Genomic DNA, 144,179 nt, shown 5'->3' on the forward strand with positions numbered 1-144,179 from the left:
TAACAATTCCTTCGACCTCATGGCTTGGTTTTTTGCTCTGACATGCACTGTCAACTGTGGGACCTTGTATAGACAGGTGTGTGCCTTTCCAAATCATGTCCAGTCAATTGAATTTACCACAGGTGGACTCCAATCAAGTTGTAGAGACATCTCAAGGATGATCAGTGGAAAGAGAATGTACCTGAGCTCAATTTCGAGTCTCATAGCAAAGTATCTGAATACTTATGTAAATAAGGCATTTCTGTTTTTAATTTAATAAATTTGCTAAAATTTCTAAACCTGTTTTCGCTTTTTCATTATGTGGTATTGTGTGTAGAATAAGGCTGTAACGTGACGATGTGTAAAAAGTCAAGGGGTCTGATTGCTTTCTGAATGCATTGTAAATGTACTAAAATGTGAATCAAGTTGAAATTAAAACTTTAAAATTTGATTGGGAATATCCATTGTTATAAATTATTCTGTCAATCCTTCATAGAAAACATATTTAAATCATAGAAATATTGATAATAAAATATACATTCCCATTCAAGTTGACCTTCGACAGCTTTCGGACAGCTTTCTGGTAGTAATTGGAGGTTAAATGTAATTTGAATGTCTGGTGTACCAGCTAAATTGCAGGGGTCAATTATTTGAATACGTTCTATGAATTCTATATCTATGATTGACATGATGACTCCTTGCTGTCCCCAGTCCATCTGGCCGTGCTGCTGCTCCAGTTTCAACTGTTCTGCCTTATTATTATTCGACCATGCTGGTCATTTATGAACATTTGAACATCTTGGCCATGTTCTGTTATAATCTCCACCCGGCACAGCCAGAAGAGGACTGGCCACCCCACATAGCCTAGTTCCTCTCTAGGTTTCTTCCTAGGTTTTGGCCTTTCTGGGGAGTTTTTCCTAGCCACCGTGCTTCTACAGCTGCATTGCTTGCTGTTTGGGGTTTTATGCTGGGTTTCTGTACAGCACTTTGAGATATCAGCTGATGTACGAAGGGCTATATAAATACATTTGATTTGATTTGATGATTGAAATGACGCCCATGTCTCAACCGATGGTGGGCACAACAAACATTTCAGATGATGTAAAATAGGGTCTAAGCTACAACATTTTTGAAAAATCTTGTTTTTAGATAATTGATATTAAAACAAAATTAAAATTGCAATTTTTATTAAACATTTTTTTTTTCAATAAATCATTAAACAGTTTGACAACCCTGTTTTGTAAACTTTCAAATGGGTCAAGTTGAGCACCTCTAGCTTCTGAATGTTTTGGCATTCAGGTCCAAAAATCATATGGAATGACCTGACTCACATACTGTATGTATGGTTTCTCAAAGTATTTTGTGCACCACGTTTACTTTCCCCACCTCTCGCTATTCAGGACAAAAGCATGTACAATACATTTGTGTATGGTCTCCATTCATGCTGTACTGGTTTAGAATTTGTATAGAAAGTAACTAAAAGTAACTATCCATACAATGGATAATTTTGACTTATGTAGGCTTATTGCTATCAAGAAGAACAGAGCAAGAACTTTACATTTTCACACAGACTTGTCACCCTCCCTCCCCACCACACACACACACACAGGAAACCCTAGCTTTCCACACGCGCAAGTCACCTGCTAATATCTCAAATGATTGAAGAGTTTTTGCTGAGGGGGATTTCAGTGTGTGGACTTGGGATACCACATTGATTCAAACTAGGTATGAACCTGAACAAAAACTAAAACAAATACAACTGATCACCCGGGCTGGCCTTAGCCACTACCGCTTCCAGCCCCCGCGCCTCTAAGGGGCCCACGACCAAAAACAAGCACACTGTTGAGCGTTAGAATAGAAGAATACACAAGGTGCAATTTCGACATTTGGTTGTGCATCATCAGTTTTTCTCTTATGTCAGTCGCTAACCACGTTTCCATCCACAGTTTTTATGCGAATAAAGTCATGCCGCATAAAAAAAAATGTGGCAAGTGTGATGGAAACACGAAGTGTCGGTACAATTTTATAAATGGTGACCGACAATTTGTTCGTTCGACATGGTGTGATCTCTTAGTGTCGGTACAATGTATTATGTGATGAATTGCGCTCAAAACAAGCGATGCTATGAAAAGATGCACAGTTTAGGCTACAGGGTGATGAAAGTGCACGGGTATTAGCTTGATGCTCCTTTCCAATAACTACAGAGGGACTTTGTTTGTATGCTAGTGACATGATGGTTGGTGCTGTGTGTGCAGAGTCCCTGACTGAATATTCATGTTGCGTTGTACAAAAACCCTCAACATAATTTCTATGTTCAGAACCTTAAAAGTCAACAAAGCAACCTGACACTACTGGGCAAACAAATTGCGCTACAGTTTTGGTAAGTAGTTAGTTTATTATCTTTGCAAACATGGCAATATGTCTAGTTATTTGTTCAATTTGGTCTTAGCCTTAGTTTTACAACTTTGATTATGAAAGTGTGAAAATGTATTTTTAAAGCTTAAACATGTTCTAGGTTGCCATCTTGACTCTGCAATTCGTCCCAAACTGTACTTGGAAGTGACATAACGCTGTATTTATACAAACCAGATGTAAGAGGTTTTTGTACGGACATGTTCCACAGTGCATCTAAATTGACATTTGGAAAAGCCATCAATCTCATTGTTGAACCCAGTAAGTAAATTCTCAATTTGCAACAATGAACATGTTAATTAGGTAATTTGTGAAAATCTAAAATATCTAGTGGATGAAAGTGTGTTAATTTGATACAAGTAGCCTATGTTACAAATGTTTTGGGAGAAAGCCTTATATTTGAGATGAGATTTGCAAACAGACTGTGAATGTGCAACAAAAGTTTTAGTTTTGGACCAAGCTCTCAGTTATCACACTATATGTTTTTGAATATTTCAAATGATTTATAACATTGCTGTGCTATTGCTGTATCGTACCATGTCTAATGTAAAATGGATTTATCTCAATGAGCCTGAGCTGGATAGATAATGGTAATGATAATCATTCACTATTTCAGTATATTAACCACCTACATCTACCACACCAAATGGTTTTATCTTACAGAAAATGCATAATGCTGGAAGTTACAAATTGATTTGTGATGTGGGGACAGTTCTAATTTTCTTTGTCTGATCATTTAAATTACTGAAATACTTCAAGCAAACTGTCCATCAGATTATACAGAATTTAAAAAAATCTGAATATTAAAATAAATATCAGTTAGACTATTACTGGACTATTTAGATCAGGGAAGGACAACTGGCGGCCCCCCTTTTGAAGGCTCAAGGATTAAAAAAAAAGTTACATTAGTAGAATACACAAAGTGCAATTTCTGAATGTGGCTGTGAACCAGCAGTTTTTCTCTTGTTATGTCAGTCACTGATAGTCAGTCAATTAGCCCATGTCCGCTAACATTTTTTAGAATGCTAAATTAGTTTTGTGGCCACCTATCTAAACTTTTTATCATGGTCGAATCACTGGCCGGGGGACCCTCATTGATTTTGTTACTCAGTCTCACATAGATATCAATCATATTAAAAACTGCAAATATTTCTCTACACCTTATGGCAAATGTGTAGATTTGCGTAAAATCGTCTGTAAAACATTTTATTTTCCTCTTTCACCCCATGGCAAAATGAGTAGAATAACATGACATTTGTTATAAAATTGCTAAATCATTTCTCCACCACATGGAAAAATGTGTTAAATTGCAGCAACTAGTTTTAAAACTGCAACATTTTCTCTACACCACATGGCAAAATGTGTAGAATTGCACAAACTGTACTCTAAAACTTGGAAAATGTTTGCTGTCACAAAGATTGTTTTACTTGCAATGTGGGTACGCAGACCCATGAGCAACTGCTGTGCCATTATGATGAGTCCAGATTTTGTGTGGCCCCCACCAAAGTTGCCCATCCCTGATTTATATCATATATTTGTACCTGTTTTTTTAATATATTGTGTGACGTAAAAAAAAAATTGTGTTTCTGCATATTTACCAAGATGTTTAAATCAACCTATTGTATTTTCCAGATGGAACTCCTGCCCGCCCAACACTGTCCATCCTCACCCCACTACACAAGATAGGGAATGATGACCAGCCTGAGGTGTGCCTGGCTACAGGCTTCTTTCCTAGGATTGAAAACATGAATCTCACCCTGGGGAATAATGTTACTGTCCCACGCAAAACAACCAAGGCAGCTTTATCTTCCACACGTACCTACCTCTTTGCCGGATTCTCCAAAGAGAATATCAAGCGTTGTGAGATGGATGGCGTCGTCAAGAAGCGTGTTGATGATGGTGGTTTTCCAGATGTGTCGAACTGTAATAATTTATATACAATAATATCTCACATTATTACTGTGGCTTTGAACAATGAATTAAATAAGTATATTCATCAATGAACATCTCAATCATTCATCGAGAATGGTAAAGATGGCTGTAAATGACACGACGAGAAATAACTTTTAATAATCACTTACTGGCTTTCAGATAAGACCAATGCTACAACTGCTTCTGACAATTGCGAACATGAACGCCTCAACAATGCTACTGCCACCAACTATGCCGGTTGGTGATATTTTGCTAAACTAAATAAAAACATGGTGTAAAGTCAATTGTACTGCATGATGCACACATGTTTAAATTTCAGCATGTCTAAGTGTGCAAAACACTGAAATGACACAACATTTGTTTTTTTACAGATTATACCAAGATGAACTTCACATCCTTGGTTGTGTATGGTTTGAGAGTGCTGTTTGCCAAAGCCGTGGCATTTAATGTGCTATTTACTGTCAAGGCCCTGGTGTTCTAGGTAAGTGAAATTAACTCTGTTTTAGTTCAGATTGTTGACATAAATTGATTAAATGACAGCTGTAAAGAAAAAATATAATATATAATAATTTGCTTAATTGCATTACAGAATAATTCGCAATTCTATTTACAGACCTATTTTCACTTGGACTCCTACTTTTCAGTTCTGCTTTGCATCCAGTTTGTGAAACCTGCCTTGTGGTTTTATCGAGAGCTCCAACATTATTAGTATCTGACTTTTTCAGGGTTGAATGCTGCAATTCCTCTGCTTACACTTTGGAAATACTAGATACTAAATACACATGTTATGCATGTGATTGTTCGGTATTAAACATTAGGTTACATTTTATATTCTATATCATTTTATATTATGTTATGTTATTTCTATTTACTTGTATTACATCTTTAACTGCAAGTTGTCATCAAAAGTGTATAAATACTCCAAAAAAGGATTTCAAACAATAATGTAATTGTACATTGATCAAGTTGTGTACGTGGATACTTTGCAGTTGTTTCTAAATGCACAAAACTTGTCAATAGAGAATTTAAACCACATTTTCACCAGTACATTGAAACCATATGAACAGCCAAACCAAATGAACAGATAAAGATCTATAAGACACCTTGACTTCCAAGAAATGGCTCCGTCAGTTACTCTATTTGCATGCGTGCTCAAGAAGTAACAATAGCGAGAAACACACATGACAGTGAGAAACACACACCTTATAATGGTTGATGAATTGTATTATGAAAATCATTTGCAATTACATGTGTGTCTGATATCAGTCAAACATTTTATAATCGTACATGGGATCTGTAAATGTATTGAAATAAACAGACACTGCTTTTTTTATTCTAATCTAAACCATTATGAACTTGAAAAGGTGGATGTCTATCAAATTACTAAAATGGTCGGAAAGTAGTAGTTAGACTCCGGTTTACCAGAAACATTTGCTTTGGACTAATCATTAGGCCTTCAGATTTAGTAGAGAAGTGCACATTTTAGAATATGAGATGATGTTGCCCTCTGCTGGTTGTAAAAATGTGTTTTTCTCCGTTGACATTGTGACCACTAAATCACCTGGGCTAAGTTTTTCAAAAGTTATCTGTCTGGATTTCGCCTATTGGATAGGATTAAATGCATAGAAATAGACGGACAGGAACGGGAATCCCCATTCAAGTCAATGATTTGTCCGTTCTATTCAATCTATTTCTATGCCCTTAATCCTATCCGATAGGCCAAATCCAGAAAACTTTTGAAAAACTGGGCCCTGAGTATTGCTTCACTGCGTGTATCTTAATTGTATTTTCTTGATTCTTCATGTCCTCCCTCCTTGTCTCCTTCTGGTTCCTTCTCCTATAATGCTTTTGAGAAGGAGGCATAGAGAGATGATGTGAGGAAAAATGTCATGCAGTATTGTGTTTTCAGTTGTGTATCTTCTATATATGATCAATTGAAACACTGTTATACATTTTGCTTGTGAATTTTAGCTTTTTGGTGTTCAAGTGTTTTATTAAATTAATAAATCCATAATATTTTTCATGTTATTGGTACATTTTGTTGGAGATGCACATGTAGTACACATCTAGATGCCCTATGAGCCCTGGTCAAAAGTACTTCACTATATAGGGAATAGGGTTCCATTTGGGACTCAGCCTGATCTTTTCTCCACACACATGGTCGAGTAGCCAATAACTGGTCCTCAAAACTATGGTGTTGAATGTCTCAACCTTTCCTAGGTCTAGCTGATCTCTTTCAACACTGAGACTGGCACACAAGACTAAGGTCTACCTCATGTAGGCCACAGGTGAGGCTTGGAATTTCTGGTCTCTTCTGTGGAGCAATGTAGGCCAGTAGGTCAAAAGTATGTACATTATATATCTGATATCCTGTTCATTTCCTGCAAGACAAAGAAGTATGATAAAGAGAAGTATAAATGAGTCCTGAATGGAAGAACATGCCGGTATTCAGCAAAGAGCACACAAAGACTTAAAGGTACTTTATTTAATTACAGTTATCCAAAGATCATATAGCAAATATTACACATTAATTTGAAACACAGTTTAGAGGTGCAAGTGTATGTATGTAAGGCAATGTAAAACAATCAAATAATGGTGGATTGGTGACACTAACTGTATTTATTGTGGAGAGTTTTGCAGTGTGAGAGCTTTTCCTCAGCCAACGACTTCATTTCTCAAAGGAACAGAAGAGCTGCAGTCATGTAAGTGCCTCAAGAGATTTATGTAGTTATGTAAGAGTTCTTGTAGGTGGAATATATGAAAATCACGAAGTGGATATTTACACTATCTTATACTTATATGTGCACATTGCAAGATATAATACTATAAATGATGCATTGAAAAAAAGATGCATTGTGAAGTATTGTACAATATGTTATGAACCACATTGATATTGCTCTGATTATCTGAAGTTTTTAAGTTTTTGTTTTCCAATTCTTGTATGTAACTAAAATACTGACTGAGATTGCTTGGTATATCTTGAATAATGTCGTTGACTTGACCCTAAAACTGTTTTGTTGACCCTGTAGTGAAGAAGAGGATTTGTGTACAGGAGTGTAGCACTGTGGTCGGCTGGCTCTAACATTAAGCTGATTTTTGGATCTGGAGTGAATGTCATTGTGCAATCCCGTAAGTATTACTTATTGTTTTCAATATTGTGTAATTTCTCAGCTATGTGTTGCAACAGTGTAGAATATAGCTCTCTCTGAAATTCATTTTACGTTATTGGGAATAAACTGTTTGTTAAAATCTGCTCTTCTGCTCAATGCTTAATACTTACTACTTAAACATTTTCAGTTTTAATTTCATAACACATTTAGATTTTCCTTTTCCATGAGACTTTTCTTTACTAAGCGGATTTGGAAATGGTCAGTACAGAGTTTTTGTCATGGTCTGTATCTCAGTGTGAATGCTCAGGGGGCAGGAAAGATACATTTTGGGAATGGAATCAAAATGATTGTGGAAACACGTAAGTTTAATATTTTTTTGCTTAATCCTAAAAAGTCAACAAAACTGTGTGTGTTCATACATTTTTCATATATATTTGTTTTAAAAATATTTTCCCGTTGGTTAAGATGAACTTAATAGTGAAAAGTGAATTAAAATAGTGACTAAAAATATGTAGTCAGGAAGTCAAGGCAAATCAGGTTATTAAGTGAGCAAAAATATGCTGTGTCACAAGTGAAAAAATGTATTTTGCACATGGGACTCAACTGTTTGTAGAGAAAGCTGAGATTGTTTAACATCACTGGGACACTTGTTTTAAACAAATACCGTAGATACATAAATAGTGAGATACACATATCAGGTAACCAGTAGCCTAAGCTAACTACAGTGTTGGCTTTTGTCTCATGAAGTATTACAATATTGAATAGGTGCACAACAAACTGCTGTAATTGTACTGCAGTTTAACACTGTGTGACTACTGGAACAACAGGAAAATTAATATTTGGTAGTGGAACCAAACTGTTCATAAATACTGGTAGGTGATGTATCCATCATCATAATTTAAATGTATTTGTATCTTTTTAGCATTGATTTAATACCGAATCAGTTTGTACAGATTCCGATTGTAATTTTCAACTGTTTTCTGCTGAGATGAGGTGAACTATTCATTGTGTCAGGCTGTGTGAATGATACTATTGTTTTTGAGAGAAGCACAAGGCTACTGGCACTAAGCGGTAAACCCAGTTTGCTTTAGAAAGAAGGTCAAACTGCCTTTTTGAATAATATCATGCAGTCCTTATTCAGTATTTCCATGGTTTTGCAAGTCTATAGGCACGTAAGAATGGAAAAGAGTCTTTCATATGGTGTTGCTCAGAGGTTTGTGTGAAGTTCTACATAGATATAAGGGCAGATATTCAGGTTTCATCATGGCATTATGAAATAAGTGTGTGTGGTGTAGCTTCATGATGATCGTAGGCTTAGATGATAAAAGTATGTCAATTGATACAGAGGAATGTAGCAAAATGCATAATAATATGAGTTCATATTTAAAGATCTTAATTTTTCAATTAATATTTAGCATTTTATCTATGAAAAGCTGATTTGGAAATGGTCATTTTTTAGTGCAGAGTAATTGCCATGGTCTGTATCTCAGTGTGAATGCCCAGGTGGGAGGAAAGCTTATTTTTGGGAGTGGAACAAAAATGATTGTGGGGACACGTAAGTTTAATTTATTTATTGCTTAAATACTGAATGAAATGCATTTTCAACAGCAGAAATATGGTATTATTTTGATTTAACCCCAAAAACGCCAAATATATTCTTAAAAAGTTTACAAAACATTCTGTGTTCATACAATGTTTTTTTTATTATTTTAGTTACTTAAAATAGTGACTTAAAAATGTCTAGTCAGGAAGTCAGGGCAAATCAGATTTTTAGTGAGCAAGAATAAATACACTGTGAGACAAAATGACTTTTGCACATGGGACTCAACTGTTTGTTGAGAAAGGTGAGATTATTTTAAGTATAACATCACTGGGATTTGTCTTTAACAACTACCATAATTAAATACATAGTTTAGCTACTGTTACCTGATTTGTCTATCTCACTAACTACAGTGTTGCCATTGTGTGGATAAACGGCAGAACATCTATTCAAATAACAACCTAAAGTTTGCTTGAGTGATTTCAAGATATATCTGAGAATGAGTTAAAAATGCATTGTCTCGCCTGAAGACTTACAGTATTATATAAGTGCACAACAAACTGCTGTAATTGTACTGCAGTTTAATGCTGTGTGACTACTCTGACAGCAGGAAAACTTGTGTTTGGTAGTGGAACCAAACTTTTCATAAATACTGGTAGGTGATGAATCCATCATCATAATTTAAACTTATTTTTTATATTTTTAGCATTGATTTAATACAGAATCAGTTTGGACAGGTTCAGATTGTAACTTTCAACTGTTTTATGCTGAGATGAGGTGACCTATGCATTTGGAGTTTTTATACTGGTGTGTCAGGCTGTGTGAATGATGCTGGTACAAAGATCATTTTTGGGAGAGGCACAAGGCTACTAGTATTAAGTGGTAAGTACAGTTTGCGTTAGAAAGAAGGTGCCTTTTTGAATAATATCATACAATCCTTGTTCAGTATTTTCATGGTTTTGCATGTCTATAGGCATGTAAGAGCTCAGAGGTTTGTGTGGAGTTCTACATAGATATAAGGACAGATAATCAGGTTTCATCGTGGCATTATGAAATATGTTTGTGTGTGGTAACTTCATTAGGCTTAGCTGATAAAGAATGCCAATTCATACAGTAGAATGTAGCAAAATTCATTGTAACATTACTGAAAAGCTGATTTGGAAATGGTCCATTTTTAGTACAGAGTAATTGTCATGGTCTGTATCTCAGTGTGAATTCCCAGGGGGGAGTAAAGCTTATTTTTGGGAGTGGAACAAAAATGATTGTGGAGACACGTAAGTTTAATATATTTCTCGCTAAAATACTGAATTAAATGTATTCCCAACAGTAAAATATATGGTATTATTTGGATTTAACCCCAAAAACTCAGTTAGTTAATGTTCTCTTAGAAAGTTAACAAAACTCTGTGTTCCTACGTTTTACTTTTTTGGATGTTGTTTCCATTGGGTAACCAGAACTTAATAGTGAGAAGTTACTTAAAATAGTGACTTAAAATGTCTAGTCAGGAAGTCTGGGGAATCAGGTTTTTAGTGAGCAGGAATACACTGTGTGACAAGAACAAGTGACAAAATTACTTTTGCACGTGGGACTCAACTGTTTGTCGAGAAAGGTGAGATTATTTAAAGTGTAACGTCCCTGGGACTTTTCCTTAACAACTACCGTAATTAAATAGATAGTGAGATACACAAATCAGGTAACAGTAGCCTAAACTCACTACAGTGTTGGCTTTGTGTGGATAAAGGGCAGAACATCTATTCAAATAACAACCTAAAGTTTGTTTGTTGAGTGATTTCAAGATATATCTGAGAATGAGATAAAAATGCATTGTCTTGTCTGAAGGCTTACAGTATTATATAAGTGCACAACAATCTGCTGTAATTGTACTGCAGTTTAATGCTGTGTGACTACTGGGGCAGCAGGAAAACTTGTGTTTGGTAGTGGAACCAAACTTTTCATAAATACTGGTAGGTGATGTATCCATGATCATAATTTCAACTTATTTTTATATATTTTTGTACTGATTTTATACTGAATCAGTTTGGACAGGTTCAGATTGTAATTTTCAACTGTTTTCTGCTGAGATGAGGTGACCTATGCATTGGGAGTTTATATACTGGTATGTTAGGCTGTGTGAATGATGGCAGTACAAAGATCATTTTTGGGAGAGGCACAAGGCTACTAGTACTAAGCAGTAAGTACAGTTTGCTTTAGAAAGAAAGTCAAAGTGCCTTTTGAGTAAAATGTTCAGTATTTTCATGGTTTTGCATGTCTATAAGCATGTGAAAAAATAAGCTTTGATATGGTGTTGCTCAGAGGTTTGTGTGGAGTTCTACGTAGGAATAAGGACAGAAATGAAGGTTTAATTATGGCATTATGAAATAAGTGTGTGTGGTGGTGGTGTAGCTTCATGATGACTGTAGGCTTAGATGATCAAGTATGCCAATTGATACAGAGGAATGTAGCAAAATGCATTACAATATTGGTGGTACGAGTTTAAAATCTTCATATCTATAAAAGGATAATGGATGATTTACCATCTACTGTGATTTACCTTGTTAGAATGATTACATATTGGCAATTGGTCTACCCTCTAACACACTTACATGTTAGAGTATTTGGTAAGGTGTGTAGCTCAGTGTGACTGCCCAGGGGGGATACAAGCTTATTTTTGGAAGTGGAACTAAAGTGATTGTAGAGACACGTAAGTAAAATCTGTAATTCACTGTAAATATACTGTACATGAAGTAGAGGGAGTTAACAAAATACTGTGTGACAAGAGGGAATAGTAACAGGCTTATCTTTGGAAATGGAACCCAACTGTTAGTTGAATCTGGTAAGTAAAACAAAATACTGTGCATTTTTATAATTTCCTAATAAAGTTGTTCATGAGAAATAAGGACATTTAGAAAATGAAAAGAAGACCATCTAGTAAAGCATGTTGTAAATGTATTGCAATCTACCACTGTGTGTCTAACTCTGGAGGGAAGCTTACATTTGGAACAGGAACAAAGCTAATAATTGAGACAAGTAAGAACCTATATTCATTAATTGATTTTTTTGATATCTTTAAATGTCCGTTGGATTTTAAACTAGAAACAAATATCTCCCTATAATGAGTTTATAACTGAATCAAAAAGTATTCTTGGTAAGGGTTTATGCCTGTATTCATTCCAATCATTTGATATACAGAGCATCAATTGAATTGTTTATTTTGTTCAAAGTGGGTGCTGTAACTACTGAGCTCTGGTGTCAACCCCAGCAATTCAGATTTTAGGGGTGCAGTTGAGCTATTTGTATATGTGCTCGAACCAGTGAAATTAGTCAAACAAACGTTTTTACCTTATATAATATCTAAGAAAGAGAGATTTACATTTTTCATGAGAAAACATGTCAATATGGCATTCTTGATTATGTAATGATTATGTAATCAATTGTAAGGAATTGACCTACAACAGGCTAAAATAAACTTAAAACATCACTATTAGTGAATATCATGAAATCTATATTAGTTGTTATATTCTTCATTCAATCTCAATTTCTTGAATACAAACTATGAGCAGCTTTTCAGCGTAGACAGTGTACAGTTTATGTTGTGTGGATTCATGTTGTGTGACAACTGGAGGTGGTTTTGGCAAATTTATCTTTGGGACAGGCACCAGATTACTTATTGAATCCAGTAAGTTCATACATTTTCCCCCTTCACTCAGTCATCAGTAATAAAATGCATTTAATATTTGAAAATTGTAGTGAAATATTAGTTTATACTTGGCCTATGTAAAAGAGGCTGAAATAGATTTGAATATACTGAAAGACAGAGGTAGCTATTGCAATGATCAATAAGCAACGATCAATAAGCAAAATCCCTTCCCAACTGGCACACATTAAATAGATTCAATTGAATTTTTATGAAAGCAAATTGTGCCCGGGATATTTTTCAAAACAAAATAACTACCCCAAAAACATAGATTATGTCAAAATATGCTTCAATATGTTGTGCTTCAATTAGAATCAGATAGTCAGTCAATCAAAACGGTGTGTTTAAAAATCACTCCATGATTAATTGCTATGGTATATACCACTGTGTGTCATATGGGAATAGATTCATACTTGGTCAAGGAACAAAGCTGATCATTCACTCAAGTAAGTGAAAATTCATTAATAATATGGCATTAATCATTGTGTCATTTAAGAATACAATAACATAAGCAAAATACAAAAACTAACCATATAGCAGTGTATTCACTGTATGTGAATATTGATCATGATGCGTTAGAAGCTCTGCTGTTGGGTTCTGCTGTTTTTGTTAAGCCTTTAGTTGGTGTGTGAATACTGGAACACAAAAGCTGATCTTTGGAAAAGGAACAACAGTTTTTGTGGAATCAAGTAAGATTTAAAACAGATATTAATACTGTAGCTCATACTTATAACAATCCTTCACCTTAAAATGATGTTCCAGTCTGACCACATATATGTGTTGTAAACTGGTATTGTTACTTTTAAACTATTCTAATTGCATTATCTTACATTTTCCCTTGAGATAGTTATAGAAATAAGCTTCCCAAATGTTCTCCAAAGATTATCCTGATGAAATGCTGTAGAATATGGTTTAATAGATATGTTACGTCATTGAAATAAGATCACAGATCCACAATTCAGATAAAGACAAAATAATCATACTTTGGTCTATTTTCAAGGTATTATTTCAGTGAATCATCCACTTATTAGAAGACATTCTAGGTTTATGCTATGTGGGTTCTTGATGTGTGACTCTTGGAGCCAACAAAATCATCTTTGGGACAGGCACAAAAGTAATAGTTAACTCAAGTAAGTTCATTTTCAATATTGTGCTAAAGATTATTTGGACAATTCACACCATGAGGTAATTAATTGAAAATGCAAAACAGACATTTAGACCTTAAAAGTTATCCAAAAAGTGCCAAATTAGTCTTTAAGTTGTCTTTCTGTTGAGTGATTCACACAGTTTCAATTGTCTATATACAAGGTATAGTTTCAGTGAACAAATAAATTCCCTAGCAGATGAGATCAATATTTTGCTAAGAGGTTTATGTAATGTGGGTTATTGTTGTGTGAATACGAATGGATTCAAAATCATCTTTGGGACAGGCACAAAATTAATAGTGAACTCAAGTAAGTGATATATTTTTTTATCAAGTCCATAGTTTTGTGAACTAATGCATAACAAGTTAGTGTATGCAAACTGATAGAATTATTCAACCAAAATGTAAAGACCATTTGTGTCTGAAGTTGTGACCATGAGTAATTGCTAAGGAATATAACACTGTGTGACAAGCACCAACAAGGTCATATTCGGTCAAGGAATAAAGCTGACTATTGACTCACGTAAGTGCAAATCAATTTAAAGGACTGGATTAATCAGGGTTGTGCAACCTTTCACATTATAAAAACAATATAATGTTAGTATTTATTAGTGGTATTTGGAAGTAGAACAACAGAGTTACGGATAACCAGATTCTCAACTTCAGAAAGCCAAAATAATCAGGCAAAATCATTATTGGGGGGGAAAAAAATCTTAACTGTGTAAGAGTTTCAGTGTATTTTCCAGTGAAATGCTCTTAGCCTTAGAAGAAGAACTTGTAGTTTGCTAAAAGGTTTATGTAATGTGGGTTCATGTTGTGTGACTACTGGTGGAGTCAACAAAATCATCTTTGGGACAGGCACAAAATTAAAAGTTGATTCAAGTAAGTTCATTAAAATTAATCACATTAGTGACTAAATCCTTAAAGGGACCTATTTACATAGATTTACACATGCAGACACCAATTACACCACAGTAACATGTTACACAGTACTACAGATTTTATACCTGTTCGTTTTTTGTGCTAATTAATAATGTGCTATTTGTTTTTATTCCAACTATCAGTAGTCAGTCAGAGTTGGGGGCTGATTACACTTCATTCCAGTCCATTCAGGTGGTAAAATAAATGGCAAATCAATAATTTAAAAATCATATTTGAATATAAATACCCCTTTTTAATTTATTGAATTGTAATTTACATTCATTTCCTTAATTGACTGAATTTACCTCATTCTTGTAAGCAAAGCCCCTGTACAGTTTATGTCATATGAATTCATACTGTGTGACTACTGGAGGTGGTAACAAGATTGTCTTTGGGACAGGCACAAGATTAATAATTGAATCCAGTAAGTAAATAATTGTTTGTGTCATTGTGCCAATAATCACTGTCTAAAAGTTGTACAAGATTCAACAGATTTAACACAAGTTAGGATAAATACCTGGCTATTGCATGATCGAGGTTAATAAAAATGTTAAAAATTCCATAATGTTGTAAAACGAATGTAAAACAAGTCCATGTATGCAAACTGAGAGATTTAATCAACCAAAATCTAAAGACCATTTGTGTCCAAATTTGTGTCCATGAGTAATTGCTAAGATGTCTAGCACTGTGTGACAAGTGCGTACAAACTCATATTCGGTCAAGGAATAAAGCTGACTATTGACTCACGTAAGTGCAAATGCAATTTTGTAAAAATATTGGATTAATCATGGTTGTGCAACCTTTCACATCATTAAAACTAGTTTATATTCATATTTATTAGTGATATTTGGAAGTAGAACAACACTGTTATGGATAACCAGATTCTCAACTTCAGATAAAGACAAAATAATCACCCAAATATTATTTGAATGGAACAAAAGCACTGTAGTTCCAGCTTTGTTTAGTTGTATATTGTTGCAGCTCACTAAGATCTGTCTTGTTATTGTGTAAGAAAAGGTCCTTCATAGATATTGTTCAAGGCAGATGCATTGTGTGACTCTGTCAAGCAGTAAAGTCATCTTTGGAACAGGGACCAAACTAGTTATTGAAACCAGTAAGTATTACATCATTTGTCTAGTGCCCCAAACATGCAGAAAATAAGTAGTCCAATTAACCAAGTCATTGTTTAATCTGAAAACAACATCGTATGAGTGATTAGTAACATTACGGCTCATATTATGAAGTAGTTAGTGGGAAATACGGTGATTACAAGTCAAATGTTAAGTTTAAGGAGCCGTAAATCAAAGTGCTTTTGCTGTATAGTTTATGTGCTGTTGGTTCATGTTGTGTGACTACTGGAGGTGGCACTGGTCAAATTATCTTTGGGACAGGCACACAATTAATAGTTGACTCAAGTAAGTTCATTTTTAATATTGTTTTAATATCGAGGGAAACAATTAAAATACATGAAAAGATGAGTCTGAGTTGATATACCATAAAATAGCCTACTCTATGGTATCGCATCCACATAGCATATTGATTGAATGTCCAATATTACTCATATACTGTAATTGGAACAAAAGTTACTTGTAGTTCTAGCTTTGTTTTTAAAATGACATATTGGTGAAGCTGACTAAGATCTGGGCTGCTGCTGTGCCCGAAAATTTGTATCAGTGACCAGACTGATTATTAAACCAGTTACATTGAGAATAGCTTTTGACCACAAAACATGTCGAAAGAAAATAGTTCGTGTCTTATCCCTTTGGTCCAACAAGCCAGATCATTGTTTAATCGTATTGATATTGTTGCATAGTTTCTCATATAATGAGGCAGTTTATGGTAAATAATGTGATTACACAGAAACAGACAAACAATGTTGGCAATAAAGATGAATAATTGATATCATATCCATATCTTAAAAGTGACATTTTCAAAGTGATCCAAATGTGTATGAAATCAAAAAAGAAATCCAAGTCCATCGTACCTATGTTAAACTGATCCGCACAGTATTTGTCCTAATGTTTTCAGTCAGATTCAGATTCACAGTGAACTAATTTCCCACTATTTAGAAGATGAATTAGTCTTATGCTAAAAGTTTTATGTATTGTGAGTTCATCTTGTGTGACTAGTGGTGGATTCAACCAAATCATCTTCGGAACAGGCACAAAACTAATAGTTTATTCGAGTAAGTTTGTATTTCAAAATGATTTGGGGGGCAAAAAAATCTAAACTGTGTAAGAGTTTCAGTGTATTTTCCAGTTAAATGCTCTTAGCCTTACAAGATGAACTAGTCTCTTGTTAAAGGTTTATGTAATGTGGGTTCATGTTGTGTGACTAGTGGAGTCAACAAAATCATCTTTGGGAAAGGCACAACATTAATAATTGACTCAAGTAAGTTCATTAAATTAATCACATTAAACCTTAAAAGGCTTAAAAAGTGGTCTATTTACATTGTACTACAGGTGTTATACCTGTTTGTTTTTTGTGCTAATTGATCGTGTGCTATGATGTTTTTATTCCAACTACCAGTAGTTAAAGTCAGAGTTGGGGGCCGATTTCATTATAGTCAATTCAGGTAGTAAAACTACATTTCAGATCAAGAGTTAAAAAATCATACTTGAAAATAAACGTCCCTTTTAAATTATTAAATGGTCATTTACTGTAATTTCCTGAATTGACTGAATTGACCTAATTCTTGTAAGCATAGACCCTGTACAGTTTATGTCATGTGGAATCATGCTGTGTGACTACTGGAGTTGGTGACAAGATTATCTTTGGGAAAGGCACAAGACTAATAATTCAATCCAGTAAGTTAATACGTTTTTTTGTGCATTGTGCCAATAATCACAGTCTGAATGTTAGACTAGATTCAATAGATTTATCAGAATATTTTAACTTCTTGTGGCTATTGAATGATTACTTAGATTTTTTTTTATGAGTTTGTAGTCTTGAAAACTAAAGTTAAAAAAGTTCATGCATACAAACTGATAGATTTAGTCAACCAAAATGTAAAGACCATTTATGTACATGAGTAATTGTTAAGGTGTCAAGCACTGTGTGACAAGTGGGAGCAAAGTCATATTCGGTCAAGGAACAAAGCTGACCATTGACTCACGTAAGTGCAAATACAATGTAAAAGATTGGATTAATCATGGTTGTGCAATTTAACAAGTGTGTAACCCTTCACATTACGAAAATTATATTATATGAACAGGTATTAGTGATATTTGGAAGTAGAACAACAGTGTTTACAGATTCTCAACGTATCTATTGTTGCAGCTCACTAAGATCTGTCTTGTTATTGTGTAAGAAAAGGTCCTTCATAGATATTGTTCAAGGCAGATGCATTGTCTGAGTTAAACAAGCAGAAAGATCATCTTTGGAACAGGGACCAAACCAGTTTTTGAAACCAGTAAGTATTACATCAATAGCTCCCCAAACATACAGAAAAATAGTATTTAGTGACATTGCCATGTCTCTTTGGTACAACAAAGAAAGTCATTGTCTCATCTTACTGATATGGTAACAGAGGCTCACAACAAGAAGTACTTACTGGAATAAAAAATATTTAAAAGAATCGGACTTAAAGAATCCAGAGATCAAAGTAATTTTGCTGCAAAGTAGTTTATGTAATGTAGGTTCGTGTTGTGTGACTACTGGTGGCCTCGATAAAATCATCTTTGGGACAGGCACAAAATTAATATTTGACTCAAGTAAGTTCGTTTTTTATATCAATTTAATGTTGAGGTAAATAATATCTAAACTGTGTACAAGTTCAGTATATTTGTCAGTGTAGTATTTTCACCATTATTAAAATTTGAACTAGAGTAGTCTTTTGTCAAAAGGTTTATGTAATGTGGGTTCTAGTTGTGTGACTACTGATGGCCGAAAAATCATCTTTGGATCAGGCACAAAATTAATAGTTGACTCAAGTAAGTTCATTAAATTCAATATTCATGTAATGTAAGGGGAATGGGTCAAAGTTGAGTGTCAACTCAAATATATTAACTTTACTGCACATACATTGTCAATTATTTTAGGATCGCTGTCAATTTATAATATTTGTATATATTACTGGGAAATAATGTACAAATCAAATGTTGAGTTGAAGGATCCATAAATCAAGGTACTTTATAGTTTATGTGCTGTTGGTTCATGTTGTGTGACTACTGGTGGTGGCAACAGTAAAATTATCTTTGGGACAGGCACACAATTAATAGTTGACTCAAGTAAGTCCATTTAATTAAATATTTATGTAATGTTGGTAGAATGGAACAAAGTTTAATGTCAATTTAAGCAAGTGCATAAACAAGATAGTGGTGTTAATCGTCACAAATGTAGTGTTTTATGAAACAAATAATATTACACATTGCTTTAGGTAAGGTTGAGAATTAGTTAACTAGGTTGATCTCGTCAACTCTTGTAAAATACATTTTCTGTAGATCAATCAATAAACAATATTTGAATTGTCTAAACAAATATTGGATGTAGATGGAAGAGTGATTCAATATCTAATTGGTTTAATCCGGAGACTTCATTTTTATATACCAAACATTATTTAAACAATTGAATCTTTATTACAGTATGCATGCTGCATACAATTACCTTTTGGTTAAGGCACTAGCATTGTGTGACTGACTCTGGACTGAAGAAGGTCATTTTTGGAACAGGAATTGAATTGATCATTGAAACCAGTGAGTAACTCCTGACTTTGGTCGATTCTGTCAATCACAGATGACATAATACTTCAGGCTAATGATTTATGGCAATGTTAAATGGACTCAATGTGTTTAAAAGGAAATGATCAACAACCTAAATTAGTTTGATTGAAAAACAGTAGCCTACTTCACAAACATTTTAAAGTAAGATATTTAGGAGTGGTCCCTATCCCAGTGTTTCTGTTATGTAATATGTTACTGTATGAATGTTGGGACACGAAGACTGATCTTTGGCAGTGGAACAAGACTGTCAATGCAATCTAGTAAGGAACTAAATTTCACTCACCAAATTTCTGAAAATAATTTTACTTTACAGAAATAAATAGTTGAATCTTACAATAAGAATCAAATACTTTCATACTTTCTAAATCCTTGTCTGTGACAAGCCCTGGATTTTAAACTTATTACACTAAATTGGTGAAAATGGTTATTGGTCAGGCTTGTTGTATTGTGTGACTGCATCTGGAATCCAGAAAATCCTATTTGGATCTGGAACTAAACTGATCATTGAGACAAGTGAGTGTTTCTAGCTGATTATACACGGGAGACACTGTATATACTTTCTATTATAAAAAAAGAACACAAATTATACCCCACTACTATACTATGTTTATACTGTATATTTACAGTGCAGACACCTAAATAATCAATGTAATCCAACCAAGCCACCATGATTATGTTGTCTCCTTTGTAATACAATTTTGTTTAAATGAGATAGTACCAGTAATTGCTAAGATGTGTGAATTATGGAGACAACAAAGTTATATTTGGACTTGGACACAAAGATTATGTTTTTTTCCAGTAAGTATTCCAAATATATTCCAAGTACATAACATCTTCAAAAAGGATTGCAAAAAAAACCTCAAAGTTGCCAGTGTTTTTTGATCGGCCATGTGTGAATGATGGAATGTGGAATCTGATCTTTGGAAGTGGAATACTATGTATAGAATCTAGTAAGACAATCTTTTACCATTTCCATCAAAAGAAAACCAATTTGTTAAAAGTCTTGTTTGTTACACAAACATTCAATATGATTTAGATATGGTTCATGTAAATGTCCTCATATACACTAGAAAGCATACAATCCTCAAATTCAAAACAATCAACTCTCAACATTCCTTGCTTTCTAATGTAATATGATGTTAAGACATTTTTTTCATGCATGAAATGTTTCTAAACAAATTGACAAACAAAATAGTATAGTGATATATTTACCCACTCTCCAAACATATTCATAATAAAACCTTTAATAACAAATGATATGGAAATGATTCTGTAGATGCATTTATGGATGTTTTAGAAACTATCACACAATTCTAATCTGAAGTGGATTATGAAGGAGGTTATTGTTGAGGTCTAATTCAATGTGTGATTACTAACAACCAGAAAGTCATATTTGGAGCAGGAACTAAATTGGTAATTGAAACAAGTGAGTATTTATATATATATATACACATTCATTTGACAGCAGAAACAAACCTATATTGGGTTCATTTGTAATGATGCAGTGGGTATTGAACTTTTCTAATGATGTGAATGATGGATAGAACTAAATCTACTTTGGGCAGGTTACTAATGTTATTGTTCAGCCAGGTTGAAATGATATTATATTTATCATAAATTAGTCAAGCATTGAGAGTATTAACAATCTTGACAAAATGTATATGGAAAAGAAATCTTATTGTAGGCCTATAGTCAAATGCTCAGTCAAATCATGTCAACAGGTAGGGTTCTTGTAATGAGGCCATTGGCTGTGTGAATACTGGATATAAGATAACATTTGGAGTTGGAACCCAACTAATTATACAATCAAGTAAGTTCATGAAAATGTATCAAACAATCAATTAATTTTTATTACATTCAACAAATTGATTTACAGAGCATTAAATTGTTAATTTTGTTCGAAAGTGGTGTTGTAACTACTGATCTCTGGTGTCAACCCCAGCATTTTCAGATGTTACAATTTTGGGGGTGCAGTTGAGCTAAAATCTACACTATGTGTACTTCAGCCAGTAAAATAAGTAAAACAAGCTTTGTTACTTCATATAATACAATCAAAGAGAAACGTCTATATTTTTACCACGAGAAAACATGTCAATATGGCATTCTTGATTAAGTAATCTTTTTTTGAAATGAATTTACATAAAACAGGCTGTAATAGGCTCAGAACATAGCTGGTAGTGAATATCATTACATCTATATTAGTTATTATATTCTTCATTCAACCTCAATTTGTTGAATACAAACTATGAGCAGCTTTTCAACATAGACAGTGTACAGTTTATGTTGTGTGGATTCATGTTGTGTGACAACTGGAGGGACTTATGGCAAACTTATCTTTGGGACAGGCACCAGATTACTTATTGAATCCAGTAAGTTCATACATTTTTCCCCCTTCACTCAATTATCAGTATCAAAATGCATTTAATATTCAGTGGATTTCACATTTTAGTGAAATATTAGGTTTTTGTAATTCATATATTATGCTAAAGAGTGAGAAATACATTTTAGTATATAATGCAAGACAGAGGTAGCTATTGCAACAATCAATAAGTCCACCATCTTCACCATAGTTAGCTACGGTAGGATATGGATATATAACAGTGTGTGACTATGGGACAGAAGTTGGTGTTTGGAAAAGGAATAAAGTTAACTGTATCAACAGGTAAGCAAAATCCCTTCCCAACTGGTACATATTAAATAGATTCAATTACATTTTTATGATAGTAAATTGTGCCTCTGGGATATTTTTAAAAACCCAATAAATGACCACAAAAACATATATTTTGTCAAAATGTGTTTCAATATGTTGCTTTAATAAGAGTCACATAGTCAGTCAAAAGTGTGTGTTTTAAAGTTCTCCATGAGCAATTGCTATGGTATCTAACACTGTGTGTAATACGGGAATAAATTCATACTTGGTCAAGGAGCAAAGCTGATCATTGACGCAAGTCAGTGAAATACATGTTAAAAGATGAATACTTCTCTAGTTGGATCATTTAATTAAGAATACAATAACAAACCATATAACAGTGTATTCACTGTATGTGAATATTGATTATGATGCGTTAGAAGCTCTGCTGTTGGGGGTCTGCTGTTTTTGTTAAGCCTTTAGTTAGTGTGTGAATACTGGAACACGAACGCTGATCTTTGGAAGTGGAACAACAGTTTTTGTGCAATCAAGTAAGATTTAAAACATACATTAATACTGTTGCTCATATTTTACTAATCCTTCCATTTAAAATGATATCTCAGTCTGACCTCTTACCTGTATGTGTTGTGAACTGGTATTATTACCCCCAAATAATTCTAATTGCAAAATATTACATTTTCCAATGTAAGAACGATCTGAATAAGCTTTCCAAATAGTATTCAAAAAGGACCTCTAGAAGTGGCATTGGTTATTATTCTGTGGACATTAATCCATTGATCATTATCTGCTAAATGACTTAAATGTAATGTAAATGTAAATCTTGATATAATGCTGCAGAATATGGTTTAATAGATATCTTACAACATTGCAAGTATATTACAGATCTGCAATTTAGATAAAGACAAAATAATCATACTTTGGTCTATTTTCAAGGTATTCTTTCAGTAAATCGTCCACTTATTAGAAGACATTCTAGGTTTATGCTATGTGGGTTCTTGATGTGTGACTGGTGCAGCCAACAAAATCATCTTTGGGACAGGCACAAAAGTAATAGTTAACTCAAGTAAGTTCATTTTCAATATTGTGTTAAATAACTTTAGGACAACTCAGACCTTGAGGTAGTTTGAATTGAAATTAAACGTTTTAAACAGACATTTATGTTTAAAAAGTGATTTGAAAAAGTGCAAAATGAGTCTTTATAAATCAACTGTATTTATGTTGAATGATCCACACAGTTTTAATTGATTATATTCAAGGTATTATTTCAGTGAAGAAATCAAGTCCCAAGCAGATGAGGACATTGTTTTTGCTAAGCGATTTATGTAATGCACATTCAACATTACTAAGATGGAAAGAAAGTTACTTGTAGTTCCAGCTGTGTATATAAAATGACATATCGTTGAAGCTGACTAAGATCTGGGTTGTTGCTGTGTCAGGAAAGGTCCTTCATAGTTTTTGTTCAAGTAAAAAACAAGGCAAATATGAGGCAATAAGGATGGTTATACCATTTATTTTAGATTCATATCTTAAAAGAGCAATTTTCAAAGTAACCCAAATATGTACAATATCTACCAAATATACATGACAAAGACCAGACGAGTAATAAACAAGAACAACATAAGATATTTTATTAAATTCAAAATACAAATAAAATAGGAGTTATACATAGGAATGACACTATTCACACACTTCATATATACACCCAAATAGTAGTTGAATGTAACAAAAGCACTGTAGTTCCAGCTTTGTTTTGTTGGATATTGTTGCAGCTCACTAAGATCTGTCTTGTTATTGTGTAAGAAAAGGTCCTTCATAGATATTGTTCAAGGCAGATGCATTGTGTGACTCAAGCAAGTGGGAAAGTAATCTTTGGAACAGGGACCAAACTAGTTATTGAAACCAGTAAGTATTAAATCAATAATTTGTCTTTAGCGCCCAAAACATGCTGAAAATTAGTAGTTAGTGACATTGCCAGTCATTTTTTCATCTTATTGATATGGTAACATAAAGGCTCAGAACAAGATGTACTTACTGGGAAATAATGTGATTCCAAATCAAATGTTGAGTTGAAGGATCCATAAATCAAAGTATTTTATAGTTAATGTACTGTGGGTTCATGTTGTGTGACTACTGGTAGCAATGATAAAATCATCTTTGGGACAGGCACAAAATTAATAGTTGACTCACGTAAGTTCACTTTTTACATCTATTTCACTTTGAGGAAAAAAATCTAAACTGTGTACAAGTTCAGTATGTTTTTCAGTGTATAGGAACTACAGTAGTCTTTTGTAAAAAAAAGGTTTATGCAATATGGGTTCTATTTGTGTGACTGATGGCTGAAAAATCATCTTTGGATCAGGCACAATATTTATAGTTGACTCAAGTAAGTTAATTTAATTCAATATTTATGTAATGTAAGGGGAATGGAACAAAGTTGAGTGTGAACTCAAGTAAATTCACATTACTGCACATACATTGTCAATTATTTTAGGATCGCTGCCAATTTATATTATTTGTAAATATTACTGGGAAATAATGTACAAATCAAATGTTGAGTTGAAGGGTCGATCCATAAATCAAAGTACTTTTGCTTTATAGTTTATGTGCTGTTGGTTCATGTTGTGTGACTACTGGTGGTGGCCAAAATAAAATTATCTTTGGGACAGGCACACAATTAATAGTTGACTCAAGTAAGTTCATTTTTAATATTGTTTTAATATTGTTTTATATAGTTTCAGTGTGTTTTTCCAGCTAAATTTCACCATTATTCGAGGATGAACTAGTCTTTTGCCAAAAGGTTCATGTAATGTGAGTTCTAGTTGTGTGACTGATGGCCTAAAAATAATGTTTGGACCAGGTACAAAATTAATTGTTGACTCAAGTAAGTCCATTTAATTCAAGTATTTAAGTAATGTTGGGAAAATGGAACAAAGTTTAATGTCAATTTAAGCAAGTGCATGAAATAAGGTAGTGGTGTTAATCGTCATAAATGTAGTGCATGTTATGAATGTCTGACAGTAATTGCAAAAACATAACACAATTAAGAGTGGCGAAAATGGTCTCTCTGTGCTCTTTTTTGTTGAGCCTGTTTTTAGTGTGTGAATGATGGAGTGGGAAAGCTCATCTTTGGCAGTGGATCATCACTATCTGTAGAGACAAGTATGAAACAAAACATATTATATCTTACCTTACGTGGGGTTGAAATGTATTTATTTCCTCAACTCTTGAAAAATACATATACTGTAGATCAATCAGTCAACATTATTACTATGACAATTGCAATAATCTTCTTAACAAATTTTGGATGGAGACTGAAGAGTGATTCAAAAATCTAATTGGTTTAATCGAGTTACATTTTTATATACCTAAGATTCTTGAAACAACTGAAGCATTACTACAGTATGTATGCTGCAAACAAGTCATGTTTGGTTAAGGTACAAGCATTGTGTGACTGACTCTGGAATAAGGAAGGTCATTTTTGGAACAGGAATTGAATCGATCATTGAAACCAGTGAGTAATTCCTGACCTTGGTTGATTCACAAAAGGTTTATGGCAATGTTAAGTGAACTCAATGTGTTTGAAGAAAAGATATCCACAGCCCAAATAAGTTTGACTTAAAAACAGTATCCTACTTCACAAACATTTTCAAGTTAAACATTGATGAGTGGCCCCAACCCACTATAGTGGAAAAGTGTTTCTGTTATGTCATATATTACTGTGTGAATGATGGGACTCAAAGACTGATCTTTGGAAGTGGAACCACACTGTCAATACAAACTAGTAAGGAACCTAATTTCACTCAACATTTACAATTTCTGAATTATCTTTACTTAACGGAAGTAATATTTTTCTTATAACAGCAATCAAATACAACCATGGTTTCCAAATCAATTATCAAATCTAAGATCTTGATTATGTGAAAAGAACTTCATTTTAAACGGATTACACTAAATTGGTGGAAATTGTTATTGGTCACACAATAGTGTGACTGCATCGGGAATCCAGAAAGTCCCACTTGGATCTGGAACTAAACTGTTAATTGAGATACGTTCATTAAAACAATCAGCACTCAATTCCTTGTTTTCTAATGTAATACGATGTCTGTTAAGAAATCTTTTCTTGCGTTGAATGTTTCTAAACTAATTGACCAACTAAATAGTATATTGATACATTTCCCCACGGTCCAAACATATTTCTACTAATACATTTAGTGACCATTTATATGGACATGATTCTGTAGATGCATTTACGGATGTTCTATAAGCTATCACACAATTACAACCTGGAGTAGCTTGTGGAGTAGGTTATTGTTGAGTAATAATTCAATGTGTGAATGCTAACAACCAGAAAGTCATATTTGGAGAAGGAAGTAAATTGATAATTGAAACAAGTGAGTATTTAAAAAAGGTATGTATGTAAATGAATTTGACAGCAGCCACAAACCTTTATTTGGTTGATTTGGTATGATGTAGTGGGTATTCGAACGTCCACATTATGTGACTAATGGACGGAACAAAATCTACTTTGGGTTGGGCTCAAAAGTTATTGTTCAGCCAGGTTAAATTGTATTATCTTTATCATAAATTAGTCAAGCATTGAAAGTATGAACAATCTTGACAAAATGTATATGGAAAAGAAATCTTATTGTAGGCCTATAGTCAAATGGTCAGTCAAATCATGTTAACGGGTAGGGTTCTTGTAATGAGGCCATTGGCTGTGTGAATACTGGATATAAGATAACATTTGGAGTTGGAACCCAACTAATTGTACAAGCAAGTAAGTTGATGAAAATGTACAAAAAATACTTTATTACATTCAACAAATTGATATACAGAGCTTCAAATTGTTAATTGTTTTCGAAGTGGGTGCTGTAAACCAAAGCATTTTCAGATGCATTTCATATTTGGGGGTGCAGTTGAGCTAATTCTACAGTATGTGTACTTCAGCCAGTAAAATATATAAATCAAGCTTTGTTACTTCATATAATACAATCAAATAGAAAGGTATATTTTTTTGTCATGAGAAAACATTTCAATATTGCATTCCTGATTATGTAGTGATTATATTTTTATGAATTTGCCTAAAACAGGCTGTAATAGACTCAGAACATAGCTATGAGTGAATATAATTACATCTATATTAGTTATTTTCTTCATTCAACCTCAATTTGTTGAATACAAACAATGAGCAGCTTTTCACCATAGACAGTGTACAGTTTATGTTGTGTGGATTCATGTTGTGTGACAACTGGAGTTGGTTCCAGCAAGCTTATCTTTGGGACAGGCACCAGATTACTTATTGAATCCAGTAAGTTCATACATTTTCCCCCGTCTCTCAATTATCAGTGTCAAAATGCATTTAATATTCGGTGGATTTAACATTTTAGTGAAATATTAGGTTATTGCAATTAATATATTATGCAAAAGAGAGAGAAATGCACTTTTGTATATGCTGAAAGACAGAAGTAGCTATTGCAACGATCAATAAGTCCACCGTGAACACCATAGTTAGCTGTGGTAGGCTGTTTCTGTATGGATATATAACAGTGTGTGACTGTGGGACAGAAGTTAGTGTTTGGAAAAGGAATAAAGTTAACTGTATCAACAGGTAAGCTATATTCCTTCCCAACTTGTACACATTAAAAAGATTCAATTACATTTTTATGATAGTAAATTGTGCCCAGGATAAAAACACATGTTATGTCAAGATGTGTTTCAATATGTTGTGCTTTAATAAGAGTCAGATAGTCAATCAAAAGTATGTGTTTTCTCCATGATTAATTGCTAGGGTATCTAACACTGTGTGTCATATGGGAATAAATTCATACTTGGTCAAGGAACAAAGCTGATCATTGACTCAAGTAAGTGAAAAAACATTAAAATATTAATCATAGTTGGATCATTTAGTTAAGAATACAATAACATAGAAGAATACAATAACAAACTATATAACAGTGTATTCACTGTATGTGAATATTGATTAGGATGAGTTAGAAGCTCTGCTGTTGGGGGTCTGCTGTTTCTGTTAAGCCTTTAGTTAGTGTGTGAATGCTGGCGGACAAAAGCTGATCTTTGGAAGTGGAACAACAGTTTTTGTGCAATCAAGTAAGATTTAAAACAGATATTAATACTGTAGCTCATACTTATAACAATCCTTCACCTTAAAATGATGTCTCAGTCTGACCACTTGCGTATATGTGTTGTAAACTGGTATTGTTACTTCTAAACTATTCTAATTGCATTATCTTACATTTTCCCTTGTAAGAAGGAGCTGAACAAGCCTCCCAAATGTTCTTCAAAGAGGATCTCTAGAAGTGGCATTGGTTATTATTCTATGGAACTTAATCCATTGATCATTATCTTGATAGAAGACTGTAGAATATGGTTTAATAGATATCTTACATCATTAGAAGTAGATAACAGATCCATAATTCAGATAAAGACAAAATAATCATGCATTGGACTATTTTCTTCAGTGAATCGTCCACTTATTAGAAGACATTCTAGGTTTATGCTATGTGGGTTCTTGATGTGTGAATAGTGGAGCCAACAAAATCATCTTTGGAACAGGCACAAAAGTAATAGTTAACTCAAGTAAGTTAATTTTCAATATTGGGTTAAAGAAATTTAGGACAACTCACACCATGAGGTAGTTTGAATTGAAATGAAATGTTTTAAACAGACATTTATGTTTAAAAAATGATTTGAAAAAGTGCAAAATTAGTCTTTATAAATCGACAGTTTTTCTGTTGAATGATCCACACAGGTTTAATTGATTATATTCAAGGTATTATTTCAGTGAAGAAATTAAGTCTCTAGCAGATGAGAACACTGTATTTGCTAAGCGATTTATGTAATGCACATTCAACATTACTTAGATGGAAAGAAAGTTACTTGTAGTTTTCGCTTTGTATATAAAATGACATATTGTTGAAGCTGACTAAGATCTGGGCTGTTGCTGTGTCAGGAAAGGTCCTTCATAGTTTTTGTTCAAGTCAAAAATGAGGCAAATATTAGGCAATAAGGATGGATATACCCTTTATTTTAGATTCATATCTTAAAAGAGCAATTTTCAAAGTGACCCAAATGTGTACAATATGTACCACATCCAAATATACATGACAAAGACCAGAACAGTAATAAACAAGAACAGGATAAGATATTATATTATATTCAATAAAAAAAATAAAAAATAAGAGTTATATATATAGGAAAGACACCAAGAGACAACAAAAACACTATTTACACATACATATTCTTATACACAGTACAGTTCAAATAGATCTTTAGAAAGATGAGGCACTGTGATACAAGATTTGGTGTTACAGTACTTTACTGTAATAACTGTTTTCTGTGCCAATTAACTCTGAGATATTTGATTTTATTCCAACAAGGATGAATCAAAATCAGAGTTATGGCTGAATACATTTCATGATAATCAATTCAGGGAAAACAGTTTAGTTTACGTAATGTGAATTCATACTGTGTGACTGTTGGAGGTGGTTCCAAGATTACCTTTGGGACAGGCACAAGATTAATACTCAAATCCAGTAAGTTAATTATTTTCTGTGCATTGTGCCAATATTCACTGTTTAAATGTACTAGATTGAACAGATTTAAGTTAGGATAAATACATGGGTATTGAATGATCAAGGTTAATTTTTTCTTTAATGAGTCCATAGTGTTCTGCACTAATGTAAAACAAGTGAATTTAAGCAAACTGATAGAATTCGTCAACCAAATACAAGCTGGTTCTTCATGAGTAATTGATAAGTGATCTAACACTGTGTAACAAGTGCGAAAAAACGTATATTCGGTCAAGGAATAAAGGTGACTATTGACTCACGTAAGTGTGCAACATAACATTATAAAAACGTAAACAGGACTACTAATGTTGATCATACTGGAATTGGAACAACAGTATTTACGTATAACCAGTTCCTCAACTTAAAATCAAGAAAAAAGGTCCTTCATAGATATTGTTCAAGGCAGATGCATTGTGTGACTCAAACAAGTTGGAAAGTCATCTTTGGAACAGGGACCAAACTAGTTATTGAAACCAGTAAGTATTACATCAATAATTTGTCTTTAATTTGTCCCTTCGGTCCAACACACCAAGTCATTTTTTCATCTTATTGATGAACATAAAGGCTCACAACAAGATGTACTTACTGGGAAATAATGTGATTCCAAATCAAATGTTGAGTTGAAGGATCCATAAATCAAAGTATTTTATAGTTAATGTACTGTGGGTTCATGTTGTGTGACTACTGGTGGCAATGTTAAAATTATCTTTGGGAGAGGCACACAATTAATAGTTGACTCAAGTAAGTTCATTTTTTATCTTGCTCTAATATTGTTGAAATCAATTACTGTGTACAAGTTTCAGTGTGTTTTTCCGTTAAAGTTTTGCATTATTAGAGGATGAACTAGTCTATTGCCAGAAGGTTAATGTAATGTGAGTTCTAGTCGTGTGATTGCTGCTGGCCTAAAAATGATCTTTGGATCAGGCACAACATTGATAGTCAACTCAAGTAAGTTAATTTAATAAAACATAAACGTAATGTTGGGGAAATGGAACAAAGTTTAAATGTCAACTCAAGTTAATGCACAAACTGCACGTACAAATGCACAAGCTACACATACACATACATTGTCAATCCTTTTTAGGATAGCTACCAATTGATAGTATTTGCAAACATTTCTGCATCAGTTATCCATAACACCACAGACTATGTAGTAGCTAGTAATCTACATGAGAAAAACTGCATAGGTTTAATATAGAAACAGAAGCTACGCTGCTGACTTACATTTCTAAGTTATGGTAACTCAGATAATCAATTTGAGTTGAAAAAAAACGAAGCAATTTATACTTTCAAGTTTAAATATACGAAACATGACAGTGATTGTTCTTGCTCAGCCTGTTTTTAGTGTTTGTATGCTGGAGTTCATCTATGGCAGTGGAACATCACTGTTTGTAAAAACAAGTAAGAATCAATGTTGAAATGTCTTTATTTAGGCTTTGATTGAAAATACCTACTGTAGGGTTGCAGAAGACAACTAAAGCAGCAATTTATTCTTAGCATTAAATACACAATTACAAAGAGTGGACGTTAAAATGATGTCTGAGAAAAATACTAGCTGATAGTAGTTTTTCTATTCCGACAAGTTCAGTGTCATTTGAAATATATTCTTAATTCACCAATCTTGACAATCCATATTCCTAATCATGTATTTGTTTACTGGTAAATATCAAACATTGTGTGACTTTGGAGTCAACAGAGTTGTGTTTGGGCATGGTACAATGTTGATGGTCAATTCATGCAAGTGCATAAATAAGTTAGTGGTGTGGATCATCATAAATGTATTGCGTTTTAAGAATGGCTTTCAGTATTCACACACAAAAAATACACTATGAAATAGCAATAACACAATTAAGAGTCGTTGCTACTTGGTAACTCTGGTCTCTCTGTGATCATTTTTGTTGAGCCTGTTTTTAGTGTGTGAATGATGGAGTGGGAAAGCTCATCTTTGGGAGTGGAACATCACTATCTGTAGAGACAAGTAAGACTAAAAAAATGAAATCAATCAACAGTTGTTTTTTTTGTCCTATTTGCCTCCTTTTTGCCTTGATAAATAATTATGAAGGACCTTTTCTGACACAGCAACAGCCCAGATCTTAGTCAGCTTCAACAACATGTCATTACAACACAATCAATAGGCTATGTTGATGCGATACCAAAGGGTAGGCTATTTCACACATTGGACATAGGCTGAAGAGTGATTATATATGCAATTTGTTTGATTCAGAGATTGCGTTTTGATATACTTAACATTATAACAGTATACAGGCTGCAAACAATACATTTTTAGTTAAGCCCCAATCATTGTGTGACTAACTCAGGACTGGGGAAGGTCATTTTTGGAGAGGAATTGCATTGATCATTGAAACCAGTGAGTAATTCCTGACCTTGGTAGATTCTGTCAATCACAGATGACATAATATTTTAGGCTGATGATTTATGGCAATGATAATTGAACTCAATGTGTTGGAAGGGAAAATATCAATAACCCAGAAACAGTATCCCACTTCACAAACATTTTTAAGTTAAATATTGATGAGTGGTCCTAACCCCTTTAGTGAAACAGTGTTTATGTTATGTCATATGTTACTGTGTGAATGATGGGACGGGAAGACTGATCTTTGGAAGGGGAACCACACTGTCAATACAATCTAGTAAGGAACTTAATTTAACTCACTATTTAAATTTTCTGAAATCTTTACTTAGAAGAAGCAAATTGTTGAATCTGATACTTCATTTTTAATTTTTATTTATTTAACTAGGCTAGTCAGTTTAGAACATTCTTATTTTCAATGGCAGCCTAGGGAACAGTGGGTTAACTGCCTTGGCCAGGAGCAGAACAATAGATTTTTACCTTGTCAGCTCAGGGATTCGATCTTGGTAACCTTTTGGTTACTTGCCCAACGCTCTAACCACTAGGCTACCTGCTGTCCCAGGTTTCCCCAGGTAACCTAATAGGAATCAAATAGAATCATAGTTTCTAGATTCTGTGAAAAACTCTTCATTTTAATCTGAATTAATAGTTACTAAATTGGTGAAAATTGTTATTGGTCAGGCTTGTTGTATAGTGTGGAACCCAGAAATTCCTATTTTGATCTGGGACTAAACTATTCATTGAGACAAGTGAATGCTTCTAGCTGATTATACACGGGAGACACTGTATATACTTTCTATCATAAAAAAGAACACACATTATACCCCACTACTATAATATGTGTTTATACTGTATATTTACAGTGCAGACACCCAAATAATCAATGTAATCCAAGCAAACTGCCATTATTTGTGTTATAAACTGTAGATCAGTTATATTATCTCCTTTGTAATACATTGTAGAATAACTTCTACCAGTCATTTCTAAGAGGTGCAACACTGTGACTTGTGGAGACAAACACATATATTTTGACTTGGCACAAAGATGATATGTACAAAAAAGGAATGCAAAAACTATCTTTCACTTCTTCCAACAAGAGAAAGTCAATACTTTAAAATGCTTGTTTGATACACAATCCGTCAACAGTATATAGATATGGTTGATGTAAATGTCCTCGTGGGCTCAATTCCTTGCTTTCTAAAGCAATTCAGTGTTTTCATTCAAAGTTTCAAGAAATGTTCAAACTAAATAGGCCTCTGATCTGATATATTTACCCACTGTCTAAACACTTATAATAATACATTTAGTAAGCATTTATATGGAAATGATGCTGCAGATGCATTTATGGATGCTCTTTGAACCATCACACAATTACAACCTGGACTAGGTTCTTGTTGAGTACTAATTCAATGTGTGAATGGTAACAACTGGAAAGTCATATTTGGAGCAGGAACTAAATTGATCATCGAAAAAAGTGAGTATTTTTTAAATTAAACATTCATTTGACAGCAGCAACAAATCTTTTGTTTGTTTATTACTTATTAAAAAAAAGTATTACAACTTTTTCAATGTGTGAATGATAGATGGGTCAAAATCTACTTTGGGATGGACTGATTGTAATATACAGTTGTATTACTTTTATCATAATTTGGTAAAGCAATGAGCATGTTAACTTGACAAAACAGATATTGAAAATGCATCTTAATGATCAAATGTTCAATCATGTCATGTTAACAGATTAGGTTTTTGTAATGAGGCCATTGTCTGTGTGAATGATGGATATAAGATCATATTTGGAGTTGGAACCCAACTAATTGTACAAGCAGGTAAGTTGAAAAAAAAAAACGATTTGATGCTAGTACCTTCACTAATTTCATTTGTCGAAAAGGGTTTTCACATGAGCATTTTTTACTTTTAATTTGTTTGTGAAAAGAAAATAAGATAAAGATCAAAACTTGTTAAAATGACCAAATGAAACTATTATCAGGTATAATGACAATATATGATGTACAATTATGTACAATTAATATCTGTTATGTACGATTAATAACTTTGAAACTTTAATCGTAGGCGAGAACAAAGCCTTTAAGCTTTTGAGTGTAAACTGAAATATTCAACCCTTGACCGATTAATGAATCAATTAGTGAAGAACCTCATCCAAATATATGCATTTTTGAGAATGGCAGAGCACAGGAGTGCTTTAATGGGAAAAGCTGTTTCATTCACATTGTACAAGAGGGTTTATGTACTGGAGAAAAGTATTGTGTGAATTCTGTAAATGACAAAATACCCTTTGGGAGCGGCACAAAATTGATAATTGATTCAAGTAAGTTTGTTTATTTTACTAGTAATACTTTTACAGTACTTGGTATTTCAAAATATCAACATTATTTTAATTGTCAATCTTCTAAACAAATATTGGATGCAGACTAAAGATTGATTCAATATCTAATTGGTTTAATATAGTCAAGGAATAAAGCTGATCATTAACTCAAGTAAGTAAAAACACATTTTAAATGGTAAGATTAATCATAGTTGAGTCATTTAAGAATACAATAAGAAGATTACAACAACAAATGATACAACAGTGTATTCACTGTATGTGAATGTTGATTATGATGAGTTAGAAGCTCTGCTGTTGGGGGTCTCCTGTTTTTGTTAAGCCTATAGTTAGTGTGTGAATACTGGCGGACAAAAGCTCATCTTTGGAAGTGGAACAACAGTTTTTGTGGAATCAAGTAAGATTTAAAACAGATATTAATACTGTAGCTCATACTTATACCAATCCTTCAATTTAAAATTGTCTCAGTCTGACTACTTACAGTACATATATGTGTTGTAAGCTGGTATTATTAAGCCCAAGGAGTTCTAAATGCTATGTCTTACAGCTTCCTAAATGTTCTCCAAAGAGGACCTCTGGAAATGGCATTGATTATTTTTCTGTGAACATTAATCCAAATCAAATCAAATGTTATTGGTCGCACACACATATTTAGCAGATGTTATTGTGGGTGTAGTGAAATGCTTGTCCTAGCTCCAACAGTGACTTAATATCTAACAATACACTCACAAAAATGAAATAATGGAATTAATAAATATGTAAATAATGTGTCATCATTATGATGAAATGCTGCAGAATATGGTTTAATAGATATCTTACATCATTGCAAGTAGATTACAGATCTGCAATTTAGATAAAGACAAAGTAATCATACTTTGGTCTATTTTCAAGGTATTACTTCAGTGAATCATCCACTTATTAGAAGACATTCTAGGTTTATGCTATGTGGGTTCTTGATGTGTGACTCTTGGAGCCAACAAAATCATCTTTGGAACAGGCACAAAAGTAATAGTTAACTCAAGTAAGTTAATTTTCAATAATCTGTTAAAGATCGTTTGGACAAATTACATCATTAGGTAATTAATTGAAATGCAAAAGGATTCAGATTTGAAAAGTTTATCCAAAAGTGTAAAATCAGTCTTTAAAAATGGTACCAAAATCAAACTTTCTGTTGAGTGTTCCACATAGTTGTAACTGACTATATACAAGGTATTGTTTCAGCGAAGAAATCAATTCAATAGCAGATGAGGACATTATTTTGCTAAGAGCTTTATGTAATGTGGGTTCGTGTTGTGTGAATACGAATGGATTCAAAATCATCTTTGGGACAGGCACAAAATTAATAGTTAACTCAAGTAAGTTCATTTTCAATTCAAATCCATTTAGGAGGGTAGTCTGAACTGAGGTGAAGTACCCTAAAATAGCCTACTCTATGGTATCGCATCAACATAAACCTTCAATCAATAGGCTAACATGACTTAGATGAGATGACAGTTACTTGTAGTTCTAGCTTTAAACTTAAAATGACATGTGGTTGAAGCTGACAGAAAAGATCTGTGTCAGAAAAGGTAGTTATTCATAGTTATTGTTCAAGGCGAAAAGGAGGCAACTAGGACAAATATGAGGCAATATGGATGAATATGCAATTGATGTCAAATCCATATCTTAAAGATCGATTTAAAAGTGACCCAAATGTGTATAAAATCATGTCAAACTGATCCACACAGTGTTACCATTTACAGTCTGTTTCGCAGTGATTCGACAAAATCCTTTTTGGAACAGGCACTAAATGTACCACTGATTGAGTAAGTTCATGAAAAAATGATCTAAACTGTCTAAAGAGTTTCAGTGTTTTTTTTCTCAGTGAAATGCTCTTAGCCTTAGAACATGAACTAGTATTTTGCTAAAAGGTTTATGTATGTGGGTTCATGTTGTGTGACTGCTGATGGATTCAACAAAATCATCTTTGGGACAGGCGCAAAATTAATAGTTTACTCAAGTAAGTTCATAAATTTAAAAAATAAATTATATATATATATATATATATATATATATTTTTTTTAAAGGTGGCCTGTTTACATGGTATTTACACAGGCAGACGCCAATTACAGTGTAGTAACATGTTGTTGCATGGTACTTCAGCTGTTACACCTGTTATTTGTTTGAGCCAATTGATACTGTGCTATCATCTTTTATTTAAACTATGAGTAGCCAGAAACAGACGTGGGGCCCATTTCATTTCGGGCAATTGAGGTACTAAAATAAAATTCCATATCAAGAGTTGAAAAATCTAAAATTGCAAACTAATGTCCCTTCTAAAAGATTGGATTGTAACTTAAATACATCTCCTGAATTGGTCAAATTGACTCTAACTTGTCAACATAGAGCCTGTACAGTTTATGTAATGTGAATTCATACTGTGTGACTACTGGAGGTGGTTACAAGATTGTCTTTGGGACAGGCACAAGATTAATAATTAAATCCAGTAAGTAAAAAAAAAGTTCTAAATATTGTACTAGATTCAACAGATCACAAGATGTTAAGTTAAGATAAATAGATGGCTATTGAATGATCCAGGTAATTACATTTTTGAATGAGTCCCATGGTGTTGTGCACTAACGTAAACCAAGTCAATGTATGCAATCTGATATATTTATAGAAGTAGTACTCTATGAGTAATTGCTAAGGGATCTAGCACAGTGTGACAAGTGCGAACAAACTTGTATTCGGTCAAGGAATAAAGCTGACTGTTGACACACGTAAGTGCAAATGCAATTTAAAAGATTGGATTAATCAGGGTTCTGCAACATAACATTATGAAAACGTATGAATATTGGAAGGAACAATTAACTAGTCTTTTGTCCCAAGGCTTATGTAATGTGGGTTCTAGTTGTGTGGCTACTGATGGCCTAAAAATCATCTTTGGATCAGGCACAAAATTAATTGTTGACTCAAGTTAGTTCAATTATTTCAATATTAATGTAGTGTTGGAGAAATGGAACAAAGTTGACTGACGATTCACATACAAATGCACAAACTACACACTGTCACATATTTTAGCTGCCAATTTATAATATGTGCCAAAAACAGATAGTAATACTGTATCTCATATATCCATAACCCCACTAACTACTCATATGTAGCATCTGGTAATCTGCACTGTAAAAACTGCATTGCTTCAACGTAGAAAACAGAAGTTACCTGGCTGTCTAAATGTTTAAGTTGTCAATTCGGGGAACCAAGTTAAGTTGACAAAACTAGTTCATAAAGTACTAGCGACATTATAATATAAAAGTTCATCCAACTTAACATTAAGTCAAGTTCAACTAGCTAAAACATTTACAGTGATAGTTTTTGCTCAGCCTGTTTTTAGTGTGTGTATGTTGGAGGAGAAAAGATCATCTTTGGCAGTGGAACATCGCTGTTTGTAGAAAGAAGTAAGGAACCATGTTGAAATGCAATTTAGTTGATGTGGCTTTGATTTGAAAGATTTACTGTAGGATTGCGTAAGACAACTGAAGCATTAAATAGGCAATTACAAGTTGAGTGTCATTTGAAATATAGACTTAATTCTCACATCGTGACAATCCAAATCATGTATTTGCTTAGATAACAAACACTGTGTGACTGTTGGGGTCAGAGTTGTTTTTGGGCATGGAACAAAGTTGACGGTCTATCCAAGTAAGTGCATAAACAAGATAGTGAAGTGGATGATCATAAACGTATTGCATTTTATGAATGACTGTCAGTATTTGCACAAAAGAAAATAAGCTATCAATTATCGATAACTCCTTTAAGAGTTGTCGCTCCATGGTGACTGGTCTGTGATTGTTTTTGTTGAACTATTTTTAGAGTGGGAATGTTGGAGTGGGAAAGCTCATCTTTGGGAGTGGAACATGACTATTTGTAGAGACAAGTAAAGACATCAAATCTAGGCTTAGGTATTAGCATTAATTGATTTGCTAGCTTGATCGCATTGACCATGGCGCAACTGTAGATTGTGGAAGTCAACATTCTGTTGACTGTCATAATGCATATCTGGTGCCAACAATTCCCGAGACACCAAATGTACTTTAATCAAGAGTGAGCAAAGTCATCAAATTAGTTTGTTTTAAAAAATCCATAAAATAAATGACTGCATTATCTTACAATTAAAACATTGATGAGTGTACCAACCCCAAACATTGTGGAATCGTGTTCCTGTTATGCCATATGTTACTGTGTGAATGATGGAACTCGAGGATTGAACTTTGGAACTGGAACAACACTGTCAATACAATCTAGTAAGGAGACAAATGTCATGTATTTCACATTTATGGAAATGTTCATTTAGAAGAAACACTGGCTCGAAGTCCATGTACATCTATATTTAGTGGAATTTGACATTTTCCTTGAAATAGGAATCTAATACAACCATGCCTCCCAAATCCATGTCCAACTCAAAAATGTTGATCCTGTGACAAGCCATGTGTTTTTAACTGATTACTAAATTGGGGAAGATGGTTATTGGTCAGGCTTGATGTATTGTGTGACTGCGTCTGGAATCCAGAAATTCCTATTTGGATCTGGAACTAAACTGATCATTGAGACAAGTGAGTGCTTCTAGCTGATTATACACATAATATATTTGATATGCTTTGTCTTGTCAAAAATATCACCAATTATAGTATCCCACTACTAACATGTATGTTTTACATGTTTAAAGTCTAGACACCCAAAGATGAATCAATGTACTCTTATTTGGACAATATTCCAAACAAACTACTATAATTAGTAAGTCACTAATCCTTTGTGATACAGTTTGTTTAAATAACATAATAACTTGAACCAGTAATTGCTAAGAGATGCAACCTTGTGACTTATGAAGCCAACTAATTTATATTTGGACTTGGCACAAAGATGACTGTTTATTCCAGTAAGTATTCCAAACAGAATCAACTGAACATCAAAAAGATATACGAAAATAGAATGTAAAAATGCACAAAGGTGGTCAGTGTTTTTTTGATTGGCCATACTTACTGTGTGAATGATGGAACGTGGAAGCTGATCTTTGGAGGTGGAACACATCTAAATGTAGAATCTAGTAAGACTATCTTTCACCTCTTTCGCAAAGAGGCTGATGATTCTTAAAAGCCATGTTTGTTACGTAAACATGGAGGATAATAGTATTTGCACATGGTTGATGTAAATGTCTTCATAGACACTCTAGAAAGCGTCTCAAAATCTTTTGAAGGAGATATATGAACAGGGAAAAGTAAGAATCAAAACAATCAACACTCAATTCGTTGCTCTCTAAAACAATAGAAAGAATGATATCTGTTAAGAAATACAACTTTTCATTAAATATGTTTAAAAGAAATAGTCAAACAAAATAGAATAGTGATCTGAACTATCACACAATTATAACCTGGAATAGATTGTGGAGTAGGTTATTGTTGAGTACTAATACATTGTGTGAATGATAACAACCGTAAAGTCATATTTGGAGCAGGAACAAAATTGATAATTGAAACAAGTGAGTATTTTTTCTAATAATATGAATTTGTCAGCAGCAACAAACATTTTGTTGATTCATTTGTTGTGATGCAGCTGGCATGTAAACTTTCAAATTATGTGAACAATGGATGGAATAAAATCTACTTTGGTGCAGGCATAAAAGTTATTATTCAGCCAGGTTGTAACTGACAAACAAAATTGGATAGTGATCTGATATTTTTACCCACTGTCCAAGCAAATTTAGTATAATACTTTTAGTAGCCATTTATCTGGAAATTATTCTATAGATGCATTTATTGATGTTCGATAAACTATCATACAATTATAACCTGGAGTAAACTGTGGAGTAAGTTATTGTTGAATACTAATTCAATGTGTGAATGTTAATAACTGGAAAATAATATTTGGAGCAGGAACTAAATTGATAATTGAATCAAGTGAGTATTTTTCAAATTAGTATAATTTGACAGCAGCAAATTTTCAAATTATATGAATGATATATGGAACAAAGTCTACTTTTGGCTGGGAACTTGTTCAGCCAGGTTAAAATTGAATGACATTTATCAGAAATAAATGAAGCAGTGAGAGTATTGACAATCTTGGTAAAATATATATGGAAAATAAATCTTACTGTATATGGAAAATAAATCTTACTGCTTATGATCAAATGGTCAGTCAAATCATGTCAACAGGTAAGGTTTTTGTCACGAGGCCATTGCCTGTGTGAATGATTGAAATAAGATCATATTTGGAGTCGGAACCCAACTAATTATACAAGCAAGTAAGTTGATGAAAAGTATGCAAAATGACTTGTTTCAAACATTTTACAAGGTTCAATAAATTGTGATTTAGGATTTTCACATAATTAATGCATTAAGGTTAAAAGGATAGGGAAAATAGAGATCTCCAAATCATAAGAAAAACAACATGTTAAAATGACAAAGTAAAACATATAATGGAATTAGCCTTTTTGTCCTTGAGTATGAACACAAATATTCAATACTACTTTTAAGTGTAAAACATAGCTTACTAAGTTAGTGAACCACCTCATACAGCATTACTACATGTTTGAAAATGTGTTTTTATGGGAAACATTATCCCATTGGTGTTGTTAAGGAAGGTTTATGCAATGGGGCAAAGTGTTGTGTGAATTCTGGATATGGCAAAATAACATTTGGGAGCGGCACAAAATTGATAATAGATTCAAGTAAGTTAATTGACTAGAAATACTGTTATTTTATATTTCAAGATGCGATATTTCAATAAAGACAGTTCCTTATTGTGGGATAACTGTGTTACTCTTACTATGCAATTATAAAGTAATCACTAAATTACAATTTAACAACATTATTACAACATTACTACAGAAGTGTTACCAAATCCAGTTGAAAAATCTATTCGAAGATTAATCATAACTATTGATCGAATGAGGTTTCTTGTTCACATCTCTAAACTACTAGATCTTTAAATCATCAATTTTCAGTTTGGAATTTCCGTTTAACAGCTATCATTGTTGGGTTGTTTTTGCAACCAGAGATATCGCTGTGTGAATAACAACTTAAACAAAATAACATTCGGATCTGGAACAAAAGTTGTCGTCTTGTCGAGTAAGTGCAATATCAACATAGCAATAAGTAATACTAGCTACTGTATATTTGTACTGTCTAAACCCATTCATATGTAATATTATATCACTAGATATCAGTAGACTACACACTGTATAGCATTGTAAGCAACAAATGTATATATCAATGAATAATTTAACTATACATGTAGACCTCCAACCATTAACCAATACGCATCAGACCCAAATCAATATTATCATGTTTCTGATAGTAATACCTTGAAGTCACAGAGAAAGTATATATGAAAAGTATACATGAAGTCTGAGTTATTTTGACAAATACTAATGCTGAATCTCTCTGAACTTTACAAATACTATAATACAATTATTACATTAATATTAGTGTAATTCGCAAATTTTCTTCTGTAGGGCATATCTTATTAGTAGATCTTTAAAATATTAAGTTGCAGTTAAGTATTTCAGTTTTTGCAAACTGACATATCATTGTGTGAATATCAACAATATCAAAATCATATTTGGATTTGGTACAAAACTTGTTGTGCTGTCAAGTAAGTGTATATTAAAATAAGTATGACATTTTAAGCAATAAACCTTAATATGTTTAGTTTTATATGACATTTCATCAGACTATAGTGTCGTTGTCAATAGATTTAAACATTTATATAAATATTGTCGTTTTGCAATCGCACCGCTTCAAAATATGTTAAATCTTTGAAAATCTCTTTATTACATTTTACTACAGTTTTCTTTGATGAAGCTAGATAAAGAAACGGTTATTACTCACAGTTAATGCACTTTGTGACTGGAACAGGAATCAATAAACATATTTTTGGAACTGGAGTAAAGATTCCTATTGAGGCCAGGACTACATTGCAAACATCCTATGTAAAACCTTACTCTTAGGTGATAATGTTGGGGAAATGGAACAAAGTTGAATGTCAACTCAAGTAAATGCTCAAACTACACATAAAAATGCACAAACTACACATGCACATACTTTAGGCAATTACTTTAGGATAGCTGCCAATGTATGTTATTTGCAAAAATTGCTGCATCAAATAGCCATTACACCACAGCCTATGTAGTATCTAGTAATCTGCACTGTAAAAACTTAATTGGTTCAAAATAAAAATAGAAGTTATACAGAAGTTATATGTGTTTAAGTCATGGCAACTCAGAGAATAAAGTTGAGTTGGAAAAACTAGATAATTCATATTTTTAAGTTGAAATATACATAAAAATAACAGTCATAGTTTTGAACCACCTATTTGTTCCGCCTCCTATTTGGCAGTGGAACATCGCTGTTTGTAGAAACAAGTAAGAAATCATGTTGAAATGTATTTAATTAGTTGATGTGGCTTTGGTTTGAAAGGCCATACAGTAGGGTTTCAGAAGACAACTAAAGCAACATTGCATACCTGGCATAAAATAGGCAATTGCAAAGGGTGAATGTTAAAATTATATCTGAGAAACCAGTTGATACTAGTTTTTATATTCTGAGAAGTTTAGTGTCATTTAAAATATATACTAAATTCACCAATCCTGACAGTCTAAAATCCTAATCATGTATTTTCTTACATATCAAACACTGTGTGACTGTCGGAGTCAACAGATTTGTGTTTGGGCAGGGAACAAAGTTGACGGTCAATTCAAGTAAGTGCATAAACAAGATAGTGGTGTAGATCATCATAAATGTATTGCGTTTTAAGAATGGTTGTCAGTATCAATTACATCATTAAAAGTGATCACTCCATGGTAACTCTGGTCTCTCTGTGATCGTTTTTGCTGAGACCGTTTTTAGTGTGTGAATGTTGGAGTGGGAAAGCTCATCTTTGGGAGTGGAACATCCCTATCTGTAGAGATAAGTAAGAAACAATGTGGGGTTCAGATTTGTTGATTTAATAGGTTGGTCTCAAGTTTTGAAAAATAATTATACTGCAGCTCAATCAATCAACAATATTTTAATTGTCAACCTTCGAAACAAATATTGGACGTAGACTGAAGTGATTCAATATCTAATTGGTTTAACCCAGAGACTTCATTTTTATATACCTAACTTTACTGAAACAATTGAAGCTTTATTACAGTATGCATGCTGCAAAAAAAAAAAATTTTGGTTAAGGCCCAAGCAATGTGGGACTGACTCTGGACTGAGGAAGGTCATTTTTGGAAAAGGAATTCAATTGATCATTGAAACCAGTGAGTAATTCCTGACCTTTGTTGATTCTGTTAATCACAGATTACATAATACTCCAGGGGGATGATTTATGGCAATGTTAAGTGGACTCATTGTGTCGGAAGGGAAAATATCAATGATCCAAATTAGTTTGATTAAAAGCAGTATCCCACATGAGAAACGTTTTTTTAAAGTTAGACATTGATCAGTGTTTCTGTTATGTCATATGTTACTGTGTGAATGATGGGACACGAAGACTGATCTTTGGAAGGGGAACCGCTCTGTCAGTACAATCTAGTAAGGAATGAAATTTCACTCACCATTTCACATTTCGGAAAATTGGAATCAAATACAACCGTTGTTTCCAAATCAATGTCCAAGTCAAAGATTTTGATTGTGTGGAAAGTCCTGCATTTTAAACTGAATACACTAAATTGGTGGAGATGGTTATATTTACTTTGTCTTGTCAAAAATAACATTAATTATTCTATCCCACTAGTATAACACATGCTGATAGCATTTTCCTCCACTCAAAAATGAATATAATATTTGAAAATAATCCAACCAAACTACTATTGTTTTGTACTATAATTTGTAAATCACTAATGTGAACTCATTTGTAGTACATTTTGTTTAAATGAGAAAATACACTTGCGGCAGTAATTGCTAAGAGATGCAACACAGTGTGACTTACGGAACCAACAAAGTTATATTTGGACTTGGCACAAAGATGACAGTTTATTCCAGTAAGTATTAAAAATAAATTCCAAGTACATTAAAAAATGCATTCAAAAAGGCTTGTTTGTTACAAAAACATTCAACATTATTTAGATATGGTTACCGTAAATGTCCTCATAGACACTATAAAACAGGCCGTCTTTAAAAGCAAAACAATGGAAACTTAAATTCTTGTTTTCTAATGTAATACGGTGGATGATGTCTGTTAAGAAATTATTTTTTGAATTAATATTTCTAAACAAATTGACAAACAAAATATGATAGTGATCAAATATATTTACTCTATTGTCCAAACACATTTAAAAAATACATTTAGTACACATTTACATGGACATTATTCTGTAGATGCATTTATGGATGTTCTATAAGCTATCACACAATTTTAACCTGGAATAGGTTGTGGGGTACGTTATTGCTGAGTACTAATGCAATGTGTGAATGCTAACAACCGGAAAGTCATATTTGGAGTAGGAACTAAATTGATAATTGAATTAAGTGAGTATATATATATATATAGATTTGACAGCAGCAACAAACCTTTATAAGGTTTACTTGTTAAGATGCAATGGGTCTTCACATTTTCAAATTATGGATGAATGATGGATGGAACAAAGTCTACTTTCGGCAGGACACACCATTTATTTTCAGCCAGGTTCAAATGTAATTACCTTTATCAGAAATAAGTTAAGCAGCGAGAGTTTTGACAATCTTGCCAAACTTGATATGGAAAATAAATCTTATTGTAGGCCTATAATCAAATGGTCAGTCAAATCATGTTAACGGGTAGGGTTCTTGTAATGAGGCCATTGTCTGTGTGAATACTGGATATAAGATAACATTTGGAGTTGGAACCCAACTAATTATACGAGCCAGTAAGTTGATTAAAAATTCTAAAAAAATACTTTGTTCAAACATTTTATTAGGTTCAATAGATTGTGGGTTAGGATTTTCACGTTAGCGGTTTGACTCTTAATTGATACATTAGGTTAAAATGATAGTGAATATAGAGATGTCCAAATTTTAATAAAATACATGTTGAAATTATGAAGTAAAACATATAATGGAATATTGTGACAAAATAACAACTGTTAGTTACACTTGACTGGTTTAAAACTTCAATTGTATGTTAGGACCACACAAGTGCTAAATATTGCTTAACAATTTTGAGAACTACCTCGTACAACTACCTCGTACATTTGTGAACTACCTCGTACATTTTGAGAATGTGAGAACTCATGTTTTCATGGGGAAAGTTATCCCATTAATGTTGTTAAGGAAGGTATTGCAATGGGGCTAAATATTGGATATAGCATAATAACCTTTGTCAGTGTCACAAAATTGATAATAGAACAAAACTTGCTCTCTGGAACAAAACTTGTTGTCTTTTCGCGTAAGTACTATATCTACATAGTAGTAACTAATACTAGATACGTTTGTACTGTATTGTATTGTTTCTATAACTGAATCTATTGCAATTCAACTATTAATGTTGGCCACCTACCATTCACCAATACATATCAGACCCAAATCAATGTTATCATGTTGCTGATAATGAAATGTGAAATCTCTTTTAAAATTGCTAATTCTAATTATGACGTAATGATATATTAATATACTTTTAATTGTAGTATGTTCTTCTCCAGAGCATATCTAATAAGTAGATCTTCAAAACATTAGATTTCTAATAAATTCTTTGCCGGGCTTTTTGGGGTCAGGTTTTTATAACCTGACCTATCATTGTGTGAATAACAACAACTTCAAAATCATATTTGGATCTGGAACAAAAGTTGTTGTCCTGTCACGTAAGTGTTTATTAAAATAAGAATTACATTTGAAATAATATAACTTTACATGTTTTGTTATGACAGTGTCATTGTCAAAAGATTTAAGCTTGCAAATAGATATTCTCGATCTCAATCGCACCACTTAAAAATATGATTATTTTTACAACTATTTTATATTTAAAACCTGTGAAAGTCTATATTCTATTTCTACTACAGTTTTCATTTGATGTAGTTAGCTAAAGAAATGGCTATTGCTCACAGTTAAAGCACTGTGTTAGTGGAACAGGAATCAATAAACTTTATTTTTGGAGCAGGAATAAAGATCACTATTTTTTCATATATTTTTATTTTATTTAACCTTTATTTAACCAGGTAGACAAGTTGAGAACAAGTTCTCATTTACAATTGCAACCTGGCCAAGATAAAGCAAAGCAGTTCGGCACATACAACGACACAGAGTTACACATGGAGTAAAACAGACATACAGTCAATAAAACAGTAGAAAAATAAGTCTATATACAATGTGAGCAAGTGAGGTGAGATAAGGGAGGTAAACAAAAAGGCCATGGTGGCGAAGTAAATACAATATAGCAAGTAAAACACTGGAATGGTTGATTTGCAGTGGAAGAATGTGCAAAGTAGAGATATAATGGGGTGCAAAGAAGCAAAAATAAATAAATACAGTTGGGAAAAAGGTAGTTGTTTGGGCTAAATTAAAGATGGGCTATGTACAGGTGCAGTAATCTGTGAGCTGCTCTGACAGCTCATGCTTAAAGCTAGTGAGGGAGATAAGTGTTTCCAGTTTCAGAGATTTTTTGTAGTTCGTTCCAGTCATTGGCAGCAGAGAACTGGAAGGAGAGGTGCCAGTATGTACTATATTTGAAACATCCTATGTAAAGCCTTCATTTTAGGTGATTTTACTGGCCCAGTATTATTACAAATGGCAATCAAAGTACTCCTTGCTTAGAATTCCAAAGTTTTGTATTTCCAATATCAGAGGAACTCGTTGTAGTTCACTGAAGGCCGAATTGTATAATGAGATCATGGTGAATGACTTGAATGTTCATTCAAATCTCCCATTAAACCAATGCATGATTAACACAATATCCTATGTATGTGCTTGTATCTATAGGTTAATGATGCAGTCATATAGGAACAGATAGTGAATAGTAAAAACTGGAGATTGCTACACGAATGTCACTTCATAAAGAAACATGCCAAAGAAGTCAGGTGTTATAGCAAAACACCTGACACTGACCTTGTTAATGATTTATGAGGTGTTTCTAAATTGTTGTTCGGGGTATATAATTCGGCAAAATAATTTGGTTATTTTTCCATAAGAAATTTGTTACAGAAACATAAACAGTTTTTCGTGGGAAGGTCTATGTCTGTGTGACTAGTACTATTACACTTTTTCTTCAAACAAACAAATCACAAAGAAACTTTCATCAATATAGCACACATTGGAATTGTCAAATGTGACAGCTAGCTTGATAACTGTCACATTATGGTGTGGAACTACAGGTGGTTCAACTAAATGCAACATCAGCATGTTCACAGCATAAAGCTAAAATTGTTATTCGAGATATTTGTCTGGACCTGCACATTCTTGCAAACTAGAAATAATGTTTTTTAGAGTAAGAACTTGGTTGACTAGCCAGCTACCACCATTTTGCCAATATCAGGCTGTCCATGTTGTATTTAAAAAAAAAAGATTATATCAGTTAATGTTTGAAAGCGCTCATATATAGGTAAAAGCCCATATCTTTCCACACTATGAACATTGGAATAATACTGTGAAATTGTGAAAATTAGGATAATACCCTTTTAGTGTAAGTGCATTTTGAAAAGACCGCCTGAAATTCCAGCCTGTTTTGATGGGATGGAGTTTTGGCCTGACTGGTGACATCAACAGGCGGTAAATTAGTTAAAAGACCAATAAGAAAAAGAGTTCCAAACCTTTCCACCAATAACAGACAGTTTTCAGTTTTCCCCTCCCGACTAGAACCAGATAGTCCTAGCTAGATTCTTGCTTGAGAATCTGCACTTTGCTAAGAAACTATTTATGTTTCTTCTTGACCACTTTAACATTCTTGATTGTTACCCAGAAGTGATTTGATATCGAGATAAAAACGGCTGCATTGGACCTTTAATTGATGTAACATAATTCTTTATTTGACATGCTCTGCATTTAATTGATTCATTATAGGTTAAATGAATAGTAAAGATAGTAAATAAGATAAAGATCAAAACTTGTTAAAATGGCCAAATGAAACTAGTAGACTATAATGACATTATAAGACGTTAAGAACTATTGCGTACAGTTCATGAGTTCAAAAATGTAGTTGTGGGTGAGAACAAAGCCTTTAAGTCTTTGATTGTGAACAGAAGTATTAAAACCTTGAACGATTAATGAATCAATTAGTCAACAACTTCATTAGAAATGATGAGAATGGCAGAGCCCAGGAGTTCTTTCATGGGAAAAGCTATTTAATTCACATGTTAGAGGGGGGTTTATGTAATGGGGGAAAGTGTTGTGTGAATTCTGGATATAACAAAGTAACCTTTGGGAGCGGAACAAAATTAATAATTGATTCAAGTAAGTCCATTTACTGGTAATACTTTATTATTATTCGGTATTTCAAGATTTGGTATTTCAATAAAGGCAGTTCCTTGTTGTGGGTTAAACAAAATATTGTTGGGTTGTTTCTGCAATCGGACATATCAGTGTGTGAATAACAACTTCAACAAAATCATTTTTGGTCGTGGAACAAAATGTGTTGTTCTGTCGAGTAAGTGCAGTATCTACATAGTATTATGTCATATTATTTACATTTGTACTACGTTGTTTAAACAATTCATATTTGATAATTTAACGGAGACTATACACTATACAACACTGTAAGCAACACATTTCTATAACTCCATTAACAATTCAGCTATTCACGTAGGCTGCTTATCATTAACCAACATGCATCCGACTCAGATTAATTTTTATCATGTTATTGATAGCCAATTTAGGATGTGTGAAACTATACATGAAGTCTGAGCAGATCTAAACTTATTTTGACCAATCAGTAATGTGAGAACCTCAGTCTTGAAATGCTACATCTTTGAACTTTGCAAATTCTAAGAGGAAACTGTACATACAATTTTAAGTAAAATCGAGTTGTTTGTTTTTGTAATGAGGCCAATGTATGTGTGACAAGTGGATTCAAAATATCATTTGGAAATGGCATCCAACTAATTTTGCATTCAAGTAAGTTTAAAATGTGTCTACGATAGTAGTAGCAGCTGTAGCTGTAGTAGTAGCAGCAATAAATATTATAGAAAATATATCTTAAAAATGATGTATTGGTAACTTGGTAACATTTTACATTTAACTTGCTACTATAGCTGTGAAGTAGGGCTGTAGTACCTATAATGATTATTGGTAGACATTTACACCTCATCGTTATTATAAGAATTACAATACATATAATTACAAAACACACCATTTTAACAAATTGGTTTCCCCTTCCATTGTTATGTTTTTGTATGAGAATAAGTTATTGTGTGAATGAGTATCAGAAGATCACATTTGGTTCAGGAACCAAAATGTTAATTATGACAAGTAAGTGTAAAATGCCAGATCTTATCCAATTTGTAAGCTATTCGTTTTGGGTAAAAAGTATTTCTGAGAAAATGTAAAAATCATCTGAAAATGGTGTAACAGTAGATCACAGTACAGTACTTTAGATAAACATTATAAACATATTGCTCACGAGCTAAAATGACAAATAAATATTGTCAATTGCAATCTTGCCACAAAAAATAGCCATTACTTGAAATACTAAACTACTTCGTATGTACAATCAGTGAATTGAACATATTTACATATAATTTAGAATTGATAAAAAATTGAATGTATTTATTAATCTTTATTTAAATTACGCTACATATTTAATTTGCTGTAGCTAGGTAATGATAAATGGTATTGCTCACAGCTAATGCACTGTGAGTGACTGGAACAGGAATCAATAAACTTGTTTTTGGAACTGCGGTAAATATCACTATTGAGGCCAGTAAGTACTACATTTGAAAGATCCTATGTAAAATCTTACTCTTACGTGATTTAAATGATTCAGTATTATTACAAACAAAGTATTTCTGCTTAGATCACCAAAGGTTTGTAATGTCTGTCTGAATCCTAATTTGAAATCATGGGGCATGACATGCATTTTCAGTAAATTCTCCCATTAAATCAATGCATGATTAATTCAATATACTAAATTTTTTGCGTTTATCTATAAGTTAAGATGCAGCCCCTAGTGGTCATATAGGAACAGATAAAGTGTAAAAACTGGCGATAGCTACCTTGAATGCCACTTCATAAAGAAACCTGACAACTAGGCCAGGAGTTAAAGACATAAATCTGACACTGACCTTGTTAAGGGTGTACAGTATATGTTTGATATGATTGATGTTCGGGGTATATAATTCGCCAACATGATTTAGTTATTTTTCCGTAAGAAATCTGTTACAGAAACGAAAACAGGTTTTTGTGGGTAGGTCCATGTCTGGGACAATCTTTGGGTAAGGGATTACACTTTTTCTTAAAAAAACGAATGAAAATGATATTGTAGTGTACATTAGAACAGCCAATTTGACAGCTAGCTTGATAACTGTCTCATTGTGGAGTGGAACTACAGTTGGTTCAATTAAATGTCGAATCAGCATATTCACAGCATAAGGCTAAAGTAGTTATTCTAAACATTCTTGCAAATGAGAGATAATGGTTTTGAGTTGTATAATCGGAACTTGGTTGACTGGCCAACTACCACCATTTTGCCAATATCAGTGTCCATGTTGTATTTTTAGAAAAATTGTTAGATCAGTTCATTTTTTAAATGCTTAGACATAGTTAACCGATATAACATCATTCTTTATTCGACATGCTGCCACTATTTTGAATCCAACCAAGGTATTAGAAATGGAGACCCAAGGTCTTAAATGTTTATTTTTATGTTTTACAGGAGAGAAACATGAACCATTTTACTACAGCTTGAAGTCAAGAAATACCACAGCTTGCCTGGCTACAGATTTCAGCGCACACAATGCTACTACGCACTTGGAAGTCTTCAACAAGACAGAGGCCACCAGAGTGAATGGGGACAGCTACTACAGCCAGGTTGCCCTCGGAGAAAATTGCACTAAAGGTATGTTTCAGATGATGCCAAATCACAGCATATTACCGTATGTATTTGCACTCATTGTGAACATCACTTGTGTATATTAATATGACAAATACAAATGTTGCCACTAACCATACTGTATGATATACTTAACTATTTATTTTCTCTATTTGCCAGACGTTGGTTCAGAGAAATGTGAAGCAAACTGGTATTTTGACACAGGTACATATCTGAGCATTTACTCTCTCATTTGTGATATGATCAAACGTCTCCAAAAAATATCACCCTATTTTGCACTTGTTACTTATAATATAAGATATTGATCACTATGGTATTTCCATTTCTAGATGCAAAGATCAATTTCTTATCCCTGACCATTCTGGGCCTGAGAATTCTGTTCCTGAAGACCATCGTTTTCAACGTGCTGATGACTCTTCGACTGTGGATGAGTTAGAGTGAGTTCATAGTTGCACAGTTTCTCTTTACAACCTCAATCTGCAAGGCATAACATATTTTTGTGATTGAATATTTTTATGGAAAGGTATATTGTGAACAAGACAATGCCTTGTTTTCCAAGACTGATATTTAACATGACACTTAACTCTGAGCATGTGTATGTGTATATCATGCACTAATTTGTTTGTTTTATTTATATATTTTCAGAAGATATCCATCAGTCCCTTAAAGACAACACAAGAAATCCTTCTCAGAAGAACTATTGAATTGAATTGTAATTACATTCTCATTGTAGGAAGTAGATTGCACTCATTGGAATCTCTTGATTGTCTGGAATGTCAAATACATCACTGTCCTCCCAGACAGACATTGTTTCAAATTAAGAATCCATCCATTGATTTGCAGAAAATATGTATGTTGAAGGATTTGTAAACATGTTCTTCAAGTCATAAATATGATGTATTATAATTTGCTTATCTGTATATATATTTTTTTCTCTCCAACTGTTGTGACTTGTGATAGTACATCAAAATGTTTTTGATTCTGCTCACTCTTTGCTTGAAATGTCATGAACCTCATTTTGTATTATTCTTTAGAGTAAAAATATATAGCTAAATGTAACGGAAATATATAAGAAACTGTTCCTTTTTGTATATTGATTTAAAAAACAGTCTTTGTAAAGTGTTTTGTTTTGATGAAAATATTAATTAAATAAATACATTATATGGAGCTATTTGTTTTGCCTAAAGTTTGTAATGTATTTTCAAAGTTGATTACATTTATATTAGTTGATTACATTTATATTACATTTATAACATACTATATTAGTTTCACAAAAATCCTCCAAGTCATTTCCTTTATTCCTTCATGATGAGTATACCTCCTAATTCCTATTAATCAGGCAACACATGTCTGAATGTTTTAGAGACCCACCTAATGTGCTAATCTAATGTTCATTGATAAGCTATTATAAATGCTTTATAAATAAGCTTTTATTGTTTTTAACATGTTACTCTAGTCTAGATGTTTATAAATGCAAGAATACCCATTTATTAACAGCACATACACTACGTATATTTTGTTGACAAATTTGTATATAATAAACAAGTTATTTTACAATTATAGGATTATAATAACATTTAGATATTTTTATGAATCAAATGGTTTTATTGTTGAATTTGTAGACGAAGAACTAAACCCCATGTTGATTTGATCATTATACAGTATGTGCCAGGTTTTCCAGGGTATACCAACAAAGGTGGTATGAATGGAAAGTTAAACACATTGCTGGCAGCTGCCTCTGCTAAGCCTGTAAGCTTAATAAATATATCCACAACCCAAATCCCCACCACCTGTTTTCCATTTTTTTTAAACACATACATTTCCTTTGTTTTGTTTTACATTGTCAAATCACATTTAATTTTATTAGTCACATGCGCTGAAATGCTTACTTACTAGCCCCTAACTAACAATGCAGTTTAAAAAAATACAGATAAGAATAAGAAATAAAAGTAACAAGTAATTAAAGTGCAGCAGTAAAATAACAACAGCAAGACTATATACAGGGGGGTACCGGTACAGAGTCAATGTGCGGGGGCACCGGTTAGTTGAGGTAATATGTACATGTAGGTAGGGTTATTAAAGGGACTATGCATAGATGATAACAACAGAGAGTAGCAGTGGTGTAAAAGAGAGGGGGTCAATGCGAAAAGTCTGGGTAGTCATTTGATTAGATGTTCAGGAGTATTATGGCTTGGGGGTAGAAGCTGTTCAGGAGCCTCGTGGACCTAGACTTGGTGCTCCAGTACCGCTTGCCGTGCGGTAGCAGAGAGAACAGTCTATGACTAGGCTGGTTGGAGTCTTTGACCATTTTTAGGGCCTTCCTCTGACACCGCCTGGTATAGAGGTCCTGGATGGCAGGAAGCTTGGCCCCAGTGATGTACTGTGCCATTCGCTCTACCCTTTGTAGTGCCAAACTGTGATGCCACCAGTCAGGATGTTCCCGATAGTACAGCTGTAGAACCTTTTGAGGATATGGGGACCATGCCCATCTCCTGAGGGGGAATAGGTTTTGTCGTGCCCTCTTCACGACTGTCTTGGTGTGCTTGGACCATGTTGGTGATGTGGACAACTTGAAGCTCTCAACCTGCTTCACTGCAGCCCCGTTGATGAGAATGGAGGCGTGCTCGGTTCTCTTTTTCCTGAAGTCCACAATCATCTCACGTTGAGGGAGAGGTAGTTGTCCTGGCACTACATGGCCAGGTCTCTGACCTCCTCTATATAGGCTGTCTAGTAGTTGTCGATGATCAGGCCTAAAACTGTTGTGTCAATGGCAAACTTAATGATCGTGTTGTAGTCTCGTGCCTGGCCATGCAGTCATGAGAGAACAGGGAGTACAGAAGGGGACTGAGCACGCACCCCTGAGGGGCCCCTGTGTTGAGGATCAGCGTGGTGAATGTGTTGTTACCTACCCTTACCACCTGGGGGTGGCACGTCAAGAAGTCAAGGATCCAGTTGCAAAGGGAGGTGTTTAGTCCCAGGGTCCTTAGCTTATTGATGAGCTTTGAGGGCACTATGGTGTTGAACGCTGAGCTGTAGTCAATGAATGGCATTCTCACATACAGTTGAAGTCGGAAGTTCACATACAGCTTAGCCAAATACATTTAAACTCAGTTTTCAGAATTCCTGACACTTAATCCTAGCAAATATTCCCCATCTTAGGTCAGTTAGGATCACTACTTTATTTTAAGAATGTGAAATGTCAGATTAATAGTAGATAGAATGATTTATTTCAGCTTTTATTTCTTTCATCACATTCCCAGTGGGTCAGAAGTTTACATACACTCAAGGTTTGTAGGCCTCCTTGCTCGCACACACTTTTTCAGTTCTGCCCACAAATTTTCTATAGGATTGAGGTCAGGGCTTTGTGATGGCCACTCCAATACCTTGACTTTGTTGTCCTTAAGCCATTTTTCCATAACTTTGGAAGTATGCTTGTGGCCATTGTCCATTTGGAAGACCCATTTGGGACCAATCTTTAACTTCCTGACTGATGTCTTGAGATGTTGCTGTAATATATCCACATAATTTCCCCCCCTCATGATGCCATCCATTTTATGAAGTGCACCAGTCCATCCTGCAGCAAAGCACCCTGTAACGGTTTTCTATATGCGAAGGAGAGTCGGAACAAAATGCGGCGTGGCTATTGTGATTCATATTTTAATGAAACAAGGAAAAACACGAATCAATACGAAAACAACAAACGTAACACGAAAACCGAAACAGCCTATACAGGTGCAAACTAACACACGACAGAAACAAGGACATAAGGACAATCACCCACGAAACACTCAAAGAATATGGCTGCCTAAATATGGTTCCCAATCAGAGACAACGATAAACACCTGCCTCTGATTGAGAACCACTTCAGACAGCCATAGACTAACCTAGAACACCCCACTAAGCTACAATCCCAATACCTGTGAAAAAACCCCAAGACAAAACACACCACATACAAAAACCCATGTCACACCCTGGCCTGACCAAATAGATAAAGAAAACACAAAATACTAAGACCAGGGCGTGACACACCCATACAACATGATGCTGCCACCCCCGTGCTTCACGGTTGGGATGGTGTTCTTTGGCTTGCAAGTCTCCCCCTTTTCCTCCAAACATAACGATGGTCATTATGGCCAAACAGTTCTAATTTTTTTTCATCAGCCCAGAGGACATTTCTCCAAAAAGTACGATCTTTGTCCCCATGTGCAGTTGCAAACCGTAGTCTGGCTTTTTTATGGTGGTTTTGGAGCAGTGGCTTCTTCCTTGCTGAGAGGCCTTTCAGGTTATGTCAATATAAGACTCGTTTTACTGTGGATATAGATACTTTTGTACCTGTTTTCTCCAGCATCTTCACAAGGTCCTTTGCTGCTGTTCTGAGATTGATTCGCACTTTTCGCACCAAAGTACGTTCATCTCTAGAAGACAGAATGCGTCTCCTTCCTTAATGGTATGACAACTGTTTTTCTGAGGTCTTGGCTGGTTTCTTTTGATTTTGCTATGATATCAAGCAGAGAGGCACTGAGTATGAAGGTAGGCCTTGAAATACATCCACAGGTACACATCCAATTGACTCAAATTATGTCAATTAGCCTCAGAAGCTTCTAAAGCCATGACATAATTTTCTGGAATTTTCCGAGCTATTTAATGGCACAGTCAACTTAGTGTATGTAAACTTCTGACCCACTGGAATTGTGATACATTGATTATAAGTGAAATAATCTCTCTGTAAAAAATTGTTGGAAAAATGACTTGTGTCATGCACAAAGTAGATGTCCTAACTGACTTGCCAAAACTGTAGTTTGTTAACAAAACATTTGTGGAGTGGTTGAAAAACAAGTTTTAATGACTCCAACATAAGTGTAAGTAAACTTCCGACTTCAATTGTAGGCGTTCCTTTTGTCCAGGTGGGAAAGGGCAGTGTGGTGTGCAATAGAGATTGTTTTTTTTGATGAACCAGATAGTACACTGCAAAATTTGAGTCTGTGTATTTAACTAATATGAGGACATTTACTAGTCTCTAGACTGTTTGTATTTGTATATATTATGGATCCCCATTGGCAGCAGCTGCTCTTCCTGGGGTCCAGCAAAATTTGACAGTTATATGCAATAAAAAAAAAACAGATTTCAGAGCACATGAAGTATGTGCCCTCATGCCACTACTATCACATATCTTCAACACAAAATCCATTTGTACGTGTCTTCATAGTGCGTATGTTATCATGTTTTTGTGTATGTGTGTGCCTGTGTGTGTCTCTCTTCACAGTCCCGCTGTTCCATAAGGTGTATTTGTATCTGTTTTTTTAAATCAGATTTTCTGCTTGCATGAGTTACTTGATGTGGACTATAATTCCATTTATTCATGGCTTTATATAGTACAGTACTGTGCACCTCCCATAGTCTGTTCTGCACTGAAAAACAGCTTCTATCTCAAGGCCATCAGACTGTTAAACAGCCACCACTAACATTGAGTGGCTGCTGCCAACATACTGACTCAACTCCAGCCACTTTAATAATGGGAAAATTGATGTAAAAATTTATCATTAGCCACTTTAAACATCTTTATGTAATACATGTATCACTAGCCACTATGACACTTTTATATGTTACATACCCTACATTACTCATCTCATATGTATATAGTGTACTGGATACCATCTACTGCATCTTGCCTATGCCGTTCTGTACCATCACTCATTCATATATTTTTATGTACATATTCTTCATCCCTTTACACTTGTGTGTATAAGGTAGTTGTTGTGAAATTGTTAGGTTAGATTACTCGTTGGTTATTAATGCATTGTCGGAACTAGAAGCACAAGCATTTCACTACACTCACATTAACATCTGCAAACCATGTGTACGTGACAAATAACATTTCATTTGATTTGACTTGGGGACTGTGAAAAGACCACTGGTGGAATGTTTTGTTGGGTATGCATGGGTGTCTGAGCTGTGTACTAGCTCGGTTGGTTCAACATGACAATACTTCTCACAAATACAAGTTGTACTAATATGCATGTCAATCTCTCTTGGCTCAAAGTAGAGGGGAGATTGATATGCATATTATTAATGTTAGATTTCTGTGTACATTTAAGGGCCAGCCGTGCTGCCCTGTTCTGGGCCAATTATAATTTTCCTAAGTTCCTCTTTGTGGAACCTGATCACACGACTGGACAGTAGTCCAGGAGCGACAAAACTAGGGTCTGTCGGACCTGCCTTTTTCCTGCCTTTTTGATAGCATTTTTAGGAAAGCAGAGCAGCACTTTATTATGGACAGACCTCTCCCGATCTTAGCTACAGTTGCATCGATATATTTTGACCATGACATTATACAATCCAGGGTTACACCAAGCAGTTTAGTCTCCTCAACTTGTTACATTTCCACATTATATACTGCAAGATTTAGTTAAGGTTTAAGGTTTAGTGAATGATGTGTCCCAAATATAATGCTTTTAGTTTTTGAAATATTTAGGACAAACTTATTTCTTGCCACCCATTCTGAAACTGTCTGCAGCTCTTTGTTAAATGTTGCAGTTGTTTCACTTGCTGTGGTAGCTGACATGTATAGTGTTGCGTCATAAGCATATATAGACACACAGGCTTTACTCAGAGCCAGTGGCAGGTCATTAGTAAAGATTTTTTTCAAATAAAGGTGCCTAGATTGCTGCCCTGGGGAATGCCTGACTCTACCTGGATTATGTTTGCGAGGCTTCCATTAAAGAACACCCTTTGTGATTTCATAATTCATAAATCAAAGCCCTCTGTAACATACTTGCATACAGAATTACCAGTGTTTTGCAGTTTTGCTTCCAGAATTATATTCAGCATTATTCATACTGTAGTTCAATATACATTGCATTGCAAAAGTATTCAGAACCCTTACATTTCTTCCCATTTTATTGTGTTACAAAAGTGCAATTAAAATTGATTGTATTTTATTTTTTTGCCAACAATATACACAAAATACTCTGTAATGTCAATGTACAAGACACATTCTAGTATAGTCTTTGCATAATTATTTATCTCCCTGAATCAATACGTGTTAGAAACACCTTTGGCATCGATTACAGTTTTGAGTCTTTAAGAGTTTTGCACTCCAAGACTGTGCAATATTTGCTCATTGTTCTTTAAAAAAATATTCAAGCTCTGTCAAGATGTTGGGGATCATGGCTAAACAGCTGTTTTCAAGTCTTTCCATAGATTCTTAAACATATTTAAGACAATACTGTAACTTGGGCACTTAGAAACGTTCACTGTCTTCTTAGTACGCAACTCCATTGTAGTTTTGGCCTGGTGTTAGGTTTTTTGTTGTTGCAGTATTACTTTAGTGTCATGCTGCATACAAGCTGAATGTTTTGGAATATTTATATTCTGTATATAGTATTCTTCTTTCACTCTGTCACTTAAGTCAGTATTTTGGAGTCACTGCAACGTTGTTTTCTCCCATCACAGCCATTGAACTCTGTAGCTGTTTGAAGTCACCATTAGCCTCATGGTAACATCCTGAGCAGTTTCATTCCTGTCCTGCAGTTCAGTTCAGCATGACGACTGTATCTTTGATCTTCGATGTGGTTTAATACATAATCCACAGCATAATTATTATCTTGACCATGCTTAAAGATATATTCAATGTCCCATTTGTTTTTGTTACCCATCTACCAATCACTGCCCTTCTTCAGGAGGCTTTCAAAAAGCCCCCTGGTTTTTGTAGTTGAATCTGTGCTTGAAATTCCATAATTGACGAAGGGACCTTACAGATGTTGTGTGTATGGGGTACAGAGGAAGGGTTAGTCATTCAACAATCATGTCAACCCCCTATTATTTCACACAAAGTGAGTCCATGTAACTTACAGTTTTATGTGTTTTGTTAAGTCCAATGTTTATTCTGAACTAATTTGGGCTTGCCAAAACAACGGGTCTGGATACTTACAGTATGCAACGACTATATTTTGGTTATTCATTTTTTATCTATCTTAAAAATATACACATTTTCTTTGACTTCGACATAACATTGTATTTTGTGTGGATTATTGACATTTTTTTCAATCAAATCCATTTCAATCACAATTTGTAACTGTAAGGGAGCAACGCAGAAGATGAGAAGCAGGTACAGGGAGTGAAGGTTTATTAGCTGACGGACATGAAACGGAACAGGAACAGCATCTGGACAGGAACACATTACAAACACAATACCGAATAATGCGGACACAGGGAACACAACCAAGGAACAGACAGATGTACAGGGGGTAATCAACAAAGTGAAGGAGTCCAGGTGAGTCCCGGTGAGTCCAATGAGCGCAGATGCACACTACCTGACACCCTAGACCCACTCCAATATTCTTACCGCCCAAATAGGTCCACAGACGATGCAATCGCAAGCACACTGCACACTGCCCTAACTCATCTGGACAAGAGGAATACATATGTGAGAATGCTGTTCATCGACTACAGCTCAGAATTGAACACCATAGTACCCTCCAAACTCATCATTAAGCTTGAGACCCTGGGTCTCGACCCCGCCCTGTGCAACTGGGTACTGGACTTGACTGGCCGCCCCCAGGTGGTGAGGGTAGGTAACAACATCTCCACCCCACTGATCCTCAACACTGGAGCCCCACAAGGGTGCGTTCTGAGCCCTCTCCTGTACTCCCTGTTCACTCACGACTGCGTGGCCATGCACGCCTCCAACTCAATCATCAAGTTTGCGGACGACACTACAGTGGTAGGCTTGATTACCAACAACGATAAGACGGCCTACAGGGAGGAGGTGAGGGCCCTCAGAGTGTGGTGTCAGGAAAATAACCTCACACTCAACGTCAACAAAACAAAGGAGATAATTGTGGACTTCAGGAAACAGCAGAGGGAGCACCCCCCTATCCACATCGACGGGACAGTAGTGGAGAGGGTAGTAAGTTTTAAGTTCCTCAGGGTACACATCAAGGACAAACTGAATTGGTCCACCCACACAGACAGCGTCGTGAAGAAGGCGCAGCAGCGCCTCTTCAACCTCAGGAGGCTGAAGAGATTCAGCTTGTCACCAAAAGCACTCACAAACTTCTACAGATGCACAATCGAGAGCATCCTGTCGGGCTGTATCACCTCCTGGTACGGCAACTGCTCCGCCCACAACTGTAAGGCTCTCCAGAGGGTAGTGAGGTCAGCACAACGCATCACCGGGGGCAAACTACCTGCCCTCCAGGACACCTACACCACCCGATGTCACAGGAAGGCCACGAAGATCATCAAGGACAACAACCACCCGAGCCACTGCCTGTTCATCCCACTATTATCCAGAAGGCGAGGTCAGTACAGGTGCATCAAAGCAGTGACCGAGAGACTGAAAAACAGCTTGTATCTCAAGGCCATCAGACTGTTAAACAGCCACCACTAACATTGAGTGGCTGCTGCCAAAACACTGACTCAACTCCAGCCACTTTAATAATGAGAATTGATGGGAAAATATATCACTAGCCACTTTAAACAATGATACTTAATATAATGTTTACATACACTACAATACTCACCTCATATGTATACAGTATGTACTGCATATAATGTACTCTATATCATCTACTGCATCTTTGTGTAATACATGTATCACTAGCCACTTTAAACTATGCCACTTTGTTTACATACCCTACATTACTCATCTCATATGTATATACTGTACTCAATACCATCTACTGCATCTTGCCTATGCCGTTCTGTACCATCACTCATTCATATATTTTTATGTACATATTCTTTATCCCTTTACACTTGTGTGTACAAGGTAGTAGTTTTGGAATTGTTAGGTTATATTACTCGTTGGTTATTACTGCATTGTCGGAACTAGAAGCACAAGCATTTCGCTACACTCACATTAACATCTGCTACCCATGTGTATGTGACAAATACATTTTTATTTGATTTGATTTGCATGTAATGTTGGTAACAGGTGTGTATGATGACGGGTAGCCTGCCGCCCTCGAGTGCCAGGGAGGGGGAGCGGGAGCAGGAGCAAGCGTGACAGTATCCCCCCTCTAGGGACGCCACCCTGCATCCCAACTGGGCGAGCCTAATGGGCCGGCCTAGACATGGGCGCTGGACAAGCCGGTTGGGGCGTAGAAGCCCGACGATCCGGCAGAGGCGTGGGGTCTGGCGAACCTGCTGAGGCGTGGGAGCCTGAAGATCCCGCTGCGACATAGAAACCCCATGGGCCGGCTGAAGCATGACGTGGGATGGGAACCTGCCGAGCCAACCGAGGCAAAGAAACCTCTCGAGCCAGCTATGGCGTGGTAGCCCGACGAGCTGGCCTAGGCACCTCCGGCGGCAGAATCCAAGCCCGATGTCACCAACAAAACAAGAAAACTTAAGCCTGGCGAACCTGCTGAGGCGTGAGAGCCTGAAGATGCCGCTGCGGCGTAGAAACCCCATGGGCCGGCTGAAGCATGACGTGGGATGGGAACCTGCCGAGCCAACCGAGGCAAAGAAACCTCTCGAGCCAGCTATGGCATGGCAGCCCGACGAGCTGGCCTAGGCACCTCCGGCGGCAGAATGCAACCCCAATGTCACCAACAAAACAAGAAAACTCAAGCCTGGCGAACCTGCTGAGGCGTGGGAGCCTGAAGATCCAGCCAAGGCATCGGAGCCCTACGAGCCGGCTGAAGCATGACGTGGGATGGGAGCCTTCCGAGCCAATCGGGGCAAGGACACCTCTCGAGCTAGCTAGGGCGGTTCCGATGTCACCCACAAAACAAAAAGAACTCCCCGATGCCTCTTGTAGTGGTATCTGCATTCTGTAAGGGAGCGACGCAGGAGATGAGAAGCAGGTACAGGGAGTGAAGGTTTATTAGCTGACGGACGTGAAACGGAACAGCGCCAGGGAGGGGGAGCGGGTCTGAATACTTTTTGCAAGGCACTATATGTACCGATAATCTGCTAAATTAATGTATATTGAATAGTTTCTTGTTGAAGCAGTTCAGATGATTTCCCTCATCCTATGGCCTCCAGTTTACCGACTGGGCTGTGTATCAAGTGGCAAAAGTTTTTCTTAACTGTATCTTAAGACAAGCTTTTTCTCATTCTTTTGATTCAAAGTTGATATGTTTTCTGCCATTTCATTAATCCCTTTAATCATCTATTTAATATTCCACAGCACAATGTAACTACTGATTGATTGATTAATTTGGGAATAATGCTCTGAGTACAACCCAGGGAATAACACAAATTTCCCTTGTCTCCAAGGTGATTACACACAAAACAGACGAAACACAAGAAAACAACAGTAATCCCTACAGTACAAAACAGCCAAGTAGCTGTCAGGAAAATGGATGTGAATGCATTGAAGGTAAGAGTCTGATGGGTGTATCACTACTGCAATGCCAAATCACAGTACATTTCAGTATGTGCGCTAAGTGTGTCTATGAATATGTCAATTATGAATGTTGCAGCTAACCATACAACATACTTAACTATTTATTTTTTCTATTTGCCAGGAGGTGGTTCAGAGAAATGTGAAGCAAACTGGTATTTTGACACAGGTACATATCAGAGCATTTACTCTCTCGTTTGTGATATGATCAAACGTCTCCAAAAAAATATCACCCTATTTGGCACTTGTTGCTTATAATATAAAATATTGATCACTATGGTATTTCCATTTCTAGATGCAAAGCTCAATTTCTTATCCCTGACCATTCTGGGCCTTGAGAATTCTGTTCCTGAAGACCATCATTTTCAACGTGCTGATGACGGTGGATGAGTTAGAGTGAGTTCATAGTTGCACAGTTTCTCTTTACAACTCAATCTGCAAGGCATAACATGGTTTTGTGATTGAATATTTTCATGGAAAGGTATATTGTGAACAAGACAATGCCTTGTAGATGTGTATTTGTATGTCATGCGTTAATATGTTTGTTTATTTTCTATTTTCAGAAGATATACATCAGTTCCTCAAAGACGACACAATACATTTTCCCAGAAGAACTATTGATTTGACTACTGACCACGTCTCATCATGCTTTGCCAGAATAAAACACAAATATTGATTAACTGTAAATACTTCAGTCAATTGCGTTGTAATTACATTCTGGATGTGTGAAGTTTTACTCATGTGAATTTCTTAATATTTTGGACTGCCAACTAAATGACTGTCCTCACAGACACATATTGTTGGAAACAAAGAATCTGAAGCATTTTACTAAATATTCATGAAATAAATTTATTATGTGGAACATTTTTTTCTCCTGAAGTCTTCAAATCTTACTCAAATCTGTCTGCTCCCACACACAAAGAAGAAAGTGAAAAAATACTTCATTTTACATTCTAACTGTTATACTTGTTTGTGGAACTTTGTGTGGGTGGCTACCTAGAATCAAGTACATGCGATCTACAGTAAATATATTCATCTCAATCATTCATCACTCAGTCATAAGTCTAAAGCAAAATATGTGCTGAGCGCAATTAAAACTGTCTGAGACACGCTTATGTACTAAAATACTAATGTATAAATGTTTTATACATAAAAATACATGCTTACAATGCTCATATTTTGTAATGTTTATACAGTAGATGTTTATGAATTCAATAAATCCCATTTCATAATAGCATATATAGTGTTTATACTTTATGAATAATAGTAATAATACATTGCACTCAAGGTTTATTAAGGACAGTTACATTATATAGTTCCATCAGTCAAGTTGTTTTAATGTTAAGTTTGTAGACACCCAATTTTTGCACAGCACAAAGAACTAAACCCCAAGTTGATTTAGTCATTATATGTGTCAGGCTTTCCAGGGTATACCAAGAAGGCTGTGTGAATGGAAAGTTAAACACATGGCTGGCAGCTGCCTCTGCTAAGCCTGTGAGCTCCATAAATATATCCACAACCCACATCCACACCACCTGTTTTCTTTTCCATCCAAAAAAAACCACTTACATTTCCTTTGTTTTGTTTTACATTGTCATCCTGTATTGTTTTAATTGAATACTCAGCTAGTACACTGCAACATTTGATTCTGTGTATTTAACATACGAGGATATTTACCGTCTATAGACTATTAAGATTTCACATTTAAAGCCCTATGTAACATGCTTGCATAAAGAATGACCTGAGTTTTACAATTTTGCCTCCAGCATTATCTTCAGGATCATTCCCACTGTAGTTCAAAATATGTGCCATAAATCTTCTACATTAAAGCATATTGAATAGTTTTGAGTAGAAGCAGGTCAGATGAATTCCCTCATCCCATGGCCTCCACTTTACCGACTGGGCTGTGTATCCAGTGGCAATAGTTTACTGTTACGTATCTTAAGATAAAAGCTTTTGCTCTTGATTAAAAATACATTTTATTTCTGCAATTTCTTTAATCCGTTTAATCATCTTTTTAATATTCCACAGCGCACTGTAAGTACCGATTGATAGATTGATTTTGAAATATGCTCTGAGTACAACCCAGGGGATAACACAAATTTGACTTGTCTCCAACGTGGTCCCTGATGGAATACACAATACAGACAAAACACAAGAAAACAACAGTAATCCTTACAGTACAAAACAGCCAAGGAGCCCTTATGGGAAATGGAGGCGAATGCATTGAAGGTAAGAATCTGATGTGCGTATCACTACCGCAATGGCAAATCACAGTACATTTCAGTATGTGCACTGTGTTTACGAATATGACAATGAAAAGTGTCGCAGCTAACCATACAACATACATAACTATTTATTTTCTCTATTTGCCAGGAGGTGGTTCAGAGAACCTTAAGACCATCGTTTTCAACGTGCTGATGACTTTATCTGTGGATAAGTTAGAGTGAGTTCATAGTTGTACAGTTTCTCTTTACAACTGAATCTGCAAGGCAGAACATGGTTTGTGATTGTTCAGAATATTGTAATTGAAAGGTATATTGTGAACAAGACAATGCCTTGTTTTCCAAGACAGATATTTAACATGACACTTACCTCTGTAGATGTGTATTTGTATATCATGCATTTATATGTTAGTTTTATTTATATATTTTCAGAAAATGCCCATCAGTCCTTCAAAGACAACACAATAAATTATTTCCAGAAGAACTACTGATTTGACAATTGACCACTTCTCATCATGCTTTGCCAGAGTAAAAAACGATATTCGTGAATTGTAAATACTGTAGCCAGTTGCATTGTTATTACATTCTAGAGGTCTGAAGCTCTTTAAGTTTTATTCATAGGAATTTGTTCATTCTTTGGACTGCCAGCTAAATCACTGTCCTCACAGACACAGATTGGTGGAAACAAAGAATCCAAATCATTTAAAAAATATTAATGAAATAAATGAATTGTATGGAATATTTTTCTCTCCTGAAGTCTTCAAATCTTACTCAAGTCTGTCTGCTCCCACACACCAAAAAGAAAGAGGAAAAAGCCTTCATTGTTAATTCAAACTGTTATACCTGTTTGTGGAACTTTGTGTGGGTGGCACCTAGAGTCAAGTACATGTGATCTACAGTAAATATATTCATCTCAATCATTCATCACTCAGTCATAAGTCTACAGCAAAATATGTGCTGAGGGCAATTAAAACTGTCTGAGACATGCTTATATACTAAAATACTAATGTATAAATGCTTTACACTTTGTAATGTTTATACAGCAGATGTTTATGAATTCAATAAATCCCATTTCATAATAGCATATATAGTGTTTATACTTTATGAATAATAGTAATAATACATTGCACTCAAGGTTTATTAAGGACAGTTACATTATATAGTTCCATCAGTCAAGTTGTTTTAACGTTAAGTTTGTAGACACCCAATTTTTGCACAGCACAAAGAACTAAACCCCAAGTTGATTTAGTCATTATATGTGTCAGGCTTTCCAGGGTATACCAAGAAGGCTGTGTGAATGGAAAGTTAAACACATGGCTGGCAGCTGCCTCTGCTAAGCCTGTGAGCTCCATAAATATATCCACAACCCACATCCATACCACCTGTTTTCCATCCAAATAAAACCACTTACATTTCCTTTGTTTTGTTTTACATTGTCATCCTGTATTGTTTCAATTGATTACTCAGCTAGTACACTGTAACATTTGAGTCTGTGTATTTAACTTATATGAGGATATTTACCGTCTCTCGACTAAGATTTCATAATTAAAGCCCTATGTAACATGCTTGCATAAAGAATGACCTGAGTTTTACAATTTTGCCTCCAGCATTATCTTCAGGATTATTCCTACAGTAGTTCAAAATATGTGCCATAAATCTTCTACATTAAAGCATATTGAATAGTTTTGAGTAGAAGCAGTTCAGATGAATTCCCTCATCCCATGGCCTCCACTTTACCGACTGGGCTGTGTATCCAGTGGCAATAGTTTACTGTTACGTATCTTAAGACAAAAGCTTTTGCTCTTCCTTTTGATTCAAGGTATGTTTAATTCCTGCCATTACTTTAATCCATTTAATAATCTATTTAATATTCCCCTGCACACTATAACTACTGATTGATTGATTGATTGATTGATTGATTCATTTGGGTATAATGCTCTGAGTACAACACAGGGATAACACAAAACTCACTTTTCTCCAACTTGGTCCCCGATGGATTACACACAAAACAGACAAAAAAAACAAGAAAACAACAGTAATCCCTACAGTACAAAATAGCATCATACACCATAGAATAACTAAATAACTAAAAAAGTAAAGATTCAGTCAACCTATCCTAATATCATTATTTGTCCTCCTGGACTCTAAAGGAATTATAAATCAATAAATCTATGTCCTTATCAATAAAACTATAATACTAAGATGGCCTTACGGCCAGACCTCTGCCTGTACCTTTCTCTTGTAGCAGAGGCATAAATGCCTGTCATTGACACTAAGTGATACTCAACCTTCTCCAAAGAGCTCTGACCTGTCCTGGGACAATTCAATAGGCAGTGGGAGGCTATTCATTTACGTTTAACAGGCACTCTCATCCAGAGCGACTTACAGGAGCAATTAGGTTTAAGTGCCATGATCAAGGGCACATCAACAGATTTCTCACCAAGTCGGCTCAGGGATTCAAAACAGTGACCTTTCGGTTACTGCCCCAAAGCTCTTACCTGCTAAGCTACCTTCCACCTATTCCACAACAGAACACCAGTGTAGTAGAACAAGTCTCACTATTGACCCTTGGCACCTTACAGCTGTGAATGCTGGCTCTTGTGTTATGGACAAGAATATGAACCATAGCTATCTGTGAGCCTATGTAGTCAGAAGCAGTACCACTAAGATTCTTATACTTAAGCAATAAGGCCCAAGGTGGTCTTATTACGTCATGCCTAAGAACAGCCCTTAGCTCTGGTATATTGGCCTTATATCAGAAAACCCTGGGGTGCCTTAATGTTATTATAAACTGGTTACCAACGTAATTAGAACAGTAAAAATACATGTTTTGTCATACCCTTGGCATACTGTCAGCCAGTCAGCATTCAGGGCTTGAACCACCCAGTTTATATGGTTATGCTTCAGCTGTTCCACCCTGGGCTGTATGGCAACAGACCCACTGCTAAGAATGAATTTCCTCCAACATGTGTTCTGGAGGGTACATTTAGAAGATATCTAATGACGTTGTTTTGCACAACCTGCATCTTATGCTTTCATTTTGTCGTCAGCCCACTGCAGATCAGGCATAGTCAAAATCACACTGTATCTGTGTTGTCAGTTTTTTGTATTTTGATGTAAAACTGATTTGTTCTGTGGTAGAGAAATATGAGTTTACTGGCACTCTTGGATATAACTCCAGCAGCAATAGACTCACCTGTGAGTGACAGATCTAATGTATGCCTAGATATGTGACAGACGCTTTGGAAACAATTGAATTTCTATTACAGGTCACCATTGTCTATCTACCTCCTGCAGTCTCTGTTTAATGCCGAACAGAACAGTATGAATTCAGTTTTGCCTAAAGGTAATGACAGCTTGTTGTCTGTAAGCCACTCCTTCACTGACGCCAACTCCCTACCAAGTATCTCTTCAATCTGTGAGGTATCCTTCCCGGACAACAGCAACACAGAGTCATCAGCATATAGTAGTAGTTTGCGTTTTACTGCTGCTGGCATGTCGTTAACATAAATAAGAAACAAAAGAGGCCCAAGTAATCTCCTTAACCTCTAATAGGGTCCCATCAACATCCCAGACCTGGGATCCCCTTGTAAGGTCACAGGCCTGGGATCTCCTTGTAAGGTCACAGGCCTGGGATCCCCTTGTAAGGTACGACCTAAACCAATTCACAGCGGTTTTGTTTAGTCCCATACACAGTTTAAACATCAGTAAGGCATGGTCTACGGTGTCAAAGGCTTTGTGAAGGTCAAGCATTACCATGCAAGTATAATGTCCTTTCTCATTTTCCAATCTGATGTGATAAAAGAGATGAGTAAGGCATGTGTCTGTAGATTTGGCTGCGCGGAACCCGGACTGGTATTCATACAGTAGGTTATGCTGAATGAGATACTCCTCAACCTGATCATAAAGAACCTTTCAAAGACCTTGGATATTGTGGTCAGAATTGAGACAGACCTGTAGTTCCCTACCTCAGATCTACAATTCTTCTTGGTTTATAGACAGGTTTACAATGTGGGTAATGGTTTTGTAGGTGACACCTGAACTATCTTTCAAGAATCTGGCTGGGATCTGATCCAGGCCAGTTGACTTGTTTGCACACAATGAGAACATCATTTTGTTACCTTCTCCTCTGATACAGACACGGTCTCAAATTTGTAATTTACAAATGTTGTACAGTAGGTAGTTTAGAAACTGGTGGGGCAACAATGGTTGTAAAAAATGTATGAAAATGCCCAACTGTTTTCAGTTGTTCAAAGCAGATTCCGTTGTCTGTCTCTATACCATTTAAACAGGATTTTGTTTAACATCTTCTTGATGAGTCCAGATCTTGAGGAACTTTCCAGAGTTTTTGGGGTGATGTCCATTTTCATTGAGAGCATCCACATAATACTGAGACTTTGCATTCTGAATCTTATGGCTAGCTTGATTTATACTGTAAACATAGATTTCATAGTCTGCCTGCGGATTTGACTTCTTAAGATTACAAAATAGTCTCTATTGTGAAATTGTTTTGAAATTGTGCAAGCCTCAACAGGTACTGTAGAACTATAAAAGTTATCACTATTCATAATTATTACAACAGTTTCCTGTTTTGGGGCTTTGTTTGGCCATGTGTACTCTGTAGCACTACAATTACACTGTAAATGCTGTGCTAACCTATGAATTAACCTACACACACTGACCCATCAACTTAGTTTTGCACCAGCAAAGCTATTATGCAACTGTATCGTTCTTCTGCAAATTCAAATTGTATTGATGAAAACACCCTAATGAGCCGAGAGCATTCATAACCTGGTGAACATCATAACTGTTCTAACATTAAACACTGGTAAACTATGGAGGCAGATTTCATTTTCTGAAACCACTAAGTTGTTTAGTCTCTGTGCTGATTTACAGCTCAAAATGGGGAGGTGGAGTGGAATAACATTGGGGTTGGGTTTTGCATGATTATTTCCACGGGATGTGGTCTCAGTATTGAGCTGTGTAAAATGGTCTGATGCTGGCTGACTGCGTCAGAGGCGTATGTGGTTGTTTCCACCTCAAGCTGTGCCTGTGACAGGATGTGTGTGTGGGCGTTGACAGAAAATGAGGGCAAGCATGCTTTGCAACGCATCCAGCAGAGTGTGCATAAGGTCTGCAAACGTGGTCGAGGGGGTATCAGCATGAGAAAATAGATCACACCCTCAATTATACAAACACATGCTTGCTTTGATGTAATTTATTGTCAATATATAATAAGTCATGTTATTAACATTGAGACATGAAGACACCACAGAAAAACGTAGACAAAGACACAAGAAGATGAACATATGATAAGACCTTACAAAACACTAAGTTAGATGTTGCATACATCTCCTGTACATATATTATATATATGTCCTGCACAATATTCTTGCTTGATTTCAGGGTCCGGCAATACTGGAAGCAGAATGGAAATCACAAAGAGTTATGGTTCCGGTTTGTGTTGATCCGGGGTGTGGACACGAAGCTAGGGTTAGGGTTAAGATTAGGATTAGGGTTAGGTTGAGGGTTAGGTTTATTCTTGATCCGGGGTGTGGACATTGAAGCTAGGGTTATGGCTAGGGTTAGGGTTGAGTCGGGTGTGGACATGAAGCTTGGGTTAGCCCTGGCCTATATTATATATTGTTGTACACAATTTAGTAATGAATACAGTTGACTCTGCCTGCATGCACTTTGGAAAACCACAATCTGTTCATATAAAATAAATGCAAATTGTTAACACAAGAAGCACAAACAAAATATGCAATTGTGACCTAAAAGGGTTAAAACATATATATGTATATTCTGTTTAGTGGGGAAATTATTCTACACAGACACCTGTAAAGTGTTGGCACGGCGCATGCGTCATTTAAAGGAATGGGAGCAAATTGATGAGTCTCTACTGACACCTATTGACTCTCACTAGTAACTTACCCTTGAAAATATAAGCAATGTCAAGGTGTCACCACTAGATGGAACTATTGTATCATTATTATACATAGAAAAACCTTGTCACTGGGCTTCATGACTGTGGAGGGCAGTCTATAGGAGGAGCACAGACAAAGAAGATCTGTCATATAACTGTTCAGGAGGCAGAGAGAACATCTCATTGGTTGTGGGTGAAGAGTGAGAAGCAGTGGACGAGCCAACGGGCTCACTTGGGCCTGATCAACCAGTCCTTCAGAAGGGGTAGTGGGCAGCACATGTAGGATAAGTAGTACCTCACCTGAAGGACAGCCAGGAGCTGCAGAAATGGCTGTTTGTGGGTATATATTTAGGAAAAACCTAGCTACCTGTTTGCTTGCCTTATTTAAATGTTGAGGAAGTTATGAGAATGACAAAGGTGAATTATCATTCTAATGTCTATTTTTTGCATAAATAACTAATTGTCAATTACACACTATTGTATGCTGTGCACATTTCAATTTATGGAAAACTAAATCCTCACACAAATTATGAAACATTAGAACATGACAATGTGTGAAATGTAATTAGTTTTCATATCTTGTGACCTGGACCAGAATGTAGCGGTCTCTGTCTAAAATCACTATTGTGATCCATTTAACACTCTTACAGTTTTGTTGCACATATATACATAGTCGGCTACTTGCAACTATTGTATGATACCTGTTTGTAGTATGTGTAATTCATTCAAACATGTATTAGACTTGCAAACCAATGTAAACTCATTTGGCTTTAACCACCCCTCTTCCATTAGGTTACACAACAGTCTCCATTGTGAAATTGTCGTTGCAATTGTGCAAGCCTCAAAAAGGGACTATAAAAGTTATGACTATTTATCATTATTATTATTATTATTATTACGATTATTATAGCAGTTGCCTGTATTGGTGCTTTATTTGGCTTTATATGTGTAGTCAAATGTCTGAATTTTAGGCACACCTTATGTACCTATCTAACTTTCATTACTGAGCCTTTATAAATGCTTTATAAATAAGCTTAATAATGCTTATAATTTGTAATGCTTTACATTTTATGAATGCCAATTTCTTCACAGAATCTTCACTACTTATTTACACTTGATTCATGTTATATTATAAACATATAGGCTATAAGACAACCATACACTGAGTTTTCAAAACTTTAGGAACACCTGCTCTTTCCATGACGTAGCCTGACCAGGTGTATCCAGGTGAAAGCTATGATCCCTTATTCATGCCACCTGCTGAATCCATTTCAATCAGTGTAGATGAAGGGGAGAAGCCAGGTTAAAGAACGATTTTTAAGCCTTGAGACAATTGAGTCATGGATTGTGTATGAGGTTGAATGGGCAAGACAAAATATTTATGTGACTTTGAATTGGGTATGGAAGTAGGTGCCAGGCAAGAACTGAAATGCTGCTGGGTTTTTCACGTGCAACAGTTTCCTGTGTGTATCAAGAATGGCCCACCACCCAAAGGACATTCAGCCAACTTGACACAACTGTGGAAAGCATTGGAATCGACATGGACCAGCATCTCTGTCGAACACTTTTGACACCTTGTAGATTCCATGGCCCAATGAATTGAGGCTGTTCGAAGGGCAAAATGGGGTGCAACTCAATATTAGGAAGGTGTTCATAATGTTCTTGTACACTCAGTGTAGAGTTAAAAGAAAATGTTAGATATTTTTACAAATACATTGTTTTCAATGTTGAGTTTGTAGACTGCACAACACTAACAACTAACCCCTAAATTGATTTAATCATGATACAGAGCCTTCAGAAAGTATTCATACCCCTCGACTCTTTCCACATTTTGTTGTGTTACAGCCTGAATTTAAAATGGATTACATGTTGATGTTTTGTCACTGGCCTACCAACAATACCTCATAATGTCAAAGTAGAATGACGTTAAAAAAATAAAAAAATCTAATGAATAATAATTAATAATAATAATGTCTTGAGTCAATAAGCATTAAACATCTTTGTTGTGACAAGCCTAAATAAGTTCAGGAGTAGACATTTGCTTAACAAGTCACACAATAAGTCGCATGGACTCACTTTGTGTACAATAAGAGTGGTTCGCATGATTTTTTTATTGACTACCTCATCGCTGATCTGTAAGGTCCCTCAGTTGAGCAGTGAATTTCAAACTCAGATTCAACCACAAAAACCAGGGAGGTTTTCCAATGCCTTGTAAAGAAGGGCACCTATTGGTAGATGAAAAATGAAAGCAGACATTGAATATCCCCTTGAGGTGAAGTTATTAATGACACTTTGGATGGTGTATCAATAATCCGAGTCATTACAAAGGTACAGGCGTCCTTCTTAATCCAGTTGCCGGAGAGGAAGGAAAACGCTCTGGGATTTTACCATGAGGCCAATGGTGACTTTAAAACAGTTACTGAGTTTAATTGCTGTGATAGGAGAAAACTGAGGATGGATCAACAACAACCAGGTACTAAAGTAATACTTACAGTGGTCACTTAAATCTGCTTGAAAATCTATGGCAAGACTTGAAAATAGTTGTCTAGCAATGATCAACAACCAATTTGACAGAGCTTGAAGAATTAAAACAATAATAATGGGCTAATATTGTACAATCCTGGTGTGCAAAGCTCTTAGAGAGCCATAAGGCTGTAACACAACACAATGTGGAATAAGTCATGGTGTATGAATACTTTTGAAGGCACCGTATGTGTCAGGCTTTCCAGGGAATACCAATAAGGCTGTATGAATGGAAAGTTGAACATATGGCTGGCAGATGCCTCTGTTAAGCCTGTGAGCACCATAAAAAAAACACAACCCACATCAACACCACCTGTTTTCCATTGAAATAAAACCACTTGATTCCCTTTCTTTGTTTTGTTTTACTGTGTCATCCTGTATTGCAGGGATCATCAACTAGATTCAGCCGCAGGCCAATTTGTTCTTGAGTGGATGGTCCGGGGGCTGGAACATACTTACTAATCATTTGTAGACTGGAAATTGACCGCAAGAATCCCAAACAAATATAATGTTTGAATAAAACCCTGCTATATAGGTTTAATTGATTATCTAGCTACTGCATTATGATGTAACATGCTGTGAAAGTAACTTATATGAGAAAATGTTTACCTGTCTCTTGACTACTAATTGACTACTCTTGACTTATTCATCAGTCGTAGCCCTCTGTAAAATGTTAGCATTACTTGAATTTTGCAACTTTGCTCCCAGCATTATCTTTAGCTGTCACACATCTTTAGCTGATCTGTTTCACCTGTCTTTGTGCCTGTCTCCACCCCCTCCAGGTGTCACCCATCTTCCCCATTATCCCCAGTATATTTTTTACCTTGCTCTCTGTTTGTCTGTTGCCAGTTCGTTTTGTTCGTCAAGCCTACCAGTGTTTTCCCTCTTGCTCCTGTCTGTTTCTAGTTCTTGTTTTCTAGTTTTCCCGGTTTTGACCATTCTGCCTGCCTGCCTGGACCCTGAGCCTGCCTGCTGTTCTGTACCTTTTTGGACTCTGATCTGGATTACTGACCTCTGCCCTTGACCTGTCGTTTTTCCTGCCCCCTGTTCTAGTAATACACTTTTGTTCGGAACTGTCTGCATCTGGGTCTTCCCTAAAACGTGACAGTACGAATTGGCCATGACTGATCCAGCAGACTTGGACCAGGTCCGCAAAGCCATCTCCTCCCAACGAGCCACCATTGTAAGGCAGTTGCTTCGTGGTCTTATGGAAGGATTCCAAACCTTGGCCGAACGTCATGACCGAGCGTTGAAAACATTGCTGGAGCAATTCCGCGGGTTGTCTATTAGGCAGCCTACAACGACGGTAACCTCCCAGCCCCACAGCAACCCGGCTGTTAGCAGCGCCGCCTCCAGGCCACCCCGGTTACCTGGGAACCCTGCTTACATCCCCCGGAACGCTTTGATGGAGATTCCAGCACCTGTCAGGAAGTAAAGGACGAGCTTGCAGCCCAGGAACTACCGACGGATCTCGACTCGCTCATCGCCTTGACCATTCGGATCGATGGGCAACTAAGGAAGGAGAGGAGATTCAATTTCACTCGCCCACCCAAGGATTACAAAACGGAGATCCCCAATGTCTCCGTTGCCGAGAGAACACGAGGCTACCCTAGTTCCCACGAGAGTCTCTGAAGTCTGCCATTTCACCCCTTCCCAAGCCAAAGCAACAGAGCTAGGCTGTCTCCAGCCGTACGGCCATAAAGGCTTCACACTAAGAGTTGCCTGTATTGCGGGACTACCGGTAATTTCATCTCCACCTGTCCACTAAAAGACCAGGCTCACCGGTAGGAGCGAGTACTCTGGTGGGGCATACGGAGAACTTTTTCTCTCCCCTTACTCACACCCCTTTTCATGCCATTTTGCTGTGGGGGAACCAGTCAAAATCTCTCCAGTTACTCATTGACTCTGGGCTGATGAGAGCTTTATGCACGCTACCCTGGCATCCGAGCTGGGAATCCCCACTCAGCCCCTTTCCATTCCCATGGATTTTAGAGCCTGGACGGGCACTCAATAGGCCGGGTCACCCACAATACCACTCCCATCAACCTATGTGTGTCAGGGAACCACAGCGAGATTATCCAATTTCTGCTCATTAAGTCTCCTCAGGTTCCTGCGATATTGGGATTCTCTTGGCTCCAGCAACACAATTACCTTATTGACCGGTCTGCTGGTGCCATCATGGGCTGGAGCCCAGTCTGCCACGCTCATTGCCTGAAGTCAGCGCAGCCTGCCTGGGTGCTTGGAAGTTTCCCCGGACCTCTCTGCCATCCCCATGGGGTACCAGGACCTCCGGGAGGTGTTCAGTAAGGCCCGTACCACTTCACTTCCGACCTCCCCGACCATATGACTGTGGGATCGACCTTCTCCCAGGCACCACTCCGCCCCGGGGACGACTGTACTCTGTCAGGTCTGGAGACCAAGGCTATGGAGACCTATATTGAGGACTCCCTAGCAGCAGGGTTCATCCATCCTTCTGCCTCGCCCGCCAGCACAGGGTTATTCTTTATGGAGAAGGACAAAACCCTACGCCCGTGCAACGAATACCAGGGCCTCATCGACATCATGGTGAAGAACCGTTATCTGCTACCACTCATTACCTCGGCCTTCAAGCCGCTCAAGGGGGCCACCGTGTTCTCCAAGCTGGACCAATGGAAGGCCTACTACCTGGTGCAGCTACGGGAGGGGGATTTGTGGAAGACTGCCTTCAACATGGCCAGCAGTCACTATGAGTACCTGGTCATGCCATTTGGCCTTACTAACGCCCCAGCTGTGTTCTCCATGACATGTTGAACCAGTTTGTCTTCCTCTACCTCAATGACATCCTTGTCTTCTCCCGCTCCGCCCAAGAACACATGCTACACAAAAAAACAGGTTCTCCAATGCCTCCTGGAGAAGCAGTGCTTTGAGAATGCAGAGAAGTGCCAGTTCCATCGCTCCACCATCCCCTTCCTGGGTTACATCATCACTGCAGGTGTACAGATGGATCCCGGGAAGGTGAGTGCGGTGGTGTATTGGCCCCAGCCTACGTCTAGGGTGCATCTGCAACGTTTCCTGGGATTCACCAACTTTATCGCCACCTTATCCGGGGTTATAGCACCCTGGCTTCCCCCTTGTCTGCACTCACCTCTCCCAAGGTTCCGTTTACGTGGTCCCCAGCTACTGACCGGGCATTCCGGGATCTCTAACACCATTTCACCACAGCTTCCATCTTGATTTATCCTGACCCGTCCCGCCAGTTCGTGGTGGAGGCCGATGCTTCAGATGTCGGAGTGGGGGGCTGTCCTGTCCCAGTGTTCTGCCCTGGAACTCAAGTTACATCCCTGTGCCTTCTTCTCCCATCGCCACAACGCCATGGAGAGGAACTACAATGAGGTAAATCATGAGCTTCTCGTAGTGAAGATGGCGTTGGAGGAGTGGATGCAGATAACTGGATGTTTGTTCCTGACGCAGTCCGCTCCTCTGTCCTGGAGTGGGTCCACTCCTCCAGGCTTGCCACCCGGGCTCCCGTCTGACCCTGGCCTTTGTGCGACAATGCTTTTGGTGGCCTACCATGGTTCCTGACATCTCCATGTTCCTCATCACATGCACAATCTGTGCGCAGAACAAGACTCCTCAGCAAGCTCCGGCTTTTCCTCACTGTCCCTGGTCTCACATATTCCTGGACCCCCCCTCTCTGTTACACCTGTCTTTCTGCTTGTCTCCACCCCCCTCCAGGTGTCGCCCATCTTCCCCATTATCCCCAGTGTATTTATACCTGTGTTCTCTGTTTGTCTGTTGCCAGTTCATTCGTCAAGCCTACCAGTGTTTTCCCCCTTGCTCCTGTCTGTTTCTAGTTCCTGTTTTCTAGTTTTCCCAGTTTCCCTGCCATTCTGCCTAGGGACACTGAGCCTGCCAGCCATTCTGTACCTTGTCACACCACACTGGATTACTGACCTCTGCCTGCCCTTGACCTGCCCTCTGGTAATACACTTGTGTTACTTCAACACTGTCTGAATCTGGGTCTTCCCTAAAATGTGATGTTAGCATAATTCAGGGGACCCCGAAACTGGAGTGGATGGTTTGGCCCGCGCTAAAGCTTGGTTAGGTGCAGTCTCGGAGGCTGGCATAAAGGTAGAGGAGTGGTGCTTGGTGGATAGAAATGGAGCTAGAGCACTGGTGGATGGTGAGTGCTCTAACAGTGATGCACTATCACGTAATTTGTGTCTGTACCTGTGTTGGGACCAATGTGCTGCTGCCTGAAAGGCGCTACTTTTAAATGGGAAACCTGTAGGTGATAGAACGTTTAATATTATGTACTAATGTTCACTCAAGATGTGCATATTGGCTGACATCGAATTTACTACACTTACTGCTTAGTGTCTGGGTTGGGGGATGAAGTTTGAAGTTTGTAAATTGAGAGACCCATTTCATCATCCCCACTGGAAATGTCTGAGTTTTGAGCACATGTTCAATGATTTGTTTGTGGTGTATGGCTTGTATCAGTTTGAGGTAGGTTTTGGTTGTGTGTCGGGTAGAAAGTGCTGTGTTGTGTTTTTTGCTTTAGTGTGTGTGTTTGTCTCCCCCTCCTGGTAAGGGTGTCTAAAACAGTGAATCTATTAATACGCATATTTAATCCAGCTAATGTTCAATCACATACAAATAACAGTTGCTGGATTATGCTTACAGCCTTCTGTGTAGGATAAAAGCTGGTGAAAGGGGTATTAGCACAGGTGGATGTTAAAACCACAGGTGCACAGGTGGACCTTTGTACTGTGGAAGTGGTGAAGTTTTTTTGTGTGTTGAGTTTATAGACTAATTGGATCCTTTTTGTGTTGTCCTTTGTCTTCTTGATTTCTGGATTGTCTTCTTAGGTTATTGTCTTAGGTTGTTGGTTTGTTAGTTGTATCTTGTTTCTTTCCAAATAACTTGATTAAAATGTGACTTTATTATTAAAACATCTCAAAATGATTTGCAAAAAATTCACTGTATCAAACAAAAGGAAAAAAAAATATTAAAAGGGTTAGGGAATGGGTTAAAGTTAGGGCTAGGGTTAGGTTTAAGAGGGTTTCTGTGTATGCTGGTATCAAACCATGGGTTGCACAGGTCAATAGCAACTTTCTGTCCTGTTTCTATTTTGTACATCATACCGGTCTGGAGAGGGTGAGAGAACATGAAAGGCAGAGAGCTCCGAGGGGTCACCCATGACAGTTCAACAACAGGAAGAAGAAAATTGTTGATAAAGTGCTGAGGGTAAGCACGTTTAATTTTAAAACAAATGTTATATAATACAATCATAAAAAAGACAAAAATAGAATGAGCAAATAAAAAACATTATTTTTTTATTGAGCTTCCTTAGGTTAGGATAAGGGTTACGGTTAGGGTTAAGGTTAGGGCTAGGGTTAGGATAAGGTTAAGGTTAGGGCTAGGGTTAGGGGATGGTTTAAGGTTAGGGTTAGGGTTAAGTTTAGGGTTAGGGTTAGGATAAGGGTTAAGGTTAGGGCTAGGGTTAGGGGATGGTTTAAGGTTAGGGTTAGGGTTAAGTTTAGGGTTAGGGTTAGGATAAGGGTTACGGTTAGGGTTAAGGTTAGGGCTAGGGTTAGGGGATGGTTTAAGGTTAGGGTTAAGTTTAGGGCTAGGGTTAGGATAAGTGTTAAGGTTAGGGCTAGGGTTAGAGTATGGGGTAAGGTTAGGGCTAGGGTTAGGATAAGGGTTACGGTTAGGGCTAGGGTTAGGATAAGGTTAAGGTTAGGGCTAGGGTTAGGGGATGGTTTAAGGTTAGGGTTAGGGTTAAGTTTATGGCTAGGGTTAGGATAAGGGTTAAGGTTAGGGCTAGGGTTAGAGTACGGGTTAAGGTTAGGGCTAGGGTTAGGATAAGGGTTACGGTTAGGGCTAGGGTTAGGGCTAGGGTTAAGGTTAAGGTTAGGACCAGGGTTAGGGTAAGGTTTAAGGTTAGGGCCCGCGTTAGGGTGAAGGTTAAGTTTAGAGTTAGGATAAGAGTTACCATAAGGATTAGGGCTTGATTAGTAGATAGTTGAAATTTTACTGTAGAACATCTACATATGGATTGTTGCTTTATTTGGCAATGTGTACTCTGTACACTATAATTGTGCTAACACCTTAATTGACCTACACACAAGAACACATCAACTTTGTTTTGCACCAACAATACTATAATATAACTGTATCACTCTTTCAAATTAGAATTGTATTGATAAAACATATTGGTGAGCCAAAAGCATTCAGTCAAGCCTGGTGAACAATCATCATCGTTATAACTTTAAACACAGGTAAAATTGTGAAGGCAGATTTCATTTTCTGAAACCACTAAGTTATTTAGTCTCTGTGCTGATTTTACAGCCCAAAATAGGTAGGTGGGGTGGAATAACATTGGGGTTGAGTTTTGCATGATTATTTCCTCGGGATGTGGTCTCAGTATTGAGCTGTGTAAAATGGGCTGATGCTGGCTGACTGTGTCAGAGGAGACTGTGGTTGTTTCACCTCAAGCAGTGCCTGTGACAGGATGTGTGTGGGGGGGTTGACAGAAAGCGAGGGCAAGAATGCTTTGCAACACATCGAGAAGAACGTGCATGAGGTGGGGCGTCTGCAAACATGGTCGAGGGGGTATCTGCATGAGAAAAGAGATCACACCCTCAATTATACAAACACATGCTTGCTTTGATGTATTTCATTGTCAATATGTCATAAGTCATGTTATTAACATTGAGACATGAACACGTTGCAGAAAAACGGAGACAAAGACACAAAAAGATGAACATATGATAAGACTTTTCAAAACACTAAGTTAGAGGTTTGTCTGCAACATCTCACTTTTATGTTGATCCTGTAACATATATACAATGAGTGTACAAAACAGGAACACTTTCCTAATATTGAGTTGCACCCCCTTTTGCCCTCAGAAGAGCCTCAATTCGTTGGGGCATGGACTCAACAAGGTGTCAAATGTTCCATAGGGACGCTGGCCCTTGTTGACACCAATGCTTCCCACAGTTGTGTCAAGTTGGCTGGATGTCCTTTGGGTGGTGGACCATTCTTGATACACACGGGAAACGTGAAAAACCCAGCCGCGTTGCAGTTCTTGACACACTCAAATCAGTGCGCCTGGCACCTACTAACATACCCCATTCAAAGGCACTTAAATATTTTGTCTTGCCCATTCATCCTCTGAATGGCATACATACACAATCCATCTCTCAATTGTCTCAAGTCTCAAGAAATCACAAAGGGTTATGGCTAGGGCTAGGGTTGAGCTGCGGTGTGGACATGAAGCTTGGGTTAGCCCTGGCCTACATTATACAGTATATTGTTGTACACAATTTAGTCATAAATACAGTTGACTCTGCCTGCATGCACTTTGGAAAGCCACAGTTTCTCCACCAAACAAAATATGCAATTGTGTCAAGAAAGGGTTAAAACATAATTAAAACATAATGAATGTATATTCTGTTTGGTGGGGAAATTATACACCATAGACACCTGTAGTGTTGACATGCTACATGCATCATTTAAAGGAATATGAGCTATTGATGAGTCTCTACTGACACCTATTGACTCTCACTCGGAACTTGCCCTTGAAAACTTGCTCAAGCAATTTCTAGGTTTCACCTTGTTGGGCAGAATGTTGAACACTAGATGGAACTATTGTATAATTATTATTATACGACTACATGACCTTTAAGGCCAGATCGTTCTTCAAGGGGTAGAGAGAGAGAGAGAGAGCGAGAGAGATAGAGGGAGGGAGAAACAGGGAAAGAGAGAGCATTGGAACAGCAGGTCTGGGACAAGGTAGCATGTCCAGTGAAAAGGTCAGGATTCCATAGCTGCATTCAGAACAGCAGAAACTGGATCAGCAGCACGACATGGTAGCATGTCCAGTGAACAGTTCAGAGTTCCATAACCGCAAGAAGTAGTTTGGGGGTGGCGATACTGGATATTTTTTTTCCGTAGACCAAAACAAAACTGGATCACCATCACGACCAAAGCAGCAGTAAGGTCTAGGAGCATGAGGAGCGATGCAGAGTCTGACGCCCCTAAGAGGTAATTTACCACCCTTACGAGTGTGGTCTTAGTACTATGATGGTGTCTAGAATCAGACTGATCGTTTCATATACATTATTCAGGAAGGCTTCCATCTGGAAGGGCATCTTGGAATCTTCGGGTTGTCCGAGAATTTCTAGCGCGGCTTTTGATAATCCTTGTTTGGGGTCTAAACAAATGATTTGCTGCAATTGCAAACGTAATAAGATGGTGGTCCAATAGTCAAGGATTATGAGGAAAAACATTTAGATCCACAATATCTATTCCATGGCACATATCTAGATCCAGGGTATGATTGTGTAAATGCGTAGGACACATGTTGGACAAAACCCACTGAGTCCATGATGGGTTTGAAAAGCCTTTTGGAGTGGTTCTGTGGACTTCTCCATGTGAATATTGAAGTCACCAAAAATGTGAATGTTATCTGCCATGACTACAAGGTCCGATAGGAATTCTGGGAACTCAGTGAGGAATGCTGTATACAGCCCAGGAGGCCTGCAGCTATAAAAAGTGATTGAGTAGGCTGCATATATTTCATGACAAGAACCTCAAAACACGAAAAAATACAGTCATTTTTAATTTAAGCATTTGCTGTCATAAATGTTAGCAACACCTCCGCCTTTGCGGGATGCATGGGGGATATGGTCACGCAGTAAATTCATCAGGTTTAAGCCACGTTTCAGTCAGGCCAATCACATCAAGTTTATGATCAGTGATTAGTTCATTGACTATGACTGCCTTGGAAATGAGGGATTTAACATTAAGTAGTCCTATTTTGAGGTGTGAAGTAATATCACAATCTCTTTAACCTGTTAAATCTATGGAGGCGCTATTTCATTTTTGGATAAAAAGACGTGCCCGTTTTAAGCGCAATATTTTGTCACAAAATGATGCTCGACTATGCATATAATTGATAGCTTTGGAAAGAAAACACTCTGAGGTTTCCAGAACTGCACAGATATTGTCTGTGAGTGCCCCAGAACAGGAGCTACAGGCAAAACCAAGATGAAACTGCAACCAGGAAATTAGCAGGATTTTTGAGGCTCTGTTTTTCATTGTCTCCTTATATGGCTGTGAATGCAACAGGAATGAGCCTGCCCTATCTATCGTTTCCCCAAGGTGTCTGCAGCATTGTGATGTATTTGTAGGCATATCATTGGAAGATTGACCATAAGAGACTACATTTGCCAGGTGTCCGCCCGGTGTCCTCCGTCAAAATTGTTGCGTCATTTTCAGCTGCTGGTATTTTTCCATGGGATTCTGAGACGAAAGCAGGCTTCCACGAACGGCATATCAATGAAGAGATATGTGAAAAAACACCTTGAGGATTGATTCTAAACAACGTTTTCCATGTTTCGGTCGATATTATGGAGTTAATTTGGAAAAAGTTTGACGTTTTGGTGACTGAATTTTCGGTTCGTTTCGGTAGCCAAATATGATGTACAAAACGGAGCGATTTCTCCTACACAAAGATTCTTTCAGGAAAAACTGAACATTTGCTATGTAACTGAGAGTCTCCTCATTGAAAACATCCAAAGTTCTTCAAAGGTAAATTATTTTATTTATTTGGTTTTCTGGTTTTTGTGAAAATGTTGCGCGCTAAAGCATATTTTGAAAATCTGAGATGACAGTGTTGTTAAGAAAAGGCTAAGCTTGAGAGCAGGCATATTAGTTTCATTACATTTGCGATTTTCAGAAATCGTTAACGTTGCGTTATGGTAATGAGCCTGAGGCTGTATTCACGATCCCGGATACGGGATGGGTAGTATCAAGAAGTTAATGACAGGAATGGAGGAGGTCTTTATTCCAGTTAGATTTCTAATGCGAACACTGCCATGTTTAGTTTTGCCCAACCTAGATTGAGGCACAGACAAGGTCTCAATGGGGAAAACTGAGCTGACTGCACTGACTGTGCTAGGGGCTAACAGCCTGATGCCTTGCATGCACCCTATTTCATTGTGGCTCTAGAGGAGTTAGAGCCCTGTCTATGTTGATAGATAAGATGAGAGCACCCCTCCAGCTAGGATGGAGTCCGTTACTCCTCAGCCGTGCCAGGCTTGGTCCTGTTGGTGGGTGAGTCCCAGAAAGAGGGTCAATAATCTACAAATTCATCCTTCAGGAGGGGCAGAGAACAGTTCTCAACCAGCAATTGAGCTGTACGAGTCTACTGTAGGGCTTATCACTCCCCCTAACCCTTACTCAATGCCAACACATCTTTTTAGTTAAGTTATAAGCTGAAGCTATGTTGTGCTTGGTGACCTCTGACTGTTTCATCCTAACATCGTTGGTGCCAACGTGGATAAAAAATATCCCTATAGTCTCTACACTCACAAGTTTTAGCCTCGTTTTAAGATTAGCCTTTTACGTAGGTAGCCCTGCCCCCTGGTGAACAATGTATGATCGCTGGATGATTATATTTAAATCTAAGATTGAGGGTAATGATGTCGACACTGACAGGTGGAGAAGAGACCTGAGAAGGCCCGTGCTCTGACTTCGACTCGTTGCTTAGTGGGGAAAATCGGTTGAAAGTTTCTATTGGCTGACTGAGAGACACTCATTATGCATACTGACAGAATTCTGCTATTTATTCCATAAGCCGTGAGAAAATTGTCCGGCTGCAGGGACAGTGGGGGAGTAATACCACTACCTGTACTTACTCGTGGCACAGACGCTGTTTCATCCTACACTTAAATTGCCCTTGCCTAACGATTGCATCTGAAGACGGGCTTGCAACTCGGCTTTCCTCAGTATAAGGCGACAGTTCTCCTGCATATTATGAGTACAGCGACTGCAATGAGAAGGCTTAATGTTACTTAGCTTAGCTGATGGAGGTCCTGCAGATCCACATCCAGATAAATCGCCTGGGTTGAGAAATTGAATGAAAAAAAGGACAAAACGAAGAAGTTGATAAACTATCCATTAAACTATCTATTTGTTGGTAAACTATCTACTACCTATTCTCGAATCACCCCTCTCCATCTCTCTCTATTCTCTCTCCCTCCCTTCCTCCTTCTCTGTCCCTATATTTGCCTTCCTCTGCCTCTCTCTCTACTTCCTCTTTATCCCCCTCCTTCTCTTCTCTCTCTCTCTCTCTCTCCCTATTTCACCCCTTCTCCCTTTGTTCACCTGATAACTCTCTCTCTCTCTCTCTCTTTTCCTTTCCTCTCTCCTCCCTCCCACCCCCACCTGTCGCTCCTATCCCCGACCTCTACAGACTTGATATTGATGCATAGAAGTCAATTCAATACATTGCATTCAAGGCAAAAAAGTAGGTGATAAAGCTGCAATAGGTACATTTATGAAAGTCTCACAGACAGACATGCAGAGGGACAAAGGGTTTGACATTGAAAAACCAACATGACATCATTGAAAATCATAAATCTGGTATGTTTTTGCAAAAAGATAGGTCTCCAGAACTTGACACTTATGTGGCTACTTTGTATTCAATGGGGGAAGATTAGTGTCACAATATTAACTCCTAAAGATAAGCATCAGAGACAAAACACCTTAAGTGAATTATTGCATTCAATGAATGCATAGATTAGATGCATAGATTAGACTTGATGCACAGATTAGATCAAAAATAAAAATATGACAAGACAACCATAAGAACTGAGGACATAACAATACTCAAACAGATAGATAATCACACACATGATACAACACATTTGGAAAAGACAGTTATCAGCAATGCCATGGTGTTCTCCAATGCAAAAATAAATAAGGACAAAACATTGTTAGCTTACATTCCATGGCATAGGGAGCATTTTGCATTTATAATAACATACACTATATATGCAAAAGTATGTGGACACCCCTTTAAATGAGTGGATTCGGCTATTTCAGCCACACCTGTTGCTGACAGGTGTTTAAAATCGAGCACACCGCCATGCAATCTTCATAGACAAACATTGGCAGTAGAATGTCCTTACTGAAGAGCTCAGTGACTTTCAAAACTGGCACTGTCATAGGATGCCACCTCTCCAAGTCAGTTCATGAAATATCTGCCCTGCTCGAGCTGCCCCGGTCAACTATAAGTGCTGTTATTGTGAAGTGGAAACATCTAGGAGCAACAATGGCTAAGCCGTGAAGTGGTTGTCATTGTCATGTTTCAGCATGACAATGCCCCCGTGCACAAAGCGAGGAAGCAAAGGCTAAGCTACAGGACTGTTTCGCTAGCACATACTGGAATATGCTTTGGGATTCATTCGATGGCATTGAGGACTATACTTTATCAGTCACCAGATTCATTAATAAGTGTATCGACGACGTCGTCCCCACAGTGACCGTACGTACATATCCCAACCAGAAGCCATGAAATCAATACAGGATTACCAGGACACACTCAGAGCATGTGCTGACCAGTTGGTAAGTTTCTTCACTGACATTTTAAACCTCTCCCTGACCCAGTAAGTAATACCTACAACGCCAAGGTAACCCGCCTAAATGACTACTGCCCCGTAGCACTCGCATTTGTAGCCATAAAATTATTTGAAAGGCTGGTCATGGCTCACATTAACACCATCATCTCAGAAACCCTGGACCCACAAAAATTTGCATACCACCCCAACAGATCCACAGATGACACTCTCTATTGCAGTCCACACTGCCCTTTCCCGCATGGACAAAAGGAACAACTATGTGAGAATGCTGTTCATTGACTACTCCTCAGAGTTGAAGACCATAGTGCCCTTCAAGCTCATCACTAAGCTTAGGATCCTGGGACTGAACACCCTTTGCAACTGGAAGGTGGTAAGGATAGGCAACAACACATCCGCCACGCTGACGCTCAACACGGGGACCACTCAGGGGTGCGTGCTTGGTCCCCTTCTGTACTCCCTGTTCACCTACGACTGCATGGCCACGCATGACTCCAAAACCGTCATTAAGTTTGCATATGACACAATGGTGGTAGGCCTGATCACCAACAACAATGAGACAGCCTACAGGGAAGAGGTCAGAGACCTGGCAGTGAGTAAGATGAAGGAGCTGATCGTGGACTGCAGGAAAAGGAGGATCAAGCACACCCCAATTCACATTGACAGAGCTGTAGTGGAGCCGGTCGAGAGCTTCAAGTTCCTTAGTGTCCACATCACTAAGAACCTATCATGGTCCACACATGCCAAGACAGTCGTAAGAGGGCACGGAAATGCCTATTCCCCTTCAGAAGGCTGAAAAGATTTGGCATGGGAGCTCAGATTCTCAAAAAGTTATACAGGTGCACAATCGAGAGCATCATGGCTGGTTGCGTCACCGCTTGGTATTGAAACTGCTCTGCATCTGACCACAAGGCACTTTAGAGGGTACTGTGTACAGCCCAGTACATTACTGGTGCCGAGCTTCCAGCCACCCAGGACCTCTATACTAGGCGGTGTCAGAGGAAGGCCCTACAAATTGTCAAAGACTCCAAACACCAAAGTCATTGACTGTTCTCTCTGCTACCGTATGGTTAGCTGTACCAGAGCGCCAAGTCTGGGATCAAGAGGCTTCCTAACAGCTTCTACCCCCAAGCCATAAGAATGTTGAACAGTTAATCAAATGGCTACCCGGATTATTTGCATTGACCCCGTTTTTATTATTATTTATTATAATTTTTTGCACGGACTCTCGGACTCCCTGGACTCTAACCACACACACCCACACACTACACTGATACCCCAATACACACACACATGCACACACACACAAAACACACACACACATTACTTTACACTCTTCACATACACTGCAGCTACTCTCTGTTTATTGTCTATGCATCGTCAATTTACCCCTACCTATATGTACATATTACCTGAATTACCTCGACTAACCTGTACCCCCGCACATTGACTCGGTACCTCCCTCTTGAAATGAGTTATACGTATATTTTCTCAGGTTTATCGTTCCGTATACATTTTTATATTTTTATGTTTATATCGTTTGAAGAAAGTATTATCTGGAGAAGGAAGATAAATTAATGGAAAGACTGCTAAATAATTTATTTATGTGACTTTTCCATGGATGGAAAGATGATTGCCTTTCCATGGTTGCAATATTTATCAATATATTTCAATGTCGCTTCAGAATATATTTTAACAAGGTCGTTCATGTTTTCAGGTAAACGTATTCCAGTAACATTTACCTGCCTGTCTGTCCATGTAATTGTTACACTACATAGTAGTACAAAGTTGGATTTTTTTAAAGATTCAAGTTTAAATACTAAGCACTTATCATAATTTGGTTTCAGACTGGACAGATTGGCAAAATCTTTTAATCTTATTGCGCAGCAAGAGGACAGAGATGGTAAGTGGTATTTTCTGCATAGGTATCACGCAGACTGTGTTGAAGTAACAATGTTTATTACAACAACAGGGGCAGGCAAACGACAGGTCAAGGCAGGCAGGGGTCGGTAATCCAGAGTAGAGGTAAAGACACCGGACGACAGGCAAGCTCAGGGTCAGGGGCAGGCAGAGTGGTCAGGCAGGCGGGCTCAGAGTCAGGACAGGCAAAGGTCAAAAACCAGGAGGGCGAGAAAAGAGAGACTGGGGAAAAGCAGGAGCTGATAAACAAAACGCTGGTTGACTTGACAAACAAGACGAACTGGCAACAGACAAACAGAGAACACAGGTATAAGTACTCAGGGGATAATGGGGAAGATGGACGACACCTAGAGGGGGTGGAGACAAGTACAAGGACAGGTGAAACTGATCAGGGCGTGGCAATAGGTATAACTCTTGGTCATAAAACCATACCTGTCTAATCCTTCGATCTCTGTTATGTCTCAGCCAGTATTTTAAAAATAGATACTTGTGAGAGTGAGCAACGCTCTCTCACTGCTCTTGATAGTATCCATTATTTAGGTTCTGGTATAAGACCTTTACCCATTTTATGAGGGACTCGCCAAAGGTAAAGCATTTCAGACATGCATTTAAGAAGTCCCATCTGTGTCACGGTGTCACGGATCCCCCTGGTACTGCTGCTCATTCTGTTCTGGAGGTCTACGTCACCGGCCTTCTGGGCTGCACTGAACTGTGTCATTACGCACACCTGGTTACAATTCATCACTGATTATGTTTGTATAAATGTGCCCTTTGTTTTCCCTATTGGGCTGTCGATTATTGTTCCCATGTCCGTTGGTTGTGTGAATACCTATGCGATGTCTCAGCCTGTGCTGCCTGTTTTGTGCATTGTGTATTATGGTTCTTGTTCCATGTCGTTCTACGAGGTTTACCCTCGCTCTTTAGTTTGACTACATCCCAGTGTTTTGTATACGTGTTTGTTTTGCATGTATTAAAAACCCAGATGATGTATTCCTGCGCCTGTCTCCAAATCCTTTACACCAGCGTGACAATCTAATCAAATCAAATGTTTTTTAAAAATGTACAATAAATATAAGGCCCAGTATATTTGCTTTATCATAATAATGAATCATTTCAGTAAGATGGCGCCGACAGACATGACAGCTCTGCTTCTAGCTCCTAAGCAACTTTGCAGTATTGACTTTTTTGTATGTTATTTCTTACACCCAAAATAACTTTTGGATACCAGAGTGATGGTAACTCACCAGCATTACGACCAGGAATACAACTTTCCCGAATTGGATCCTTTGATCGTATCCCCCAGGGCAATTGAACTTATTCCAGAGGCTGCTCCAAAACACCGCCGGCGGAGAAGAGGTATTGAGAGTGGAATTCTAGTCAGTCTCAGGAGGTCTGCACACCATCCACCACTTCCGAGTATATTACTCGCTAATGTTCAGTCTCTAGATAATAAAGTAGATGAGCTCAGGGTGAGGATCTCCTTCCAGAAAGACATCATGGATTGTAACATACTCTTCACGGAAATATGGCTCTCTCAAGATAGTACGTTGCACAGACAGGAATAAAGAACTCTCCGGGAAGAAGAAAGGTGGGGTGTATGTTTTATGATTAACTACTCATGATGTGATTGTGATAACATACAGAAACTCAAGTCATTTTGTTCACCCGACCTAGAAAAACTCACAATCAAATGCCGACCGTATTACCTCCCAAGATAATTATCTTCGGTTATAGTCACAGCCATGTATATTCCCCCTCAAGCCGATACCACAATGGCCCTCAAATAAGTAAACTGGACTTAATGCAAACAGGAAAGCATATATCCTGAGGCCAAATTTATTGTAGCTGCGGATTTTAGCAAAGCAAATTTGAGGAAAATGCTACCAATGTTCCAGCAACACATTGACTGGACTACTCACGCTAAAAAAACATTGGACAACTGCTACTCAACTTCTCGAAATGCCTACAAGGTCATTCCCCACACTCCCTTCAACAAATCTGATGAAAACTCTTTTTTTGTTCCTCCCTTCCTATAGGCAGAAACTCAATCAGGAAGTACCCGTGCTAAGGTCTATTCAACGATGGTCTGACCAATCAGAATCCAAGATTGTTTTGATCACGAGGATTGGGATATGTTCCTGGTAGCCTCAGAATAACATCGGCGAATACACACGAATACGGGGATTGAGTCCGTCAGGAAGCGTACAGGAGATGTTGTACCCACTGTGACTATTTAAACCTACCCATACCAGAAACTGTGGATAGATGGCAGCATTCGCACAAAACTGAATGAGCAAACCCATGGCACGGTGACTAGGAATATGGTCGAATACACAAAGTTTAGTTCTTGCCTCAGTAGGTCAATCAAACAGACAAAACGTCAGTACAGAGACAAAGTGGTGTCGCAATTCAATGGCTCAAACACGAGACGTATCTACCAAGGTCTAAAGACAATCACGACTTCAAAGGGAAAACCAGCCACGTCGCAGACACCGACGCGGCTCGCTACCAAGGACCGTGGGCTTTCTTTCTCCATGGCCGACTTGTATAAGACATTTAAGCATGTTAACCCTTGCAAGGCTGCCGGCCCAGACGATACCGCGTCCTCAGAGCATATTCAATCTCTCCCTGTCCCAGTCTGCTATCCCCACTTGCTTCAAGATGTCCGCCATCGTTCCTGTACCCAAGAAAGCAAATGACTATCGCCCTGTAGCACTCACTTCTGTCATCACGATGTGCATTGAGAGGCTAGTTAAGGATCATATCACCTCTAACTTACCTGACACCCTAGACCCACATCAATTTGCTTACCGCTCCAATAGATCCACAGAAAATGTAATACCTATGTAAGAATGCTGTTCATTGACAATAGCTCAGCCTTCAACACCATAGTACCCTCCAAGCTCATCATTAAACTCAGGGCCCTATGTCTGAACTCCACCCTGTGCAACTGGGTCATGGACTTCCTGAACGGCTGTCCCCAGGTGGTGGAGGTAGCAAACAACACCTCCACTTCACTGATCCTAGACACTGGGGCCCCACAAGGGTTTGTACTCAGCCCCCTCCTGTACTCCCTGTTCACCCATGACTGCGAGGCCACGCACGCCTCCAACTCAATCATCAAGTTTGCAGACAACACAACAGTAGTAGGTCTGATTACCAACAATGACGAGACGGGGAGGAGGTGTGCCCTGACGGATTGGTGCCAGGACAATAACCTCTTCCTCAACATCAACAAAACGAAGGAGCTGATCGTGGACTTCAGGAAACAGCAGAGGGAACACGTCCCCATCCACATCAATGGGACCGCAGTGGAGAAGGTGAAAAGCTTCAAGTTCCTACACATCACTTACAATCTGAAATGGTCCACCCACACAGACAGTGTGGTGAAGAAGGCCCAACAGCACCTTTTTAACCTCAGGAGGCTGAAGAAATTTGGCTTAGCCCCTAAAGCCCTCACAAACTTTTACAGATGCACAATTAAGAGCATCCTGTCGAGCTGTATCACTGCCTGGTATGGCAACTGCACCGCCCGCAACCACAGGGCTCTCCAGGGGATGGTAAGGTCTGCCCAACTCATCACCCGGGGGCACACAGCCTGCCCTCCAGGACCCCAAGGACATCAACCACTCTAGCCACGGCCTTTTAACGCCGCTATCATCCAGAAGGTGAGGTCAGTACAGGTGCATCAAAGCTGGGACCGAGAGACTGAAAAACAGCTTCTATCTCAAGGCCATCAGACGGTTAAATAGCCATCACTAGCCTGCTTCTACTCGGTGACGCAACCATGCACCTTAGAGGTCGCTGCCCTATATACATAGACTTGGAATCACTGGAGACTTTAATAATGGAACACTCTTCACTTAAATAATGTTTACATACTGCTTTACTCATTTCACATGTACAGTGCCTTGCGAAAGTATTCGGCCCCCTTGAACTTTGCGACCTTTTGACAGGCTTCAAACAGATGAAACCAAAATTGAACTTTTTGCCAACAATGCAAAACGTTATGTTTGGCGTAAAAGCAACACAGCTCATCACTCTGAACACACCATCCCCACTGTCAAACATGGTGGTGGCAGCATCATGGTTTGGGCCTGCTTTTCTTCAGCAGGGACAGGGAAGATGGTTAAAATTGATGGGAAATGGATGGAGCCAAATACAGGACCATTCTGGAAGAAAACCTGATGGAGTCTGCAAAAGACCTGAGACTGGGACGGAGACTTGTCTTCCAACAAGACAATGATCCAAAACATAAAGCAAAATCTACAATGGAATGGTTCAAAAATAAACATATCCAGGTGTTAGAATGGCCAAGTCAAAGTCCAGACCTGAATCCAATCGAGAATCTGTGGAAAGAACTGAAAACTGCTGTTCACAAATGCTCTCCATCCAACCTCACTGAGCTCGAGCTGTTTTGCAAGGAGGAATGGGAAAAAATTTCAGTCTCTTGATGTGCAAAACTGATAGAGACATACCCCAAGCGACTTACAGCTGTAATCGCAGCAAAAGGTGGCGCTACAAAGTATTAACTTAAGGGGGCTGAATAATTTTGCATGCCGAATTTTTCAGTTTTTGATTTGTTAAAAAAGTTTGAAATATCCAATAAATGTCGTTTCACTTCATGATTGTGTCCCACTTGTTGTTGATTCTTCACAAAAAAATACAGTTTTATATCTTTATGTTTGAAGCCTGAAATGTGGCAAAAGGTCGCAAAGTTCAAGGGGGCCGAATACTTTCGCAAAGCACTGTATATTTAGTCAAAGTTTATGATGTGTATTGCTGTTATCTGGCGTTATAATTTCTCCGGACATTTTTTAGCATTTTCTGAACATGGCGTCAATGTAAATGGAGATTTATGGATATAAATTGCATATTATTGAAAAAAACATAAATGTACTGTGTAACATGTCCTATTACTGTCATCTGATGAAGATTTTCAAAAGGTTAGTGAATTATTTTTCTTTTAATCCTGCGTTTGTGATTGCATCTTTTGTTTGACAAAATGGCTACATATCGTCTGTGTCTTTGTGGTGGTTTGATATACATATGCTATGTTTTCGCCGTAAAACATTTTAGAAATCTGACTCGCTGGGTAGATAAACACCTTGTTCATCTTTCATTTGAGCTATTGGACTTGTTAATGTGTGGAGGTTAAATATTTCTAAGAATATTTTTGCATTCTGTGCGCCACATTTTGAGTTGAGGGGGTGGGGGGGGGTGCCCTTGGGGAACGTGTAGCGTGAACACGTTAAACTTAGACAGGCAGTGTCGCGATGTGTGTAGGGGGGTTATGGAAAGCCACTGTGTGGTTATGTCTGACTCATTTGGGTTTCCATATAAAGCGGGGGAAAAATACACCGGTTCCTACAACACAGAAGCAAGACATGAGGTAACTAATTTTCCACTGAGACAAACATGTTCAGTCAGCACAGAAGAAGCATGCTACACCAGAGGTAATGCTAAACTAATCCAACAGGTATTTGAGGGGGATCCTACAAGATGATTTCAGGGAGAATGGCGTGATCGATTACTCAGGAAGTTCCACAGAGCATCAAGGAAGCTGCAACTCTTTTGTGAAAAGGTACAATTGAAACAATTTAGCTGGTTGGTTTTTAGCAAAATCTTGCTTTAGTGTGTGGGGCGCTGTCCATGGTGCTGTTGGAGCGCAGCTCGATTTATTGCCATTGAACCTGTCACTTTTATGTTTATTGTGGCATAGCGTGATATAAGCATAGTTCAATATAATTCCGATGCAAGAACCCAATTGACTCCCCTGGGTATGGCTACATATCGGTAAGTTTCATCATAGAAATAGATCCTACATCCCTATTATGGTTTCCTTGGTAGCCTATTGGTTTACATTTCTGTAAATGGAACTGTTTCCATTGAAAACGTGTTTTTGTATGCTGGCATTGCTTCATTTATTACTTGGGTCGAATTTGATTCACAGACGGGTATTGTACCATATCACAACGTGTTGTTGAACTCATGAGCGAGCGGCATGATTTTCCATTTTTTAAGCGGGCCTGTTTAGGCCTATTAATTTGGCAAGACAGCTGTGCATAAATGCATCTCACTGTAGTAGGCTGTAGGCTATGTTTTGGTTATTTGGATCTCCATTCGCCTTTTGTTTACTGCATTTGTTTACTGTTAATGTAACTAGCCTAAATATAGACTGTGTCATGCCTTTCTCAATCTGATATTTTTTTAAATTTCCTACTACTTGGTACCGCAGTTTTGCTCTGTTCCATTTGTTCGCATTCGCAGTTATGTCGGTATTCTAAGCAAAACTGCTATTCCGTATTTTTATTTGCATGCATGACTAATTAGGCTACTAATTTCAACATTTAGTTTGCATTGTTTTGATAAGACAGATGTATGTATGGCTGCATTCACATAGCTGAATGTAATAGGTGAATTGCCATACCCATCTTGAAGCTTATTCATTACCAAAACGGCTTCGCTGTTGGTCGCTGCCTATTTGCTGATACAGCTCAGCAGAGATAGACTACAGATTTCAAAAGCACTCAATGATCTCGGAGGCTCTATATCTGAACTTTATTTTTTATTGTGGAATAGCATGATTATATAAACAAAATTCAATATAACTCCAATGCTAGAACCTCGTTTTTTGGGGCCCCACAGTGATTTCAACTGCCCTCTGTCACTTTATGCTGGGGTCAGGTCTGGCTCCTGAACATGTACAGCATAAGCTTAATGCATTTGGACCCACCTGTGGCCATAGGGTGCCACCTAGTGGCCTTTTATAAACACTACAGAGCACATTTTTTTTTATTCTGGTAGAGTTTGCAGCTTTCTGTGGGAGAAGAGACCACCACAGAATCAAAACCTCAAAAAAACTAGATAGTTAAAGAAATGTAGTAAATAATAATACATGGTATAAGTGCTAATATGAACAAATCAAGTAGTAGTAGTAAATACTAAGAAATAAGGGTAGTAAATACTAAGAAATAAGGGTAGTAAATACTAAGAAACCCTCCCTTATTTTTGAAAACACATTCAACAAACTTAAAGTATCAATCAAACAAAACAAGTACAAAGTAAAGGTAGAAGAAAATGATGAGTGCCAATATATGTCAAACCAAGTGCATTAAGGGGAGGGGAGTAAGTGCTATAGAGGCTTCCCTTATATTTAAAAATAAACCACCTTCCCACATCTTAAAGTATCATACAAATAAAAGGAACAACACACACTAACGATCCAAGCAAAGTATTTATTGCAATTACCGCATGAAACAGTCAACTCATCCCAATATTACCGCACTACAAAAAGAGTAGCTTGCAATTTTAACCAATCACCACACTTTTACAGCATACAAACTTTATCCCCCGTCAGAGCATGAGATGGACACTATGTTTGGAACTGAACCTATGCATGAGGTGACCAGTAATTATGTAAATGTTATCCCATTTGTCACCACATAGTCTCCGTCTTATCTGACGTTTAATTCTGTAGTGAATGGTCATTTCCAGCAGACAAAGGATGATGAGGTTCTCCAACAATTCAGAGTAAAATCAGCATATCGGCAAAACAAACATTTGAAAGGTATGCTGGTACACTCTGGATTCAAGGATAAGCTGGTACAGAGTGGATCACATTTTAAACAAGTAAAGTGTATTCAGAACAAAGTGTCAGGTTCAGGGGTTACAGTATGGGAGGTTTTTTGGATGAAAAAAATATGTACTATTGATCCCACAGGTCTGAATGAGAAGTATTTGAGAAAGGCATGGCCACATAAAAGCACTTGTCTCCATCTGCTGGACATTTTTGAGAAGACAGGTGGACTGGTCGTTTTTTGTTGTTGCATTTAGACAGAGGTAAATAGACCAGGTCTTGGTCCTACCCTTAACCCAAACTTAACCTTAACCAAACTCTTAACCCTAACCTTAAGCCTAACTTTGACCATGCCCTTAACCCTACCCTTAACCTAACCCTAACCTAAAACCTTAAACCCAACCCTAACCTTAACCCAACCTTAACCAAACCCTTAACCCCAACCTTAACCATAACCAAATTTGAACCAATTTTTAAATGCAATATTGTTTTTCATGTGAGGAGTGTCTGTATAGCTTTTTCTGAGGGTACTTTTGATTTCTGTCAAGGAAGCTGAGCTCTCATGATTGTTACATTATCAGAGCAACCGGAGTCCCACTTACTGTAGTTAGGCAACACTAAAGGGTAACATTGTACAACCTTGTAGATATAATTTAATCTATATAACAGACCTGGTTCTTCTCTCTTTGCAGTGTAGTGCTACCTCCCATTACAAATGAAATATATTCCTGTTCTAACAGAGTACGTTGCCTCTATCCACTGATACGAGGTCAGCTCTGTGTTTCCATACCTGATGGTTAGAGTTAGAATTTGGGATGCATATCTGATTTTGTGCCTAATCTTCTTCTATCCTTGTTATACTGTACTCAGTCCCTCCAGGATTTTGGGATTCTGCGATAATTTTTTGTGTGCAAAATCAACAATTTTCTGCATATTATGTAAGGACAAATTTGACCAATCACCACGCTATTACCACATAAAACAGTCAAATCATCCAAATATTACCGCATATAACTGTCCAATCACTGCACTACGAAAAGAGAGCTTGCAATTTTAACCAATCACTGCACTTTGACCACATACAAACATTTTCCCTCTGAAATTAAAATGCAAAACGTCATTATTGCCGCAGGAAAATAAGGAATTTTGGCCCACAACTATCACAAAACAACTGGAGGGACATCGGCAACAAAGCGTAATTCAATTGTTTCCAGCAGCATAGTTACAGTCACCAACACGGGATAACATGAAAAAGCCTAACCAGCTCTGCTTGGGTGAGTAAAATGGTCAGAGTGGGGTGTTCTCTCATTGGGACGGGAGGTAGTCTAGTGGTTAGAGAGTTGGGCCAGTAACCGAAAGGTTGCTGGATGGAATCCCTGAGCTGACAAGGTAAAAATGACAGCCTACCAGGGAACAGTGGGATAACAGAGGCAGAACAACAGATTTTTACCTTGTCAGCTCAGGGACAATGGAAGAAATCTCTGGGGACAAAGGTATATTTTAAGGCTATTGACACACACACCTTGATACATAAGACTAGTTACTACTCTAAACACACATACGGGGGACTTATAAAGTCTCAACTGATAAGATTCACGCTTTTTCAGTTCTGCCCACAAATTTTCTATGGGATTGAGGTACGGGCTTTGTGACGGCCACTCCAATACCCTGACTTTGTTGTCCTTAAGCCATTTTGCCACAACTTTGGAAGTATGTTTTGGGTCATTGTCCATTTGGAAGACCCATTTGTGACCTTGCTTTAACTTCCTGACTGATGTCTTGAGATGTTGCTTCAATATATCCACATAATTTTCCTTCCCTCATGATGCCATCTATTTTGTGAAGTGCACCAGTCCCTCCTGCAGCAAAGCACCCCCACAACATGATGCTGCCACGCCCGTGCTTCACGGTTGGGATGGTGTTATTCGGCTTGCAAGTCTCCCCCTTTTTCCTCCAAACATAACGCTGGTCATTATGGTATAACAGTTCTACTTTTGTTTCATCAGACCAGAGGACCTTTCTCCAAAAAATATGATTTTTGTCCCCATGTGCAGTTGCAAACCGTAGTCTGGCATTTTTTATGCCGGTTTTGGAGCAGTGGTTTCTTCCTTGCTGAGCTACCTTTCAGGTTATGTCAATATAGGACTCGTTTTACTGTGGATATAGATACCTTGTACCTATTTCCTCCAACATCTTTACAAGGTCCTAAGCTGCTGTTCTGGGATTGATTTGCACTTTTCGCTCCAAAGTACGTTCATCTCTAGGAGACAGAACGCATCGCCTACCTGAGCAGTATGACGGCTGCATGGTCCCATGGTGTTTATACTTGCTTACTATTGTTTGTACAGATCAACGTGGTACCCAAGGATGAACCAGACTTGTGGAGGTCTACAACTTCTTTTCTGAGGTCTTGGCTGATTTCTTTTGATTTTCCCAAGATGTCAAGCAAAGAGGTACTGAGTTTGATGGTAGGCATTGAAAAATATCCACAGGTACACCTCCAAGTGACTCAAATGATGTCAATTAGCCTATCAGAAGCTTCCAAAGCCATGACATCATTTTCTGGAATTTTCCAAGCTGTTTAAAGGCACAGTCAACTTAGTTAATGTAAACTTCTGACCCACTGGAATTGTGATACACTGAATTATAGTGAATCTGTCTGTAAACAATTGTTGGAAAAATAATTTTACTTTACTTTCCTTTACTGTCATGCACAAAGTAGATGTCCTAACTAACTTGTGAAAACTATAGTTTGTTAACAAGAAATTTGTGGAGTGGTTGAAAAACAAGTTTTAATGACTCCAACCTAAGTGTATGTAAACTTCCGACTTCGACTGTATGCATCAGCAACCACAGCTAATGAAGTCACTGAAACCCTTAACAAAGTGTTGCAGTCTTTTTTGGAATGGGTGGTCAGTAACAAACTTGCCCTGAACATCTCTAAAACTAAGAGCATTGTATTTAGTACAAATCATTCCCTAAGTTCTAGACCTCAGCTGAATCTGGTAATGAATGGTGTGGCTGTTGAACATAAGAAACATGTGCTGAACAACCCACACTTACCCCACCAGACATGCCACCAGGGGTCTTTTCACAGTCCCCAAATCCAGAACAAATACAAGAAAGTGTACAGTCTTATATAGAGCCATTATTGCATGGAACTTCTATCTCATATTGCTCAAATGAACAGCAAAACTGGTTTCAAAAAACAGATAAAGCAACACCTCGCAGCACAACGACTCTCCCCTATTTGACATTGAAAGTGTATGTGTATGTATTGATATGTAGTCTTTGTGTGTCTTTTTTAACACTTATTTAATTGATATTGTTCTGTCCTTGAGCTGTTCTTGTCTATTAATGTTCTGATTTATGTCATGTTTCATGTTTTGTGTGGACCCCAGGAAGAGTAGCTGCTGCTTTTGCAACAGCTAATGGCGATCCAAATAAAATACCAAATACCACTTCGGTACACATGGAAAAGAGTGGCTTGCAGGCCTCGATTCAAGTGGGGGGATACATTGGCCTCAGAAAGGTGGTTGATAAAAAGGTTTGGAACTGTTCCTCCCACCGGCCTTAATGAGATAGAATGAAGTCCCACTTTGGACCTTACTCCAACTAGAACCCTTAACATTTATCACCCAGTACAGTATCCTTGGGAGGAGATGAGCCTAACTGACCCATTACCAAAGCGTTTCTTTCGTAATATTTATTTATTTAGAAATGCTTTGCTTTGTTGTTCCTTTTATTTGTATGATACTTTAAGGTGGTTTCTTTTCAAATATAAGGGAGGTTTTGTTATATACTACCCTTTCCTTAATGCACTTGATTTGTTCATATTATAACTTATAACTTATTCATTATTATTATTATATTTCTTTAAGGGTCTAGATATTTAGAGGTTTCAATTCGGTGATGGTCTTTCACAACAAAAAGGCCTTATATTGGGCTTTATTTCTACAGCTCCTGATGGGCCCGGCTCCACAAGTGGACCAAGGGGACTTAGATCCCTCAGTTCAAACTTTATCCCCCTCAGTTTTAGTTTTATGTCTTTATATAAAAATAGCAAAGAAGTTCAAATGATTGAGTGATAGGTTGGCACAAAACAAAAATATATCCGCTGTGCTGTGTCAGCACAATGGACAGGGCGCACCGCGATGTGTGTAAGGGGGCGATAGAATGCCACTGGGTGGTGGTTATGTATGACTACTTTGGGTTCCCATAAACTAGTGGGAAAAACCTCACACGTTCCAATAAAACAGAAGTAACACTCGAGGATACAAGGTCGCTGAAGGCGGTGACGGACCCTGGCTTTACGTTTACAGCCACCATGGTGCACAGAATTCCTAGTCTCCTCGAACCTAATTTTTTTTACTCCAGGCAAAAGCAATGGATCTTTACTCTGGAGTCAAAGTGGTCCGCAAAGTGGTGCGTTGGAGTGCGTTGAGAAGCTGAGGTTTGACAGCGAGTTGGAAGCCAATGTTATGTAAGTTCAAATGCGTGGTGGACAGTACAGTAGACCAGCAGGATAGAGGAGAAGAGACTGAGTGTAAACTACTATTCTTCAGCACGTTGGATGCTGCCATTGGTGAAACATCAGAAAGAGTCGGCGAACGCAACAGCCAACTGGTGGAGGCCCTATTGTGCCCTTGACCCAGAGAGCCATGATTTTCTACATGTGAAAAAGGTGAAACCACTGCTGGATTTAAGCAATGCAGATTTTGTGAAAGCTGAGTTCAGTGTCGCTTGCCAGTTTTTGCAGACTGAAATGTTTACTGCACTGAAACATGGACTGAATTTTGGGGAGTCCACAGTCACTAATTTCCCACATTGACAAATGTGTTCAGTCGGCACACAAGAAGCATGTTGATGACTCAGGAAGTTCCACAGAGCATCAAGGAAGCTGCAACTCTTATGAAAAGGTAAGATTGGAACAATCTAGCTGGTTGGTTTGTATCAAAATCTTGCTTAGTGTGTAGGGCGCTGTCCATGGTGCTGATAGAGTGCAGCGAGACTTCGTACCATTGACCCTGTCACTTCTTGGTCAAAATAATGTTTGAAACCTTTATGTTTATTGTGGTTTCTCATGATATAAGCAGAATTCTAATTCCAATGCAATAACCCAAATGACACCCTGGGCAATGTTCCCTCTAATTTCTGGGGGCACTGGGCAAATTTGAGGTCTTGTGAACAGAAACGTGAATGTTGTTTGAATTTTGTGCAACTTCCGGCTCACGTTTACAGTGAACACTGAGGCTGTACCCTTACAGTTTTATACAGTAGCCAATAGGTTATTGTGGCTATTTGAGCATAATGTAGGCCTGCCAACAAAACCAATGGAACATTTTCTCATGGAAGTAGCTTTGGATTTCTATGACGTAGCCTATAGTAGCCTGTATGTGGGGCTTGACATTAATAATTTTTTACATGGTCTGTAACACCATGGGTCAAATAGGTGACTGCACATGGCATTGTATTGTGCTGTATGATTTAAGAAACCACTTTACAAAATAACAATTATTATTACCATACAGATAATCAGACAATATAGGCTACTCCTCTGCCTATTGTCTTATTTGCATATTCAAGCCTGTTTCAAAATACAACACTGCCCCTTTAATCAAGACATAAGCTTTTCACCTGAATCGCTTTTTAAAAACAGCTTTAAACGTAGCCTACACATTTTGTGCTCTTGTAGGAAGCAGTAACTCCTCATTTTCTGACCTATACTTGTCTATTACTGAACACAAATATAAACGCAACATGCAACAATTTAAACAATTTAATTCAGTTACAGTTCATATAAGGAAATGTGTCAATTGAAATGAATACATTAGGCCCTAATCTATGGCTTTCACATGACTGGGCAGCCATGGGTGGATATGGGAGGGCATAGACCCACCCACTTGGGAGCCAGGCCCAGCCAATCAATTAGACATACTGCCAAATGAGCTAAAATGACATTGGAGGCAGCATATGGTACAGAAATGAACATTCAATTATCTGGCAACAGCTCTGGTATCTGCAGTCAGCAATCCAATTGCACACTCCTGCAAAACTTGAGAGTGACCTTTAATTAGTGTTAGGGTTAGGTAAGGGTACTGAGGTATGTTACCCGCCAGGGGGACAGGGTGCACAGCACATAACGACTTGACCAACTCATTTTATAAACCGCTAGTTAAAAGAGAACACTTCTACAAGCTGTTATTAAGAGTGTATGTGCGGTGTCCCACAGAAAGCTCCACACTCCTACCAGAATCAATAAAGAGTGCTCCTATAAAAGGCCACTAGATGGCAAGCTAAGGCCACAGGTACATCAAAATGAATAAAGGTCTTATATTGGGCATTATTTTCACAACTCCTAAACAAGTACAATATGATACTTGTTCAGGAATTGTGAAAATAAAGCCCATATAACGGTTTTCATGCGGTGAAGGAGAGTCGGACCAAAATGCAGCGTGTAGATTGTGATCCATGTTTAATGAAAAAACGTAAAACACGAATCAATACAAATACTACAAAAACAAAAAGAACGTAACGAAAACCGAAACAGCCTATACTAGTGTAAACTAACATAGAGACAGGAACAAGGACACTAAAGACAATCACCCACAAAACACTCAAAGAATATGGCTGCCTAAATATGGTTCCCAATCAGAGACAACGATAATCACCTGACTCTGATTGAGAACCGCCTCAGGCAGCGAATGACTATGCTAACACCCCACACAACCCCAAGACGAAACACACCACAAATAAACCCATGTCACACCCTGGCCTGACCCAATAAATTAAGATAAACATAATAAATATAGACCAGGGTGTGACCGCCCAATATAAGACCTTTTTTTGAAGAGACCACTACAGAATCAAAACGTCAAAATATCTAGACCTTTAAATGAATATATAATAAATTATAATAAAAATAAATAAGTATTATAATTCAAAAGTCATAACTGCTAATATGAATGAATCAAGTGCATTAAGGGGAGGGGAGTAAGTGCAATAGAAGCCTCCCTTATATTTCAAAAGAAACCACCTTCCCACATCTTAAAGTATCATTCAAATAAACGGAACACACACTAAAGATCCAAGCAAAGTATTTCTAAATAAAGAAATAAAGAAAAAAGCTTCAGTAGTGGGTCTGTTAGGGTTAGGGTCCTCTCCTCCCATGGATACTGTACTGGGATATAAATGTTAAAAGTTAAGGCTACCGGTTGGAATAAAGTCCAAAGAGGGACTTCATTCAATCTCATTAAGGCCGGTGGTCTGTCATCTTGTCAGATCTCCCTGCGTAATAGATGTGTTGCTGTAACCTTTGAGAAATGTGTTTTTAGTTTCCCTGATGTACAGTTTGTTACACTTTTGACATTGTGTCACATAAACCAGGTTGGATGACTCCAGCTGAAAGATTTGGCAGACTGGCGCCCCAATCCTGTTTAAAAAAAAATAAAGTACTTGATAAACCCGAGGTGGGAATTGATCGGCCATTGTTTCTCACCATCCAGAGAGGTATTCACAACGTCATCTTTAAGATTATATTCTTTCCTAACTCTTGAGATAAGTTTAAAATATGCAACAGTAAAACAATATTCTGTGTCTCCTAGAAGTGTGCCTTCACTATAGAATTAAGCTGCATTGAAGGTGTGGAGAAGGTAGTGCCAAGCGATAGGACACTCAACAGTATCGGCCTGGGTAGGAAGTTCCCCATGATGGAGGTCTCCACCATCTCCACCATGTGCTCCGCCGCCTTTACTGAGCGGAGAAATCTCTTGGTGTAACCTCTTGGTCTGAGTGCTTTGAAGAGTATCTGTGTTGCTACTTCAACATCTTCTGCTCTTGTCCATATTCTGTTGAATGTTATCAGTTGAGACTGTATAAGTCCCCTGTATGTGTGTTTAGAGTAACTAGTCTTATGTATCAAGGCGTGTGTGTCAGTCAGCTTAAAATATACCTTTGCCCCCAAGAGATTTCTCCCATTGTTCCCCGGCATCAGAAATACCTAAGTGTCAAGAAATGATATGTTTTGGGGTTGTAGGTTTTATTTAACTGTGATGGGGGATTCCCATTCAGTGTCTATAAAACTCTCAAAATCCACCACTGGCTGGCACCAAATCCCAAAGATATCATCTACATATTGAATGTATAGGGAGGGTAGCTTCCTGCACTTGGAGAGGACAGTATGCTCCCAATCAGCCATGTACATTGGCATACGCGGGAGCAAACCTTTTACCCATCGCAGTACCCGAAACCTGCATATAATGTTTTGAATCAAACTCAAAATCAACCATGGCTCAAGGAGAGAGAGGCCTCACCTGGCAAATTTGGGTCTGGGTATTTTTGAAAGATTTCTGTGACAGCTTTCAGGCCTAACTGAGTGTCAATGTTAATATATAACGAATCTTCACTGAACAAAAACATAAACGCAAAGTTTAAAGTTTTGGTCCCATGTTTCATGAGCTGAAATAAAAGATCACAGAAATGATCAGACAAGCTTTTTTCTCTAAAATGTTGTGCACAAATTTGTTTACATCCCTGTTAGTGAGCATTTCTCTTTTGCCAAGATAATACATCTACCTGATAAGTGTGGCATATCAAGAAGCTGATTAAACAGCATGATCATTACACAGGTGCACATAGTGCTGGGGACAAGAAAAGGCCACACTAAAATGTGCAGTTTTGAAGTGTGCATTTGGCATGCTGACTCTAGAAATGTCCATCAGAGCTGTTGCCAAATAATATGATTTTAATTTCTCTACCATGAGCCTCCTCCAACGTCGTTTTAGATAATTTGGTATTTTGTAAAGCATTGTGTGGGCGAGCGGTTTGCTGATGTCAACGTTGGGAACAGAGTGCCCTATGGTGGTGGTGAATTTAATTTTATCTATGGCATTTTGAATGCACACAAATACTGTGACGATGTCCTTAGGCACGTTGTGTGGCCCATTTCTTTTTAAAGGTATCTGTGATTTCCAGTCATGTGAAATTCATAGATTAGGACCTAATGGATTTATTTCAATTGACTAATTTCCTTATATGAAGTGTAACTCAGTAAAATATCAGGCATTGTTTCAAGTTGCGTTTATATTTTTGTTCAGTATACATCAATAGAGAAAAGCATTGCTCCAGGGGGAAAATCTAAATCTCAATGTTTTTTTACAAGCTCATAGGTGTGTTTGACATAACTGATATAAAGGGATTTTTAGAAAGGAGTCAATATACTCTGCCACACTACATGACTCGCTGCCGCAATACGAATCGATTGGTCGACCAGTGGGAACCTCATATGGGACCGTCCATGTACTAGGATCCTTGTGTATTTTACTTAAGAAAAATAATTTTCTGGCTCTCGGCGGGTCAGGACCATAAAAATAATACCTGTGTTTAGAGGAGATATACTTTTCCTTATACAATTCCCCTATAATTGCACAAATCCTTTGACTATGATTGGTGTTAAAACAATTATAATTAAATTATTAAATGAAATCATACTCTACCTTTAACCACAATGTATTTAAAAATGCATAGGTTTGTTATGAAAAAGAATGCTATTAAACATTTGCATTTAAAGTATAACTTTTCAACACATTTGTATTTAAAGGATAACTTTTTAATGTATGTAAACAAAGTGCATATAAATCTAACCATTCAAAACTAATACAATATGGACAGCATAATAGAATATTGCACCATATCAAAGAAAAATAAATATCTATTTGCAAAACTGCAGCATCCCACAAATTGAAATAAATGTAAAAAAGAAGGATGCAATTACACATGTGCATTTAAAGTATAACTTTGTCAATGTATATAAACAAAGTGCATATAAATGTAACAATTCAAATCGAATACAATCTGAACAACATAATAATAGAATATTGCACCATATCAAAGAAAAACAAGTAACAATGTGCAAAACTGCAGCATCCCACTTAAAATATTAAACGGTTCCTTCTTTTCTCTCTCTTCTTTATTGCCATGTTATAACCAGCAACACACAGCAATGCTGACCATATTTTTCTTTTATGAGAGATTTGCATACAGAAATGCAAGCTGCCTCCCTTTCGAGGGGCTGATGCGGTTTCTTCTCTCAGTAATTATTTATCCCATTTTCGAGAAGACCCTCTCAGAGGGAACGGATGTAGCCACTATGCAGTCTCCTGGTCATGACTTTAGTAAGCCGTGGGTAGACAGAGGCCTTGTTCTTCCACCAGCTCAGAGGATCTGCAAATAAGGATCGGACCTCCATTATGGCATCTGCTGAGGGATTCCTTCGTGCTGCATCCGCAGTTGCTCTCTCATCAAACAGCATCCAAACAGACGACGTTTGTGGCACTACTGCTGGTGCTTCTGCTCCATCTGCTCCCTCTTTTTCCTGTTACCCTGGCACGTGAGCCAGCTGACCTGCTGGGGCTGTCCCTCCCTGCTGCTGAGGTTATTCTTTGAAGAGCGTCATCAATCGCTCTGGCATCACTGAAGGCTAACTTCTTAAACCTGGGGTCAGGTTTGTGCAGCAGTTTCTGATGTGATTATATTCCATTCTGTGGAACTTTCTGTCCATTGGTGAACATAGGGTGTCCATCAACTCTGTCACATGTCCTGTGGTTACATTTGCTTCTCTCTGGCGGCTGGCTGTGATTTGCTGCAGACCCTTACACATGAGTATAATTTTTGAGGCTGTCACATAGCTGAAAAGAGAAAACAGTAACTTATTAGTTCAGGTTCATGTTTTGTCTACTGATAGTACATTCTCATCTACTGCTCATATACATATATAATACTGGATTAAATAATGATGTAGTAATAACTGCTTACTGTACCTCTCTCCACTGATCTCCACAGTGACCTGCTCAAAGGTTTCCATTACTCTGCACACCTCCTCCACCACCGCCCATTCCTCTTCGGTCAGAGCATCAACAGGCGCATTGACAATGGCCAGGGTAGAGATGATGGCATCCTTTGACTCAAGAAACCACTTCTACATATAAAATGTTGAATTCCACCTTGTAGTGCAGTCTTGTTTAGGCCTCAGCTCAGGCATCCCCATCTGGCGTTGTGTAGACTTTAGTTTTTCAGCACCTACTGTGCTCTTGTGGAAGTATTCCACAGCTGCTTTCACTTTGTCCACAGTGGGCTTCATCACCTTCAGAGCATCTCTTACAATCAGGTTGATTGTGTGTACAAGACATGGATGATGGGTCCATTTTAAAATGTACATGGCTTTGGTTATGTTAGCTGCATTGTCGCTATCACAACAGACCACTTTTCCATCTACTTGCCATTCTCTGACCACTCCCAACAGTTCCTCTGCCAAGTTCTCTGAGGTGTGTCTGTTGCTGAACTCAAAGCAGTCCAGAAGACAGCTAGACATTGAAAAATCTTCAATGAAGTGACATGTAGTCGACAAGTTAGATGTGGTTACCTTTGATGTCCGGCAGTCAGTTGTAAGGCAAACTGCAGTAACTTTTTGGACTCTTTCCCATCATACATTTGTGGAATAAGTGATTTTGAAAGGGTTTTCCTGCTTGGAATTGTGTACATTGGATTTAGACTATTGCTCAGTGTAGCTCTGTATTTGTATTTTTGTATAATACAGTATTTTTTGCTTATCTTTATCAATGGGGCAAATATTTATGGACTTGACCAGACCAAAACAGTGTAAGAGCCGTTTATGTTTGTCTGGTCAATTACCAGTCACTTAACCTCATCCTAAGGCTATTGCGCGCTGGGATTGAGATACCCCAGTCAGAGGACAAAACCACTGAGCAGTCATGTCCATAATAATTTGCACCCTTGATAAAGATCAGCAACATGACTGCACATGTTGAGAGTAATTATGTCACATAATGCATGTTTATTGTATATAAGGATGTGAATAGGGGTTCTGAGTGTATCAGATATGATATAAACTGACACAATCTGTCAATGATCAAATCAAATTAAGGACAGGTGAAACATTGGAGTCATGGACTTTATTTACAGGAGACATTAACATCATTATTTAATGCTTTATGTCTACAAAGTAAGGGTTAGGCACAAGTTCAAACAAAAACTAGATACATTCCTGTTGATGTGGTCCCTGCTGAGGTTTTTGTACAGTGTGTGTAGGTTTCCTGTCACTGTGGGCCTCACAGCACAGTAGTACAGAGCAGAGTCTGTCACTACAGCAGAGGAGATCTCCAGATCCAAACGGTTTTTCTCTTCGTTCAGTTTTGCAGATATTCGAGTGTTCAGAATATCTGCTTTATTTCTAAACCCTGAACCAAGGATGTACAGGAGGAACTCTGGCCTTTGTGCTGTGTCCTGTCGATACCAATAGAATTCATCTCCAGCAGTAGCTGTTCTGGAGTAGTTGTAAGACAGGGTAACAGGGGTTCCCTCTAAACAGTACTCTTCTTTCTTGAGTGGAGTGAGGTCCTCACAACTGACACCTGCATAGAGAATGGTTTTAATACACACACACTTAATTGTTCATGAAAATGTACTGAAATTGAATTTAATTGAAATGTGGCTAGTATGGCAATACATTTTATGGAAATGTACTGTATCACAAACCCATAAATATGGTCAGGAACAATGCTGAATACAGCAACTGCATCTTAGACGAAGAGAAATAAACTGAAGGAAAGATCTAAGCAGCCTCCTGTTTTAAATTTTCTATGCTGCTGTTCAACTATTGTTCAACTCATCTTCTACCATAAGTCCCTCCCCTTAACATACAGTAAGTATGTTACTTATGTATGTCATACAAGATATCGGTTTCCTCCCATGGTTCTTGACAGGTTTTCGTTCAGCGTGTCAGAGTTTCCTGTCACTGTGGTCTTCATGGCACAGTAGAAACAGCAGTCTGTCACATCAGCAGAAGAGATCTTCAGATCCACACATTTGTCCACTTTATCAATGGAAACTGTCAGAATAGGATGTGATGTACAAGAGGAATTCTGGTTGGGATCTGGGATATTGGCGGTACCACTGTAGATTGTAGACAGCACCATCATATTTGCAGAAAAGATGGACATTCCTTCCCTCCTGAACAAGCTCTTCTGTAGTCAAAGGGTTTATTGAATCCCCAAAACTGTTTCCTGCAAAAATATTTGGTCAAATAACTTCTGTAACTGTATAACTGTGCAGTTGTAACTGATATTTACAAATTATTAATGTGCAATTAACATGTTCTTGTGCTGTTAATTCACTGTAAGATTAAATTAAAAGATTTCAATCCATATAATAACTCACCTAAAAAAGCTGAAAAGAGAACAGTTGAGAAGAACACCATCAATTGTCAGACATGATTAATTCTAATCAGACATGTTTTTTACATGGACGGTACATTGGAGATGATATAAGACAAGTACTGGAAACAATAGAACACTATGAAAAATCTGTGCAACCAGGCCTGCTATTCATAGCTGACTTTGAAAAGGCTTTTGATAAAGTACGACTGGAGTTTATATACAGTATAAATGCACCGAACATTTCAATTTTGGAGAATCTCTTATAAAATGGGTTAAAATCATGTATAATAACCCTAGTTGTAAAATAGTAAATAATGGCTACCTCTCAGAAAGTTTTAAACTGTCAAGAGGAGTATAACATGGTTGTCCATTATCGACATATCTATTTTTTATGGGCTTCGAAATGTGAGTGATTAAAATCAGATCGAACAATAATATCAAGGGATTAGAAATCTAGGGCTTAAAAACAAGTGTGCCATTGTTCGCTGAAGATTCATGTTTTCTTTTAAATTCACAACTTGTATCCCTCCACAGCCTCATAGAGCATCTAGATACTTTTTCTAACCTCTCTGGATTACAAACAAATTATGATGAGTGTACTATATTAGGTATTGGATCACAAAACAATACAACTTTAACATTAACATGTAGTTTACCAATAAAATGGTCTGATGTTGAAGTGGATATATTCAGTTTACATATCCCAAAATAAATACATGATCTCACTCCTATACCTTTTAATATAAAGTTAGCAAAAATAGATATGATCTTGCTACCATGGAAAGGTAAATACCTATCTATTTGTGGAAAAATCACCCTGATTAAGTCATATCCCAGTTTACCTATTTGCTTATGGTCTTGCCTACACCTAGAGAACAATTTATTTTTTATTATTTGAGAAAAAAATATTCAAATCAAATAGGCCTATTTATGGGGCTGAAATTATTAAATGTTAAAGCACTTGACCTCTCACTAAAGGCTTCAGTCAGACAAAAGTTATACTTACATCCAAACTGGTTCTCTAGCAAATTAGTAAGAACGTCTGACCTCAAGTTCAATAATTACAACGTCTCACTTTCAGTTTTTTGAGAAGGAAATCATCTCCCAACTTTTGCTATTTTTAAAACAAGCCATAGAAAGTTGGTTGCAATTTCAATTTAATCCACCAGAAAAGACAGAACAAATAATACAACAAATATTGTGCTTAAACACAAATATACTATGGAAATGTCTGCTCTACCCAAAATTACAAGAAACTAATTGAAGCATTAGGGCAAAAATGGAAGAGGAAAGTGGAAGGAGGAAAAAGGAAGGAACTGTCGGCCCTGCATTAAAGACCATAATTGGTTAAAGAAAATTGAAATAATTAAAAAGTACACTAGTTTCATAGATAGTTGAAAAATAGTTGGGAAGAGATTTTAGACATACCGATTCCATGGCACATGGTTTATGAACTAATCAGCAAAACGACACCGGATCCAAAACATAGAATTTGTCAATGTAAATTACTATACAAAATTATTGCAACCAATAGAATGTTATTTGTATGGCGGATACAACCATCCCAGCTCAGACAGAATCAATCGTTTATTTATTTTGGTACTGTCCATATGTTTTTGGTCACAGGTCCAGGAATGGCTGAAGAATTGCAATATTTACCTGGAGCTAACTCTATGCAGACAGCAATACTGGGTGATCTGAAAAGTCAAAGTCAATCGATCAATAATATAATAATACTTCAGCAAAAATGATAATTTTCTATTTACAATCTGTAGAAACAATGAGAATAGAAAGGTTCAGAACGTTTGTGAAACATCACACAGTTGAAACATGTATGGTAAATAGAAATGCAATATGGATGGTGTTAAGAGACAGGTGGGAGGGTATGAATGGAGCTGAAGGTTGGAACAAATAAAACATTATATTAAAGATAACTAATGTAAAACAGACTGTGTCCATAAAAAAAGGTATATGGGTTAAGATTTTTTGTGAAAGAGGACAGTTTGAAAGATATGTGAAATAGAAATGAAACCGGATGGACATCAGAAATATATGGGAGAGGTTGAGATTAGAGGAAGGACAAGAGTTATATAGTATGTTTAAGCTGGATGTCACACCCAGACCATAGTTTGCTTTGCATGTTTCTATGTTTTGTTTGGTCAGGGTGTGATCTGAGTGGGCATTCTATGTTGTGTGTCTAGTTTGTCTGTTTCTGTGTTTGGCCTGATATGGTTCTCAATCAGAGGCAGGTGTTAGTCATTGTCTCTGATTGGGAACCATATTTAGGTAGCCTGTTTGGTGTTGGGGTTTGTGGGTGATTGTTTCTGTCTTTGTGTTTGTTGCACCAGATAGGGCTGTTTTTTTTCGTTTTCTTTCACGTTTCTTATTTTGTATTATACATTGTTCAAGTTATCATCTTTATTAAAGATGTGTAAAAATAACCACGCTGCGTTTTGGTCCACCTCTCCTTCCCAGGAAGTATTCTGTGACACAGGAAGTAGAGGCCTTAGCGTTGTTGTTCACTAGTTTACTCCAATTAGAGGATGGGTGTATATATTTTTTAAATGTATGTGTATATATGTATGTACATTACCAGTCAAAAGTCTGGACACACCTACTCATTCCAGGGTGTATCTTTATTTTTTGGACTATTTTCTATATTGTAGAATAATAGTGAAGACATCAAAACTATAAAATAACACATATGAAATCATGTAGTAACCAAAAAAGTGTTAAACAAATCAACATGTATTTTATATTTCAGATTCTTCAAAGTAGCCAACCTTTGCCTTGATGACAGCTTTGCATACTCTTGGCATTGTGATGCAGACAATTGCATTGATGGAAGCTAAAATCTATCAGCACTATTAAAGCTGATCTACCTCCTACATTTAAAAAAAATAAAAATAATGTTTAAGAAACATCTTGCTAGACCTTTGAGAAACAGACAGACATACAGACAGACAGCAGTGAAAGACCTGACCGACTAATTAACGAACAATAAAATCCCATAAGCTTCATGTGGATCTTTGATTATACAGCCCCTCCTCTTGACACCAAAGTGAAATGTTTTCTGTTATGGCTTTTATTCTACAGTATATTGTGTGTTGTCAGGTTTTTGTACAGTGTTTCTGGGTTTCCTGTCACTGTGGGCCTCAGAGCACAGTAGTACAGAGCAGAGTCTGTCACTTCAGCAGTGGAGATCTCCAGATCCACACGGGTCTTCTCTTCATTCAGTTTAACAGACAGTCGAGGATGGGTCGATTCATTATGTGTCTTTAACCCTCCTTCAGTGATGAGGAGCAGGAATTCTGGTTTTGATCTGGGGTATTGTTGATACCACAGTAAAGAATCACTACTGTAAGAGCCAGTGTAGTTGCAGGATAAAGTAATCCCTTCACCCCCAAAAACACGCTCTTCAGTTGTTGCTGATATTATTTCCTCCTCATAACTGCTACCTGAAATAAATCATGTTAAACATGTTTTGAATAAATCATATTGCTATTCATGTACTGTAAATGCTATATAGACATATGTTTGCAATCCAAAACTGCAAATGCAAAACCTGTGCACTTACCAATGAACATTGAAAAAAGCAGAATTGTGTAAAACATCTTCATGGGGTCTGAATGACTGTCTTCATGTACTGTCAGGTAAGAGTGTATCACTATCCTCTCCTCAGACATATTGTAGACTACATACTGTACTGTCAAAGCACTCATTGACTATGTAGCTCCACCTCTCTACAATATAGTTTGTTGTGTATTTGAGTTCAACTGTCTTTCTGGGTTGCATTGCTGCTAAATGTCATCTTCATGATTTTGCTGTAGTTCTGAAAAGAGATAATTTAGCTCATGACTGCCAGGCCCATTCGCTCCTGGGCCGCATGGAAAGGATAAATCATTTATTTAGTATTTCTTTAAATCTATAAAATAAAATAATTATTATACACAAGTATAGGCTATTTGTGCAGTAATTACTTTGAACTTGGTGCAGTCTGTTGGTCCTTTTCTCAACACTCTAATATCTCTGTCACGCCCACAACAGTTTACAGATTTGGAACTTGAGTAATGCGCTCGCAGCGTGTTCATCACGGTCTGCATGGACGGTTTTGCCCGCCAACTTTGTACCTGCTAGATACGCTAGCTGACATGAATAAAAACAAACAAACGTCGCTGGAGAGCTTCTTCAGAAAGGGTAAGAGAGATAAAAGACCCAACGATGATGTCGATAATGCATGGACAGCAGAGCCCGAGACTGCAAAAAAAAGAAAGCCTCATTCAATAGAAAATATGATGAGTCCTACCTAAAATAATGCTTTATTGCGACAGGTGACTCGCATGCTCCAAGCCCCCTGTGCGTAGTATGTGGATATAGGCTATCTAATGAGGCAATGAAGCCCTCAAAACCACTTCAGCACATCGAATCCAAGCACCCTGCACTTAAAGACAAACCTGTTGAATTCTTTGAGTGAAGAAAATGTGAACAAGAAGGACAGAAGCAACTCTTGAAATCCAACAAACGTGGCTGCACTTAGAGTGTCATACTTAGTGGCTAGTAATATTGCTAAGGCCAAGAAATCTTTCACAATTGGCGAGGAGATGATTTTACCTGCTGCTAAGGACATTTACATTGAATTCTTAGGAGAGGCTGCCGCTAAAAAGATAGCACAGGTTCCTCTTTCGGCTACCACCGTTACTAGGCGAATTGATGGAATAGCGGAGGACGTTGAGGCACAATTGTTAGAGCGGCTTAACGAGTCACCGTGGTATGCAATCCAGATTGACGAATCGACAACAAGGAAATACTGCTTGTTTATGTGCATTATATATTTCAGGATTATGTGCATGAGGATATGTTGTGTTCACTGTCCCTGCCGACTAACACAACGACTGCAGAACTATTCAAGTCTTTGGATGATTACATGTCAGGAAAATTGTATTGGTCATTCTGTGTTGGGTTATGCACGGATGGGTCTATTAAGCGCAAACCAGATGGGATGGCGAATCGCTGCAAAATGCTGTGGTATCCATGCTGGTTAAATGTCTTGAATTGTAGATAAATCACCGACATTCTCACCAGAAAAGCACCCCCACACCATCACACCTCCTCCTCCACGTTTCACGGTGGGAACCACACATGCAACACTTTTTCGGTTACTACATGATTCCATATGTGCTATTTCATAGTTTGATGTTTTCACTATTATTCTACAATGTAGAAAATTGTAAAAAAAAATATATAGAAAAACCCTTGAATGAGTAGGTGTGTCCAATCAATTTAATACCATTTAGTGATACTCAAATCTGAAGTATAATTATATTTTTGACAACTTTGAAATACATTCTGGTGTTTAAATTAAAACTGTCAAATTATATCCAGCACTCACCAACAAGGACTGAGAGGAGGAGAACTGATGAAACCAACAACATAGTTAATATATACAGTATCAAAACGACTCTGACACAACACAGGCAGAGTTGAATATCTCTCTGCAGCAATCGTTCAGTCTTGATGATTTGAAAAAATGTTGTAGCTCCACTTACTGCCAAAGATCGGGGTGATGATGGGGTGTGTTTATGTGTGCCATTCAACCCATGTTTAATGTACATCGTAGGATTTAAGTATTTATTTTTAACAATACCACTCCTTATATGTTGTACTGTATTATGAAGAAAAAAGTTTTGAAATTAATAATTGATCTAGATGTGAATTTAGGGTTATTGTTATGGCTATGGTTAGGGTTAATCCGGGGTGTGAACATGAAACTAGGGTTAGGTTAGGTTTAAGGTTATGGCTAAAGTTAGGATTGATCTGGGGTGTGGACATGAAGCTCGGGTTAGTATTAGGGCTAGGGTTCTGGCTAGGACAGAAGGGCTCTATTCAGGGATCTTTTTAATCAGATACACTTTAGCCAACATCCGCATAGTTGTTGTTTTGGCGGTACCAGAGGTGGAACTGTGTATCACTCCCTGTAGCAACATTTCAGTCTTGATGATTGGAGAAAATGTTGAAGCTTTTTGACAGGTCCAACGCAGTTACACCTCCGACACTGCAAGTGCTTGATCTGATTGAATCGAGGCCTTAGTGTTTTGGACAAAGTCATTCATGTGCCTGTTGATAACTTTCTCCCCTCAGTCAGATGTTCTAGGTTTTTGCACAGTGTTTCTGGGTTTCCTGTCACTGTGGGCCTCAGTGCACAGTAGTACATGGCAGAGTCTGTCACATGAGCAGAGGAGATCACCAGATCCACACGTTTAGCTTTTTTGTCATGATTTAGGCTGAACCCAGGTGTATTATCCATATACTCATTAAGCAGTAACTGTGGTGCTGATTTGGGATATTGTCGATACCATTGAAGAGTGTCACCAGAGGTGTAGTTACAAGAGAGAGTAACTATTTCCTTTTCTGAAGCAACTTCTACATCAGTGTAGGGCGTTAATACCTGTTCAGATCTGACACCTGTAAAACATAAAATATATATTATATTTAATACTTTAAACCCACATGGAAGATTTAATTAAATACAAATGCAGTGTGAAGATAAAACATGGAACATAATGTCATCCATTGTCTTCATATTATTTGTTTTGAAAAATAAATACACCTTAACATAATCACACTCAGTTTAAATGAAAATGTAATTACTTACCTATCAAGTCAAAGAAGAGTAAAAGTGAACAGAACAACATTGTAGATGGCAGGATGTGTAGAATAAGCCCCAACTGCGGATGAAAAGCACAGCATCAACTGGCTATAATCTACATGGTAGTATCATGTCTTATCTTGAGGATTCATAATCTAAACCTGAGGTTTATACTCTAGCTCCCCCTACTGACAATGTAGAATCAAAGACGTTTCATATACATTTGATTCATTTTTTTGTACAGTGTTTCTCAGTTTCCTGTCAATGTAGGCTCCACAGTACAGTAGTACAGAGCAGAGTCTCTCACTTCAACAGAGGAGATCTCCAGATCTGTACAGGTATTCTCTTTGTTCAGTTTAACAGTGAGGTGAGAGTATGGAGGTTAAGCCCTCACTACAGTCCTAGAGGCATGGAGGATGAAGAGGAGGAATAGGGGAGCTGATCCTGGATACTGTTTATTCCACAGTACACTGTATGCTGAGGAGCAGTAGCAGGAAAGTTGAATATCACTTCCCTCCTCTCCATACACTTTATGTTGGTTTGGCTGGATGGTCTGCTGAAAACTGACAAATGCAATTGACCCATTTCAGCTTCATCACCAACTATTTTTTGCCTTGAATGCTATGTATTGACATATGGGTCAAATAAATCGAACCGTATCTTTTGAGAGAGAGAGAGAGAGAGACTCATTGAATGCAATGTATTCACTCAGGAATCATATATCAAGTATTGAAAACAGGGGTGCCAATAATTTTAACCGTATCATTTCAAGATTTGTTTTATTCCTTGTTAAACAACATCTCTTTCTCTGAACAATTTTATTAGTATAACGTTATAATTTAACATTTTCGTTTAAGCATACAATATACACTGAGTTTATTAAACATTAGGAATATCTTCCTAATATTGAGTTGCACCGCCTCGCTTTTGCCCTCAGAACAGCATCAATTCGTCGGGGCATGGACTCTACAAGGTGTCGAAAGCATTCCACAGGGATGCTGGCCCTTGTTGACTCCAAAGCTCCCCACAGTTGTGTCAAATTGGCTGGATGTTGTCAGGAGTTCACCTAGGGGTCATGATAGGGGCTGTACCAAATGTTTGATGTATTATAATAGTTGATTATGCTTATGTTGTATTAATAGAAGGGGAGGGGTTATCCACCTAGCTATGGATTTCATAGACATGGTAGAGCGAAAAGAATGAAAGAGATACTGCCTGGTGATAATTGACAGGTTTACCAGGTGGATGGAACCATCCCACTACCAACTGTTATGCACGAAAAGTTGCAAAATTGATAATTAGGGAAATTATACTCAGGTTTGGAGTGCCTGAGGTTTGTCTGCAGACAATGGGACCCATCTCATAGAAGATGTGGTTACCCAAATGGCCAAAATGATGGGCGCTGAACAGAAGTTTGTGTCCATCTATCAACCGCGGAATAACGAGAGTTACTGAGGGCTAATAAGAACATGAAAGGCTCCCTTGTCAAACTATGCCATTCCACAGGAATGACATGGGTAGAGGGATTGCCTCTTGTCCCCATGAAAATGTGCAGCAGCCTTAACAAAGGTATTGGGTGTACACCTTATGAAATGCTAACAAGACGACCATTGAACACACCAAGGGGTGAGACCTATGACTGACCGACAGATAGACATAACTGAGATAGTGTGACCATCTTCAGTACACGAAGGAACTAACTTCTGTTGTAAGATGTCTCCACTCTCACACTAGGAAAGCAGCGGACCCAATCCCAGATGAGGATCCAGATGCTCTGACCATCTGTGTAGGAGACTGAGTGAAACTACGAGTCCATAAAAGAAAATGGAACCAGCCAAGATAGATGGGACCTTCCAGGTGACCATGGCAACAAAAAGGCTGAGATACACCGATGAGGAAGGTCAGAGGAGAAACGGGGAAGACCACAGCCAGAGGGCCGAGACCAAAGGCCAGAAGAACCAACAGAGGGTTCAGCCACAGAACCTGAAGAGTCACCAGATGTCGAGGACACCATCATACACACACACTATGGTTGTGAAACAAGAAAATTGCAACCATGGAAACACACATGCAGGGTATGTATTGCTCTCCAAATCCTACCCGTTCCCTTTGTGGATGGGGATGTGGAGAATAATAGATGGGTGAAAGCAGTGACGTACAGTGGGGAGAACAAGTATTTGATACACTGCCAATTTATCAGGTTTTCCTACTTACAAAGCATGTAGAGGTCTGTAATTGGGAAGGTGGATTATCCAATAAGACAATATGTAATAGTTCAGATGCAGCTAAAGATTTTAAGGAGGGTGGGCACATTGTAACTAAATGTCCAAGTTGGAAGCAGGTTCCTAGCGTACAACCAGGTAACAATTCCCAGCTGATTTAAATGCATAGGACCTCAAAAAGTACAATGGGGAGAGTGTCATGTCTTGTTATGTCTGTTCCTGTCCTTTCTCTTCACTCTGTCTCTCTCTGCTGGTCTTTTTAGGTTACCTTCTCTGTCTCTCATTCTTCAGCTGTTCTACATCTCCCCTAACTAGCTCATTCACTCCTTCCCACCTGTTCTCTCTTCCCCCTCTGATTAGGTCTCTATTTCTCTCTCTGTTCCTGCTACTTTCAGTGTCTGATTCTTGTTTGTGTTTTTGATGCCAGAAGCAAGCTGTCGTCCCGTTTGCTTCCACCTTGTCCCTATCCTGTCGGAGTCTGCCTGGCAGGTGCATCCTGCATTATACTACGTTCTTTTTGTTCCATTGACTACGTTGGAAGAGGATTTATGCCATTCCTGTTTTTCATTAAAGAACTCTGTTTTCTGTTAAAACCGCTTTTGGGTCTTCACTCAAGTACATAACAGAAGAATCAGACCATGAATGGACCCAGCGGCTCCGGACCCTTTTCACTCCGCCGTCGAGATCCAGGGAGCGATGCTAGGCAGACACGAGGAGGAATTGTCTGCTGCTCGACATGCCGTTGAGACCCTGGCCGTCCAAGTCTCCGACCTCACAAGACAGGTTCACCAACTCCACCTCGATCCACCGCCCACTTCCAGGGTTTCCGAGTCTCCGGAGCCCAGGATCAACAACCCGCCGTGTTACTCTGGGGAGCCCACTGAGTGCCGCTCATTCCTCACTCAATGTGATGTGGTGTTCTCTCTCCAGCCCAACACTTACTCCAGGAGCGCAGCCCGCATCGCCTACGTCATTTCTCTCCTTACCGGACGGGCGCGTGAGTGGGGCACGGCAATCTGGGAGGCGAGGGCTGAGTGTATTAACCAGTATCAGGACTTTAAGGAGGAGATGATACGGGTTTTTGACCGTTCTGTTTTTGGGAAGAGGCTTCCAGGGCCCTGTCTTCCCTATGTCAGGGGAATCGATCCATAACGGATTATTCTATTGAGTTTCGCACTCTCGCTACCTCTAGTGACTGGAACAGAGCCGGCTTTGCTCGCTCGTTTTCTGGAGGGTCTCCTCGTCGAGGTTAAGGATGAGATCCTCTCCCGGGAGGTTCCTTCCAGTCTGGACTCCTTAATAGCTCTCGCTATTCGCATAGAGCGACGGTTTGATCTTCGTCGCCGAGCTCGTGGAAAGGAGCTCGCGTTCTCCGTTGCTCCCCTCTCCACATCACTGCCACCTGCCGCATCACTGCCACCCTCCTCCGCCGGCTCGGATGCTGAGCCTATGCAGCTGGGGGTATCCGCATCTCGGCCAAGGAGAAGGAACGGAGAATCACCATCGCCTCTGTCTCTACTGCGGCTCCGCTGGTCATTTTGTCACCTCATGTCCAGTAAAAGCCAGAGCTCATCAGTAAGAGGAGGGCTACTGGTGAGCGCAACTACTCAGGCCTCTCCTTCTGGATCACGCACTACCTTTCCGGTCCATCTCCGCTGGCCCGGTTCATCTGCTTCCTGCAGTGCCTTGATAGACTCTGGGGCGGAGGGCTGTTTTATGGACGAGACCTGGGCTTGGGAACATGACATTCCTCTCAGACAGTTAGGGAGCCCACGGCCTTGTTCGCTTTAGATGGTAGTTCTCTCCCAAGATTCAGCGTGAGACGCTGCCTTTAACCCTCACTGTCTCTGGTAATCATAGCGAAACCATTTCTTTTCTAATTTTTCGTTCACCTTTTACACCTGTTGTTTTGGGTCATCCCTGGCTAGTGCGCCATAACCCTTCTATTAATTGGTCTAGTAATACTATCCTATCCTGGAATGTTTCTTGTCATGTGACCTGTTTAATGTCTGCTATCCCTCCTGTTTCCTCTGTCTCTTCTTCACAGGAGGAGCCTGGCGATTTGACAGGGGTGCCGGAGGAGTATCACGATCTGCGCACGGTGTTCAGTCGTTCCAAGGCCACTTCTCTCCCTCCACACCGGTCGTATGACTGTAGTATTGATCTCCTTCCGGGAACTACTCCCCCCGGGGTAGATTATACTCTCTGTCGGCTCCCGAACGTAAGGCTCTCGAGGATTATTTGTCGGTTTCGCTCGACGCCGGTACCATAGTCTCCTCCTCCTCTCCCGCCGGAGCGGGGTTTTTTTGTTCAGAAGAAGGACGGGTCCCTGCGCCCATGCGTGGATTATCGAGGGCTGAATGACATAACAGTTAAGAATCATTATCCGCTTCCTCTTATGTCTTCAGCCTTCGAGATCCTGCAGGGAGCCAGGTTTTTCACCAAATTGGACCTTCGTAACGCCTACCATCTCGTGCGCATCAGGGAGGGGGACGAGTGGAAGACGGCGTTTAACACTCCGTTAGGGCACTTTGAATACCGGGTTCTTCCTTTCGGCCTCGTTAACGCTCCAGCTGTCTTTCAGGCACTAGTTAACGACGTCCTGAGAGACATGCTGAACATTTTTGTTTTCGTTTACATGGACGATATCCTGATTTTTTCTCCGTCTCTCTCGATTCATGTTCAGCACGTGCGACGCGTCCTCCAGCGCCTTTTGGAGAACTGTCTTTATGTGAAGGCTGAGAAGTGCATTTTTCATGCCGCCTCTGTCCCTTTTCTCGGTTCCGTTATTTCCGCTGAGGGCATTAAGATGGATCCCGCTAAGGTCCAGGCTGTCATTGATTGGCCCGTTCCTAAGTCACGCGTCGAGCTGCAGCGCTTTCTGGGCTTCGCTAATTTCTATCGTCGTTTCATCCGTAATTTCGGTCAGGTGGCAGCTCCCCTCACAGCCCTTACTTCTGTTAAGACGTGCTTTAAGTGGTCCGTTTCCGCCCAGGGAGCTTTTGATCTTCTTAAGAATCGTTTTACATCCGCTCCTATTCTTGTTACACCTGACATCTCTAGACAGTTTGTTGTTGAGGTTGACGCGTCAGAGGTGGGCGTGGGAGCCATTCTTTCTCAGCGCTTCTCTGACGGCAAGGTCCATCCTTGCGCGTTTTTCTCTCATCGCTTATCGCCGTCAGAACGTAACTATGATGTTGGTAATCGCGAACTGCTCGCCATCCGCTTAGCCCTAGGCGAATGGCGACAGTGGTTGGAGGGGGCGACCGTTCCTTTTGTCGTTTGGACTGACCATAGGAACCTTGAGTACATCCGTTCAGCCAAACGACTTAATGCGCGTCAGGCTCGTTGGGCTCTGTTTTTCGCTCGTTTCGAGTTTGTTATTTCTTATCGTCCGGGCTCAAAAACACCAAGCCTGATGCTTTATCTCGTCTCTTCAGTTCTTCTGAGGTCTCCACCGACCCCGAGGGGATTCTCCTGACGGGCGTGTTGTCGGGTTGACTGTCTGGGGAATTGAGAGGCAGGTAAAGCAAGCACTCGCTCACACTCCGTCGCCGCGAGCTTGTCCTAGGAACCTTCTGTTCGTTCCCGTTCCTACTCGTCCGGCCGTTCTTCAGTGGGCCCACTCTGCCAAGTTAGCCGGCCACCCCGGCGTTCGGGGTACGCTCGCTTCCATTCGCCAGCGTTTCTGGTGGCCCACTCGGGAACGTGACGCGCGTCGATTTGTCGCCGCTTGTTCGGTCTGCGCGCAGACTAAATCTGGGAACTCTCCTCCTGCCGGCCGTCTCAGACCGCTTCCCATTCCCTCTCGACCGTGGTCTCACATCGCTTTAGATTTTATCACCGGACTGCCTTCATCAGCGGGGAAGACAGTTATTCTTACGGTTGTCGATAGATTCTCTAAGGCGGCTCATTTCATTCCTCTCGCTAAGCTCCCTTCTGCTAAGGAGACGGCTCAGATCATTATCGAGAATGTTTTCCGAATTCATGGCCTTCCGTCTGACGTCGTTTCCGACAGAGGCCCGCAGTTCACGTCTCAATTTTGGAGGGAGTTTTGCCGTTTGATTGGGGCTTCCGTCAGTCTCTCGTCCGGCTTTCATCCCCAGTCTAACGGTCAAGCCGAACGGGCCAATCAGACTGTTGGTCGCATTTTACGCAGTCTTTCTTTTCGTAACCCTGCGTCTTGGTCAGAACAGCTCCCTGGGCAGAGTACGCCCACAACTCGCTTCCCTCGTCTGCTACCGGTCTATCTCCTTTTCAGAGTAGCCTCGGGTACCAGCCTCCGCTGTTCTCATCTCAGCTCGCCGAGTCCTGCGTCCCCTCCGCTCAGGCTTTTGTCCAGCGTGCAGCGCACCTGGAAGGGGTCAGGTCGGCACTTTGCCGTAATAGGGCGCAGACTGTGAGGGCCGCTACAAGCGTAGGACCAAGAGTCCTAGATATTGTTGCGGTCAGAGAGTATGGCTCTCCACTCAGAACCTTCCCCTTAAGACAGCTTCTCGCAAGTTGGCCCCGCGGTTCATTGGTCCGTTCCGTATTTCTCAGGTCATTAATCCTGTCGCAGTGCGACTTCTTCTCCCGCGCTATCTTCGTCGCGTTCACCCGGTCTTCCATGTCTCCTGTGTTAAGCCCGTTCTTCGCGCCCCCGCTCGTCCCCCCCCATCCTTGTCGAGGGCGCACCCATCTACAGGGTTCGTAAGATTTTGGACATGCGCCTCGGGGCCGTGGTCATCAGTACCTAGTGGATTGGGAGGGGTACGGTCCTGAGGAGAGGAGTTGGGTTCCCTCTCGGGACGTGCTGGACCGTTCGCTGATCGATGATTTCCTCCGTTGCCGCCAGGTTTCCTCCTCGAGTGCGCCAGGAGGCGCTCGGTGAGTGGGGGGTACTGTCATGTCTTGTTATGTCTGTTCCTGTCCTTTCTCTTCACTCTGTCTCTCTCTGCTGGTCTTTTAGGTTACCTTCTCTGTCTCTCATTCTTCAGCTGTTCTACATCTCCCCTAACTAGCTCATTCACTCCTTCCCACCTGTTCTCTCTTCCCCTCTGATTAGGTCTCTATTTCTCTCTCTGTTCCTGCTACTTTCAGTGTCTGATTCTTGTTTGTGTTTTTGATGCCAGAAGCAAGCTGTCGTCCCGTTTGCTTCCACCTTGTCCTATCCTGTCGGAGTCTGCCTGGCAGGTGCATCCTGCATTATACTACGTTCTTTTGTTCCATTGACTACGTTGGAAGAGGATTTATGCCATTCCTGTTTTTCATTAAAGAACTCTGTTTTCTGTTAAAACCGCTTTTGGGTCTTCACTCAAGTACATAACAGAGAGTATCTGACTGGCAGTGTAAAGCCCTAAATGATAAAGGAGATGTTGTGTTGACAGGATTAAAACCCACAATAACTCCCCCTATTGGTGTCTGCAACTCAGGGAATGTGGATGTAGGAAACTAATTGCCTGTCTTACACAGGCCTACAGTATAAACAGATACCAGTAGTTTTGATGTACTGGATGGGCAACATTTGAGAACTAGGGTAAACATGTCAAACATAGGCAAAGGCATGGGGACAACTCCAGATCATCTTTGGATCTGTGGGGGTAATGGCTACATTTCCCTCCCCATGGGATGGAAAGGGTGTTATTATCTGGGGAAAACTGAACTGACAGTAGCAACATTACTTGCTTCTGAGTTGCTGAACAGTTCTATGCAATTAGTTTCAGATCGAATGGCAGAGCTAAAAGTGCAGAGGCTCAAAATAATGAGGCTTATGGACATGTGCTGTCTCAGGTAGAGATGGCAGCCCTAGTTATCTTTCCAGGTGCAGGAATTGTAGTAAAGGGTAAGGGGATTAACAATTTGACATACTCCATGCAGGCCCTTCCTAATTTGATAGTACAGGGTTATACTCAGTTGTCACTAAATGTGCAGTATTTGAAGGCAGTAGTGACCAGAGACGAAATGGCACATATTGGCTAAAGACAGAGCGGCCTACAGGTCCCTTGGAATAGACGATGAGGATTACTATGTCATGTTGCTTCCTGACTCTTCTGACAACATGACAGATATTATTAATGACCTGGCTAAATTAGGAGGTACTCTGGGAAAAGGTGTCAACACTATCTTTGACCAAATTGGACACTGGTTTAATGGTGTATTTGGAAACGTGATGGGTGAGGTAATGATGTTCCTGTCTGCCATGATTGTTCCACTTCTGGTAGGACTACTTGTGCTTTGCTGTTGCTTTGTGTGTATATATGACCCATATATATATATAGTGACCCATATATGTATATATGGGTCAACTGAGTGAAGAGTATAGTGATAGGAGAAACTATGCTAAAGGGTATTTTCGTGTGTTAGACTTACAGTAACAGGTGACATGTGTAAACCTTTCTAGTATAGAGGAAGGCATGGGACCACCTTTTGGATGAATGTGGGTATGCAGTGACAAGGGGTATGTCACTTTACCCCCTGGATGGGGGGATGTTGTTATTTGGGGAGAACAGAAATGTATATGTTAAGAATTCCAGTCACCGATCTTTTCAATGAGATAGGTAAAACCAACTGTGGTACTGCAGCATGCCAAACGACTCATCCCAGACAACCAGGAAGCCTATGGTCATGTCCTACACCCGGGTGAGATTTTTGGTATGTCAATCATACCCTCCTGGGGTGTGTCTGTCCTAGGAAAGTGGGTAAACAATTTAACCTATTCTTTACAGGCCCATATGAATTGAACAATCTGAGGATTTAACCAACTCTCATTAGATGTCCAAAATCTGAAAGCAGTCGTCAGCCACCCTGAGTTGGCTTTAGATGATCTTTTGGCGAAGGAAGGAGGACACTGTAATGTACTAGGTATTATTGATCCTGAAAATTGTGTTATGCTCCTCCCTGACTCCTCTGAGAATATGACTGCAATAATTGATAAGATTTGCTGATCTTAGTAAAACTCTCTCAAAATCTGAAAAATCTGTTTTTGACAAAATTGGTAACTGGTTTAATGCTAAATTTGGAAATGTGATGGGAAAAGTTAAGTTAACTTTATTTTCATTCTTTACTCCTATACTTGTAGGAGGTTTGGTGATTTTAGTTACTGTTTATATTTGTAAGAAAATGACTAACTGCTCTTGAACATGCTGGAATGATGGTGTTGGTATAAGCTGATCCAAATCGTGCTGAAGGTGAGACTGGTACATTTCTGGTTTCTCTTAATCCCATTGTTTATTCAACTTGTGTGGTTCTTCCCAGGACTCAAGAGGAATGGGTGTATAGACAGACTCCAAAGGGAGTTGTTTCTCCCTTTCGAAGGCCATCCCTGGGATCAAATGGAGCCGGGGGATTTGCCTAATCTATTTGATTTCAGAGGAGAATATTATGATTGAAGCTGTGAGACTAATTAGTCTCAAAGGGGGAAATGTCAGGAGTTCACCTAGTGGTCATGATAGGGGCTGTACCAAATGTTTGATTTATTATAATAATTGATTATGCTTCAGTTGTATTAACAGAAGGGGAGGGGTTATAAGACCCCTCCTTCCTTACATTTATAGGGTCCTAGACTACAGATTAACAATATATATACATTATGAGGTTTAATATTGTTCCACAGTAGTTTTCTAGTCTTTCGGCCTTTATGAAGAAACTGTCTGAGAAATGTGTGACTGTGAAAACAGAACTCTGCAGGGGAGTGTAAGAGATAAGAGATTAGTCAGACATTCCACTATAAATCAACTTGGGCATTTCCTGCTAAGCTTAGATAGCTATATAAACAAGAGTTTTAGTGTTGAGTAGGCATGGTCTCATGAGTAGAAGATAATGACGTAGGTAGTGACATCACAAGGGCTAGACTTCGGGTTTAATAAAATAACTTGGGACCTTTTATATTTTGCAGAACTTGCTCGGAAACATGTGCTATGTTCCTGTTGTCAACTTCTGTCTGCAATTGCATTAATAAAGGTTTTTGAATGATTTAATTAAAGATATTGTCTTAATGCTAATTTCACCAATGAGCCAATGATTGACAAGGAACAAGGAAACGAACCCCAACAATGTCCTTGGGGTGGTGGACCATTATTGATACACACGGGAAACTGTTCAGCGTGAAAAATCCAGCAGCATTGCAGTTCTTGACACATGTCTCAATTGTCTCAAGGTTTGAAAATCCTTCTTCAACCTGTTTCCTTCTCTTCATCTACACTGATTGATTGAAGTGGATTTAAGAAGTGGAATCAATAAGGGATCATCATTTTCACCTGGATTCACCATGTCATTGAGAGAACATGTGTTCTTCCAGGTTTGTTTACTCAGTGTAGCACAGTATTTGTCTTAATTGTTTTATTTTGTATTTTTTTGCTCATCTTTGTCAACATTTATGGACTTGACCAGACCAAAACAGTGTAAGAGCCTTTTATGTTTGTCTTGTCCATTGCCAGTTACTCAACCTCATCCTCAGGGCTATTGTGCACTGGGAATGAGACCCCAGTTAATTGATTTTAGGTATGCTCCTCTAAAGAGTGCAGTACATGGATTTACCAGCAGAGGACCAAACTACTGAGAAGTCAGGTCCATTATTTTTGGCATTCTTGATAAAGATCATAAACATGACTGTACATGTTGAGAGTAATGATGTCACCTAATGTATGCATATTGTATGTATATGATGTGGTTAAAATTCCTGACTGTCGCAGAATAGGAATATTAATCAAATTGACCGAATCTGTCAATGCCAAATCAAATTAAGGACAGGTGAAACATTGGAGTCATAATCTATATTAAGAAGAAATATTAGCGGCACTGTTTTCATGTCAACAAAGGGTTACACACAAGTTCATAAAGAAACTGGATACATCCCTGCTGATGTGGTCCCTGCTGAGGTTTTAGTACAGTGTGTGTAGGTTTCCTGTCACTGTGGTTATCACAGCACCGTAGTACAGAGCAGAGTCTGTCACTTCAGCAGAGGAGATCTCCAGATCCACACTGTTTTTCTCTTTGTTCAGTTTTGCAGTTATTCGAGTGTTCAAAAAGGATCTGCTTTCTTTATAAATTCTCTACCTGAGATGTACAGGAGGAACTCTGGCCTTGGTGCCGTGTCTTGTTGATACCAATAGAATTCATTTCCAGCAGTAGCTGTCCTGGAGTAGTTAGGTAACAGGGGTTCCCTCTAAACAGTAATCTCTTTCTTGAGTGGAGTGAGGTCCTCACAACTGACACCTGCATAGAGAATGGTTTTAATACACATATATTTAATTGCTCATGAAAATGTATTTGAATTGAATTCAAATTCATCGAATTGTATTGTGTCACATACTGATAAATATGGTCAGGAACAACACAGAATACAGCAACTGCATGTTAGATGAAGAGAGTCAAACGGACAGAGAGATCGAAGCAGTCTCGGAAAGTTTCCTCCTGTTTTTATGTTTCTATACTGTTGTTCAGATCATCCTCTACCGTAAGTCCCTCCCCTTAACAATCAGTCGCCATGTTACTTATGTATGTCATACAAGATGTCTGTTTCCTCCCATGGTTCTTGACAAGTTTTGGAACAGTGTGTCAGAGTTTCCTGTCACTATGGGCTTCATGGCACAGTAGTAAACAGAAGTCTGTCACATCCGCAGAAGAGATCTTCAGATCCACACATTTGTCCAATTTGTCAATGGCAACTGTCAGACGAGGAGGTGGGGGAGTAGCTTTAAATATAGACCCCTCTGGTGTGATGGTCAAGAGGAATTATGATTTGGATCTGTAGATTGTAAACGGTGCCATCATATTTGCAGAAGAGATGGACATCCCTTCCCTCCTGAACAAGCTCTTCTGGAGTCAAAGGGTTTATTGAATCCCCAAAACTGTTTCCTGCAAAAATATTTGGTCAAATAACTTCTGTAACTGTAACTGTACAACTGCGCAGTTGTAACTAACATTTAAACATTACACATGTTTTTGTGCTGTTCATTCACTGTAAGATTAAATTTAAATATTTAAATACGAATAATAACTCACATAAGAAAGCTGAAAAGAGAACAAATGAGAAGAAAAACATCTTGCTAGACCTTTGAGAAACCGACAGACAGCACTGAGAGACCTGACTAACTAGCTACGTCCTGAACAATAACATCCCATAAGCTACATGTGGATCTTTGATTATACAGCCCCTCCTCTTGACACCGTTATGAAATGTTTTCTGTTATGGCTGTCTTTCTACTGTATATGTTGTCAGGTTTTTGTACAGTGTGTCTGGGTTTCCTGTCACTGTGGGCTGCAAGGCACAGTGGTACAGAGCAGAGTCTTCCAATTCAACAGAGGAGATCATCAAGTCAACACGGGTCTTCTCTTCATTCAGTCTACCAGTGTGTCGTGGAGTCGTAATGGATGTATTCTGCACATACATGTTGGTTTGTAGGATCAAAAGAAGACACTCTGGTCTGGATCCGGGGTATTGACGGTACCATTGTAGATTGTCAACGTTGCCCTTGTAGTTGCAGGAGAGAGTGATGTTTGTTCCTTGGAGAGCATTGACTTCAGGCTTCACTGGAGTTATTGTTTCCTGCTCCATACTATCAGCTGCAACAACATAAGTATTGTCATGTTTATTCCAAATGAGAAAAAAGACATGGATTAGGTGCCCATAAAGTATGACAAGAGAAAGAATTGAAACTTTCCTGTAAAATACCACTTAGTTTTTTATTGCAATCATTCACTGAAAAAAAGTAATGTCAATGTATTCAACATGTTAGTTGGGTTATGATGAGTATTCAGCACTCACCTACAAACACTGAGAGGAGCAACAGTAATATGAGTGACATCCTGACACAGACTAGATAAACCAACTGAGAGACAAGACAGTGAGAGAGCTGAGTAGATCCTCTACAGAGACATCCTCATGGTTGCAGGTATATCCAGCCTATACCAGTGTTTGACTATGAGGCCCCTCCTCTGATAACTGGATATGTAACTCTTCTTCTGTGGTTGGTGTTTAAGGGTTTTTATTTCCTACTGGCCTCCTCCTTAGATTATTTTATACTTAATTTCTATCTGAAAATGTCTTGTTTTTTTTGTTTTTTTTTTCGATAGATCCACAATACTAGACCATGCTATACTATATATACCATCTGCAAATAAACCTTCTCTAGGAATAGTAGAATACTGTGTCACTGTTGATGATGTGGAAATATTGAAGCAACATCTCAAGACATCAGTCAGGAAGTTAAAGCTTGGTCGCAAATGGATCTTCCAAATGGACAATGACCACAACAAAGTCAAGCTATTGGAGTGGCCATCACAAAGCCCTGACCTCAATCCTATAGAAAATTTGTGGGCAGAACTGAAAAAGTGTGTGCTAGCAAGGAGGCCTACCAACCTGACTCAGTTACACCGGCTCTGTCAGGAGGGATGGGCCAAAATTCACCCAACTTATTGTTGGAAGCGTGTGGAAGGCTACCCAAAACATTTGACCCAAGTTAAACAATTTAAAGGCAGTGCTACCAAATACTAATTGAGTGTATGTAAACTTCTGACCCACTGGGAATGTGATGAAAGAAATAAAATCTGAAATAAATCATTTTGTCTACAATTATTTTGACATTTCACATTCTTAAAAGAAAATGGTGATACTAACTGACCAAAGACTTTTTTTTTTACAAGGATTAAATGTCAGGTATTGTGAAAAACTGAGTTTAAATGTATTTGGCTAAGGAGTATGTAAACCTCAGACTTCAACTGTATATATACCTAGCTATACCACATGTATAATCTGCAAATTAACCCTAATAGTAAGAATTGTATAATATTGTATGTTGATAAGGATGAGGTGAATTCTAAACAAAATTCCCTCAATCCGCATCTTTGTGTCAGACTGTAGGCTTTTTGTATGAGGAAGTGTTTCCTGTCACTGTGGGCTCCATGTCACAGTAGTAGAGAGCAAAGTCTCACCTCGTCAGATGAAATCTCCAGATTCACACAGTTTCTCTCTTTATTCAGATTAAAAGACAGTTGAGGGTCTTCAGGTTTTATTACAGAGGGCTTTGAGGTGACTGTAGTGTAGAGGAGGAATTGGGGTGCTAATCCTGGGTACTGTCTGTACCACAGCATATCTGCTTTTACTGATTTTACTGTATAGTTACAGGAGATCTTAACTCTGCTACCCTCTAAATAATACTCCTCAGGACTGGTTGGAGTAATATCATCCTCTAAAGTATCACCTACAAGGGCTGAAATCAGTAGAATATAACAGAGGAGCATCATGGTCTATGTTACAGATCAGCCTTGAATTATTTGTTTTTGAAAACAGCAAAGCCAAAACACTACTATGACTCTGAAATGATAAGTAGGCATATACAATGTTGCTCCTCCTCTTGACATTGGTTCTGAAACAAACCCACCAGGTTTCCTGTCAAAAAGAAAAACCTTGAGATGCATCATTTCCTGTAGGTCATGTCATGTGCGTATAGAATGTGTCAGGTTAGGTTTTGGTACAGCGTTTGTAGGTTTCCTTTCACTGTGGGCATCAGTGCACAGTAGTACATAGCAGAGTCTTCCTCTTCAGCAGAGGAGATCTCTAGATCCACACGGTTCTTCTCATTATTTAGTTTGACTGACAGTCGAGGATCCAGACCTGGAGCCCGTGATGGAGACCCGACACCATGCAGGATAAGCAGGATATACTGCTTATCCTGCAGTATACTGTCCCAACTTTTCACTGCAACTGAATGTTTCTATGGAAACATGTGTAACTTATAGTTTTTGTAAGGGGGCTGTATATCCTGTTGTCACAGTGGGGCTCAGAGCACAGTAGTACACAGCAGAGTCAGACAGCTGTAACCTCTGGATTGTCAAGGGGACAGATTTTGATTCTGATTTAAATGTAGTTAAATTGAGATGGGCATCGAATCTCCTCTGGAATTCAATGGCATTATTTGATCCAAAAGTAGCCCGTTTCAGCATATACTTTGGGAAGTCATTAGCTCCCTGCTTGTACCAGAACAGATATGGACTTGTATCTAGAGTATCAAATTGACAATCCAGTGTGACCTGTTCTCCCTCAGTAGCGGTCACATCTCCTGGTGGTTGAATGACTGAGTCTTCTCCTCTGCATTCTGGAAAATAATGTAATACACATTTGTATTAGGTGGAAAATAATCAAGGAACATGATTGAGGTGATAAAAACGCATTAAATTAATACTGGTAGTATTGTACTGAAATGTATATTTACAAAATAAAAGGGTTGGAGAAAAGACAGTAAGCAAATAAATAAATGAATAGTTATCATGATAAATGATAGTTATCATACCACAACAAAGTGCAGCAAGGATCAGAAGTTTATTCAGCCAAGATTCCATGTCAACTGTGAGATGGATAGGTAAGGAGAGAGCAAACACACTCGCACAGTACGTGTCAAGAGCTTTTGAAACCACTTCTTTAACTCTGCCTTATGAAGCATTGAGGAGGAGCTTCCACTCGGCTCTCTATGAGTCTTATATCACACGATCAAATCGTTTTTGGAAGGGGGCTGTTGTCACAGTGGACTTCAGAGCACAGTAGTAGCTGTATCCTCTGGATCATCAAGGGAGCTGATTTGGGGAAGGAATTGAGATGGGCATTTTTTCAAATTTAGCGTAAAATGACATACTCAATTCTAACTGTCTGTAGCTCAGAACCTGAAGCAAGGATATGCATATTCTTGATACCATTTGAAAGGAAACTATTTGAAGTTTGTGGAAATGTGAAATGAATGTAGGAGAATATAACACATTAGATCTGGTAAAAGATAATACAATGAATAAAACATGCATTTTTATTAATAAAAAAATATATACAGTTGAATTCGGAGTCATTAAAACGTGTTTTTCAACCACTCCACAAATGTATTGTTAACAAACTATAGTTTTCGCAAATCGGTCTACTTTGTGCATGACACAATTAATTTTTCCAACAACTGTTTACAGACATATCATCTCACTTACAATTCACTGTATCACAACTCCATTGGGTCAGAAGTTTACATACACTAAGTTGACTGTGCCTTTAAACAGCTTGGAAAATTCCAGAAAATTATGTCATGGCTTTAGAAGCTTCTGATAGGCTAATTGATATCCTTTGAGTCAATTGGAGGTGTACCTGTGGATATATTTCAAGGCCTACCTTCAAACTCAGTGCCTCTTTGCTTGACATCATGGGAAAAATCAAAATAAATCAGCAAAGACCTCTGAAAAAAAATGTAGACCTCCACAAGTCTGGTTCATCCTTGGGAACAATTTCCAAACCCCTGAAGGTACCACGTCCTTCTGTACAGACAATAGTACGCAGGTTTAAACACCATGGGACAACACAGCCATCATACCGCTCAGGAAGGAGACACGTTCTGTCTCCTAGAGATGAAAGTACTTTGGTGCGAATCAATCCCAGAACAACAGCAAAGGACATTGTGAAGATGCTGGAGGAAACAGGTACAAAAGTATCTATATCCACAGTAAAACAAATCCTATATCGGCATAACCTGAAGTGCCGTTCAGCAAGGAAGAAGCCACTGCTCCAAAACCGCCATAAAAAAGCCAGACTACGGTTTGCAACTGCACATCGGGATAAAGATTGTACTTTTTGGAGAAATGTCCTCTGGTCTGATGAAACAAAAATAGAACTGTTTGGCCATAAAGACCATCATTATGTTTGGAGGGAAAAGGGGATGATTGTAAGCCGAAGAACACCATCCCAACCGTGAAGCACGGGGGTGGCAGCATCATGTTGTGGGGGTGCTTTGCTGCAGGAGGGACTTGTACACTTCACAAAATAGATGGCATTATGAGGGAGGAAAATGATGTGGATATATTGAAGCAACATCTCAAGACATCAGTTAGGAAGTTAAAGGTTGGACGCAAACGGTTCTTCCAAATGGAAAATGACACCAAGCATACTTCCAAAGTTGTGGCAAAATGGCTTAACTTCTTTGGGGTACCCACCCCTTCTTCTCAATTTACACCTAAAGACATACCCTAATCTAACTGCCTGTAGCTCAGGCCCAGAGGCAAGGATATGCATATTCTTGATATCATTTGAAAGGAAACACTCTGAGTTTTGTGGAAATGTGAATTGAATGTAGGAGAATATAACACAATAGACCTGGTAGAAGAAAATACAAGGAAATAAACATACGTTTTCTGTTTTTTATTGATGCTGCATCATCTTTCAAATGACCAAGAACAGCCAAACATAGATAGGATGCTGGGGATGGTTCGATTGAAGAACATAAGATGGCAACAATAGCTGAGCAAAGTTTTAGACAGATAACTTCAAAAATGAGCGAGCTACATGACATTGAGCATGAATAAGGTGAATTCACCAATTTGTAAGTCGCTCTGGATAAGAGCGTCTGCCAAATGACTTAAATGTAAATGTAAGTCACCCAGGTGTCCCACACAAATGTACCCAAATGTACCCAAATGTACCCAAGTGGCCGAATTGGTACAGTGATACATTTTGAAGGAAATAACTATATACAAAATACATAAATGATATTCTAACACACCCCCCCCCAAAAAAATTATATATATGATAAAAAAAAATAAAAAAATAAATAATAATAAACAAACAAATAAAATGGGTAACTATTTACACATTTTCTATTTACAATATTGTGGAGACCCTCAGTCCTCTACACAATATTGTGCTGCTGGTGCTATGGCCCATTGCAGTCTCTTTCTGCTGTAAAGCAGAGGCTTATTGAACAGGTGGTGCAGGTGATGGGGCATTTCCTGTGGCAAAGGGCACAACGACATCGCCCTACTGTGCCCTTTTGCCCTGTGGCACATTCATGCCTGCAGAGATGAATCTGGGCAGGTGAACACCACTGATTGGAGCAGAAGGTGCTGCAGTGGACTTGCTGTAGCTAGCAAGCTCCTGGATGAGCAGCTCCCTGAAGGCTAGCTGTGAGATGGGGGGCTGTCCACAGCTCTTGGCCATTTCCTTCTGGAGGATGAAGGAATTCACCACAGCAATGTCAATGAAATGATCGAAAAATGTTTTGTACCATTTCATGGTCTTGTGAAGAACATTGTAGTATCCTATCAGCGCATCTGACAGGTCCACACCTCCCATGCTCTTGTTGTAGTCCTTCACAGCAGCTGGAAAGGGGACATTTTTGTGGTCCATGCCCCGGCACCATTCTTCACACGCCTGATGACGTGATCTCCTTCACTGAAGGACTTGTGGATACTGGAGCACATGACCACCTCTCTGGTATCCATCCACTTCACAAACAGCTCAGCCCGCTTAGGCATGTCGTTCACCTTGGTCTTTGGAAATCCCACCCTGTTGGTACGAATGGTGCCACAAGCCGACACCTCCCGCTTCCTCAGCTCTGTAAACAGGGTAGGGCTTGTGTAGAAGTTGTCCACAAACAGTTTGTAGCCCTTCCCCAGCAGTTGAAAATCCAATAACTCCATAACGGAATCATAACTCAGTCCATTACCGGTAGCAAAACTGTTTTTCCCCTCATAAACAAAAAAAATTGCAAGTGTAGACACACACAGAATCAGCCAAAACAAACAGCCTGTAACCCCATTTGTTTGGTTTGTTACGCATGTATTGTTTGAGACTGATTCTGGCCTTTGAGGCTACCATCCTCTCATCGATGGACAGGTTCTGGGCGGGCTGAAAATAAGTCTTGCAGGCATCATCGATGCTGGGGTAGAGAGGTTTTATTTTACAGAGCCTATCAAACCTTGGTGTGCCTCTCTTCTTGTCATTCTCCCCATCAACGTCTGGGTCACTGATGTGAAGCGCCCGTGAGATAGTCAGAAACCTTTTACAAGACATGACAGTCATGGGGAAAGGCAATTGGGGAAAGGCAATTGATGGGGAAAGGCAGTTGATAGAGAGATGTTTTCCAGTAGTCCCTTAGAGTTTTCAACTTCACCAGCTCCATGTAAATGACCATTGAAAAGTAGCACAAAAGGTCTGACATGGAAATGGTATTCCATGCCGCTTTCTTTCCTGCCTGCTTCTTAGCCCCATACTTATTGGTGTTCGCCACCAGGGAATCAACAACTGACGAGGTGAAAAACAGTTGAAAAAGTTGAAGGGGACTGTGCTTTGTCGCTCTGGATAAGAGCGTCTGCCAAATGACTTAAATGTAAATGTAAATGCTTTGCAGTCATGTCCAGTTGAGGTCCTGGCTGCCTTTTGGGTCTAAAAACTGGTGGATTTGGTTCCACATCATCTTCTAACACAGAGTGCCAATGACACTCTGGCCCTCTGTCTGCAGGTTTCTCTCTTCCCCACCTCCTCTTCTTTGTCACTGACTTCTCTACTCTAGATGGCCGGTTAGGTGTGGAGCCGGAGACAGCGGGGATCCGGCTGGATGAACTAGCTTCAGAGGAAGATGGACACCTAGACATTGGCGGCTCATAATCAGAATCACTGCCACTGTGAAAGATTTAAAAAATCAGTAACAATACTTTCACGTATGAGCTCTGTATCAACACGTAAAATAAACAGATATATATAGAGTACAGGGAACATAATCACTATGGTGAAGTGCTGTTCCATTCCAAGTTTATGTAAAATGAATTAAAAATATATATCACACAGTATTGCCAATGTGTACTTTACACATTTCATTACAGATGATATTTTTATATAATGCAAATAAAATAAGAAAATCAACCCAAAAAATCTCAAATGAATAATATTTCATATTAATTTCAAACAATGACATTAGCATTAGAATTTACCAATCCAGCATGGCATCCTAGATGGCAGCAGTGTATGTGCAAGTTTTAGATTGATCCAATGAACTATTGTATTTCTGTTAAAAAATGTTGTATGAAGTCTACCCAATTGTGCCTAATTGGTTAATATATACATTTTGATGTACATAACTATGCACTCTCCTCAAACAATAGCATTGTATTTTTTCACTGTAATAGCTACTGTGAATTGGACAGTGCAGTTAGACTAACAATAATTTTGTAATGAACACTGGGGAGACAGAGAGCTGGTTTCAAGGGCAGAGCACAGCAGGTGTTTAGTGAAAGGCACTATAGGCTGAGGAAGATAGCTGGGTCCAGGGGAGGGCAGAAGGTCATACACGGTAGATTCAAAAATGGCAACAGTACAGGCAAGGAATAGGTGAAAGGCATTGTGAGTGAGGCAGGTAAAAGCTCAGAAAAAGTGTGTCTCAAAACAAACAATACCTCACAGTGATGAGGTGCAAGGAACTGAACTAAATCGCGTGGGATGATTACATGCAGGTGTGTGAACAGGTGATTAGAATCCCGGTGATTGGGATCTGGAGAGTGAGCTGGAAAGTGGGATGAATTCAGGGGATCTCAGTGTTTGGGAGTGTGAGTTTGACGCAGATGTTACAAATGTAAGCTTTCTGCCCATATAAGATATGTCTATGTCCTGGGATGTTTTCTTGTTTACTTACAACCTATTGCTAATCAAATTAGCGCACGTTAGCTCAACGATCCCGTAGAGGTTAAATCTCCACTTGAACCTATCATCAATACCCCTGGTCCATCCTTCTGCAAAACATATTCAGGGTAATAATATGTGGATTTAATGTACCAGAAGATGGAGCTGATTAACTGGTGTTATATTTATAGCTGAGAGACACATCTTCTCCTTCATAAGCAGTCACTTCTCTCTTCAACTGAGTAACACTGTCTGCTCTGCTGCACTCTGGAAACAAAGAAGAATGCCACGGGACCACAAGGTTTCATATGACATTTTTGTGGAAAACGTGTTAGTAACATCATATCTAATTGATATTTGGATGGTTCTTCATGGTCTGTGTAGTCAGATTTTTCTATCTGTAATTGCAACACCCAAAACAAACTGACTTACAAATGTCTCAGGATTTTGATAATCTGCACTTTAGGTACGTTTAAGGTGATAATATTAATGGGTTATGAAAGAACAATTAATTGCAAAACAGTTCGAGTTAATTGCAAAACAGTTAGAAAGCAACATGATTGATAATGTGGCCCTCTTGTGGTTGATGCTGGTTGATGATTACTCTATTCACAATACTGAATATTGCTTTTTCTAAATTCATCTAAGTAACACTACTTGGCCAACTGTAAAAATTAAGCAATGGTCTATTTTCTAATCTATGAGATATTGTAATGGAATTGTAATGTCTCTTACATCTACATTTACAACCTGGTCTCAGAGCATTTCGTATTATCTTGTAAGTAAATCCAACCACTCCATTTGTTGTTACATTTCGTATATTACATTTAACATTACATTTAAGTCATTTGGCAGACGCTCTTATCCAGAGCGACTTACAAATTGGTGAATTCACCTTATGACATCTAGTGGAACAGCCACTTTACAATAGTGCATCTAAATCATTTAAGGGGGGGTGAGAAGGATTACTTTATCCTATCCTAGGTATTCCTTAAAGAGGTGGGGTTTCAGGTGTCTCCGGAAGGTGGTGATTGACTCCGCTGTCCTGGCGTCGTGAGGGAGTTTGTTCCACCATTGGGGGGCCAGAGCAGCGAACAGTTTTGACTGGGCTGAGTGGGAACTGTACTTCCTCAGTGGTAGGGAGGCGAGCAGGCCAGAGGTGGATGAACGCAGTGCCCTTGTTTGGGTGTAGGGCCTGATCAGAGCCTGGAGGTACTGCGGTGCCGTTCCCCTCACAGCTCCGTAGGCAGCTCCGTAGTATATATTGTGTACTAATATTATGCACTAATTTGTGGATGTCTATCATACATTTTAAAGATATTTTAAGAATTATAATTTGTATAATATGCTACGACTTTGCTAAATGTATGATATGTTATGAATTCCAATTTGTTGATGCTGAAGTTAGCTATGTGACGAGGTGGCTAACATTAACGTTAGCATTAGGAGCAATGTTAAAGGGTTAAATTAGGGGAAGGGTTGGTTAAAAGGGTTAAGGATTTGCCTTAAGTAACTTTCTGTTTTATGTAACCTTAACAAACATAACATTTCATGCTAATTTGAGTGTACCAGATTCAAATGTACTATTATACGTCTAGTCTATGACACTAGGCTGACATTTAGAGCTGAATTGGAAGAGGTAGCTTTATTGGCATAAAAAATGACTTACTCTACAATCATCATTAACATTGCACTGATTGTCATCATCTGCTTACCACTAGTCTTGGTAGTATCAAGGAGGTAGTGTGAAAGTTACTGTGTCAATTTCAAAGTGGTGTTGTATACTGTACAGACAGGTGTATTGTCATTGTGTAGCTCAGTATGTTTTTGTAAAGGGGTTGTATCTCCTGTTGTCACAGTGGGCTTCAGAGCACAGTAGTACACAGCAGAGTCAGACAGCTGCACCCTCTGGATCGTCAAGGGGACTGATTTGGAGTTGGCATCTAGATCAGCATGAAATCTCTCCTTGAAGTCAGCAGCTTTGTCCCCAGTTCCAAAATTGAACCGCATAAGCATATACTTGGGGAAATCGTTTTCTCCCTGTTTGTACCAGAATAGATATGGACTTGGATAGTCTGTTTCATAATGACAGACAAGTGTTATTTGTTCTCCTTCAGTAGCCGTCTCAACTCCTTTTGTCTGTAACACTCTGTCTCCTCTGCATTCTGGAGAGAAATGATGTATGTAGAAAAAGAAAGGGTGTTTGATGATTTATACACAATAAATCACTAGAAGCATATAGATTGAGCAACTTTATTTTACATGATAATAGAAAGGTATCATTTAAGCAATGGCTAGTAAGCAAATATATATATTTTTTATCATACCACAACAAAATGCAGCAAGGATCAGAATATTCTTCAGCCAAGATTCCATGTCTACTGTGAGATGGGTAGGTAAGGAGAGAGCAAACACTCGCATGTGTCACCACTTCTTTAACTCTGCCGAAGGAAGTATTGAGGAGGAGCTTCCACTAGGCTCTCTTAGAGAGTTATATCATACTATCAAATAGTTTTTGTAATGAGACTGTATATCCTGTTGTCACAGTGGGCCTCAGAGCACAGTAGTACACAGCAGAGTCAGACAGCTGTAACCTCTGGATCGTCAAGGGGAATGACTTTGCTGTGACATTCAGACGGGCATGAAATCTCTCCTTGAACTCAGTAGCAGTTTCCCCAGTTCCAAATTTATCCTCTCTCAGCATAAACATGGGTTTGCCATTTCCTTGTTGTTTGTACCAGAAGAGATATGGTGATTGATAAGTTGTATCAAATGTACAACTGAGTTTTGTTGGTTGTCCTTCTACGACCATTACATCTTCTGTTGGCTGTAGTACACTCTCTTCTGCTCTGTACCCTGAAAATAAAGATAAATATATCTTCACAACATATAATAATAATGTATATAAATAAAATGAGCAAATGCACAGAAAGAGACAGATGAACAGAGTTATGTTATACCAAAGCAGCTTGCAGCCAGAACATGAAGGATCAGGCAATTTCTCATGACTAGTCAGTCAGTTTGAAGTGGAAAATGTAAGGAACAATGCTGATCTATCACAGAGCTTTGACACCCTCTGTCCTACTGTTGATGTTTCATGTTGTTCTGTATTACATGCAGTAGTAAACCATGGGGAGGTGTCTGTCTGTACAGCATCCTCTGATTCAAGGGTTTGTGTGCTTTGTTAGGTTGCCCCCTTCAGGTTGACTTTCATACTACACCACCAAGTGGTATAAATTGTGAGGAGTAACTACAAATAACAATATTTTTGCACTTTGTCATATTCCCAAGTGCTTTTCCAACCACATAAAGAAATTAAGGAATTGAAAACTACTAGTTGAAGAGAGAAGAATACATTTTTTCTCACAGTTCATTGAATATGAAGACAGAGAAACACTAGACCACCTGGTGATTGCACAAAGCACATCAGAATACTCTGATCTCAACCTCTGCCATTATGTTATGGAATTGTGGTTTGATGTTCAAATTTGATCCCCGCTTCATCAAAGCATTTCTGCTCAGCTGGTTTTAGAACAGCATCTTTTACACATTGTCTCATGGGGTATATTCTCTGAGAGCACAGTAGTAGAGTGCTGTCTGCCAGGGTGAGACTTGTTATGATCAGTTGAGTAGATGTCTGAGACGTTGTGGATGTATATGTTCCCTACCGCTTTCGGATCTTGCACCTTTATACTGTAGAACTGAGGAGCCTGGTTCGGGTAATGCCTGTACCATTAAAGGTCAATACATTTACAGCGTATATCATATGAGCAGCCCAGAGTCACAGGTTCTCCCTCTGTTCCTATGGCGTCATGCTTTGCAGGACTAATGTGATCCCCAGCAATCTGTCCTGTAAAGAACATAGAGAAACTAAAACAATTGACAGGAATTTAAAAAACTAACTAGCATCAACAATACAGGATCACTTACAAATTGTAGAGAACATCCAGATCAAACCAAGTAACATCATCATTCATCTACTATATGTTGGACCAACAAACAAACTGAAATATGTCACTTGTCATCATATGTACACTTTGAACAGGATCATTTGTAGCTCTTCACTTTGACATAAAACCCATTCAATGCTTTCTCTTAATGAAGTGTGGTGGTGGTGACGAAGGTTTAGTTTACTAAATCACTGTAAAGATAGAATCAATGATATTTCTATGAGAGAATGTTTAGAATGTTTAGTCATACATGCCTTTCATTTTATTTCCAAATATAACATCTGGTCACTGGTATTATTTAATACAGTGAAAAGAGTGAACACAAGTATACTGTTATGACAGAATGACTCCCCTGGTTTCTCTCTGTCAGCTATAAAAGGCATTTCCTTTTCTCTGCCTCAATTATGACCTGCTCAAAAAAATAAAGGGAACACTAAAATAACACATCCTAGATCTGAATGAATGAACTATTCTTATTAAATACTTTTTTCTTCACATAGTTGAATGTGCTGACAACAAAATCACACAAAAATTATCAATGGAAATCAAATTTATCAACCAATGGAGGTCTGAATTTGGAGTCACACTCAAAATTAAACTGCAAAACCACACTACAGGCTGATCAAACTTTGATGTAATGTCCTTAAAACAAGTCAAAATGAGGCTCAGTGGTGTGTGTGGCCTCCAAGTGCCTGTATGACCTCCCTACAACACCTGGGCATGCTCCTGATGAGGTGGCGGATGGTCTCCTGAGGGATCTCCTCCCAGACCTGGACTAAAGCATCCGCCAACTCCTGGACAGTCTATGGTGCAATGTGGCGTTGGTGGATGGAGCGAGACATGATGTCCCAAATGTGCTCAATTGGATTCAGGTCTGGGGAACGGGCGGGCCAGTCCATAGCATCAATGCCTTCCTCTTGCAGGAACTGCTGACACACTCCAGCCACATGAGGTCTAGCATTGTCTTGCATTAGGAGGAACCCAGGGCCAACTGCACCAGCATATAGTCTCACAAGGGGTCTGAGGATCTCATCTCGGTACCTAATGGCAGTCAGGCTACCTCTGGTGAGCACATGGAGGGCTGTGCGGCCCCCCAAAGAAATACCACCCCACACCATGACTGACCCACCGCCAAACCGGTCATGCTGGAGGATTTTGCAGGCAGCAGAACGTTCTCCACGTCGTCTCCAGACTGTCACATGTGCTCAGTGTGAACCTGCTTCCATCTGTGAAGAGCACAGGGTGCCATTGGCGAATTTGCCAATCTTGGTGTTCTCTGGCAAATGAAAAACGACCTGCACGGTGTTGGGCTGTAAGCATAACCCCCATCTGTGGACGTCGGGCCCTCATTCCACCCTCATGGAGTCTGTTTCTGACCGTTTGAGCAGACACATGCACATTTGTGGCCTGCTGGAGGTCATTTTGCAGGGCTCTGGCAGTGCTCCTCCTGCTCCTCCTTGCACAAAGGCAGAGGTAGCGGTCCTGCTGCTGGATTGTTGCCCTCCTACGGCCTCCTCCACGTCTCCTGATGTACTGGCCTGTCTCCAGGTAGTGCCTCCATGCTCTGGACACTACGCTGACAGACACAGCAAACCTTCTTGCCACAGCTCGCATTGATGTGCCATCCTGGATGAGCTGCACTACCTGAGCCACTTGTGTGGGTTGTAGACTCCGTCTCATGCTACCACTAGAGTGAAAGCACCGCCAGCATTCAAAAGTGACCAAAACATCAGCCAGGAAGCATAGGAACTGAAAAGTGGTCTGTGGTCCCCATCTGCAGAACCACTCCTTTATTGGGGGTGTCTTGCTAATTGCCTATAATTTCCACCTGTTGTCTATTCCATTTGCACAACAGCATGTGAAATTTATTGTCAATCAGTGTTGCTTCCTAAGTGGACAGTTTGAATTCACAGAAGTGTGATTGACTTGGAGTTACATTGTGTTGTTTAAGTGTTCCCTTTATTTTTTTGAGCAGTGTATAACACCTCCCATTGACTTAAAAAAAAACACAAAGTACTGTACACACCCACGTGCACACATGGTGTTTTTGTAATGAGGCTGTATATCTTGTTGTCACAGTGGGCTTCAGAGCACAGTAGTACACAGCAGAGTCAGACAGCTGCACCCTCTGGATCGTCAAGGGTACTAATTTGGTGATGGAATTGAGATGGGCATCAAATCTATCCTTGAATCTATCATCAATATCCCCTGGTCCAATGACATCCTTCCGCAAAACATATTCAGGGTAATCGTTTGTGTATTGAATGTACCAGAAGAGAGATGGAGCTGGTAAACTGGTGTTATATTCACAGTTGAGAGACACGTCTTCTCCTTCATAAGCAGTCACTTCTCTCGTTGACTGAGTAACACTGTCTGCTCCTCTGCACTCTGGAAACAAAGAAGAATAACTCTGTGAAAATGTCAGGGTTCCAGTAACATCAGGGTGTTGAGAAAAAGATAATGAGAGCCATTACCTACCAAAGATAAGTGCAGCAAGAAGAACAGAGATCCACAGCCAATGTCCCATAATTATCATAGGATACAAAGAGCAAGACACACTGATGTTACAATATAGAAACTGGTTTGCTCTCTTGATTCCTGTCTTTGTAGCAGCACAGACCTAGACCATGCAGCACAGCACAGAGGGGATGTTCAAATACTGTAAACAAGTCATTTTCGAGTAGGAAGCAACACTTACTTGGTAATGTGGCCCCCTTGTGGTTGATGTTGGCTTTTCCATTACTCTGTACACAATACTGAGTATAACTTTTTTCTCTGGAATTAATTTAGTTAGACTCTACTAGCTCTACTAGCTGTATGTGTTCTAATCCATGAGACATAGTAATGGCATTTTAATGTCTCTTACATCTACATTTAGAGCTAAATTGGAAGAGATAGCTTTATTGGCATCAAAAATAACTTATTGCATAATCATCACCATCATTATCATTATCATCCTCATCCTCATCACTGTGATTATCATCATCTGCTACCACTAGTCTTGGTACTATCAGGGAGGTAGTGAGAAAGTTACTGTGTCAATTTCAAAGTGGTGTTGTATACTGTACAGACAGGTGTATTGTCATTGTGTAGGTCAGTATGTTTTTGTAAGGGGTTGTATATCCTGTTGTCACAGTGGTCCACCGAGCACAGTAGTACACAGCATACACTTGGGGTACTCGTTTGCTCCGTGTTTGTACCACAACAGTTATGGATTTGTATTTGTAGTATCACATTGACAGCCCAGTGTGACCTGTTAAGGTTAGTGGTCACATCTCCTGGTGGCTGAATGACTGAGTCTTCTCCTCTGCATTTTGGAAAATAATGTAATACACATTAGTATTAGGGAGAAAATAATCAAGCAGCATATTTGTGTGAATAAAAACACACAAAATTAATACTTGTAGTGTTGAACTGAGAAATATGTTTGATAAAAGAAAGGATTGGGAGCCAAGACTAAACTAATTATAAAAAACAACATGATAATAACATAACAAAATGCCTTGGGACTTTTCTATCTGACATTTTTGTGGAACATATTTTCGTCACATCACATCTAATTGATAGAATCCTAAAGTCACATGGTTACTAAATGTCAGGATTCCAGTAACATCAGGGTATTGAGAAAAATATCATGAGATCAGTATCCTACCAAAGTGCAGCAAGAAGAACAGAGGTCCACAGTCAATGTCCCATAATTATCATAGGATACAAAGAGCAAGACAACTGATGTTACAATATAGAAACTGGTGTGCTTTCTTGATTCCTGTCTTAGTGGCAGCACAGACCTAGATCATGCAGCACAGCACAGAGGGGATGTTCAAATACTGTAAACAAGTCATTTTAGAGTAGAAAGCAACACTTACTTGTTAATGTGGCCTCCTTGTGGTTGATGCTGGATTTTCCATTATTCTGTACACAATATTGATTTTTGCTTTTTCTAAATGCGTCTAAGTAACACAATTAGACCAAATCTAAAAATTAAACAATCGTCTATTTTCTAATCCATGTGATATTTTAGTGGAATTGTATTGTCTCTTACTTCTACATTTGGACCTGAATTGGAAGAGAGCTTTATTGGCATGAAAAATTACTGAAAATAATTGAGTAATATGATTACAAACATGACATTAATACTGATCATATTATACTGAGAAATATGTTTAATAAAATAAAGGAATGAGATCAAAGGCAGCAAATGAATTAGGAAAATAATATTATAATACCATAACAAAATGCCGCAAGAATCAGTACATTCCTCAAACAGGGTTCCATGCATTCTGTGAGATGGGTATAAGGAGAGAGAAAACTTGTCTCATAGGCTTGTGAAACCACTTCCTTAACTCTGCCTTAGGAAGCATTAAGGAAGAGCGTACACAAGGCTCTCTAAGAGTCTTATACAGTATAAGACTATCAAATAGTTT

General features: G+C 38.4%; 1 protein-coding gene, 1 long non-coding RNA gene and 1 gene segment (V, D, J or C); all 3 read left to right on the forward strand.

Annotated features, from left to right (window-relative positions):
• Nucleotides 1-1,885: 1,885 nt before the first annotated feature.
• On the forward strand, nt 1,886-6,346 carry LOC135514332 (uncharacterized). 2 transcript variants are annotated; one of them, XM_064937754.1, is made up of 6 exons: nt 1,886-2,359; nt 2,495-2,652; nt 4,024-4,314; nt 4,483-4,560; nt 4,695-4,804; nt 4,968-6,346. In XM_064937754.1, the coding sequence occupies exons 2-5, from the start codon at nt 2,592-2,594 to the stop codon at nt 4,802-4,804; spliced, it is 540 nt and encodes a 179-aa protein (XP_064793826.1). In that variant the 5' UTR covers nt 1,886-2,359; nt 2,495-2,591; the 3' UTR covers nt 4,968-6,346. The 2 variants fall into 2 exon arrangements, with proteins under 2 accessions (XP_064793826.1, XP_064793816.1); XM_064937744.1 differs by having other exon boundaries at nt 1,888-2,359; nt 4,937-6,346.
• Nucleotides 6,347-10,216: 3,870 nt separating this feature from the next.
• Nucleotides 10,217-52,539, forward strand: LOC135514342 (T-cell receptor alpha chain constant-like). The segment is given in 5 exon segments: nt 10,217-10,247; nt 51,196-51,378; nt 51,532-51,576; nt 51,702-51,809; nt 52,018-52,539. Coding segments are annotated over 4 exon segments (351 nt in total).
• Nucleotides 52,540-62,607: 10,068 nt separating this feature from the next.
• On the forward strand, nt 62,608-63,539 carry LOC135508064 (uncharacterized). The gene is made up of 4 exons (XR_010450750.1): nt 62,608-62,701; nt 62,850-62,894; nt 63,021-63,121; nt 63,289-63,539. It is a non-coding gene; the product is annotated as an uncharacterized LOC135508064 (long non-coding RNA).
• Nucleotides 63,540-144,179: the final 80,640 nt, after the last annotated feature.

Source organism: Oncorhynchus masou, chromosome 3 (genome assembly GCF_036934945.1).
Source record: "Oncorhynchus masou masou isolate Uvic2021 chromosome 3, UVic_Omas_1.1, whole genome shotgun sequence".
Classification (NCBI taxonomy): Eukaryota; Metazoa; Chordata; class Actinopteri; order Salmoniformes; family Salmonidae; genus Oncorhynchus; species Oncorhynchus masou.

What these genes read in the sequence shown, in the direction of transcription:
- LOC135514332 (XM_064937754.1), top strand. Translation starts at nt 2,592, where the DNA reads ATGTTCCACAGTGCATCTAAATTGACATTTGGAAAAGCCATCAATCTC. An exon ending in CAATCTCATTGTTGAACCCA is followed by an intron (nt 2,653 to 4,023) that starts GTAAGTAAATTC and finishes TGTATTTTCCAG; the next exon opens with ATGGAACTCCTGCCCGCCCA. An exon ending in TTTTCCAGATGTGTCGAACT is followed by an intron (nt 4,315 to 4,482) that starts GTAATAATTTAT and finishes ACTGGCTTTCAG; the next exon opens with ATAAGACCAATGCTACAACT.